Here is a 144179-nt window from a genome sequence, read left to right on the forward strand (position 1 = left end):
AACTGGTGTGTTATAGGGTAAATTAGATTCAGCACACAGAGGACAAAAGAGGTAATGAAAGAAGCAAGGTGGTACCAGAGTCAAACACACTATTTTAAATGTTTTTTTCTTCTAGGGTTTTAAAATATTTGGGAAACCATTATCCATAGCAAAAATATAGCATGAAGTTACGACAATTCTAGAAATTCAGTTCTAGATCAGTGTTTTGATTTTGCTGAACGGGCCTCGGCAGGAGGTATGTCTAATGCTGCAGCGAGTTAGTTCTCTCCCTTGGGCAAATTGCGTAATTAAACTTTGAGGACAATAAATGAGTGCCAACAGGCTTCTGCAAACAAGGGGAGAAGTACTGGTGTCACAGCCCTGGCTGTGTTTAGCACTGCTTGCTAGTGTCTCTTCATTAACTCTCTTAATTTAGACTCTCTATAAATCTGTCACTAAGTCATAAAGTAAGCTTAAAATACCACAGTTAAGCCAATGTGTTTTCCGTGGTTTTACTGAAACTGAAAAAACAGTTCTGTACCAAAATGTACACAGTTTAGTAATACAAAAAGTTAATTCTGCCAGACAGAATGTCAGTTAAATCCACCAAAATGAACACTGAATCACCATTTATTGCCAGACCAGTGTTAAATAAAATCATTGAATGAACATAGAAACAAAGTAATTCCAAATTTTCTTAAATAAAAATAGCAATTAGCAACAATACTGCAGGAAGATAAACATTCATGGTATTTGCTATTTACATGCCATCATAACATATCTAGCATGTAGTATGTCTTCATGCTTGCACATTACATTTATGAGCTCATTACAATGGATATTAATGCGTAAATGTACTACAAAGCAACCCACCATGATGTATATCAAATCTGCACATTAGAAGAGCACCTCTACCAGTCACCCCTTTAGGAATGATGCTGCAGGAAGCCCAGCCCAATCCACTGATTCCCCCCACAAAAAGTCAAACAAGAAAAGCCAATACCAACCAAACAAAAAAATAATCAAGCATATTAATAATTTTCCTCCTGTGATTAACTAGGCAGGGCTATGCATTTAGCAGTATTCCTGAAGGTGAATCAAACCAGAATAAACCTGGGTTTTCTTTATTACAGTAAGAACACCTGAGACTGCTTCACTGGTCCAAGTACAGTATTTTATTACAAAAACTGCTTCTTACATTAACATGTCATTTCAATGAATCCCCTTAATTAGTACTTTTCATTGACAAAAAAGCTAAAATTTATTCTTAAAATAAATATTCCCCACCTTAAAAAGAAAGTTCAAAAGGAAATTAAAAGAAAAAAATCCCCTCCTTTTTTTTTATAAGAACAGCGTGGTCTTCTGGCTTAGTTTTATTTCAGCTGAAATGGTGGATAAACACCTATTCTTGGAGAATAAGCGTTAAACACCTTATAAAAATCCCCAACATAAGGTACACAATGTGTATGTATGTTCCTAAAGAGAATTCTTGTTAAGTGTAAACATCTGTTCTTGACTCCTGTTTGAATGCACTCCTATCAAATAATGTTTCTCTGAGAAACTACATTTGCCTTAATATCTGACACATAACTGTTTTGAAATTGCCATTTCATTTTTTCTACAAAGTACCAAAACAGTTGTAGACACTGTTCTTCCCTACTTCAGTACAGATTATATTTAACAGTTCAAAATATAAAAGATCACAAGTTTTACATGAAGGAATAACCTAGATTGTGGACTTAAACACTGAACACTGCTTAGCTGAAGCAGCAGCAAATTAAGTACTATATATAGACAGAGATTTCTATTAAACTAATATAATTCAATTAAACCGTCTGGTAGCCTAAGACCTGTTTTACATGTGAACAAATTAAAACTGGGAGTTCATAGAAAGTGATTAGGCTTGCCATCACTTTAAAAAACATGCTTGCTTAACCAGAAAATAAAGATGGCAAGGACCAGTGCATTCAATCCAAGTTTACACCAACTTCTTTTGTTTTGTTACTTTAAATGTACAAAGTACATTACATAACTTTTCAGTTTAGTAGTTAGCAGGACCTTATTAGGCAAAATAATCTCAACCTGTGAAAACATTAGACTGACTCTTCAGAAAATGATGTGTAAGAGTAAGAGTTTGAAAGTATGAAAGAATTTTTGTAAGAGTAAGAATCTGAAAGAATTTGAAAGAATATTCAAGATATCTGACAGGACTTCTTTTCACAGTTTCTAACCACTGAAGAAGGTCAAGCATAGCTAGTCCCAAGTCTTGATCTCTTAGTTTCTCTTACACAGACATCATTGAGTTGAAGGCAATCTTTATTCTAAACTTCATAGATTTTGGTATTTTTCCTTGTGCACCTGGTCAGTTCCTAAAACAATTCTTCATTTCAAACCCATTTTAGTATTCAAGCTGCCTTTTTAGTGCAGGTTCCTTGAAGATCCTGTAGATTTATCTTTGACCTAATAAAACAAGCAAGATAAATACATTAAATAGTTAAAATGTTACACAGGTCCTGTGTGTTGCAATTAGTCACATAATCATTACTGACTCTCCTGTACTTGTAAGAGGATCAAAACAGCAGATAAATACACAGATTTTTCCATTTTTTACCTGTTGTGGATCATGTGGCTTTTGACTAGATGCCCTGCTGCAAGAGCAGCCATTAATGACAATTCCCCTGCCATCACTGTAGCACAAACAATTTTAGCAAGCTGACGGGCATTTTCACCAGGGTTATCTTGGCTTGCACCTTGAACCCCTAACATCTGGAAAAAAATACAAGGCAGTATTATGCTATGAAATTTAAGTCAATTTATTATATATTTGGTAGTATTTCTAAATTATACCCAATAAGTCTCTTTAATATTATTAAGACATTAGTAAATGTCTTAAGCTTTAGAAACTGAATATATGAAAACAGTTCATTAGACATTTCTAACATTTTCATATAAATACACCAAGTTTCAAGCAGCCCCATTCCTGCAATATTGCTTGCACACCACATGAAAGCAACCTTTGCTTTAAGAAGATAAGTTGCTTTCAACTTTGAGAACTATACCTGCAAACAGGCCTGCTGTGGGAGCAGGTTGGTGCCTCCACCAACAGTCCCTATTTCTATAGAAGGCATCGTGCAGCTGATGTACAGATCTTCATTGGTGGAACCAGTTCTCTCCATCAAAGTGATGCAGTTGGAGCTGCCCACATTCTGCGCAGCATCCTTCAGATCAAGGAGGAGAAACAACAATCAGACACTTAAACCAGTGTTTGATTAAGAATTACTGAACTAAAGAAAATGTGAACTGGTGTATAACAAACCTACCTGACCACAGGCAATGTAGATCGCTGTCACAATGTTTGCTGCATGTGCGTTGTAGCCACCTATGCTACCAGCCATCGCAGAACCCACCAAATTTTTGTTTATATTAACTTCAACTAGATCTTCCGTAGTTGTTTTCAACACCTGGACAAAGTGATAGATACACTTTTACTACCCTTTTCCTCAGGCAGGAGTAGAAATACTCTATTTATGGTTATTCATGGCCCTCACCCCTTGTTTGCCTCTGTATGGAATTTGAATCAATCATTGTCCTGGATACCTTTTATTTTTGTTCCAAAGAAGACTTTTAAATATAGGATGTCCAAGTAACAATGGAAAAGTCCAAACAAAGGATTTGGACTTTCACAGGCCTTTGAGAAAAGCTCACAGCTGGGTACTCCATTTCAAAGTCTCCCTTATATTCAGAATGGAACAAGTAAAATCATCTTGGCAGAAACATCCCATTAATTTACCTTTACATGACTCCAACATTCCTGTCAATTTGTTCCAGACACTAAAGTCTTCCCAAATTTGTTTTGCATACAAATATGGAGCCAAACAAAAGTTCCAACACAAACAACTATTCTACATAGGTAAATAAATACTATGAACAGTAATATAAAATTAAGTGACATATTTATTTTTAGTGACTGGATTTTGAAACTTTCAAGTAAGAGATTTATACTGAATGTAATACAAAAGTGATCAAAGATGGTCAAAAGAGATACTGTTGTTGAGCAAAATTTAAGATATTCCTGCACAGCAGGAACAGTATTTATCTGCACAAAGTCTGCAGCACTGACAAAAACATAACATTGAAGTATTACAAGTTCAGTATAAGTAAATGTGGTGACATACAGCGCTGGGGTTTGAGGAAAACCTTCCCAAATTTACCTAAAAATTATCAATGCTCATGAAAGGACTACCTCCCCTTTACTACCCTGGAATGAAATCTTGAGGTTACAATAGATATTGCCAGTCAACGATTTGAAAAACAGTAAACTACCCCAGAAGACATGAATTATGTCAATGTATAAATCCATTTTGCACACACTGTTAGAATCCTGTGTCAAATTCTGTACCCAGAATTTTAGACATGGTAGAACTGTAAAAGATACAGAGGTAAGCATGTTCAAAGACATACTGGAAGTCTGTTTACTCAGTGCTGATAGAGAAACTAGTACATTTTAGTCTGAAAATTAAAATAGCTGGGAAGGTGGACCAGCTGTGTCAGAGCTGTAACATCTTGAACAGTTGAGAGAAGATGAAAAGTCTTAAACATCTCTCCCAGTACAAAACTGGGGCATCATCAAATGGAATTAATACAAAAGTAGTTCTCACACAAGGTGAAGCTGGACTGTGGAATACTGCCCAGAATAGTAGTTCTAGAAGTTCATATAGTGTCCCAGAAGAGACTGGACAAATCACTAAGGGAAAAGCAAGCAAAAAAAAAAAAAAAACAAAAACCACCCTATCCAGTATGCAATCACCCACTTATAAGATCTTAAACAAGTGTTACAATGCATGAATTCTTCCTTGGATATTGTCTCCCATGGCCAGTGCTGACAACCAGGTAACAGGCAATGGATTTTATCTGACACAGAAGCCATCTTCTGAATTTGGGTGGAAGAGAATCTAAGACACTGTTGTAATGGAGGACAAGCCGGCCAGAGAATACAACTGGCATTGCTTATAAAGTAATACCCTTGGTCATGCGAGATGCCAAGACAGCTCTGGAGTAAGTAAACCACCTGATTATCCATTTCCACTGTAGTAGGAAGCATATAAATACTGAAGAGAAAGCCAGGTGCGTGTGACACAAAATATGAGTGAAAGGGTTAAAAGACTGGCTTTAATGACACACAAAACACCACATGTAAACATCTGTCAAAATGTGGCATAATTTTTAAGAGGTTAACCATGAAAATCCCAATGCCTTCAACTAAATATCAAACACATCACTACGCATCATTAAACACATACACACTATTTCACACTAGCCACAATGAAAAAGGAAGAATCTACTGACTCAGAGAAATGGCTTATCCTACAGAAGTAACTGAAAAGACATTTAAGAACCATCCTTACCTGTAAAACAACTTTCAGTTCATATGTACAATGTAAAATAAGCATCAGTTTTGCAAAACATATGTATTTTTATAAACAAGAGACCAGACACTTACTTCTCTAACAACCTTAGCTGGAATGACTGCTTCACAGACAACAGACTTTCCCCTTCCTTCTATCCAGTTTATAGCAGCAGGTTTTTTGTCTGTACAGTAGTTACCACTGATAGCTATAACTTGAAGGTCAGGAAACTCTTCATTCAGCCTCACCAGTGCTTTTTCAGTACCCTGTTAGAGAGAAACAGGTAATAGGCTAGGTTTATCTTTATGGGTGTAAAACAGGTAATAGGCTAGGTTTATCTTTATGGGTGTAAATTCAAGGACAGTGGAACAATATCCTAATCAGATAATCAGTTACAGTGGAAGAAAAGAAAAATACAAAAGTACAAAAAATATAATGAAGAAACAAGAAATAGAAGGGGAAAAACCACAAACAATTATGACTATCTTTTTTCTAATCACTCTGGGAATTACATTGGGGAATAACTGATTTTTCCCAGTACATACAGACTCCCTGGATCCATTCTAGGTACATAGCCATACGGGTACCATACTGAAGATACAACAGGAACTAAGTTAAACTATTACAGGCATAGATTGAAAAAAATCTGGATGTAGAGGAAAGAAACTTCTTTACACCAGGAAATCAAGACTAGAAAATCTGCTATATTAGGACTTGTCTATGATCAGATCCACTTTTATAATGGTTCTGACTGCCTATTCTAAAAGAAGTTTAAGTCTAACATTATTCATTTTGCAATCTAAGGATCTAGATAAGCAATCTAAGGATCTAGATATTCAACCTAGAGATGCAGTCTAAGGATCACATCTCAAATTCTTCCCAATGTTTGCATAAAAACAAGCAAAACTAGAGAACACCTCTCTGCTGCCACTCCTAATTCTTTATTAACTAGGAAATGATAAACACAGTAACAGAATAATTACTACTGGATAGAATCTTTAGCTTAAAGCAACAGTGCAACCATTTTAGCTTCCTATTACCAAAAATACTGTCTTTAAATAATTATAAAAATATAAAATAAAAAATTACTTCCTTCATAATTTTCTTTCTAGTTTTGTCTACACTTAACAAAACCAAAAATTTTTATTGTTTTATGCAAAGACCACTGTGTCTTGTCTTTGTCCTCCAGATGTCACAGGTTATTAGGCTATTTTCAAAAAGGAATACCCATTTTTTAAAAATATTTAAGGGGACTGATCCTTACTTTTGAAATCATATTCATTCCCATTGCATCCCCTGTTCCAGACTGAAACCGGATATAAAGGTTACGACCAGCCAAACTGATGAGAAGTTTTTGTAGGCGGGCAAACCTGCAAGAAAATGTAACTATTACTTACAATGCTCATGGGAATATTAGCTTTAAGTGGCAAAATGGCAGTAAATCTTTGCAAATTGCACTGCTAAATACAATATAATAAATTCCTTTACAAATAATTTGAAAAAGAGCTGTAAAACCAACAAGTCCAGTCTTTGATGATCATCCTTTCAACAGGACCACAGTACCAAGTGCTATGTCCAGTCATTTCTTGAACCCTTCCAGAGATGGTGCTTTCTTGAATAAGTACAACAAAAATATTCACTGTTAAAGTGTTCACTGCCTTTTTATGTTTTCTATCCCTGAACTTCAAGAAATAAAATATCCTCAACTGCTAACATAAATTTATTCACTTGTATTCCTTAAACATCTCACTACCAGATCTAAAGTAATAATCAGGCCTTTGGAAATTCTGATGTAAGTTTTACAGCAAGGCAAAAAGCATGCTATCTTCAACACTGCAAGCTGCACAAGTCACTCAAAAGGCAAAAAGTACTGCATTTAAAAAGCAGCATGAGCTGATTCTGGCCAAAATACAGATGTATCTTTGGCTGATGCTTGTTAAGAAACACAACAGGTAAGAAGATCTCTCTCTGAATCTTCCTAAAGCAAGAAGATCATCATAAGCCCTAGAGAAAACTTTAGGGCTTGAAATAGACTTATTCTTACCACTATTTTACATTTTTTTAGCATTTCAGTTCTAGCATTAGTTTACCTTGTATTTTTGCAGATTAATACTAATAATATCATCTGAAAGGCTTACGACCAAACTTTGAGGATTTTTTCTGCATAGTAATTACAGTTACAGTTACTCTGCCTAGTAAAAATCAAAATAAGACTATAGGATCTTTTAAAAAAGCTTAGACAAATTAATATTCTATTAATTATTATAGAATGTCTATCTATTTGTTGTTAACATACAGCAGTTTACCATTATCAGTAAAAAATGTTTATTGCTAGCCTTGGCACACAGCCAGACTGACGTCTGTCCTCTTAGATACTCACAGCATTGGGACAGCCAATTGCAGTACTCCATAAAAACCAACTGAGATCTTTCTACCATCCACAGAAGTCTTATGTCTGGAAATGAAGCTGGAACAGCCATCATACTAACCTACTTGTGCTGTCAAAAGCTTCCTTCATTATTTTAAAACCTTCGGGGCTTTCAAGCCAGACTTTCACCTCTGCAGCCTGGCAAGCAGTGGGCAACCTTACAACAGGTCCTCGAGTCATCCCATCTGCCAGAATGCGGCTACTTGCTCCTCCACCAAGCTAAAAACCAAAGCAGAAGGGGGATAAAGTAAGATTACTGAAACTTTAGTTTTCAAGAAATCAAAAATATGCATTATATAAACCTGAATATGTTTAGGTTTATATAATGCATATTTTTATGCATTATATTTATGTATTTTATAATACAGGAAGTTTTCTAAGCTTTTAAAGTCACACAGTACTTACACATATTGCTCTACATCCTCTGTTTGTGCTTGCTACAAGACACCCTTCTGTTGTTGCCATTGGCACCTGAAACTCTTTGTTATCCAAAACCAGTGGTCCTGCTACGCCTACAGGAATAGGCATATATCCAATCACGTTTTCACAGCAAGCTCCCATCACCTTACAGAAACCAAACAAAACAATCACTTAGGTTACATTCCAGTGGTACAGTACAGCATGCTACATACAATGCCTATGACTACACCAAGGCATCTTTGTAAAACACAAATTTACCCATAAAGCAACTCACTGCCACCTCAAAAAGTTAACAGCTATAACTATCAACAGCAAATGTTATTCAACACTAGGCAAGATATATTGAATCCTGTATAGTACTAAATGTTACTTAAATAACCCTGAAGTTTTAATTTAAAAAAATATTCAGTTTTAACTTGTGCTCAAGGTTATTTTATTATTATCATTCAGTTGAATTGTGGCTCAGTTTCAGTAGAACTCCACATTTCTCAGATAAGTCAGCTGCATACTTTGATAGGAAATATTTTTTGGATAACGTACAAAACTCATGCACCACCCTAGGTTTAAAAACATTAAGAGCAATTAACGTTGGTGCCTCATGTCTGCCTTTTATTTTTTTTCCTTCTACATCAGTTTTGACCATGCTTATTGTTAACTCACATGCATGACTATGGATTTATTTCATAGAACCATAGACTTGTTTGGGTTGGAAGGGACCATAAAGACCACCTAGTTTCAATGCCTCTGCCAAAAACAGGGACACCTTTCACTGAATCAGGTTGCTCAGAGCCCCATCCAACCTGGCCTTGAACATTGCCACGTTTGGACCATCCACACCTTCTCTGAGCAACCTGTTCAGTGTCTCACCACACTCACAGTGAAGAATTTCTTCCTAACATCTAAATCTGCCCTTCTGCAGCTTAAGATTGTTCTGCCTTGTCCTTTCATTACAGATTCTTGTGCAAATTCCCTCTTCCACTCTCTTGTAAGCCCCCTTCAGATACTGGAAAGTGCTTTAAGGTCTTCCCAAAGCTTCCACTTCCAGGATGAAAAATCCCAACTCTATTAGCCTGTCCTCACAGGTGAAATATTCCAACCCCCAATCAACTTAGTGGCCTCCTCCGGAATCGTTCCAACAGGCTCATGTTTTTCTTCTTCATGTGTTTGGAATATAGTTATACAGTGAGTTCTGCTTGTCTACTTCATACTTACCAAAGAATAATTATAATTCTTGTAAGGAAGATACTGCAAAGATGAAGGTTCAGGAAGTTTCTTAGATAACATCTGTCTGCGAATGGATACACCTCGCTCCTGGGTTTCCATCAGGGTTTCCAGTTTGTATGCAGGAATATGCTTAGCATTAACTAAGCTGATAACCTCAGCATCAGTAAGAAATTTTGCTCCTTCCTGGAAACAAAGGGTGGAGAGAGAAAACAGAGACTCTCCTCGTGAAAATCATTTTAAATGTTTCTAAAAGAAAAAGAATAACAACTTTACTTTGCTAAAGGGGTCAACTGCCAACATCAGGTTTTACAGCAGGCCAACATATGATCAAAAACTTTCATGATCAGACACACACTCGTACGTGTACATGATGAAGCTCCAAAGACTTGGAATGTTATCAATGATGAAGCTGATCCCTCCTCCTACCCTTCTCAACTGACTTGAGAAGTAACTCATTAAAGGGTTTTGTTTTAGCTGTGACCTCCACACTCCCCCATGTTATTAAAGCCATGTAATTTCCTGAAGAATGATATTACAGCCAGTGGGATCATCTAAAAGCTGGGAAAAGAACTCTAACAATTCTTAAATCAGATGCTGCAGTAGGGGTTACATAAAATAGTTATTTTTCCATACCTGTGCATTTCCAAGTATACGAACACATTCCTCAATAGAACGTGGCTCTTTAGGTAACTCAATCTCTTCCTCTTTTCCACTCAGATATGAAGTGGTTTCCACAGGGCTGGAATTGCCAACCACAAATGTAGCCTTGGTTGATGATTCTGCTAATACAGGTTTTATGACTTCAGCTGTACAAAGATAATAAAAATGAGCTCCAGTTAACAAAATACTGAAGTTTTGATACCAAATATAACATGCTACCAAAGACTGCACAATTTGTTCCAAATACTCATTAATGGGTCCAGACTTCAAAATTATAAAAATTACCTACCACTTTCATCTTTGGATATGAAAGCTTCTTCCCCTGTGTTAGATTTTTGATTGTTTTTCAGAACTCCAGTCTGCTTCCTGCAACAATTTTCAGGGACCTTTTTCTGTACCATCACAGGAGATGTTATAGGATTCTTCAGTGAGAGCGTAGATTCAGTCTCCGCTTGCTCAAAGAAAATATATTTGACAGCAAGGAGAAGGGCTAATCCAAGCGTGATTACTTGCTCAATATCCATACTGGCCATTCTAAAAATTATCAAAAAGTAAATACACAGTATATACAATTTGTTGCTTGTAACAGCATTCTGATATTTTTTTACTTCAGAAAAGGTAATAATTCCATCCTCACATAGTTACAGAAATTCCAGTCAGGAGATATTTTCTACCAGGATGTTGAAGTATTCTAGGCTAGGGTGGAAAAAAATTCTTCATACTACTATCAACATGAAAATATTCAAATGTCATTAAAGAGTTACATAAATCTGGCTAAAAAGCAGCCCCAGTAGAAAAAATGACTGTAAAAGATTCACTGATAGCTACATCAAACTGATTTGACACCTGTCCCCCAATGACAAGACAAAGTTTCATTTATCATTATCTACCAATTAGGACTACTATGATGCAAGATGAACTGCTACAAACCCAAGCCTATACCCGAAAGTTCTGACTTCTCAGAAATAACATTAAATGACAGGTGACACTAACTTGAATTGAGCTGAAGGAAAAGCCATAATATAAAATGAGTTCTGCACCTTTTGCACTTAGGTGTGAATGGTGAGAAACCATATGTAAGTAAATTACTCTGGTGCAGTTTTAAAACTATTTCCCGGTATGCTGTGAAAGATGCTAGTGGGAAAAGACAATGTTTTGATGCATACAGGAGAACTAGCTCTTGATCATGTTCTTGACTACTGCAAGAGTTTGGACAAATGGCATAATATTGACATTTCTTCTGAAATGTCACCTCTGGTTCCAAGACGTCCTACAGTGGTCAGACCTGAAAGTCTGCAAGTCTTGTGATCTAGGATAACAAGCTTCTAGCTTGGCAGCAGTAGAAATACAGCACAATCACACTTCTGTGAAGCCACCCACCGAGAAAGGTAGAACTGCCACAGTGAAACATTTGGTTCAATTCTCTTTGGTGCATTCTCATCCAATCCCACTGAATTTTCAACAGTACTGTTTTGAGCAGCTGGTTCCGCTATCCAACGACTGTGGGCGTGAACAAGAACCAAACCCAGTGACTGTATCAAAAACACAAAACAAGTATTAATTTTTCAAATGTAACTTGGTATCTAATCTAGTAAGAGTAAATATTGCCCTCTTTTTATTTGGGTTTTTTTGCTAGCTTTTTCCACCCATGTTTCCCACGCTTCTAAAATCCAAAAGCTGATTTTCTACACCTCTAATTAACACCCTTTTTGGCCTACTGTGGCACTGTTGTATATTAGCTTTGGATGTGTCCCACCCACACTTTTTCTCTCACTCAAGAAATAAGCAAAGGAAGCTGAGGGTACTGCAGGGGCAAGAGGGAGTACGCATGAAAGAGCCCTGAGTGCTTGGCACAGAAATGCCATAGGCAGGAAAATGACAGGTGTAGATATAGGGTAAGTTAATTAAAAACTATGACTAAGTTCAACTAATGGGCTTCAGAATACAAGTCTATAGGAAACAAAAGCTTAATTTTTGCACCAGGACACCTCACTGATTGCATAACCACAGATGAAAAAGAGCCACAAACCATAATCATTTTGACCCTCTGTGTCACAGGATTTGGTTTATTCTCTTCTTCTTCCAGAACACGAGCAAAATGACTAAGCTGCCATATAGGGCGCCCTTCACGACTCTCTCTTGAAAGCTGCAATAAAATAAAAACAAGTCATATATAGTACCTATTAGAAGAACCAACAAATAAGATCCCACATTACATTTTTATTTGATTATTGACAAATTACCAAGAGTCTATAGTTAGAGTTTCAATTGTGAAAAACCCTGGACAGACAATAAGTTACAGTATCATCTGTTTAGTTTGCTTTAGATCACAATTACTACTGAGTGTGACTCATTTACAGTGATATTTACACATTGCTGTCATGTCACCAGTTTACTTTGAAAGGAAGATGAACATGCTGGCATATAACTCCATGATGAAAAATACAGCTTACAGAAGCACAGGGCTGAATACTAAACTTGAGGTTGTCTTGAAGCTGGTCTTACCTCTAATACCAAGGACACACAAGCTGGAAAGAAGGTCATGAAGACAAAGTAGTTGGCAAGAACAGACATACAGCCAAAGCAGCACATAATTTCAAGCTGTCGTACACCTAAATAAAAAGACAGTTTTTACATTTGAATATGCAATTAGCTATAGCTGAATAAGTGCTGCTGGACTAAGAAAGAAATCATTAAACTGACATTGCTGATTACAGAAGGAACTATCGAGATTAATTAAAAACAAGCATCTTAAGGCCTACTCATTGTGCATTGGCTTATTCTAAGCACAATATGTATTTATATAGTGACAGAAAAGTATTTTAAGGTGTAATTCTAAATGAGTACAAATGAAGTTCACCAAGATTTTAAACTACATCATGAAACCTTGAAACTCCTTACTTATTTGAGCAAAAAAAAATTAGCCAACACTATATACTGAACTCCCTTTTCAAACATGGGATGTTCAGAGAAGAAGTAACAGTGTACACCCCACCTACTTCTTCAAAAGTATCCAGAAAAAGCCACGCTATGCATGGTGTACATGCAGTATGTAACTGCCTTAGTAAGGATCAAAGAGCTAACAGGATAAATTTGGTTTAAAAAACTATATACAGCACCAAAATAAGTTTTTGTCCCTGAGATATAAAGAAGGAAACAGCTTATTAATACACAATACCCTGAAAGGACTGAAATTATTTGAAGAGCAAGTGCTAGAAGATGCTGTTAAGGTATGCAGTGTAGTTGAAAAAAACCCAAACCAAATCTTATGAAAGCAGCTGCACAGATGTTCATTCCTACTTCACAATGCTCAAGGAAAGCCATTACTAGTATTTAAAACTTTGGTTCAGCATGTTTATATTATTCATATTTCCAGTACCCAGTAAAATAAGCTAATTAGGAGATAGATAAATAAATAGATTAAGTTGCTCCACTCTCATGGCTAACACCTATTATTTGAAACTCTCCATACTCTAATGTCTCTCAAAACGTCTTTTTTAACTGGAAATATTTAGACCCTTACACTGTATGGCTCACCTGACATGGTACCAACACCAATTACAAGACACTCCACAAGTGCATCCAGGGTAAACGTAGGGCCTAATATTGCCATCCCACGTGAAATATTTTCTCTTACTTCATCCTAGAAAGAAAGATTTCTGTCCATTAACATGAAGACAAAAACCAAACTAAGTTATACATAACATGACTAGTAAACAGAGTAGTATTATGGTGGTAAGGCCTTCTAAAACATTTATTGAAAATGAACTATTACGAGAAAGTGTACAGAGAATCTATTCTATTTCCTCTAAGTAATTATACTTTCACTATTGACACAAAATTATTTAATTTTGACTAATTTCTCTACCTTTGCCTCATCAGTATTCTAAGCTTCTACAACACCTATGGGCAGAGACATTAATTACAGCAAATTCAAAAGAACACCACTTCTAAATCTGAAGACATGATAGAAGGCATTTGTGTCATCGATTTCAACATTTCTTACAATCACACATAAGTACTTCAACTACTATTACTTTAGTATTTTATATTTAACTCTGTAGACTCAGCTGATAGAAAAGAGGTCACAAAAGGCACTAAAGCTTTCTGATGGGGAGAAAAGGATTTCCTCCAGAAAGCAGGCATGATAAATTCTAGAGAGCTTGCTACTGTCTTCCTGGTGATGGTATTTTTAGGGCAGCAGGGGGGAAAAAACTGTAGAAGAAACCTATTTGTAAAATATTCTCTTAAAATTAATAAAAAATTCTGTACCTGCAGTAATCATAAATAATACAGAACACATTATATTGCATATATAGAAACTGTACATTGTAATATACACCAAATTCAAATACAACACAATGTTTGCCACAATTAGTATGTGTAAATGCCATGTACAGTATTTTGTAAGCACAAAGTAATCCCAGTTAATATACTCTTAGTTCAGAATTTGGACTATTAGGAAACAAACATTACCAGGTACAACAAGCAAGATGTCCTGTCAATCTCTCCTAATGTGTTGCGTTAAATGTATTGGAGTACGGATGTTCTTGTCTGCTCATATGCTACATTCATTCTGCTAACATTTGGCCTAAAATTATGCTTCTTTTTGTAGTAACAGTGTAACATTGGATGTGTCTTTAGATACTGTTCCTGAGTCCTAGAAATTAACTATTTCACTATCAGTAACAATTTTAAGTAAGACTTTGTCTAGGAACTTTAGACTCCTTGGAAGAGCTGTAAGCATTGCTGGTTTAAAGTTCCAATTTAATGAAGTCATGCTCATACATACAATTAACAATGCCCATGGCTGTGCACACTAGTTTTACCATATTACTATTCACTTGAACACTGATCTGGCTTGAAGACAAGAAAACAGAGAATCTGGATAGAATTTGATCCTTTTGTTATTTATGTATCCCCAAGACATTATTTGCCTGTGTGTCTCTCCACTTGGATTACTCATACAATTATAAAATGACTTGACTTGAAAGGGGCCTTCAAGCTCACCTAGGTTCTAATCACCTGACATGGGACAATGCTCTACTCTGAACATTAAATTAAAAATCACCATTGCAAGACAAACAAACAAAAATCCCATAGCAAAGCACCAAACAACCAAAAAATCCTCAAAAATAACTCCCCTGCCTGACCTGTGAGTTGGAACTGAGCGCAAATTTGGCTAATGCACTTGCTCTTGACAAATCAATCAGAAGCAGGAAGAATGGTAAAGCTTCACTGAAAAAAACAGAGGCATATGTTAAAATTCAAGGTTTATGGTACAGGAAAAAAAATATAAGCATGAAATCCAGAATAACAATTCATTACTTACTTTAAACCTGTCAGTTCTTTATCCAAGAAGTGAATTACCACTGTACTAAAAACAAAACTTGAGAAGATTGTGAAGAGGCCAGCAATACCTTAAAAAAACAAGAGAATAGGAAATTTTTTGCCTATATATAGGAAGAGGAAAAGGAAAAAAAAAAAAACCACCAAAATTCTCCCACTTTTAGATGAATCATGACAATGAATGATAATTCCTGTCTTAGTGCACTAACAGCAGTTGAGACGCAAACTGAAGGAGAAGCTATTTTTATAGACATTAAAATCTAAAATTTGTAATGCATTCAAAGTAAGACTCAAAATAAAAGCCATAAATCTTAAGTAAAATCTTAAACAGCTCTACAATTGTAAGTATTTCACATAATAAACAGTTATTTCAAGAATTACATTTTCAGTGTTTATATAATCCTACACAACCTTCCCCCCCCCAAAAATAGTACTTTGATACGTGCAGAAGACTTTTTCTGCTATCTAGAAAGTAATTAAAATAATGCTGTTGTGAACATAAGGATTAAAAGGTTAGGATTTGTTACCAATTTAGGTAAACCACGTCCCCCACAATTAAAACACGTACAGCAAATACAAAAATCAGATAAAATACCTAAAATGTATTTTGATCCAAGCTGCCTTAGGTTCTGAAACTGGAAATATATATAAAGAATTGCTATGCAGCGTGTGATTGTCAGGATGATGATGTCACTGCTCAGAACATCCTGTATGAAATACAAAGCAATTTAGTTAGCTTTCACACTATGGGAAGTTCACTGTGAAATGTTAAGTTCATTGTAAAGCTGCATTAAAAGTTAAGTTCCAGAATAAAATAAATATCACTGTTAGTCTTGCCTTAAAAACTAAAAATACTAAAATGCTTGGTCATTGCATCACTGTTTGCATACAGTTTTGCTAATCAAAATAAGAAAAGAAGGCCATGAAGAAGCTTCTCCACAGCTACTTTACTCCTAATATATCACAGCTTGATCATATTCTATAGAAAACCCTGGATGGATCGATTAACACCAAAGAAAATTATTTTAAATCCTTACACCAAATAAATTATTTTAAACCCTTACTTCTTCAACTTTGGGGCACTCATAATTCCAGCCACAGATCTTATCATTCCCAGTGAACATCTTCATAGACATCATGCAGATAGTGAGAGTCACTGTTCCCACAATGACTTCCCATGGATGAGAGGCTACAAAAAGGCCATGCATTCGGAAGAGTCTGGACAGCATTTTCAAGGCTGTTTCTCTATACTTTGCAAACCTGCAGCAAAGGAATACTTCATATGAGTACAAGATTCAGTGAAAAAAGATACACCTCTACACTTTCCTGCAAGACATCCTTCAGGAAATAAAAGCAAAACCACTTAAGACAGAGAAATGTAAAGAAACTAATCTTTACCTTTCCTACAATCATTCATGTAAAACACATTTATTTCTAATATTCTAAAATATTGTGTGTGATCTGCTCCTGTCTTCTCAACCTTTTTTGTTGTACTACCCATCTTCCTAGTTTCTTCATGGCCTTTGCCACTGGGATGAGGTCATCCATTAGAGTAGGGTGCTAGTAAAGCCAAGGCTGAGGGTTCAATCTCAATAAAGGGCATTCATTCAACAGCTGAACTCAATGACTTTTGTGGGTCCCTCTAAATCAGAAGATTCTGTGATTGTAACAGTAAGGCCTCTCCACTCTCATGAGATCTCTCAAAATCTTCCTATCATACAATTTTGATACTGCTTTGACTCAAAATCCTTGTTTTTACCTTCTATGTAAGCACTCACTAAATTCTGTTGTTTCTCTGTACTCATTCTTCCTGTCAAAAATACTGATGAGCTAGAAAAATTATCAATTAACCATTACTGGTAATACTCAACAGCAGGAATTGCAATGCTATGCTTCTGACTGTGTCTTCTCTACTTTCCGTTCAATATTATTCTGTGATACAAATTAATTACAATTCAAAAATATTCCTTCTTCATCTAAAGCATGCAAATCCTCACATAACAGTATTGTGGCAGTTCTCTTCTACATTTACTATTCCCTGTTTAATGGTGCATTTCATCATCCCTCTGCTTCCAACAGATAACAAACGTTTACCAGAAATTTTCACAGCTGTCCTTCTCATAACTAACAATATGAATGTTCAACACATCCTTCAGACCAGATCCTGGTCTATCTGCTCTGCGTTGTTTCTTTATGCAAGTCTGCCAAAGATCTTTACTTATGTTTTATGCCATAGAAATAAATTGTCCTAACATTCTCACATACATTAGTAACTGGACCTTCCTTTCCTCGCTGCACAGAAACAACAGCTTACAAAACTGACTGTAAAGTTTAAAAATGCTTAATAGCCTGGCTAACAGAGACAGCCTGCAATGTACATGCACCAATCTAGTACTGCAAGATTTCCATGGAGGCCTGAGGGGTCTACATACCCCCACCTCAAAGATGATAAAAAAATCCATTTGTGCTGTCCTAAATGCAACAATCCATCCACAGGACTTTTGATATTACTTACTTGCTTGGACATCAAAAATAAAGCTGACATTCAATGGAGAAAATAACAGACAGGCAAATCTATCTGCCTAAGTGCTCCTGAAGATACCAGAATCATCTTGGTTTCCAACCAATACCAATCTGAATCACATGAGCACCAACAGCAATTATTTATTTTTCTTTATCCTTCCACAGTGAAGGTGTGACAGGATGTTTGTGGCTCGTAGAGCCAAACTTGGAAAATAATTGAGAAGACTGCCTTCCTTAAGAACAAATTATTTAATTTCCTAACTGAATGGCTTTCTTCAAATAAAATAAAAAACTAACCCCCTCCTTTTAAAGTTGACATTATTCCTTCTTTTTCTCTATATCGTATACACTTCATTCTGTTCTGTAAATTTACACAATTCTTGCAAAGCTGTTTCACACTGGTATTATAATTTCTCCTCAGCACAATGGAAGGTACATTTTAATTAGGAAAACTAAAATAAAACCCAGCCAGAAGAATACCTGTGCTGAAGATTTTGAAACAACACAAAAAATAGAAAAGGCATCACAACATCCTCTGAAAACACAAGTAATTTTGAATACCACTCTATTTCAAATCATAACTAGCAGTTACTACATGACTTTATAGAGTTCTAGCAGTCCTGAACCTAGTAATACTGGTAACACAACTTCACCTGTTTCATTTTGGAATGATTATCTGACAGTCAAAAAACAAAAGATTTCAGAATCTTTTATTGAGAAATTGTTTTTCCTATTTCTAAACAAAAATGGCAAAAGTAAAATGGCTTCATATAATTAACTGTGGGGGGGGGGGATGCATTAATTCATTCATTAAAATAATGATCCATAGTATCTTACTAGTATTATTAACTGCTGCTATCTTGAAATACAGGATGCCTCATCACTCATCTTGGGGTTAACTAAGTCCTAACGCAAAATGATTCTTTAAAGTTTTTGTGTTTATTTAACCTGCCCAAAGCACAGGATGCTTTCTACAATGCAGTTGACACTTCTAGAAAATATTGATGATTTCACCTAGTGATTCTGCACTACAGTGCTCTAAAAAAAATTCAATGCATAACATCAGCTGGTATTTCTGTTTAAAATATTTATGCACACACACTGACTTGCCGCTTGGAATTAGCAAGACATAACATTAAATATAAACCTAAATTTAACGTCTTTGTAATTCTATTGAGTTTCAAAATGGTGGTTCAAAAGGGATGCTTTATAAATCCTGTTTGCCTTTGTTTTCAATTAAAAATTTCTACGAGACTAGAAAATAAAGCAATCCATTTTGAGAGTAAAAACTCAATCCATTTTGAGAATGCAAAATACGGACAAACCCCAAACGTGACTCCCTCAAATATTAACCAGAGTATAAAAAGCAAACTAGACCGGTTGTATGTAAACGTTTAGAGCAATTACCACCCACGTAACAGAACGACTTACCTCTTAAATTCTTAAGGTTTGTTACACAGCTCTCACTAACCTCAGAGCAATCCTCTGCAACACCATCTATTCGATCAGCACTAATTTCCCATCTCCTGCTATCTGACTCAGCAGTGCCTACAGGAGCCAAGCGGCAACAGCAGCCCACAGAAAGCCTGTGCGGAGCTCACCCGGAACGCACACGGCAGCACAGAGCCCTGCCAGAGAGGCAGTTTTTGTCCAACAGGCGAAACGCGGGCAGCCCGACGGCGTCAGGAGGGTAACGGGACAGAGACACGGGCATCCCCCGCACGCCACCCAGGGCGGCGGTGAAGCGCAGCGGCCGCCACTCCCTACGTGCGGCGATAGCGACGCCGCCTTTCCGAACAGGCACTCGGGCCCGGAGCCCGCCCGCCGGGCGCGGCGGACGCGTGTTGCCAGCCCCCCTCCCCGCCCCACCCGCAGCCCCGCGGGTCCCCGCTCACCGCCGCGCTCCAGCCGCGCTCCCCGCTCCGTCCCGCCGCGCCCCGGACTGCGCCGCCGGCCCCGCTCCGTCCCGCCGGCCCCGCGCCGCGCCCCGCCCCGCCGCGCAAGGACACGCCGGCGCCGCCATCGCCCGATCGCGCGGCCAATGGCGAGCGCGCGGCACGCCCCGCCCGCGCGCGTCACCCGCCGAATCGCCGCGGCAACGGCCCGGCGAGCGCCGCGCGGCCCCACGCGCCATCAGGAGCGGCGAACACGCCATCGCGCCATCGGCCGCCCGCCAATGGGGCGCCGCGCTCCCCGCCCCGCGGCCTCTGATTGGGCGGCTTGGGGAGCGCTGCCACCACCTCCCGGGCCCGCCCCGGGCCGCGCTCAGGGCGCGCCCCGCCGCCGCGCTCAGGCCGGGGCCGAGTCTGGGTCTGGGGCCAGAGCCAGAGCGAACTCCCCCGCACGCCTCCGATACCGCCCGGTCATACCGCGCTTTGCTGAGGCATGGAAAGCGTGTACATTCCCAGCTCCTGTTTTTGGGAAGCAGCGGTGCTCCTGACTCCCTGGGGAAGTGGTGGGAGGAAGGCAAAGGCAAAGTAGTATATTTATATTTGTGGCTTTCGGCAAGAGGGGAAGTGCAGGTTTTGGTTCACGAATTATAGGAAGCTCTGAGAGACCCACCAGGAGGCGTTCGTGCGTAATCTGTGCTAGGTGGTCTTTAGATGGTCTCCCGAGGTCCCTTCCATCTCTAGCGATTGTGTGGTTCTCCTGGGCACCGAGTCACGGGGCTGTAAAACAGCACTGCAGAGTGGCAGGGGCCGTTCCGTGTTCCTGGGGCTGAGCATGTTCAACTGCAACACAAATACCTGCAGCGGTTTTGTGGTGCATGATCTGCGCCCCGGCTTTCCCCAGACTGTGTCTTACATGTGCCACCTCACTTGGAAATATTTCTAGTAGCTCCACATGGCACTGTGCCCTGAAACATTAATGTGAACCTCAAAAAAGGAAGTGCTGATGAAAAGGTTTCCGAAGAACTCCACCCAAAGTAGTTGTGAGTGATGAAATCGTGCCATCTCTTTTAACCTGTAAATACACTTTTCATTCTCGTCTTCGGTATGATGTTCCTAAATCTTAATAATTTACTGCTGCATATCCATCTCCCCTGATAGCTTCTTTAGTGTTTTTTTATAGTATCTCACCTTCATTAGCTGAAAAGTGTAAAGTATTAGCAATGAGATTTCTGGACTCTAATATGTGTTAATATGTGCACCAATTGCTGTAACTGCATATGCATATGACTAAGCCAGAGCAAAACAGCAATTCATACAGTTTCAACAATTATATGTAATTCACATATCATTTAAGATGTCCTTTTGTATTTCTACTCTGTTTCCCACTTTTTCCATACACGTGATTTGGCAAATAATAAAAATTCTAATTTACCAAGGTCACTGGGAGCAGGCATCACTATGGTGATTTGGGGTCTGTAGACTCTACGAGTACATGTTACCACCTGTGCTGACATTGAATTCTCACATCTGCAGCTCTGGCGGTGGCCTGCCTCCAGCCTGGCCGTGTGCTGGAGTGGCCTCGGGGACAGCACTGCCCCCCTGCCCAGGAGATGGCAGCCAAAGCTGAGCGAGAGCAGCTCTGCCTGAGGAAAACGTTGTTGTAATTGGCAGATGACCACTGAAGAGTGCTACTGCAAATGCTGAAAATATTGTCAACTAATAATTTGGTTATCTCAAACTTGTTCCCGCTCATGAGGACACAAACCATTCCTTGGTAATGAAGTAAGCAATGAAGTCAGCTACTTAACCATGGCAGAGAAGTGTTGCCAGTTTAGGGACTCTCTAAACACAGATGCAGAGCATAGTTTAGAAAGGAGACATTGCTTATTCTGTGCAGGGTGCATGGTGAAGTTTTCCACAGATAAAGCAATCCAATCCTTGAAAATTTGCAATATATATATATATGCAAAAATATAAATCACAGATAATTTGGTTACAAGTTACTTAGTTCTCTTTTTAATTAGTATTCTACCTTGAATAAATTGAATGATTCTCTTGTTTCTCATGCTAATGTTTCTGCATGCTCACTGTTTTCAAGTAGGTGGGTTTCTTGAGATGGTAGTTCATGAGTTACTGGTCAAAGTCTCTCACTGTGAGACTTAAGAGCCCGTGAATTGGCACTGATCCATCGCATACAAACCCCACCTGCAGCACCAGCCAGGTGACAAGAGGCACAGCAGTAGCCAACAACTCAACAGGAACTCTCAGGACCTGTAGTAACAGTACAAGGAGAAATGGGTACAAATTAATGGAAGGGGAATTTAGGTTAAATATTAGGAAGAAAGAGTTCCTGTGAGGGTGGTGAGACATTGGAACAGGTTGCCCGGGGAGGCTGTGGATGCTCCAATGCTGGCTGTGTTCAAAGCCAGGCTGGACAAGGCCCTGAGCAACCTGTTCCAGTGGGAGGTGCCCATGGCAGAGGGGATTGAGCCTAGATGAATTTTAAGGTCCCTTCCAACCCCTTAACATTCTCTAATTCTAAGACCCCAGACTATGCAGTCAAAGCCTAAGTTATCCTTCATTCAGAGTCCCCGCTTTGAGGCTGTCTGGCCTTTTTGACTGATAAGACACCGTTTCACAACCCCCTTTTCACTCTCTGTAACTCTCTAGGCAAGTGACAGTTTCTGACTCTTGAGATCCCAACGTCAGAAGCGCACACACTCGGAGAAGTGAGTCCCATCTGATCACACACAGCACGGCGTGTGCTGGGACTCTGCGGTTCTGGCGAGCCCGGTGCCACCCGAGGGGCAGCGAGGCCCGGCCACAAGATGGCGGCCGCCGCTGAGGCGGGAGGGCGGCTGCCCGAGGAGGCGCCGGCGGAGCGGAGCGGCCTCACCATGGAGCGCCGCGGGAGCGGCGGCGACAGCGACACGGACAGCGACGAGACTGTCGTGGAGGGCTCCGTGCCGGAGAGCGATGTAGAGGAAGAGGAGTTCCGTAGGAGGAGGTGGTAATGCGGTGTGGCTGGGAGCGGCACCTGCTCACCTACGTGTGTGAAGGCGGCGGCAGCTGAGGGGGCCGCTCCCGAGCTGAGACTCGACTTCTCTTCTCTTCTCTTCTCTTCTCTTCTCTTCTCTTCTCTTCTCTTCTCTTCTCTTCTCTTCTCTTCTCTTCTCTTCTCTTCTCTTCTCTTCTCTTCTCTTCTCTTCTCTTCTCTTCTCTTCTCTTCTCTTCTCTTCTCTTCTCTTCTCTTCTCTTCTCTTCTCTTCTCTTCTCTTCCCTCCTCCCCTCTCCCCTTCTTTTTTATTTGTTTTCTTTTGTTTTTTGTTTTCTCCCCTCTGTTCAGAGCCGTTTTATATGCTCCTGGACCCAGCATTTCGTAGCTCTGCAAATAGCTCCGTCTATTCTCACGCACCTGTTGTGCCTCAGGGCTTATGTCGCCGGACCCACCATTTTATTAACATTTTAGTCAGAAGAAGTGAAATGTCCCAGAAAACAACTCTGAGAAAATAAGCACTATTAAATACAGTTTGTGCTAATTCTATTTCCTTGCAACTTTGCCTTGATGTCATTTTCATGGCATTATCTCTTGTATCCTTTAAGAAGTGGCAAGGATTTGAAACCACACTCAGACCTTTATGATGGCTTTGTGACACGGTAGTTCTTGGAAATACTTAAAGCAGCGAGGTGCCTCCCTAGTTCTGGTTTTCTATGCAGAAAATCACATTACATGCCTTGAGTTTGGGGTTTTTTACTGTTTGTGTCAAGAGTTCTCCTAGGCGTGTCCCCACGGCAGAGGCTGGGACGGGTGCTCGGAGATGCTCTTTGAGTTTATGGGACTGTAATGCTTGAAGCTCCTTAACGACCTTTTGTTTTATTTGTTTTGCAAAGGTTGGCTTTTCTTAACAAGGATATTGCTTTAACAACTGAGATAAGTATCAATAAAGGTAGGACAGATTCTTTTTTCAGTCAGTGTTGTTTTTCTTCTTAAACTGTTGCTTTGGATTTTGCTTGAGTCCGTGTTTAAACTTGGGTGTGGCATGAAGTTCATATTTAGAACTGTGTGCTCTTTGATTATATTCTTAATTGTAGCTCATATTTTAAAAGATTCTTCAGCATATTTTTAATATTTGATCAGGTTTGCTCTTGAGTTCTCTCTGTTCTTCCTGTGCACTGTGACTGAGAATCCCTGGTTTGAGAAGTGTTGGAGCTATATATAGAGATATTGCTTTTATTTATATGAATGCATTTTTGTGTATGTGTTTGTGCAGAATAAAATAAATGGATTCTATATGCATAACAGTTGTATGTAGCTCTAGCTGCTTATGGCATTTTTAAAACTCCAGTAATATTGTTAGTATATCTGTTCTCTTTAACATAAAAACTGTGAGTTTCTTTTTAACGTAAAAAGTTTGAGTAGGGATATTTCAGTGCATTTTGTTTAGTGTATCATTAAATACTTTCAGCATGAATGAATGCACACTCATTTAAGATCTTAAAATATTCCATAATAACTCCTGTAGAGCAGGCTATATGAGCAAGCATGTTTTAGTGACATAATAGTTTAATATTACTTCCTTGACATTTTTATATGTTCCATTTGACTTGCATTCTATAGGTTTTATTTCAGTGATATTTCAGACTGGGAATACTTTAAGTGACACATGGTGTTCTTCTAGATTTGGTTGTGTTCCTCTTTTTGCCAGTTTGAAGATCTGAGTAAGCCGTAATTTTTTATCAACCTGCCCTGAGTTAATACAAATCTTACTTTCAGCCCATTAAAATCTGCCAAAACTCCAATGGCTGTGATTTCCTAATGCCAAACCTTTTATAGTCGCTTAATGATCTTCATTGAGGAGGGCAGAATCATCTCATTTTGAACTTCCCAGTGGTAGTCCACTGGAAATAAATCCTTGCAACGTTCAACATACATGGGGCATGTCTGTTTGACTGTGTTCAGTTTGTGCAGTGGGAACTTATCTGGCAGTTGAGTGGTGAGATATGTCTCTGCAACTGTAATAGATTGTGATATGTTTAGCATTCTGCCTGCATCTTATTATATTTAGGAAGTTTGAATTAGAATTTCATAATTCACAGTTTTGTGCATACTTGTATAGTAATAATTTGGTGATGAGATGCACAGTATAAATATTAATTTGATTAGTGTTTTATTAGTGTCAGTAGCAACATCTTAGTTTTCAAGCATAGGATCCAAATTTAAGGTTTCTCTCTTTTTAAACTTTTTTTGAGAGAAGGTCTTCATTTGTATGGTCATTAAAGAAATGATGCCATCTAGGAGTATATTTTAGTCATATGGATCAGGCAGGTTACCAAAATTGCAGTTATTAGTTTAAAAAATAATAGGAAAAATGTAATCTCCAATGAAAAATCAGGCATGGTTGTGGAACACTAAGTGATATAAATTTCCACTGCTGGCTTGTTTTATTAATTTCTATTTCATTCATGTAGATTCAAAATCTAGTGTGATAGACTACGTAGCCAGTCAAATCCATTACATATCAGAAGTTTTGATGCATGTAGCTCAGTTACTGAGTTATGTAAAAAGTTATGGAATGTTACACAGAAATTAAAACAATAAAAATTTTAATTACTAAGAATTTCTAAGGATTTTTTTTTCCCTAGGAACTTTTTCTCCAGAAATCTGTTTTATACAGAAATTTGGTGACCACACATATTATCATAAGGCAGAACAGACAAACCCAGTAAGTCCACCAATGGTAATGTCTTCTCTAAGCATATTTAATGATTAATTATTGATAAACCAGCTGGGGATCCCCTTGAGGAGATCTGGTGGTTTACAGCTGAACTGAACTTCATCTTGTCACCTACACAGCACAGAGTCTGCAGGAATGTATCAAAGTGTCTTCTCTGATATTTCATGAGATTATAACCCTTTAAATTTGGGGAACAAGCCTAGGACGAAGATGAAGAAGTTGTGGAGCACAGACTTTTTAATATGTCCCTTTCAGGAGCTGAAGGGTAATCATCTGGGTTGACTGTGCCAGAATACGCCCTGGGTTACTCAATATTAAATTAGCTGTGGTCCAATGATTGATCAATTGCTTCTTTCCAAAGGAAAGAGATAACAATCCAAAATGCAGAATAAATTGTCTGCTTGTATGATGACGGGGTAATTAATTTATTCTATGGATAATTCTGCATTCCCTAATCTGCTAATTAGCCTACCTTTTAATGTATTTACCATGGTTGGTAGCTTGCCCATAAACTTCCATTCAGTTGAGCAATTAGCTTTCCACCTACATATGGCAGGGTCATGAAACAATTAGAGACAAACAGGTTCTCTGCTTTTAACTGTGACTGTTACACTGTCTTTAGCTGGATTCACCAGTCCAAAGCCTACAGTCTGTGTATCCTTATTCTGGTAAAAGAGAGTTTTCTAAAAAGAGCTAGACTGCTTCCTAGATGACAAAAGGTACATTGAAAAAAGACATGCTTTTTGCTGAAGTGAATGTTTTACAGCGCATTCTAGAATTGAAAATAAATTTGTCTCAACTGACAGTGTGAGAAACAGTGAACAAAATCCAAAAGATGCTGTTATTTCCGAAATTTTTCTCCATAACTTTATTTTGCTCCTTGAGTGTCTGAGGGTTGTCTTGATTGAAGTTTATTGTGATTTTCTAAGGATGAAGGGAATGATAGTAGTGCACTTTTGCTCTTTCCCTTTCCCCTCTGGGAGATGATCTCATAAGCTGCTTCTTAACCCTGGCCTTTGGCTTCCTGGTTCTCACCAGATTAGCCATTCCCAAGTCCAAGGACAAATGCCTAGTCTACTAAAGAAAAAGTCAGGAAAGCAAAGAAACCTAGTATTTTTCACCAAATAGTGTGGGCAATTCTTAGTATGTTTTGTTTTGGTGAAACCCTTATAGCAAGACACCGGCAGCTTGGTCATGCACAGTTTGGAGATAGTTTAAAATTTCAAGTTTTTACCAAATACTGTAAGGAGTGGTCTTGGCCTGTGGTCTTTGATACCCACATTGTACATAGCACCAATGTGGCTCTTCAACCACTTCTAGAGCCAACATGGAACGTGCTATTATAGAAGCTTTCCTTCTGGTATGTCCTCAGAAATTATCATGTATGAATACAGCATATATGATCACAGCATGTGATTTGATATGAGGCTCAGGCAGAGTAAATGGCTGTGAATGTTTTTAGGAAAAGTATTGTCTGTTCCAGTTGTTCCAGAGAGTCTTAGCTTTCTTTGTACTTCAGATGGGTTGTTGGAGACTTATGGTATGCAGTCCTGTCTTTGATTCCATAAAGTAAAAATTTTACTTAAGAATTTTCATCTACCAGAGATGCAGTAGACATATATACAGATTTTGTAGGATCCGGATTCTTTTCAACAAATAATTTTCATTATCTGTTAACGTGGTATTCTACAGCTTGTTCAGACGGATGTAATAGTTTTAAGTTTGTGCTTTCCCCTTTTTTTATAATTTTTTTTTCTTAAACTGTTTGGTGAAGGACACCAGAAGTTGTTAGGTAACACCTAACAGCTTTTAAGCATTAGTCTTTTTTTGGAAAACATCCAGAGTCCCCTCATATATAAATAAGTGCTCAAGTGAGAAAAAATACTGAGATTTTGCAGGAATTTCTTCACTAAAAATGAGGGCAGGATGAAATACTGATCCCAGCATTCAGTCAGTGGCCAGAAATACAGTTTGTGTAATGTATATGGTTTGAGAAGATCTCTCAACCAGTGACCAATACACTGATTTCGCTTAGAACCTAACTTTTTAGCAGACAAAACAGCGTCTTTATCCGAGTTGTAGTGGTAGTTTGCTGATGTTTTAAAGCACCTCTCTGAGCAATGTTAGCCAGTTAGAGAGGTTTAGTAGCTGCTCTGGTGTTGTCCTGACCTTGTTTGATCTCTGGGTAATGTTCTGTATAAGTATTCAGGCTGACTCGCCTGAAGGGTCTGTGTAAGCAAATAAATAACTTTCTGCGAACTGTCTCATTGCCATGTTTTGCAATTACATCAGTCAATGATTGTTGTGCAAACTAAAGAATCTGTTCTGTTCCAGGGAGCCTTTTAGCAGTCCTGTGTCCTGCTCTTAAAGCAATTGTTAAGGTGTTTGTTTTTGCTGTGTGGCTAGTACCTAGTGTAAGCCAGAGAAATTGTCACATAGTGTCCTCTCCAAGGTGTTCTTAGAGTTGTCTAGTGCTGTTAATGTCCACTGTAAGTCAATGATTCATTTTAAAATTGCAGCCACTGTGTGCATAGTCCACTAGTAATACTCAGTCTTAGCTAAATGGTGTGAGAACCATTCTGCAGTTCACCTGACTATCTTAATCATTCCTAGTTTGCCTTAGACTTTCTATAAAGGCTTCTTTTTCCGTGCTGGGGGAGATCTCTGCATTATTGGCCAAGGTATGAAAAAGAGATCCGAGGTCTTTGTAATAAGGAGTTGGAATTTGGCTCCTACTGTGACATCAGTGCTCTCCTTACCCACCTGCTCTTTCCTGTGTTGGTTTGTGGCAGCCCTGCCACTCAGAATTGGCTGATATGCAAGTCTTGAAGTTCCCTAAATATGGAATTTATAGGGATATTGAGAGCAGTAAACTAAACATCACAGTCTTTGGAGCAGCACACTGTCTCATTTAATGAAAAAAAGTTATCAAAGAAAGATTGAAACTGTGAGTTGAAATTAAAACCTTGTGTTTTGGTCTTTTGGTGTATAAAACATCTTAAGTTTGGAGCAATTGTATCTTTGTTGCAACAATTTGTTTTCCTTGTGGGTGAATGTTTTATTCTATAGTCTTGATTTATTTTTCAACATTTTTGTCAAATAGTACAAGTAAAAAAAATGTTTAAGTGGAATGCTTTTGTTTCTTAGTAGCAATGTATGTAATAATTGGATCTAAGAATTCCATTTCCCAACTAAGTTACAGAAGGAAGAAGATAAGCATGCAATGAAACTGAGAAAATAAACAGTGAAGTACTTACTAACTAGTTATGTTTTTTCTTCTTTCAGGTACTTCAAGAGGCATACACATCTGAGCAGTCTCAATCCCTACTGAAGTGAGTATAGTACATCACATAGGAATTCCAGTCAGGCATACTGTAATTAAATAATCCTGTTATACTTGCATTTGTATGTTATTTTATTCCCAGTGTTCTATTGAGAAACAGTGGCAATACTGTTTGAAAACTGTTGAAAAACAGTTTTCTTATTTGCTTCGTGAAGGATCTGTATTTATGTTGCCAGTAGTTCAGTGTCCAGTGTGGACCAAATGGTACTTGGATTTATTTTTGTTGATGGTCCTACATTAAATGGTTTAAGAACATAACCAACAAGAGTAAAAGAACTTGGGGAAAACCATTAAATGAATAAAAACTTGTAATAAATAATATTAGGCTTTTTGTTCCTGGAAACTATGGAAAGTTTTCAGCAGCACGTAGATTTATAACAGAAATATAGAAGGAAGTAATAAAGAATAGAGAAGGCCAGTTTTTTCACTTAGAGAACAAATGTGCAAACATTGCTAGCTCCACATAGGAAATCCAGAAGTCTTATTTATTGCATGTCCTTGCAAAGAAAGGACCTCTAAAACAACTGCAGCTGTTTCCACAGATAGCAGACAATTCAAAGTACTGTAAAAATGTTCCTAAAATGAGCAGATTGCAATTCTTTAAGAATTTTTTATTGTATTATTTAATCCTAGGGATTGGATAAACCATTCACCACCTGTGCCTCATTTTTCATTAAATTCTGCAGCAGAGGAACAGCAAAATGATTCTGTAGGTATGTTGTATTTGTACAAAGCTAGGAGTTGCTCCAGCTGAGGCAAAATAATTTGAGAAAATAATTTTATAAGCTCAAGGTGAGTATCCTTTTAAGTTTATGCAGAATCTGACTATACTTGTTTTTTACAACAATTGTTCAGTTTTTATAGTCATGGACTGCAAGTTCTGTTTTTGTAAGTATTGTGTTAGGATTGTTGGAAGAAATAACTGTATTCTCAAGCCAGTAGTATGTATCAAATTTAAAGTTATTTCATTGCTGTGGAGTTTTCTGAGAAGGGTTACAGTCCACATGATGCTTAAATACCTTAAAGATGTGTAAGGTAAAAAGGTCATGGAGGGTTCCTGCTTGCTTCTTTCTAACATACTCAGGAATCAAAGGCATCTGTGAGAAAAGATAAACAAAAATGCTACTGTTCCTCTGGTCCATATGGCGTCTACTGCTACTTAAGTTGCCCTTCCATTCCTCAGTGTTTCCAAAAGTGCAGAACTAACCCATCTGTTTTGCTGTCTTCCACTTGAGTTTATTTTTGGTAATCCAACAGAAAAACATTCACTTTATTTCTGATTAGGAAATTGCCACGGAGTCACATGAATGTTGAAACAAGGTGATGAGATCAGGGGGTTTGGGATCATTGCTGTCCAGGGGCAGTAAGGTATTGGATTGTTTTAACAGTATTGTCTAACTGCACTGTGATTAGAGAGGACAGAGGCTAGGTCTTGTCATGTGAAATGGGCAACAGTTCCATCTGCTGATAGTCTGTGGAAACACAGGACTCTAAATTACAGTGAAGAAATGTGACAAAATAGCTCTGGCATATTATTTGGTGACTAACAGAGCCTAACCAAAGATTTTATTGTTAGTTCCCATTAGGGGAACATGACTATAGTAATTTTTAAGGTTTGAAACTTAAGCCTCAATTAGGAAATTATGCCATTTTTAAAAGAGATGATAAGAACTTTCAGAAGGGGAAAGTAAAACTGAAATATTTTTCTGTTCTCCTAAATTTAGATATCAAATTGAGTGGATTTCAAAAGGATTCAGAAGAAAAGGTAAGCAAGCATGTAGCTATTTACACTGACACTGAGCACATTGAAAACAACTTTAAAGCTAAGCTTTATTTTCTGTTTTTTTGGTAAGAGCTGTAGTTGCTGAGCTTGCAGTACATAAGGGTAGAAGCATGGCAGTGAAAGTGAGGTGGGAAGGACATCATCGTGAGACAGAGTCTATAAAGGCTGTTACTTAAGCTAAAGTAATAAAGGCACTTAGTAGCTTAAAATGTTCTCCACCAATGAAAGCTATGAGACAGACAGTGCATTTGGATGATCTCTGAGGATGAAGAGGTTATCTGTAGCAGTCTTTTTGTTTGGGAGAGTCTTACTTGTGGTCAGAAATAGGTAGTTAGCAGAGTTCCTGCTGTGAAAGACTCTGCTTAATGGAGATGTCCTATCGTTATGACTGTGTCATCTAGTCCCATTGATTTGTACCTACAAATAAAAAGTTAGGGTTCTATATTAATCAGTTTTACTTGGCATTTTTGAAGGGTCCTTTTTGATGTTTATGTCAGGGGAAAAGCAGTTCTTAGCAGAATTCACCAAAGGCAGATTTGAGACCGGTATTGATACAAAAATTGGCCAGATAGTAACTTTTTAACACAGTTGTGAGTATTTGAGAGCAGTCATTCTTTGCTGCAGCAGGATCCTTGGAGGATCCTTCACTCCATTGAGAGCCCTGAGCATCGGGTGGACAGGCATTGTCATACATACCAATCCCGCATTCATTAGTATCCCCCCTTACTTGATGTACATCTATTACTTCATCTACATAGTTGCACCCCTTATCAGAAGTCTTTGTGTGGTTCTTTGGCATCTTCTTTGGGTGTTTTCAATGTCCTTTTTAGGTGCCTGTTCCTTGACCCCTACTTTTGAGTAAGCACAGTATTATTGTTTTACTTAACTTCTGCTTCATCACACTTGCAGAGCTGAGCTAACATCCTGTTTGCGTTTTTTATGGCTTCTGTTTGCCTAAGTTACATCCTTAATCTAGTTCTCCAAGACTGTGCTGCTCTATTCTTCTGTCCTTATCAGAGTAAAGTGCTGTTCTTTTTTGCTGTCCCTATTGCTCATGTCTTCCAGCAAATATGAGTGATGACAGGGTGACATATTCCATCTCAGAACAAAGGGGGAAAAATGAAATCTCTAAGGGTATTCTTTTCTGGAAATATACAACTATTAATATAAAACTATAATTTTATTAAATGAAACATTCTTATTGTACAAGGTTAGTCCCATAGAACAAACTCTAAATGCCTTGAAACAGAGATTGCCTGTTATTAATAACCTCTGGAGAATAGGCAGATTGAATGCATTGGGAGTATCTCCAGAGAAGATATTTTAGGACCCTGGAGTAAGAAGACTGGAAATAATCACTACAGTGGATTTTACGTTTTGATATTGGCTGATGTTGGCCCTAAGCAAGGTCTGAGTCCTGCAGAAGGATCTTTAGTGAGATGAACCAATGACAATCACAGGCTTCCATGTATTGATTTGAAGCAAGGTTGGAACAGACCCCTTGACAACCAGCAATGAGTCACTGAATAGTTTGGTTTTTTGTGTCCCTGAAAATACAAAATCTGTAAATTACCATTTGTGCATAGAGTTCTGACACGTCACAATTAGTCTTGCTGAGTTTTCTTGGTTTTGATGATGTAGCAGCACTGATTTCTATTGTGATTGGTCTGTCTATAGTGGGGCCAATACTGCTCAGTGTCTTCATTAGTGGCCTGGAAAGTGGAACACACAGTATCCTCAGCAAGTTCAGAAATGGTGCTGGAAGAAATGACTGATAGAACAGACAGTTGTGTTGTCATTCATAGGGACCTGAAGAGATAGGAAAACTGGGAGGAGAGGAATCTCATAAATTTGTCAAGGGGAAATGCAAGAAGTTCTGCATCTGGGGAGAAATAACCTCAGGCACCAGTACAGTTGGGGACTAGCTGACAGGAAAATAGCTCTGTCAGAGAAAGACTGGAATCCTGGTGGACTCTCTACTCTGCTGTTGTGGGACCCCACCTGGACTTCTGTGTCTGGAGTTTTGTGAACATGTCACATTTAAGGGTTGAATTTCAGTTGATTTTGGGGGTTTTAGAATCTTGCAAAATTTCACCCACTCTTCGACAGATGCATTGAGCCTTTTTCTTGGGAAATTTGTAATACATGTACATGCTGCTTATACCATACTTCTTCAAGTAAAGGAAGTTATCACTAAAGTCTGGATGAATTAGAGAAGTGGTGTAAAAAATAAAATGTAATTCAATAAAGCAAAGTAAGAAGTAATCAGTACTTAGAAACAATTTGATGCACATGTAAAAGATAGGAAACAGCTGGCAGGGTAATAATTTTTCAAGAAAGAAACAAGGATTTATACTAGCTTGCGAACTGAACCTGGATGTATGCAGTCAGATTTCTGCCCTTACTGCTTTGTTATGTGTGAGCTTTATCTAAATCATGTCACCAGTGGTTAAAGGTTTCTTGCATTGCCTGGTATTGCCACTTGCTGGCAGCAAGACTCCAAAAATGCATTGAAAGAGATTTTCTTAGATCCAGTATTACTAAGTACAAACACTATTATATAGAAATGTTATATAGAAAAGATATGATTTAGGTCTCTGGAGGCATCATATATTTTTCTCTGCGGAGCATTTAGGACAAGGATGGGGAAAAATTAGAAAAGCAATTTCTTCGTGTAAGAATGGGTGCTTCTGTTGAATGTAGCTGAAAATGATTTAAAAAAGCCAGCAGTACAAATTTTCCAAGAACAGTTATGATTTTGTGCTCTGTACTCAGTGTGGAAACCACACCATACACACTTCTCAAAATCCTAAAGTTTTGAACTGAACTTTGTGAGACACAAATCCTCCATATCTGTATTGGATCCACATAAACATGTAATCACAAAGTTATTGTGAATATATGTTTGCTCTCATTATTTCTGTGTGACAGAAATTTTGGGTGACTTTCTTTTAAAGCCTTATAACACCTTCAGGTTGTTTGCTGTTGCCATTGGTAATGACATAATATCTTTGACTAAAACAGATATAGTCTCATCTGCCCTGGATTTTCACTGCTATAGAAGTCAAGTGCTGAAGCTGAAACTTCTTTTGAAACTGAGCTCTCAGTCTAACTCTTGTTAGTATATTATATGAAGGTAGGCTTTGAGTCTTCCAGGTTTTGCAAAAGTTCATAATAAAATATACACATGTATAAAGAAAGAGAGATGACTTGTAAAGTGAATTTTAGTTAAATGCTTTTTAGTAAGAGTTGCTCTATTCTTTTTTGTAAACTTTTAAATTTAATTTTTAGATATCACCAAAATTAAGTAATGAAGATTGCTGTCCAGAAATAAGCCTCTATCTTCATGCTCCTGTGGAAGACAGAATAACAGTTCAAGAGGAGCAGACACCAGAAGATACAATGCCACGTGTTTTAGATTATTGCCACAGCACCTGCATGACCATTATTGACACAGATAACACAGTAAAAGAGCATTCCCTTAATAATAATACAGATCTTTCACTGTCATCCCTAGGGAAGATTTTCATGGATGTATTCGCTGAACTGAATATAGAGACTAGTGAAGTTGACATCAGTGATTTGTTGAGGTACCCTAGTGATTCTGAGAGTCTTAAAGTTAAAAACCCATTGCCTGACAAGCTAGAGTGTCAGGGTCATGCCTGTTCCGTCGATCCATCAGCAGCTGAGAGCAATGATGTCCTGCCAGTAGAGCTTGTGGTGCCTCTGAATGCCTTGTCAGGATCAATGGTACAACCTGCCATTCCTCTGGTGCCAAATGAGAGACAGCTCAACACCAAGGAAGAGCAGCTAAATTCAGATACCAGTGTTTTGCAGGTAGATGATGACTGTACTCAAATAACAAATGTGATGGAGCCTCAACTTGCTGCAATTCAGGTGGAAGAAGTAAATGCCTTCACAGGATCTAATTTGCAGAGCACAGCAAATGAGCAAGTATAACCACAATTTAATTCATATTTGAAATTTTATGTTAATCATAAAATATTATATGAAGCAGCCAAATTAATTGAAAATGGGAATCTTAGTAAAGAATAAACTAGCATCAGTAATTTGCATGTTTAAGTAATTTCAGTTGTTTTTGTTTTAAAAGTCCGGTACTCTATTTCCTGTTTGGATGTATTCATGTTATGAAAATAGCTAAGCTTGCTGGGATGGGAAATCCTAGTGAAGTTAGTTTATTGATTGATGTGGAAACCTAGAATCAGCCTGGGTTTTTCAGAAACTCCTAGACCGCCTGTACATATTCTGTGTCTCATGTTCTCTCCAAAACACCATTCTGTTATGCATTGTAGCATACTAGTATATACCAGCCAATTCCATCTCCAGGTTCCTACTGCATCCTGTTCTGTTTATGATACAGGCAATAGTGTGCTGTTTTCTTTTGTCACAGTTCTCACTGCTGTAAATGCAAATGCTTTGCAAGTATTACAAAATAGATCACAGCTATGTCTTTCCTATAGACTAGAAAGATTATTCTGTGGGGATTTTTTACACATGTATTTCGAAATGGTTTTTTTGTATTTAGTTCTGCCTATGCAAGACATACTGAAAAAACTGAGGTATGTGTTTATGTTCCTGTCTTTCCCTGAACAAACCAGTATGTACAGATAGAGCTTATGATCCTTCCTGTTGATTCTTGTGCTGTAAAGGTGTTCTGTAACATGTCATTTCTGCTCAGTAACTCCAATGCAAAAATATGGAGAGGAGCATGAAAGGAAAGCCATAGTTTCTTCCTGTTTAGATTATTGTCAGGGAAAGAGAAGGACAGATAGGAGACATAGATTTACACTACAAACTATATTAAGCATCTCTTGTAAACCTGCAGCGTGATTCTATGCTCTGTATTGTATTCGAATTATCTGGAGCTGCTAATCAATGATCAGGCATGTAAAGCTGGCTATTTAAGGTAGCTATACAACCCACAATGGCATAAAGCATCCAAAAACTATGAGTTAATTCTGTCTTTTCCTAGTAGTATTAACAGAATATATCAGCAAGTAAATGTGGCACATTAAATGTGCCACAAAGATGGCTAATTTCAAGGTGCTGAAAGGTCTGTGGGTCAATTGTCTCAGAACCATAGCACTTTACAAAACTCTTTCAGTGATGTATTTATTTCTGAAATTTGCAGCACAGCTGTGTGAAGATTATTATATAGATTTACTCAAAATTGCAGTTAAAATTGAGAGGCAGAGTTTTGTGGAAATGGAGATCTCAACCCTCTTGTCAAACAGCAATCAGCCTTATCTTTTCTTTGTGCCTTTATCTGGTATTCTTAAAGGCAGAAGGTAAGGGGCAAATTACTAAGCAAAAAGAAACAGTTAATTTGTTAGTAACAGTTGAATTGTAACAGTATGCTGTTCACCATGGTTTTTTTCTCACCCTTCTTTCTTTGGAGTATTTTTGTGTTGAAACAAGTATCGAAAAGAGGAGAGTCTGTACTGACTTGTAGATGCAATCAGGATGCTGGACATGCCGGATATTTTAGTATATGGTCTCTTATAAAGCAAGTGTGCAGTTTTTTTTCCTTTGAAATATTTTCTTCTCCTTCTCTAACCCTGCTCCCAGTCGCAGATGTGGATCCATGGAAAGTACAACTATGATAGTTTTCTAAAATAATATATTTGACTTTTTGCAGCTGCCATACAACCGTTTATGATAGGAAAGACCTTTGGGATCATCAAGTCCAATTATCCAACCATGGATCACTGTGTTTACCAGTAAGCCATGTCCCCACATGCAACATCCACCTGTCTTTTGAACATTTCCAGGGATGGTGATTCCACCACTTCCCTAGTCAGCCTGTTCCAGTGCCTGGCCACACTTCCAGTGGAAAAAGTTTTCCTCATATTCAATCTAAGCCTTCTTTGGCACAAGTACAGGCCACTTCCCCTTGTCTTATTGCTTTTTACTGGGAAGAAGAGACCAGCCCTCACCTCACTACAAAGTCTTTTCAGGTAGTTGTAGGGAGCATTAAAGGTGCTGCTGAGAATCCTTTTCCTCAGGCTAAACGACCCCACATCCCATGTTAACATGCATTATCTCTTGACTCAGAGGGACCACTTCTGAGAGGACAGTTCCCCTGTTTAGTAATGTCTCTGCTAAATATGACAGTTAAAAAAATTAAATCAGTGCATTCTCCATTTGTGTTTGTATTGCAAAAAAGGACTAACCAGTTCTCCCACATCATTGTGAAAGAATTTCTGTGCGTGTGTGCTGAGGGTGTGTCCTGAAAGCTTTCAGCATTACTCAAGTATGTAATAAACTAATTAAACACAGGTTTCAGGAGCTTGAATGATGCATGACAGCATGTCCCACTCATATAGCTAAAACAGTGAATGAACTCAAGCAACTCCAATTAACTGCCATGCAGTGACCTGTCTCTAGGGTGGGATTGGAGTTAAGTCTCTGGTATATATGAATCATTTAGATTCTCCTTTGCACAACTTGGGATGAGGAAGAGCTATCATCTTGGAGTAGCTCTTCCTCTTTACAAGCGGTGGGGTAATGAGGATGCCTAGTGTCATCTACATGCCTGGCTTTTAGAAGGCTGAAGGTAAGTGAAGTGAATCTCAACTGTAGTGGCTGTAGCTCACTGGTATATCTTTAGAAATAGCTGCTCAGCTGGGAGTTACTGAACTTCAGGCAAAACAGGGATCTTACTTTGTGTAAGTTTTTTCGGCTTCTGCAGCAGTGAGACAGTATGGGCTATCTTAAGACATCTCAAACATCATCTTATTTTTTAGGATGGGAGCTCATGTCCATTGGACACTGAAATTAATCTGTTGTCATTTCAAATGTCCAGTCAAATAACTTTCAGATAGAACAATTTTTGTTTGCTGTCATCCAGCCCAGATTTATATTTGAAGTTGTGACTCTTGAGTACCCTAATTCTCTTGGTTAATTCTGCCAGGAACACATTGCATGGCGTACTACTTCAGGATTGCCTCTTCTGTGGCAGCCTCTGTCTTTCATACCTGTAGAATTCCAGTTATTCACTGAAGCAATCCCTCAGTTCTCTGTGGGCATACAATTTAAAAAAGAGTGTTCTTGGAGCTCTTTTATATATGGCCTTTGTTTTAACTTCATGTCTCCCAGTTGCTTCTAATATTTCTTTTTTTTTGTCACAGCCTGTGGATGGTCAGCAGAGAGAGAAAGAAGTAATGTCAGATTGCTTGGATGCCACCTTTAGTGAAAAACAAACTGGTGAGGGACATTCATATTCAGTGGAGCCTGCAGCATGTGTGGAAACAGCCCAAACAGCATCAAGGTAAGTGAGACCTCCTCAGGAAAGTACAGAGATTGTTTCCTCTCGTCACCAAATTCTGGAAGAAACAGCAAGAATGGTTCAGAGTGGCAATATAAAAAGAAACGAAGCTAAGCATTTTAGGTATGAGAAATTTATGCATAATCATTCTTATATTATTTTATATATATTAATGTAATAGATACAATGCATGTGGACTACTCATTTGTCAATTTAATGACTGCAAATGATCAAAGAGAAAGATTTTTACTCTTTATTTAAAGATCTGGGAGTTAGTTTCTCTCCTGATTTACTCCTTATTCAGTACTACCTAAGTTAGCCTGCTATTACAGAGTTCCTTTTGAAATCAAATGTATTCATATTCTTAGCTCTACTTTAGACATTGATTTATATAAAGAATATTTTTGTTGATACTAAGCAAATCTCTTGTCAGTAAAATTCAGAAATCTCCTTCTGAAGACAATCAGGATCTAGAAGCCATCATATGGCAAGAAATAATTCTGAACGAGTATGCAGAAGCTAATCAGAGGAGAAGGAGCAAGAGAATTGACAACAAACGGAGTAAGATACTCTATGTTTTTATAATACAGATTATTATTTAAGCAACTATATTGAATCAAATATAGTTAATAATTTTTCCAATATATTGTGGCATGGTTTTATTTAAAAAATATGGTGTAAACATTCATTTTAATAATTAAAGTTATTGATAATTTCCCTTATTCTGTAAACCCTTATATTAGCAACTTAGCAGATTAACTTGTTTGCATAAGAATCATGAGATGCTTTTCAGAATTCAATTTTTATTAGTGTTTTATTTGAAAAAAAATACAGTATGTACTGAAAAGAAGAGAATTGTATTTGTGCAGAGTGAAAATGTAGATCCTGAGCTCCATTTGTTTATCCTTCTGCCATGTAGTGTTGTGTGCAAAATCATAGTCAGAGCAGTGCCATCCCCAAGAATTTACCTATACAAAATGGTTTATTCTATTCTGAATGCCTGCGGTTGTTACCCTGTCTACAGGATTAGAGGGCCTTTACTACCACAGAGCACTCTCTTTTCTCTTTTGAAGTATTTTTATTTGGAATATTCTTTGTTAGAGAGACAGATTGCTGATTTTCATCCTTTGAAAGTACATGCGGAGAAGTTCTTGGCCTTGCAGAGGAATTTTATGGGAGCATAAAGAATTTCCTCACTCAAGTCTTCACTCCAGCACCTTTAAGATTAAGTCTTACCTGTTGGATTTTTTGCTTTTTTTTTGTTTTGTTTTAAGTCCACTCAAATTGGGTTTTCCCACTTACATACAATCATTTAAACACACAAAATTTGTAAGTATTTGAGTTGCAACAGCTATGTTATAGATCTTAAAAAACATGAAGAAGTCCACTTCCAGTTAACAGGATTTAATTCTCTGTTGCAGGATTTTAATTATTCACAGTGGAAGCACCATTTTGATGAGATTTAAAGTTGAATGACTAACTCATCTATTTCAAATTGACTTGCTATTTTCCACTCAATAAACAAGTTACTGATTCTTTAACATGGTTTCTACAGAAAGAATTGCACTGTCTATAGAGGTAGCTTCATGGTAAACCAATTCAGCAAGCTTACCTCCCTTTCACATCAGACTTTTTAAGAGCCCATGAGTCATCTTGGTTTGGTAATTCACTCTAAAAACTGCCCCACAATAAGTTTTGGTTTGGGTCTGCATGTGTCACTTGTTTTGCACAAGGTCAGGCGCATGGAAAGCTCTAGGGAAGGCAAGTGGATGTAGTGGGATATAGATCCCTTCAAGGAAGATTTTAATGAGGTAAAGTGTAACATAAAACTGCACATGATTCTGTTTATGTCTGCACAGTTTAATCCCTCCTGAGCAGCTTGGCTGGTTTAGACCAGCTTTGACTAGTGACTGCTTGTCTTAAACAATTGACGTCTTACAAGGCTGGACTGCAGAGAGGGACTGTGTTCTCAGCTGAGGGAAACCCCTATCTATTAAATTCTAAAAATCTACTCAGAGTCAAGAGTTTAAGAATGTTTTGAATCAGTCCAAGCTCACAGTGTATCACAGTGCACAAACATCAAGCTGTGTGAGCTACATCTCTAGAAGAACTATGGGTTTTAAGGTCTATTTCTGGTGAGATATATATATATATTGAATTTTGCCTTTTTTGCTTTTATGTATTCTCTATATTCTTTACACATATATATGTAGCATTGTTGCCCATTATTGTATTTGTAGTTAGTCTGTCCTACTATTTTTCCCTACCTTTTCCCTAGCATGATAGGCAGAAAGACAAAATACATTCCAAAGGTTCCAGGCTCGGGGTCTAAGGCCCCTGTCCTATCTTGGTTCTTCCTGGGAGCCAAGGTTGAAACCAGTTCTTTGAGACACATTTTCATAAACAAAATTTAGTTCCTGTCTAGGTGGGAGGATTCAGAAAAGAGTTGAACTGGGCAGGAATTACCTCACCACTTATGTCTCTAATTGAGGATTTTTGTCAGTTATGTTAATTTGCTAAACTTATAAAACTGTATTTACCCCATGTGGGGATGTGGATTTTTCATGTCTGCCTCTGGAGGCCTCCAATAAGGACCAGCCTTTATATTATCTCCTATACTAATATTGCCTTGAAAGTGTGGGTTTTTTTTCATTTCTAGGTTCTTTAAAGCATCACTGGCACCTGGGTGGAGTTTTAGGTCCTGTGAGGCACACCTGATACAGATTGTGGAGAGGAGCAATGTGTATAGTCCTAGGAGTTTTTATGAGTAGATGAATTAATGGCCTAGGCCTGCACTATGTTTGTTCTTCAAATGATTCTCCTGGTCTTTCTTCCTTTCTTTCTTCCCTCCTTGTTTTTCATCAGAGGCGGTAGCCAGGATACTCTTCCCTACATATTGGAATAGCAGTGCTGGTGAAGTACAGAGCAGCTGATCTGTGTATTGGAAATAATTTAAGCCAAGCTGAAAAGTGTGATGACTGCATAATGGGAGATAGTGTTTGTTTTGTTAAATACTAAACTAAACATTAAAAGCAGTCTCTTCTAAATTTTACTTTTTACGTTTAGACCTCATATTCACCTTTCATTCAATGCAGAAATGACTGAGCTGGTTGTGAAGTAATGAGAAAAGATAACCTGAGGGAGCTAATATCAATCCTAGTGTACATACTTTCTCATGAAGCAGAGACTTTAAAAGATAGAAGAGTAAAAAAGAATGGTGCATAAATTTTACTTTTAAGATAAGTTAAATTACTTAATAACTTACTAGTTATTGAAATGGTCACCTTATTACGATTTGAATGCAAAATAGTGATTTTATTATCCATTGGGAAGCAATGCACCTTGCAAAAATGTCATTAGAAACGAAAAAATCTGAAGTTAAAACATTTCTACATACTCTTATTTCTGTGTGTTTAATTTCAGTTGGAGTTTTGTTATGAAATTCACTATGACATCTTTTATTAAATGGCATTATTATTAAATTTGTGATTATTTTGAGATTTTCCTTTTTACTAGATTGATTGAACATTTGTTTCTTCAAGAAGCTTATTTACTAATTTTGATATAAAGTGAAGCCAAGATAAGAGAGAAAAGATAGTTCTCTGTGCAACAGATCTTTTACATTATTTTTCAGAACGAGAAGCCCTTGTTAGGAATTCCCTAAATACAGCTCGCCCCCTTTCACTTTCCACAATCCACAGGAAGAATGTGTATGGTGAGAACTTACTACATAGAGCTGTTACTCACCAAGACATAAACCTCGTACGTAGGATAATAAAAGCTGGTGGAAATGTAAATGCTCAGGATTATGCTGGTAAGTTGCAATTGTACTAAAATACTATTTTCAGTACAAATACCTGCCTATAACTAATAAAAGCATATATTATGAGTTTGTGTTGTGGAAAAGACTAAATTTGTAACTGGTTGACTGATTATTAAATTTTTATTGGTTTAACTTAGTACTTGTTCATGGGAAAAGATGTAGATCTAGTTATAAAAGTATACAAGAAAAAAAATTGTGAGGGAGAAGTTAAGCACTTGAAAAAGTTACAAAGTGATGCAATTAGGTTTACGTGCCTTAGTTCAATGATTCCATGCATACTTATCACAAAACAGTCATTAAATACAGTTCACTAAATAATCACTTTCATAGGTTTTAAAGTTGGGGGGCGTTTTTTGTCCATTTCAGGGGCCAACTTGAGATGTCAAGATATAATTTTTCCTGTTAAATTTTTCCAGGAACTTTTTGATTTCACCCTTTATATCTTGAGAGAAGTTGAGCACAGCTTTGAATTTTTAAAGTTGTGATTACTTGGTGTTTTCCATTTTTTCTTTGTTTTGGGCAGGGAAAAAATCTTGATGAAGAGCAACCAGCTGTTAATGTTTTTATTAAAGCAATTGGCCTTATCCAGTTTTGTGGGTGTTACTTTGTGTCAAAGACTTCACTATGCCTTAATTATTACTTGGTTGTTTCAAATATTAGACTCTTCTTAATCTGCATTTCCCTGTCTCATCCATTAGTCTCTGAAAAATTTCCATAACAAAAAAAATGTTTCAGACAGCTGGCTCTACTGCTAGAAAACTTCATTCTTACAGTCTTTCCATATTGTGCTAGAAGCTAGGATTTCACAACTGTCCTGTGGGAAAGAAAAAAACCGCATTCTGCAGTCATAGTATAATTGTATATTCTGCAGTCATTGTATAATGCAGGCATATAATGGACCAGAATTAAGGTTGAAATTCTCTGTCTTCTGGAATATATTGAGAGATAGATTGGGTCAGCAGCAAATCTCAGACTTCTACAGCAGAGACACTTGAGCTAACAGAGTGACTTGTAATATGTACTAATGTGTGCTGGAGGCAGAGGAGAAAATATTTTGTTGGTAGGGTTCAGACCCTGTGTTGACAGCTGAGAAGTGCTGATAGTGTGGGTTCAGCTGTGGCCACAGTAGGCAAGTGTACTAAAGTGCAATGGTTCTAGATTTTGGGGTCACAGCTGCTTGCTTTTTCTGCCTTTATGTATTTTGCTAGGCCACCATCTATTCATCCCCCAGATTCTGGCTGCTGGTTCTTGTGGTGCAAAAGGAGCAGAGCTGCACAAGATATCTTTTAGTTGTACTCCTTGAAGAGATAAGAGGTTGACCTGGCCCTGCTTCTTTTATTTTCGGTGAGGCAGGTGAAATCAGAAAGACTTAACAGACTTGTGTCATTTTGGCACGCACCTTCATCTTGGTTTCTTTGCGTCATTGTTCTGAATATTATATACTGCTTCTGTCTGTTCTTCTTAAAGCTTCCCCCCAATGATTATCCATATCTTAGCCTAGTATTCTTTCCTTATTCCTATGCTATGGTACTCTGCTTCAGTACCTTACTGAGTTTTTGGGATCTTCTGTTATTTGTTTTGTTTTGGGGGTTTTTTTCTCTTTTTTTTTTTCCCTGGACATCAGCATGTAGGATATGGCCAACATATTAAAGATACTGTCTTGTACTCTAAGTTTCAGTCTTGACTCACAGTGTCCTGAGGGATCTGAGAAGCAGTTACACTAAAACTTGTGTTTCTTCTTGATTTGGAGCATGCACAGTGTCCTTGCAGACTCACGTTGCTAACCTCTAGTGATTATTAATTGAATGTGTGGCAATTTCAGTTTTTCCAGGTCTTGTTACTGGATCAGGTAGAGTATACTTTTTATTGAAAGTGAAATTAGTGCATTCCCCTAAATGCAAATTTTTATTATCTCTTTAATAGATTACATAACAGACCTGGTTACTAGGAATATACAATATTCAGGGTTGGGTTGTGTGTGAAAGAGCCTCGAAAGTTTCCCTCTAGTGAAATTAAGATAATTTTCCTTAATGGGACTTAAACAATCTTACTAACCTTTATTAATACACATATTTAGTATGTGAATTAGGCCCTAACAAACTTCTAATAATGGAAAATTGTTGAAGATCAAGACTATCCATCAAAGCGATCTTCTGGAGGGCGTGTTACTTTCAGAGCTGGAAGTTAGCAAGTGGAAAATCCTCTGTGTGTTTCTCTTATGTCTCTCACCTGCATGTTTAGGGACCTGATGCATGGTTATGCAAAATCCAGTTCAAAGACTTGCATTCCATATTTTTCCTAAACTGCTCCTTCATAGAGTGGAATTCATGTGATATCTTGGGTTTTTTCCATATATCTGGGCATGAATATGCAATTTTACTAGGGATTTTTCATTTATTTGAACACTCGAACAATTCTTGGATGGCATTACAAACATTTTTGTTTGGTAGTAATGCTTAATGTCTTTATTTTGTCACTTGTTTCTTACTTACCCTTTTCAGCATAGCCATGTAAATAAAAGAGTGCAGTGAAAAATTGCCTTGTCCTTAAAATAGCATATATGTTTTATTCCAGGTGAAGTTACTAAAATATGGGATTAATAATTTCTATTCTCTCCTTTCATAACAGAACTATCAAATCTAAACCTACTGTTGTTACTGCAGCATCTACTTCCTCAGTAGGTACAAATTTTGGCGAAACCATGAGATCTCCCAATCCTTGTGACAGTCTAATAAACATTTCTTCACACATCTTACTGGAATGCATCAGTTTTTACCATTTCAGTATACTCTGTGAAGTCTTCATCAGAGAGAACCTAAAAGTGACATAAATTTCTAGAATTTTTTTCAATCGAATGTGATATACATTTTTTTTTTGTAGGCTTGACTGCGCTACATATAGCAAGTGTGGAAGGCTTTTATGAGATAGCAAATCTGCTTTTGAAAGCAGGAGCTGATGTTAATGCTATGCAAAAGGAACAAATAACACCCTTGGAAGATGCAGTTAAGGAAGGCCATTATGAGGTATATCTGAATTGAACACAAAGTGTGATTTAGGAAGAGAAGTTTCTGTTGTTGTGTCTGGAAGGTCACATGTTTTTGTACATGGCTGGTCTTTTTAGATTATAGGTAAATTCAGGAGCTTGCAAGTCCTCTCTGCCTGGTTTCTATTCAAACTGCTCTATGCTTAAGATTTGTCCAAAAGGAGAAATTTTTTCTAACTGTTTCATACAATGGTTATACTACTGATGAGGAGATTGCTACTGCTTAATACTACTTCATTCACTGATTTTGTAGTCACCCTGCAGAGTAACTTCTGATTTGAGCAGTCTTCTGGACTATTAATGACATTTTTTTAATGATTAAGAATAGGAGTCATGGATATATGGCAGGTCATCACAGCCATGCACACCCACGTGTTAACACAGAACATGGAGGATTATATTTTGTAGGGTCTTAAACCGAACACTAACTGAATAGTCAGTTTGATTTAATGGTAAAATTTCGTGCCAAATGCAATGTTTTCATAACCCTGTGTCTGAATTCCAGATACTCTTTCAGTCTGGTGGTGGTCACCTCCACCTGACTGTGCATGTTCCTAGGGTAGCCCAAATTTGTGTAGGAGTTCTGTGTGTCCCTTTTATCTGCTGGCAGTTTTTTTCTATAGACCTGCTTTATGCTGCCTAATTATTCCTCATTTCCAGATTTTAAAGGGTTTTTTGGGGAGTTTTGTTCCTGAACATTTGGTCTTTTTCACAACTGAGATGAGACTTACTTTGTTTCTCCTGGAAAAGTCTGTCTGGAGCAAAGGGGAAAGGTGGACTTCTGGTTAATATTTTTTTCTGAGACTTGAGAGCCCCAAGAATAAATTGCAGGTTGTGCATCACAGACTGTCCCAGGTTCATGAAATTTTTCTGAGTTTTGTGACTGTCACCTAAGATACCCGTGGCTGTGGAGAAAGGGCTCTGCATCTCTGCAGGTAGAGAGATGGGCCAGCAACTTGAATGATGCTGGAAGAACACTGATCTCAACTGCGTCACTTGAGGCACACCAAGATCATTCAGCCCAGAGCTGAGTTGAAGTTATGCAAGCTGTATATCCAGAAAGAATGGTACTACATGGTGGTGCTCTGTTTACTCAGTAGCAGTAAAATTGTCTTATTGTAGTGGTCTGTCACATTCTATTATGTTTTTTTTTTGACTAGCAGCAAAATAGTGATAGTGATTCAGTAATATGACTTACAGTAACATGATATTTGTAACTGTATTTTTCAAAGCTACCTTCTCTGTGTGAATTTATTATTGTAGATTGGAAACACAGCTTTTGACTATTTTATAATTTTCTGTACTGTACTGCAAAATCTATTTATTTCAGAAAAAATGGTAAGCATAGAAAAGATTTTCTTTTGTGGTCAAGTTAAAGGGGAGAGCACCCAAGTGGTGATGCTCTCAATGATCCTGTTATGGAAGAAGAGTTCTCAGTGCTACTGGTTGAAAAAATGTAAAGACTTGGGACAACTTGTGAAACCAAAAAGGGCTTTTGCTGCCAGCCGAACCCTTTTTATTTTCCTCTCTTGTTAGGAGAATGTATGAGTTAGGAAAACTTCTTCTAATTTTCTCATTAGCACTCTGGTTAGAAGTAATGAGGGACTTGAACACGGAGGTGAGGGATGTGAGTCAAATTCAATCTGAAATGATAACCGATGCTCAAGAAATAAATACAGAGGTACAAGTAAAATCACATTAATGCTGAAATAAGATTGCAGTTACCCATAGAAATGAAATAATCAGACTGTAAATTTCCCATGTCTTAAAAAAGTATTTTGCAAAGGTTGATGGAAGATTTTGCTAGTGGTAATTTCTTGAGTAACAATAGATTCAGGCTTTGTATTTGTACAAAAATCATAATGTTGTTAGCAAGACCATCTCAATATGTTTCGTTTGAGCAGATATTGCATGTCAGAAATAGCTGTCAAAACTTCCTTTGCAGTCACAGGAGTCACAATAGACACATCTACAGCACAGTTTACTTTCTCCTAAAGTAGATACCATTGCTGGATAAGCTGACTCAATCCCTAAAATCACCTGTTATTTTCTGCCAATTAAGAGCTATGGGAGGATGAATCCTTCCCTGTATTTTGAGAGACCTTGTTTTAATGGCATCAGGTACAATGGAACAATTGTAAAAATAACTGGAATAATTCATAAAAATAATAGAGCTATAGGATAATGATGCACCTAGGGGAATGCTTGGTGTGTATGAACTAAAAGAAAGAGAGATTTGATTTTAGTTGCTTGTGTTGTCAAGTATGAGAGAGAGAAGCCTGTATAAGGATTCTGAAAAATACTATCAGAAAAAAAATTATCTGAAAAACTTATTTTTCTAGGTGGCAAACTTATTACTTTGGTATGGAGCTGATCCCTTATTAAAGAATCAGATGGGAAAGTGTGCATTAGAGGAAGCTTCTGACCCATCTATGGTGAAACTTCTTGAAAGTTATGTGGCAAAATCCAGAAGATACTCAGTAGCAGGTAGGAAAGAATTACTCTGACATAGCATTACTGCTAAATGGAGAAATTTAGAACATCTGTTGGATTATATTTCCTTAATTTCTGCTAATACCTCAATGGCCTTCATTGTCTGATGTCTTGTGTTAACAGTGAGCACTCCTTACCCTCCACAGTTGCTGTACATTGACAAAGTGTAAGTGTCCAGCTCTTTCTTGGGCGGGAGTTACCTTTAAAGTTGAAATGAGGATGTGGAACACAATAGTTATCTATCTAAATTGAAGATGCAGCATTGCTTGACTTGCTGATGGATGAGATATGGTTTAGAGATAGAGATAAAATTAGGTTTTAAAATGGCACAAAGTCTGAATTTTGAAAGATCCATAAGAGAAAAAATGAGAAACTACTATTAGATCTAAAACATAGGGGTTGCCAAGCCTTAATTACTGATTGGGCTGGGCACAGGGAAATATTACTGTAGGTAACAGCTAGTGAAGTTGTAAGGAAAACATTGGATTAGAGCTAGTGATTGGCTAAGGAGGGAGTTGGGTCTTGTACATTCTTGGGAACTTGTGAAATTGTGAAGAAATTTTCGAGGAGACTGTTTGATCAGAAGCAGGTACAACATAAGCCTTGATGGACACCCATGGGACTGTGTGGGCTGTATTATGTGTAAGTCAAAAAGAGTCCCAATCCCTCAGCCTATTATCCATTACTGCTTTTCCACATGGATGGCTTTAACATGTAGTCCAGGATAATCAAGAGACTTCAGACAGGCAATTTTTTCCTCACTTTTTTCAGTTGTGAGCAGGGACATTGGAAGCAGACAAACCCCATCTGTTAATGCATGACTCTGTAGCTAATGTCACTGCCACAATTGTGGGTTTTTCAGTAACGGGACGGTCTGGATATCCCCAGGCCTTCTGGTGTCAGATGGCATTCACCTTTCACAGAGAAGGAAGAGGGTCTTTGCTCATAAGTTAGCAGGGCTCATTGATAGAGCTCAAAACTAGACTTGAAGAGAGACTGGGATGGTATCAGGCTTGCCCCTGAGAAGCTGTCAGGTGACATGAAGATTAGATAGGTGGGGTGCTAGTGAGGGCTCTCAGCCTTCTACTCTGAGATTCTTTGGGTCTCCTGAAGTGCACTTGAAGTCTTACAGAGAGGAGCCAGGGGTTATGCTAAGTTTCAAAAAGAATTGCTCAGGACACTAACCATCAAGAAAATTTGAAACATTTGAACAAGATGCTATTTGCAACAAAGATTAGACTCCAAAATTTGATAAATATTTTATATCTTGATATGTTTTAGATTCCAATAAAACCCGTATGGGCCTGATAATTTTTCTTGAAAGCTAAATATTGTAAATAATGTTACATGCAATGCTGTAGACATAAGACAGTGTATATGTAAAGTATAAAGTAAATTACGATCTCTTCAGTTTTGATTTCTTTCTGTCTTTCATTTTCATTTCAGGTGGAGATGATTCAAAGATGTTAAATGCTCAGTGTATAGAAGATACAAATCAGCACCAGGTATATCTTTACGAAGAAATCTGATTTGATTATAAATTGTTAGGAGTTTGCTGACAGTCTTCGGTAAACTAAAGCAGATGACTGTTTCTGAAGTATGTTTCAATTCCAGCACACAATGTACTAGATATGTCCAGCAGGGACTGAGAGTGACAGTCAATGTTAGGTTCATCCTTACTAGTACTTGGGGTAAGGTAGAGCCTCATGATGATACAAAACAGGCAGCATCTCATGGAAGGTGGTTCTTGCCGTTTTTTCAAGTGCTGCAGAGCTAATTACAGGAAGTGTGGTACATCAGTGCCTGTTCGTACTTGCAGAAACCTTACTGAAACTGCCATTTTTTTCCTGGCTTGTAGCAGTAGGATAATTATGTCCTGCCTTGGTGTAGAGTAAGTTGTCCTGGGTTTTGAGAGAAAAGGGTTGGGAATACACTGTCTTGCGTAGGGGTTGCACAATTATGCTGTGAGGTCTCAGCAGGATGAGGGAGCTGGTGCTTCATGTGAAGACAAGACTGTGATCAGTCACTTGGGTCGGTGTTCGCATATAGTGCAACAGCTTTTAGCATTAAGAGCTGCATTTTCTCTCTCTGTTTTCTTCCTTTCAACAATGATAACAGATAATATCTGAAATGTAGGATGTAGAGTGCATAGATACATCTTTCGGAGCTTTTGAAGTTTTATGTGGTGATGATAACTGTCCTTGTTACTCACAGTTGTACAGTCTACGCATCCTTTGAAATGTTCTGGTGGAGCAGCATCCATGGTGTATAGTCTTAGATTATGCATTAAAACATTAAATGATTGATAAAGATGGTGCTGTAGACATTTAATTATGTAAACCTGTTGCTATAGATTTGTAACTGATAATTTCAGTAGTTGTGTCAGATGTTGAAATGTATGTTCTGGTTCTCTCTCCATTATAAAGTAATCAGAAGGATAATGCTAGATAGTCACTGTCCTTTGGACCAGATGGGTTTTGAGCTTACCATGAGTTAATTCTGTGAGGTTTTGATGTTTTATTTACCCTTCTTTGTAATTTCCTGGAATAATTGCAGACAGCCTTGTCAGAAATATGAAACTAGAGCTCTGGTTTATGGCCACAAAAGCAAGGCAGTTTTAAAGGCATTAATTCAAATTCATTCAATTTTCAAAAATAAATACGAGTTTAAAGCACTTCAGTAATATTTATTGTTTTGTTTTGCCCATGAAGTTTTTCATTATTATACACGTTTCTTCGGTCCTCAAATTCTTGATACTTCAAAAAAGCAGCACAGAGGAAATCAGTTAATTTCATAGCAGCACAGTTTTCTTTTAGTATATAATAAAGGAATTTATCAGAAAATGAAGTTAATGATATCGCCTGGTTTGGAGATAGAATCAAATGCAAGTGTACCTCAACATGATAATACTGGAGCATCAAAGGAAATTTTGCTAAACATGAACAAAGCAGAAAAACAAGTCAGGTGGAAAACACAGCAATAAAGATCTTAGGAACTTTTCTCTGAAGGCAGAAAATTTAAAAAATTAAACAACAAGATCAAAAAAGGTTATTCTTATCACAGAGGCTACAACGAAGAGTAAAACTATTCAGAAATACTATCTCATGTCATATGGACCTCAAGTATAGTTCCCTGTACAATCCAAGGAGCTTTAAAGAAAGCATATTTTCCTCATGATGGACCTAAAGAAATGGGCCAGACTATTGCTGTATCTGTTCATAATTGTTGCCTCCCACTTAATGTTGTAGAGCAACTGAGCTGTCAGGTGGTATTGCGACAGGAATGTAATTCAGCAATGGTACAGTGAAAATTCATTTGCAGAGTAAAAGGGCAGCACTCAGCAATTTCTTTGTAAAAGGACGGAGATCACTGATTTGTGTTATCTCACATCCATGGTTTCTGGAGACAAAGTGTGTGCACAACATTCTCAGACTGTTTAGTGGAAAATCCTAGCTCTACAGAGACAGGGCAACTGAGAGAGGAGTTTTAAAAGATTTAATTCCATTATCAATCTCATAGAAGGGTGAGACAAGAGATGTAAGACTCTATGCCATTTTGTTAGAAACTAACCTGTTTCCTGATTACAGTACCTTATAAATGCTTTTCACCATATTGGCTTTTGCCGCACAGTGCTGCTAATACTTCTAACACAAATCACCTGTTATTTTACCCCATGTGTTCTTGCTACAATGCATCTTTCACAGTTCTGATTCTCCAAAATATCTGGTCTTTTTGCAAGGCCATCAATTGAAACTTGTTTCTAGTTCAATATCTCTCAACAATGTCATCTCTGTTCCATGGCCTTTCTAAGTCAGCACTCCTTATCTCAGAGTTTGCATACAGATGTACAAGACTGTGTGAGCTTTCAGTCAAGTTTTGAGAATCCTTTACAAATCCATTTCTCAAAACTGTAAGAGCACTTGATTCTCAGTCAATACTGATTTGCTTTGACTTCCTCTCACAATATATCTGTTTTAAAGTTACAACAGGATGTGGCAGGGATCAATACAGTCTCATGCAGAGTAACAGCAGTAATTTGAGTGACAGGAGTCTAAATACAGATATGAGAACACCTTCAGAATAAGTTTTTGCAAAACTTGACAAATCAAATATAATCTGATGTTAATGGAAATAAAACTAATGGATCAGCCCTGAGTTTAAAACTCTCTTTGCCTTTGTTTTGATAGATTTCCTTACAGACAAAGGAGTCAGAACCAGCATGTGCAAATCCTCAGGAGACAAGCCGAAAAGCAAAGGCTGCCTCATATTCCAGTAGCAGCAATAAGAAGCTTTCATCTAATCAATCACAATTGAGTCAAGCATCAAAACAAAAAACATCTAAGAAGTCAGGTGAAAAGTTAATACTTTATAAACCAGTGGAGTTTTTTTTCCAAATGTACACGAGGAAGGCTTTTTGAAATGTATGAGGGAAAGTTTGGCAAGAAATATATAGCAAGTTGAGCAAATACTCTAGTGAATAGCTAAGTTGTTCCAGAAATATCTGCGCTCCATTTTACAGAATGCACATTTTGTTTGTGTTACATTGATCAGTCTTTCAGCATTGTCGTTGACAGGATGCAAGATCATAAGTGAGAACTTTAGGCTTATCTTTACTTAAGTATGTTACATAAACAGCAGTTTAAAATAACATTTGACTGGTCTTTAGTTAACTGTTTTACATGTCACAGATGAAAGAACAGGCCTCTTCATATATTTGGCACACAAAGATCAACTTATATTTTGTAGAATATGGTAACATACAGAATGTAGCCTCATCAGGCACAAATCTGCATAGACTCTGATTGTACTGGTACCTTTGGGTTAGCTATAGTATAGATATAAACCTACTTCCATGAGAATAAGGATCTAACATCCTCTGGTAGTTCTATTTTCTTCTGCCTGCACATGCAGTTTTTTGTTTAGCATTTTCATCCCATGTCTAAGATTTGCATTTATCTTGTAGCCTTATGATCACAGTAGAGCCCTGCTCCAGCTCATCGTAACCTCAATATATTTTCACTTACAGATTTTTTGATAAAGCTGGCATGCATTGTGTACTTTGGTTCTTTCTAGAATGAGAGAACCATGGTACTATGGTACTCAAGACTTACTAAAACCAGAACCTGTAGTTCCAATAGGATCCCTTCACTCTTAAAACCTTTTTTGCCTTCTATTTGTGCCATTATGATTTTAAAAATATTTTTTTCAAACATATGTCTTATATTTTGGTCTTCTCTGGGGTAGCATGTCCCAGACTACTTTTTTCTTCATAAGAGATTCTTCAGGTGATATTTTATTTGATAAATCTAATTATTCCTTTCATACCAAGAGAGTGTTGCCATTTCAGAGGTGGTGCAAGAAAGTATAGCCCTTCATACAGTTGAAGGCCATAATAAATTTGGAGTCCAGGACAATGGCATTGAGATTGCTGTAGAAATAAAGTGAAAAATGGGATTATGTTTTCTTAGTTGTGGGGTTTTCAGATTTTTTGCTCTCTTACACTTTTTTGTCATGAACTGGCCTTTTTATCCCATCTGATTGCTTCTGTGTCCCCCTGGTCTTCCTTATATTATTCTATTATTGCATAAAAATATTTTCTTCACAATTGACACAGTGTCACTTACATCTACAGTCAGTCACGTACTAGGCTTCCAACATTTCCATTCTGCTTATACAGAAGGAAGGTACAAACAGCTTGCTTCTTTTCTTATAGTTCAAACTGTGGAAATAATTGCTCACAGACCCATGTGGAGGTATTGAAGGACAATGTCCTTGAAGTTGCTGAGGTATGTCAGCCTAATCCAACCTGATTGCTAGTTACCGTAATCTCTTCATTTTATCTTTGTACTGTGCTGACTGGACTTTGTATTTGCCAAGATCTGGATCTTTCCTTCTCGTGACCCACCTGGCAATGCATCCCACAGAGAACCAGCATTTTGCAATTCACAAACCAATGTCCCATCATGCTTTTGCAAATGTTTCCTAACAGCCATGAAGCAAACTGTTGTGCTTGACAATTTAACTGGAAAACTTTGCAATTATTTCTGTTCACTTGCAGCCAATATTGCTAAGGTTCATTAGCTTAATGGGCTGTTGTGTACCCTTTTTTTTCCTTCAATGTCTGTAAAAAATCCCTAGGACATTCTCCTATGAATCCAAAGGGAAGAAAAGGAAGAATCAGAAAGTGGATGATTGCTTTGGGAGTTCAGAAGCTTTTAGACAGAAGACATTATCTTATGGTGAAGTAGGTCTTAGATTGGATGAGTGTTTTAATACTGTGATGGGCTTTGTATGCTCTAGAATCTCAAGTTTTCACTTAAAAAAGGAGCTCTTGAGTTTTTCTTGTTGCCTATACAGTGTAGGCCAAGCAGTGTCAGTGCAAAAAGCGTTGCCTGAATGCTTTCTCACAGGTTTGAACAGCCTACAGTGAGCTGATTTAAAACCACGATGGGTATATCCTCACTGCATGTCTGTCTGTACTATCACTTCAGTCTGTCTTTCGTGTTCTTCCAAATAGTCTTGTATGACAAGCTCCGTAGTTTACTTTGAATGAAACATTGGAAAAGCCAGTTTTCTAGAAGGCAGGAGGTGCCTGAAGAAAGGCAGGTGACAAGTGCAGAAGATGTTTGATACTAATGCATAATGCTGACTGGAAATATTTTAGAAAAGAGCTTGTTTGATGAGATGAGGAAGATGCAGAAACTAATTGTTCATAGCTATAAAAGGAGAAAAAAAAACATGGATAAGAGTTGCAGAATGCTCACTGAAAACTTTAAACTTCTATGTTCTTTGAATAAATTACATATTTTCAAGAAATCATAAAAAGAATACAGTAAACTCTTAAAAATATCTGGGTAGTATGATAAAAGGAACAAGAGTTTGAAAAAATTTAGCATGGATGATAGAGCTTTGAAAGATTTATATGTCCTGTCTCTTTAGTACCAGTTTGAAGAGGGGGTTGTCCTTACTCAATATATATAATAAGTACTTTGTTAATCTCTTTTTTCTGTTGTATATCTTAGAATTTGGTAGATTGTTACCTGAAGCTTCAGAATTAGAACCTCTCTGATGACCACATGATATCATTAAAGTTAATGTTGTTTGCTTTGTGAACCAATAAGGCAATAAATCAAGTTTATTTGCACTTATGGGTCCAATTGTGCACAGGTTTAAATGATAGATTATCTATGCCACTAAACATTACTCAGAGACTTGTAATCTACTTCCTAAGAAGCAGCTTACATCTACTATTAAATCTAAGAAGTTTTTCACATCACAGCTGTAAAAAACACTTGTGTGTATATATATATATATATATATATATATATATATATATATATATATATATATATGTATAATGTATATATATAATTTGTGTGTGTATATATCTATATATCTATATATATATCTATATCTTTATATCTCACATATATATAAATCACACACCTATCTTTTCCCTGATACAGAATTAGCAACTGATAAGGAGTGGTGCAATATAAAGTCTCCACTTCTGTAGTTTTTTACATATCTTTACATGTGTTGTTTTTGTATTTAGCAGCCTGGTAACTTGAAAGCCATTCATGGAGAAACCTAACGCATTCTCTACCTCTGTACAATATAAAATTTCAACCTTCTTACCTTTGTTGTGTCTTCCTAATTTGTTGTACCCTTGTTGAATCATCTAGGCTTTAACTGGAAATTCTTAAGTGTAGGATCCGCTTATCATTTCACCTGTTGCACAGGACCTACCACAGTACCTTTTAACTTTTTGTTATAGTCACTTAATGTTATTGAATAATTAAAGCAAGAGTATTTACATTTACAGTAATTCAAATGAATTATGAAGTTTAATTTTCTGTTTATACTTAAGCATTCTTTGTGAAAAAAATTCTAATGAACACCCAATATCTGTTTAGAATCTACCAGGGAAGCAGCTGTAATTGTACCTGGTACCTGTAAGACAGGAGCTGTGAGAAAGATGAAAATTAGGAGAAATGGAAAAGGGGAAACTCAGCTGCATATTGCTGCTAAGAGAGGAGATGTGTCTTTGGTGAAGACTCTGATATCATCTGGAATTTCTGTCAATGAGCAGGACTATGCAGGTTTGAAAATTACTCCCTTATGAACTTGTTTTTTACTACAATTTTACATAATCTGTAGTATAGACATGTATATATCATTTGCATAATTTTAATAAAATTACAGATTCTTGGCTTAAAATTTTGAGGAGGAAAGGAAGCCATTAAACAAGTGCAGGCATACTGAATGAATACATAACTTTCATGTCAGTATGGAGGTAATGCCGACTTTCTCAGGAGGGTTTTTTTACTCTGCTGAAGAGCATGTTTTCAGAAATGCGTACAGAAATGAACTTTGAGTTTGGTGGATCTTATGTGCATCAGTATATGCATGTGTGAAGCACATTCAGACAGGTCTTATTTCTTTAAGAAATAAGGAAAAAAAACACATGACAAGATTATGTTTTGCTTTTTCCTACCTAAATATATAGCATTTTTCTGTTTTCATAGTCTCATAATGGATACTATTCTATACTATCAAGTCTGGCAGACTTAATATTATAAAATGCTACTGGTATTAGAAATCAGATTATTAATACTGTGCTCCTGAGTTTTTAGAGTTTTTCTCCTCCAATTTTGTTTCTTCTATCATTTTTCTACTGCAGTAGAAAAGAAAGCAATGTTTTTCTGCTTAATATTAGATGAGTTTTTCTTTGAAGCAAACTGAGTGCACACAAAATCATTTACCTTCCTGATGATTATTTGTGTAAGATTTATCTTAAATGAAGCAAAATGTTGAGTTACTAATTAGTGACCTTTGTGGATCTTTCCAGATCAGATGCATACTGTGTTATCTTGCTTTTATTAGGTTGGACAGCAATTCATGAAGCCTCTAATGGAGGATTTACTGATGTGATCTTAGAATTACTGAAAGCAGGTGCTGATGTTAACAGCAGAAGTCTCTGTGGTGTTTTACCAATACACGATGCTGTTTCAGGCAATTATTTGGAGGTATATTTTTCTTTTGCATAAAATTTCCTAACACAAATTTCCAGCAGAGGGTCCACGAAGCAAAATCCACATTTCATTGAAGTTAAAAACATAATTTTAGTGTAGGTTTGCATTTAGGAAATAAACCAGTATTCTTTAAAGTGATAAAAATCAGAGAAAAATATTCTTCAGTAGTGACAGTTGAAATTGTACGGTTAGTTGACTTGTTTAATGCAACAGACAAATCATAAAAATTCAGAAACTCCCTGTGGTTCTTTGTTAGGTTTGGGCTTCTTAAAAACAGTTTTAAAGTTGAACATTATCAATTTATTGATAGTTCAGTGCTGCCGCAGATGGGACTGATGCACTTCACACTTAAGAGAGAACAAATTATATGCTTTAGTGATACAAAACAGTGAGTTAACAAAGTTCACTGGTAAATGGGATGGTTTTTTTACCACAATTCTGTTGTTTACTGCATAGAAACAGGGTCCCAGCTGTAAGGAGGGAACCTCCTGTTGAGTCAGGATGTTCAGAAAGGACCCCCTTGCTTTCTAAACTCCTTCTCAGGCGGCTAGATTCAGACTCCATTCCAGACTCAATCAGCAATTTATGTCTAGAGGACTGTACGTTCACAATCAATCCTTTCTATCACTTAGCTAAGATTTCAAAGTTTAGCATCAATTATGGAGAATCTGTTGTGACAGGAATTTCTGTGCCTCAAGGAGTAATGCTGAGATGTGTCCCTACTCAAAGGGAGATCCTGGTGTGCAGCCCATTACTGTGTGAGAAAGCTCAAGGGGCCCTGGGCTGGGCACTATTTATGAAGTAAGGTGATTGACTCGCAGTCATATTTCCACACCAATAAGATGCCTGGGTCACTGTTGACAGTGCCCTTTTCCTCCCACCAAAGTGTGGAGTAGGCTGGATGCATGTATCACCACTGCCCCTGGTGGTTGTGGCTTAAGCAGGAGAGGGGAATAGCACTTAGCCGTAACGGCCTCTGTCATTGATGGGACATCTTTTCACTAGCTTAGGTTGCCCAAAGCCCTGTCCTACCAAACTTCAAACATTTCTTGAGATGGGGTAGCCACAACTTCTGTGGGCAATCTGTTTCAGTGTCTCACTACCTTAATTGTAAAAAAAAATATTTTTGTAAAGAAAAGATTCTGGTCTTGTTGTTTAAAAAGAAACTATTTTTTATTAACTGGTTCCTTCCAACCCAAACCATTCTGTGGTTCTGTAAAACAGACTGTTTTCATTAGAATGGACCTGCAATGATCCTCTAGTCCAGCTGCCTGATCCCTTGGAAGCCAACCAGAGGTTAAATCATATTAACATTGTCCAAATGTTCCTTAACCATTGACAGCCTTGGGGCATTGACCGCCTCTCAGGCAAACTCCTCTAGCACAGCTTAGACTCATTCCCACTCATCTGTTGCTGGACCCCAGGGGGAGAAGATGGGTATCTCCCTCCCCACTTCCATGCTCAGGAAGCTGCAGAGAGCAGTGAGGTCTCTGAGTCTCCTTTTGTCCAAACTAGACAAGCCCAAAGTCCTTAGTGGCTCACCACAGAGCACGTCTCTCGGCACTTTCACCAGCTTTGTTGCCCTCTGGACACTTTCAAGGACCTTCACATTCTTCTTGACTTGTGGTGCCCAGCACTGCACAGAAATAAAGAAAATGTTCTTTTGACAGAGTGAGTTCTGGGGAACTAAGTGTAAAGGTGATGCCAAATTGGCTCAAATATACTTCTTCTATTTCTGTCAGGACAATTCATGTTTCATCACATTTATCTTTTTCTGTGACCAAGGGTAAAACAAAGGGGATGATTTCACACAGGCTTGGAGCCAAACTATCAGTAGGATTCTTGCAAAGGTATAAGTGTATTATGCAGCATTTTGGGGGAAAACCAACAAGAGAACATCCTGAAGTTTGAGTCAGCATTCTTGTTCTGATGCGTTTTCCTACTTACCTGCACTCTGAGTGTAAGAAATAAGAAGAAATGCTAAAGCTGAAAAGTCATACATATGAAAATTCTTCTACCAAGGTCTGACCTCATCAGTACTTTCATATGATTTGAATTCAGGGAGTAGATGATTCCACTGATGCCACTAATCTGATTTCCACATTCTGTGATTAAGCAAACTTCAAGTTTTTTGGAATTAGGAAAAAAAATTACCAGTGCATGAAACCGAAACCAATTTTGAAGGAAGAAATGCACTTCTATTCTGCACTTTGGTCTTAATGCAATTGACCAGCTCCTCTTAATTTAGATACATGGTGTTTTGTAATTGTTCTGTATTACCATAAAGTCATAAAAATTAGTACTATAAAAATTACGTGTTTTGTGAAAATTTGTGAGTTATTTGTGTATTTTAATGGAAAAATGCAAGAAATGTAAGATAGAAATCTGTGTTGACAGTAGCCAATTGTTTGGGATTTTTTAATTTGTATTGCAGGTATAATGATTGTAGAGTATCTTATTTACTTATATACTCTCTAGAGTATCTAGAGAACCTGTATTATTTGTGATGTATGTTAGATATAACACATGTAGTTGTATAGTAAGTCCACAACAAGAATTACCACCATACAAATAACAAAAATACATAATAGGCAGCCAGGATTCTGCTGCAGCATGGAGCAAATCCCAATGAGAGGGATGGTTCAGGAGAAAGTGCTTTGAATCAAGCTTGTGATGAAGAAATGAAAGAACTGTTGAAGTCATATGGTGCTACAGACTCTGTACTTCCTTTTCAAACTGTTGAAGTTACTGGTATGTAATATAAATCATAGGATTACCCTGCAGTCTTAAGGAAAAATCATACATTCAAGTAGTTTGACACAGATATTTTTAATTCCATTAACTATTGAATGATATTTATTTATTTATTTATTTACAGAAAATAGCATGTGTAGGTGGGTTTTGTTTTTTTCTGAGAGAATGAGAAAAAAAACATATTTGGATACTCAGATTTATGTTATTGTCTGTATTTAAAAAGAAAAAGAAAGAAAAGAACATATTTAGAAGAAGAACATATTTGGATATTCCGATTTTTGTAAAAAGAACATATTTGGATACTCAGTTTTTTGTTATTATCTGTATTTCCCTTCACAGGAAGAGAAATGACTAGTTTTGAAAGTGGTGACTTTCATTTCTTTATGCTACCTAAATTTGATCTCTTTTGCGTATACAAGATACTTTTGATTAGTTGATCTGCCATTGCATCATTTTAACCTATATTATTATGGTGCTCCTGCAAATTAATTTTAAATTTTATTTATTTTTTCTTAATCGTGGAGAGGAAAAATCAAAACATCATTGTTATGACTGCTATAAAAATGATGATGCAGCTTTGGAGACACAACATGAGAAATACAGTGTGGTAAGTATAGATTACAGTTTTGTTAAACCGCTCTGTGGTGTACAACTGCATAGTGACATTTGATGACTGCAAAATATAATTTAAATAAATAATCTATTGAAATGTATGTAAAAACAGCATTATGCAGAGAGTTATAGAAGACAAGCTGTGATTTACAGAGATGAGTATGTTTATAATCACCTCTCTCTGTTCATAATTCCTGTGCATTTAAAATTATTGTGGAAGTAGTAGTCAATACTGACACAGATTTCTTATTGCTTATAAAAATAGGGAAAAAGGTTGTGAGATCTGAAGCTTTTAATCGTGTTTCCAGAATGGTTCTTTTTGAAACAGTAATAAATTACCATCATGATAATGAAGATACTTAGATATTGTTTATCTTACCACAAAACAACAAGGAAGATTTTTGCACAAATTGTTAGCTTTTCCTGGTGTCTGTAACCTATGCCTGCGTTGTCTAGATGATGCTGTCATGGTGAAATTCACTGTCGAATCTTTGCTGTGCACTCTGAGGTTTCTGGAGGACTCTGAGCATGGACTAGTTTGAATGCCACAGCAAACCCAGGCTGTGACAGCTCCTTGCAGAGCATGTTCTTGTCACTGTGTACCTCTGTCCTACCAGTGCCCCCCTGCCTTTACACAGTAATCCCCAACCTGGAATTACTTGAGTCTACAATACCTAAACTGCAGGCCAGGTGTCATGGCCTGTTTTGTATGGTGCACTTGGCTCTACTTCTTACGGTAATTTCTGTGTTTGTTAACAGGAGTCTGTTGCTGCCATACAGGATACAGAAAAGAAGCAGGAGGAACTGTTGCTGTTGGAGTTGAGAACTTCAAAAGATGCAGGTAGACATAAATTGAAGTGTTTCACCTGTTTTTAGTGGGTAAATATCTTTGGCAATATAACTGTTTTTAAAAGATTATTGCACATAATATATTTGAATCTCCTCTGGAAAGTACAGCTTCAGAGAATAAGATTTTAATAACACCTCTCAGGAGTGGGCACTTCCCAGAGTACTTTCTTGTACGTACGCAGGAATGAACAGAAACAGGAATTATGACAGAAAAGGAAGGCATGTCACTTGAAGGCATGTGTCTCAAGTAAACCTGTTTACATAAAAAGGGATCATTAGATAAGAATGCATACTTCTGGCAGCATTATTCAGTTATGAGCACATGAGCCCCTGCACGACCAAGAACAGCTATGTCTCTAGGTGAAGTAGCAGATGCAGCATTTTTATTCTGATGTGGCTAGACTTCCAGGAGCCTAAAGTAATTTATGAGAGGAAAAAAGAGAATTCTTTACAGCAGACAGTGTGAATGATGGGCACTTTAAGAGATGCTGATCCCCAGAGGTGTAATTTGTTTTAGGCTATCAAATCTCAGTTCAGATTAATCTCAAGAATTTACTAAGTGACAGTGACTTCTTAGGTGATCGTGATGCTGCTGCTGTGTATCTGTTGAAATCTGTTGTATCCATGCCTTGATGCTTCAAGAGGCATAGCTTCCTGGCAGAATGCCTTTGACCAAGGTCTCTCTCCCCAGCTGCCCTCACCCATCTAGGCAGGGCTGTGTAATTGGAGCATCTCATACTCATGAAACAGTTTTGCTTCCTGACAGAAAGAAAGGGTTTGTTTTTAAATTTATATTCCTAAATGCAGACTAAAGCTTTCTAATGGTATTTACAAGTAAATTTATCCCTTTAAAAATAAATGTGAAATATGGAATTATATAGATTGCTTCCAACTCAGATTTATGGGATATGGTTAATTGAAATAGGTGTTTTCTTGAAAAATGTTTGACAGATAGGTAGATGATACAACAGACAGACACCCGTGCACAGACATCAGTGCAATTTAATGAATGAGCAAAAAGAACTATCAGACTTCTCCTTTTCAGGGGTAATCAGACTTCTCTTGTTCAGGGGTATGAGAGAAATTAACATGGTGATCTGTTACCACTACTGACAAAAGCATTAGTAATGTAGCACCTCTTAAACTAAGTCATAGTCATTACTATTGATGAGGCACAAGATTGAACTAGGACAGTAGAAAGTAGACTAAAATCTCAAGGTATTTCCATGCAGTGAAATCTACTATAAATAGCAGATAAAAAATTTATATTAAACTGCCTTAATAAAAGCAATATTTACATATTACTAAGTAGGCAAATACTGGTAGGTACTGTGAAAAAATGTTTGGGGAAACATTTTTCAAATTCCAATTTAATATTGTAATTTCTCATTTTTTCCTGATTATGTAAAGCTTGTATGGATTTTTAGAGTTTCAGGAATTAGGTTACAATTTTAGCAAATTATCCCAGTGGTATCCACTGGTTGGGACTTCTAACCCTCATTTATATGTCTATGAGATAGGGTGTATAAAGAAGAATTTATAATTGCTCTTCTTTATAATTTAACTTTATAATATGAGTTAGAAACTATGTAAAACTGGGACAGATATGCTTTTAACATTGCATGCAACTTGAAACAGTCTAGGTTCATTAAGCTATTTCATAATACTTCAAATGAAAGGTTTAGGCAACTTGTTAAGATTGTGTAACTTCTGCAGGTAGCCTCAGTATAATTGCCATGTTATGTAGCTACTTGCAACACAAAGAGCTTGAAAATTTTCAGGGCTTATCATCCATAGGGCAGTTCTTTAATTAATTCCTTTTTCCTCTTAATAATTTCCTAAACAAGGTACTTGCACTTCATAATTTTCTAGTACTTTTGCTAATTTTTTAAAGTTAAACTTGTATTTAATTATTTCTATGAGAATTTCATTAAAAGTGCTCCAATTGTTAGGAGCTACCAGCATGCATTACAGTATAAGATACTGCTCTAGCAGTGTCTTTATACTTTGGCTGTGTACTTGCTACACTGAAAATGCTATTAATGAAATTATTTCCTACTTCTTATCACCATCATAATTTTGATTATTTCAAAATATTGAACAGATGTGTATATCCAAAGGCTATCTCAGATACAAGACACTTTGAATGAAATACTTGCAAACCAGAAAACAGAGAGGGATACCCTTGCTAAAAAATACAGGTAAGTAGAATACAAGGATTGTATTCATAGAAAGCTGTTCTTTGCAGTAGTAGTGATAGAAGTTTTTAGGAACACATAGTGGTGTAAAAGTACATCTATGTGGTTTTCATTCAGATTTTTTGGAAGTGTGATCAGTATTGGCTTCAGTTACCTCAGTTACATGAAAGAAGAACTTCAGGATTTAGCTAATGCATAATAATCAGCAAACAGTGAGGTTGCTGTACTCACAGTGAGCATTGAAATTAGGTAATGAATGATACAGAATGTGTGGAAAAACACAGAATCACAGAATATGCTGAGTTGGAAGTGACTTACAACGATCATCGAGTCTAGCTGCTAGCCTGCACAGCACTATCCCACCATGTACCTGAGAGCAATGTCCAGACACTTCTGTCAGGCTTGATGTTGTGACCACTGCCCTGGAGAGCCTGTTCCAGTGCCCAGCTACTCCCTGTGTGATGCACCTTTCCTCATGGCGCTCCTTTGGACATTCTCTAGCCTTGCATGAGGCTGTTGTGGCACCCAGAGCTGCCCCCAGCACTTGAGGTGAGGCTGTCCCAGCTCAGAGCAGAGCAGGACAATCCCCTCCCTTGCCTGGCTGGCCATGCTGTCCCTGATGTCCCCAGGACACGGGTGGCCCTCCTGGCTGCCAGGGCACTGCTGACCATGTTCAACTTGCCATCAGCAAGGACCCAGTGGTCCCTTTTCATGTTGCTGCGTCCCAGCATCTCATTTCCCATTCTGTCCGTACATCCAGGCTTGCCCCATCACAGGTGCAGAATTCATCACTTTCCTTATTGAACTTCACATGGTTGGTGATTGCCTCATCCTCTGATTTGTTGAGGTCCCTCTGCAGGGCCTCCGTGCTCTCAAGGGAGTCAACAGCTCCACCCAATATTGTATTGTTAGCGTACTTGCCTAGTATCCCTTCCAGTTCTGCATCCAACTTATTAGTGAAGATGAAGATGTGAAGATGTTTAAGAGCACAGAACCCTGTGACAGGACACCAGCCTGATGTCATCCCATTCCCTAGAAGCCTCTGAGCCTGACCTGTGAGTCAGTTGCTCACCCATTGTGTGATGTGTTTATCTGGACATTTTGTCGAGAAGGATCCTGTGAGAGATGGTACCAAAAGTTTTACTGAAGTCCAAGATCACATCACTTGGCTTCCCTTGATCAGCTAGGTAGTTACCTTGTTTTAAAAGGAAACCAGGTTTCATAAGCAGGACTTTTCTCCTCATGGAACCATGATACCTAAGCAGAAATTAGGAAATGAGGGTATTGAGCAATTACATTTATTTTGCAGTGTCATGGAGGAAAGTAATAGCAGCTCAAGACACTACTTGGAGTGTCCATGACTCTGATTTGTTTCTTCAGGACTCCTAGATTAGGAGTGTTCAGCCAATGGCCAACAAGAGCCATTTAAAGAAACGCCTTGAAGCATGCTTTGCAGGCATTCAGATTTTGTGAGAACATTTAAAATGTCAACAGGGACTGTGTGAATTAGGAGCTTCATGATGCTAGCTCTCACAAGACTCCTTTTTACTTCCTTCTGAGAAGTACTCAAGGTTGGTCATATGGTGAATGCTCACCTAACAATGTAGCATCCTATTTAACAGATGCTTCTAGGCCAGGTGATGAGGATGTTTCCATTTTTTGCTTTTGTGGGCAGGATTTGGTTGGTCATGTAAAAGCAGCAGCATAAAACTTTCAGGTAGTCCCATGGCAAAATATAAAGGCTGGTTGGGTTGAGAAAAAAGACTGAAATATTTCTGTCACAAGCCATTTTGCCAGCTATAAAATGTAAGATACACATATTACACAGATAATTAAAAAAAAATGATTTTATGAGGAGTTGGAGTTCCAAATCATCCTTGTGGGCAAAATAGTGACTGAGTTAAGAAACAAGGACAGTAAAATTAATAGCTACATAAACTTATCTGTTTTCTAGTATTGAGATTGATCTGTGTTCCAGAGTGAAGTGGTTAATGTTTCTGGATACTGCAGATATCCTGCAGCTAATATAACAGCCATCCATCAATAGTAATAAGCTGTATTCCAAATCACATTATATTTGCTTTTTATTATTTTTATAGTCAACATCTTATTTTTAATTAATTGGCTTATAACTTTTGTCACACAAGCCATAGAAGATCAGAGGCATCATCACATTTTCTATCTTCCAGTTGTTCAGTTAGTTGGCCCAGAGAGAGATACTACTTATATTGTTCCTTTTCTGTACTTAGATATAGGTGCTAGCATCTTCTGTACTAAGGTACTAAGACATATCTTTTACTTGAGAAAAATTAACAAAAAAGAAGTATTATAAGTTAATTTGTCATTTTAGTCACACTCTCTTTGCCTCTTCAATTGCATCTTCTTCTGTACTTGTATAGCAACAAAGGAATAAAACTTCCCAGAACAAAAACTGCTAGAGAAGTGTGTGGAAGCCTCACTGGCCTGTGTAAAAGCCCACAGTTGTCATAGATTACTCAGTGACTAATATGCTAATATTATGCTAATATGTTGATGGTACGTGTATTCCAAGCACATGAGATACCAAGCAGTATCACAGTACAGGCAACAATACTGTCAAGCTGTTTTTTTTGTGTCCTTGTTCTGAGACATCTAGTCTTAGTGTACCTTTGTTCTGTTTGTCTCTTTTGAGACTGGTATGGTGTTACCTGCCATGGCATCTCTGCAGTGGGTGGCCTTAAAAGCAAGCCATACTGTAGTTCCATTTCCCACAACTTGGGTTACTCCTCTATCTTCCCAAAATGGTGCTAGAGTCATAGTGATGCCACTTGTCTCATGAAGGAGAATTAGGAGAAAATAGTGTTATGCTGAGTTGATGGCTCTTGTACCAAAGAAAGTAAATGAAGGGGTAAATAAAGAATTCTCTTCCAGCAGAGGGCAGGTAAAGTCCCCCAGGGAAGGGGTCTCATAGGAAGGAGGCTCAGTCTGGTAGCAGGGTCTGATGAAGGTACAGCATTCCCAGATTACACAGGCAACATCCTAAACTGTTCTGTCCTCTTCACTTAAAGGTCATGCAGCATTATTACATTGGTAGCTTTATTAAATCTTTTGTTGTGTACACCATAAAAAAATCCTTATAGTATCGTCCTTCAGGAGCTCATCCTGAACTCGTTTTAAAAGGCTCTAAAGTGGACTTTTGAGACATGGGATTCAATGTGCTACTATGATTTGTGGTAAGAACAGAGTAGTTGGTGATATACTACAGGCATAGTTTTGATTCTTTGAATTAAAGGTAGTATAGAAGTATGAATTCTGTGAATTAAGGAGTGGTATAGGTAAGACTATTTCCAAAGTTTTAATGATTAACATTCTTATGCTATGGAATTCCCACCTGCATCTTAATTCTGTATCCTACTTTGGGATTCTGCACTTCATTGTTCATAGACCTGGGATTTGAACATTAAACTTCATACATGATAAAAATATTGTTCAAATTTTAAATGTTGGCAGATTTTAAATGTTGAAATGTATTTTTGTTCTTTGTTATGTCTATTAACTGTTTTAATTTTGTATCTACAGTAACTACAATGTCTTTATTTTTTATTTTTTATAGGGCTTCAGTGGAATCATTTAAAAAAGGTGCACTAAGGAAGCAATTAGTTAACCTTGCTTCTAGTCAAAAGAGCCTGTTGACTGTTGTCCAAAACCAGGAAAAATTAGTGCAGAAATTAAAAAATTACAGGAAAACAAAGAAAATATTCAATTCATCATCAGAGAAGCAAATCTCAAACTTAGTTACTTTTCATGGAAGTGATACAAGACAAAGTTTAACTGCTAATGAAATAATGTGTCCTAATACAGTGACATTTAGTATGGGGCTTGGTGCCGGCAGGCCTAATGGAAACAGAGTAGAAGCACATGTCTCTTCAGAAAATAAACTTTCAGCTCAGGAATGCATCTGCTTGGATGAAACAGGAGCAAATAAAGAACCAATTACAAGCAAGGAGGCTTCTGATCATGCTTTGGCATCTGGAAACAGAGTAAGAGAATATGCCTTTGACAACAGGTCAAAGCTGACAAATGCTGCAGAAGTGACGACATTGCCTTCAGAACCTACTGTTTCCACTGCTAAAACAAAGTGCTCACAGCCAAAAGACATTGATTGTGTAGCAATTGTAGAACAAAGAAACCGGTCTTTAAATCGCACTTCAATGACCAACACATTAAATATTGTAGAATCCCAAAGGACTGTTGTGGGTAAGAATGTCTATCAGACAACCAGTCACTGCAAGCAGGTTCTTTCACATGAGGATCTGCACAGATATGTGAATAAGAAAGAAGCTTTCCAGCAGCAACAGCAGCCACAGCAAGAAACTTTATTAGCATCTACAAAGAACTTCTCTAATACTTTGCAACAAATGGTCTTTCAGAATAGTGAGAATTCATTTAATGCCAACCTGATGCTTACTAATATTTCCTCAAATACAGACTCTCCAACAAATATCAGTGAGAAATCTTCACAGAGTTATGGTAGTCAGGAATGGGAACAAAACCAAGTGAGATATGGATGGAAGAGTAAGAAAAAGAATCAGTGGATAGATCTGCTTGAATTGGGAAGAATAAAGCCCGGAGAAAATGTTTTAGAATTCAAACTGCAGGTAATTGTTGAGAAATTATAATAGTAATAATATTAATACTAGCGGGTAATAAAAATGCCCCCCACACTAAAACAGGAAAAAGCAGTTCTCATGGTTTTGTCTGCTTCTTCAGCACTTACTAGTGAGTATTTTTATTCATTGGTTATAGATAACTGTTCATGAGTTTAAAAGGAAAATTCTATGGATGAAATCTTCTGTCAGCCCATAATTTTAAGATCCAGAATATTGCATAAGTAAAATTTGTGTTTAACTTTGCGTTACCAGTTTGCTAATATTTCTTATGGCTAGAACCAGAGTGGAATCTTTGGCTGATCTACATTGATTTTCATGAAAATCTACATGATTTTCATACTGGAAGAAGCAGGAATGTGATTTTTGTTATGACTTAATGTCTTAGAAACAACTGTCAAGTCCCTCAAGTAAAAAATGTGACATTTGGATTTTGTAGTGCTGTGATTGGCATGAATGCATGCAAAATTTCTTGCTTACATGCTTGCTGATTCTGTAAGCATACAGTATGGTATGAACCATATTAAAAAAAAAAAAAGAAACCCCTCTCTTTTAATACAAAAGCATTTCCTGTCCCTCCCAATAAAGAGCTGATTTTCACAACAGCTGCTAGGGACCTGGCTTAGTATTGAGCATATGAGGGAATTGTTGAGTGAATTCTGAGATGTGAGCTAGTGTCATCATTTGACACTGGCCAAATGCCAGACATACAGAAAAGTCACTCGCTTGCCCTCTCCTGCCACAGCTGGGCAAAGGAGAGAGAAAAATTTAATGAAGGCTTCATGAGTTGAAATAAGGACCAGGAGAAAACACTGCAAGGGCAAAACAGGGTCAGCTTAGATGTACAAAGAGAATTTATTGCTAACAAAATCAGAGGAGGATGATGAGAAGTAAAAATAAGCCCTTAAAAAACACCTTTTTCCCCCAGCCCCTCCTTCCTTTCCACTGACAGTACAGGGAGACTGGATTTTGGTGGGAATTTTGGTCAGTTCATCATTCAAGGTTTTCTTCCGTTGCTCGGGGAGAGGAATCCTTTTCCTACTAGTCATGTGGTCCTTCCCACAGGACACAGTTCTCAGTGAACTTCTCCATTCCAGTGTGATGAGCAGCAGTCCTCCCAGACTGCTGCAACCTGAGTCGTCGTACGGGCAGACAGTCCTCCCCAAACTGCTGCAGTGTGGTCACTCTTCCGTGGGGTGCAGTCCTCCAAGGACAGGCTGCTCCAGCCTGGAAGCAGGGCCCCCTCTCTCCACAGAGTCTCCCCCTGGACCACAGCCTCCTCCAGGCATCCACCTGCTCCAGCACGGGCAGCTGGTGAATCTCTGCATCCCCCATGGATCCCCATGGGCTGCAGGGGCACAGCTGCTTCACCATGGTCTGCACCATGGCCTGCAGAGGAATCTCAGCTCCAGTGCCTGGAGCACCTCCTGCCCTCCTTCTGCACTGACCTTGGAGTCTCCATGTTGTTTCCCTCACATGTTCTCATCTCCTCCTCTTCTCTGGCAAGGAAAAACTGTGCTCACTTTGTTTTGTTTTTCTTCTTAAATATGTTACCACAGAGACATTACCAACAGGTCCAGGCTTGGCCAGCAGCATGTCCATCCTCAGAGCCACGAGGGATTGGTTCTGCCAGACATGGAGGAAGCTTGTGGCATCTTCTCACAGAAGCTGCCTCTGTGGCCCCTCTCTGCTACAATAAACCAGGCTGTGCAAAACAAACACAGCTAGTTAATTTCCAGGGCAGCATATTGATAAAATATGTAAAGTTCTTTTCAGCCAACTCACCAATTTAGTTAATGTAGAAAGAACTCCTTTTCCTACACCTATAATCTCAGGAATGGTTTTCTGCTGAGAGCTGCCATTTTGTGTGGTCTTGTATTCTTGAACATAGGGTAGTGCAAGTCACAAGGCTGTATATCAGGCCATATCATAGGTGTGGAGACATGCTTCTTTTTTTTCAAGAACAAACATGTAATATTTGTTTGAACTGCAAGATGACTGAGTGGAAGGATGAAAAATTCATTATTTCTACTGTAATTTTTCAAGACAGTTGTCTGTATTAGCAGCTTGGTGCACATAGATCCTAAGGAATTATAACCCAGTGCCGCAAGTACTAGTGTTTGGCATGTAAAGAAGTCAGTGATCTTTACTAGGATGAAAGTGACACTCATTTATGTCTTGGAAGATGGTGCTACAGAATTCGAAATTTAGAATCCAGTGTGTGTTGCATTGCAAAGATATGATCAGTAAATTTCCCTTCTTTATCATTATAGAGATGTATTTGATAAAAACATACAGCTGGTACATAGTTCTTACTTAAGCTTAGCTTTGGGCAGGGAGAATGCAGTTGTTGAATACTCTAGACCTAGGTTGTGAAACTCTGAACTTAGGAACTTGGTTGAGTGCTCATTGAAATATTTGGGTTAATTGTCTTAGTTTAATTCTTAAAGCAACCCCAAGCCAGTGGATATGGTAGGAGATGGTTCAGTATTTTCTGGTGCATCATTCTCTTACTTGGATTGTTTAAGCTTATGAATGATAAGTGACCTTACTAGGTTCTAACAGAGTTCATCAAGAGTTAATTGTTGCATTATTTAGCTGCGTTAGTCAAAGGAGGCCAATATGACAAAACCATTACTTTCTCACCTATAAACAGCTATAACTTGTGCTTCTGGAGAGGTGTAAATGTTTGCAGAACTGGGCTGCATTAACATTATGAAAGAGGCATTAACAGTAAGTTTGTTCATCCTTAATTTTGCATAAGGTAAGGCTGTTAGGTTCCTCCTAAAACATGTAAGTCATATCCCTTGATATAAGTGAAATTTTTGTGCAAATATGTTTTATGTTTGACTGGTTGCTGAAACTTCACTCTGACATATATACGTACCTCGTATAGCAGTTTCTTGTTGCACAGATTTGCCTTGTGTAACTGCCTGAGTTCACTGTTGCACATTAATTTATTCAAAGCCTTGTTATATGTAAGAGGAACTAAAATACAAATACAGTTCTGACAAACACACATAGGGAGATATGTCTTCTACTAGGCTAAAGCTTCCTATTCTGGTGGAATAAATAATCTTTATTTTGTACAGTTTTTGATAGACGCGTTAGATTACTTAACTTTTTTCCAGAGAAAAACAAAATTAGCTGCAACTTTTCAGCTATGTTGTTCTTTGGCATTTTTCATATTTCAAAGATCTTATATGTGTTAATTTATGAATTGAAATTATTTCTTTTTTTTTTTTTAGGAATTTAGTCATAAAGCTACACTCTTGAAGAATGGCAAGATCAGAACCAGTAAAGGACAAATACTACAGAATCCAGTTCAGTGGGTTAAAGATCTATTAGGAAGTGATATTTCTGTGACATGGAAGTATGTGTGGAATAAGGTAGGCCTGATTTGAGTCCCACAGTTAGCAATAATGAATGACTGTAACAGGTTTCACTAATCTAATCTAATCTAATCTCTTTACTGTTATTAAAGCAAAAGAGGGTACAAGCCTGAACTTTAAATATCATCTCACTTTTAATGAATGAGCAGCAAAGAAAGTGCTGTGGTTACGTAGTTGTATAGTGAAGTCATCATGAATGTTGAAAGAACATGGAATGCTCACACTGTAAGTTAAAAGGAATTTGAAGGAGTTGCTTTAAAGATGATTAAGACTGATAGAAAAAACTAAAAGGTAGTTTGAACAAAAAGGAACAAACTTACTGAAGTATCAGGGTGTCATGCATGATTGTTGCAAAAATACTGGCAGAGTTTAAAGGGCATTACAGATGGGCTGTATTATACTTGGGGATTTTTTTAATTAGAATTCAAATTAGCATAATTTCTTCTTGATCTTGACAGATGCAGATTAGGTTTACAAATGCATAAACTCACTTTTAAAAGGAAAGTGAGGTTTCTACACCTATCAGAAAAAACCCCTAAAAAATACTAATTAAAGCAATCAGTTATCCATCTAGATTTCTTTTTACAGGTTACATATCTTGGGACAGAATTGTCAAAATTTAGTGTTGGTGAAACGTCAGTTTCCAGCGACTTGGAGTTACCAGCACAGAAAGGAAATCCTTTGGGTACGTACCACTTAAAATCCAATATTCTTCATAACTGAAAGCAGAAGAAAATGATTTCTAAAGGACTTAAAGACCAGAACCTCTATTGATTTCTAGTTTTTTTTCTTGGGTATATGGTTACCACTAATCTTAATCTTGAAATGTAAGTAGTGCCAAAATTTGTACACGAAGTCTAAAAAACTACATTTCCATAAATTTGTTGTGTGAAGGGAATAGTTACTAATTATTTGGTTGTTATGTAAAAAAAATAGTAGCATTTTATAATAGAATATTTCCTATAAAGTGAAGTTTTGAGTAAGCCATTTTAATATTTTTTTATTCTATTGCCCAAGCAACACTAATAATTAGGAGGATACTTAATTCTCTAGAAATAAATAGTCAAAAGAAACAAAGTGTATCGATATGACAAGATGACACCGAACAATTTTTTCAGAACTGCTTAGCAAACTTAAGAACTTCAGTCTAATTTTGATAAGGAATGCATTCTCAGGGAAACACAAGTCCCTTTGACAGCCAGTTGTACTTGGAGTCCATAAAGCTTTTAGGCCTTTGGGATTGCTTCTGTTAATTTGATAAGACACTCCATTTCATGTAATCTGGATACCAGGGTTGGTCTGTTTTTAACATACTGAAAGTAAATTTAAAGATAATAGTTCAAAAGAGCTAACTTGGTATTCAAATTACTGTGTTCTACTGGTTATGCTTCAGGCTAAGAGCTTCCAGAGGGTGAGTTTATTTTTCCTTGCTTCATTAACTTCAAGTTATACCAGGTGTAACTGACTTAGATCTATATTTGGTTTCCAAACTTTTTGATAGGCCTTTGAAAATTTCACTAGTTCTTCTGAATTATTTGTATTGTGAAAAATTTATTATAAAGATTGTAACTTCTAGAACAGAGAAATCTGTTTATTGAAAAACTATTCTTGACCAAAAAAAAGTTGGTCTGAAGATCAGCAAGTGTTTTTCCCAGGTAGTCCAGGGTCATCTGGAAAAGAGTATTTGAGGAAGTTTTTTGTGATATGTGATTTAAGATGACAGTAGCCACTGCCTAACTGTTAGTCTTACATGGGAAGTTGAGAGGGCAAGTCAAAGTGTTCACAGTTTCAGTTCCATTTCAGATACTACATGGCCAGATATCTAGGACATTAAACAGTGCCTTAAATTGTTTCAGAAGAGGATTAATCTGCAGGGTTGTTTTTTGAGTACAGTTCTGCTCATTGGACAACCCTCAAATGGTTTCCGAGCTCAGTTCATGAGTTAGCTTGTTCCAAGTGCTTTTTCCAGCAGGCACTTTGCCTGCAGCCAGCCTGCTCAAAAGCAGAGGAAAGTTTGCTAGTGTGGATGTGAACTATTCTGTACTGCTTGCCTGGAGACATAGAGTGCCCAGGCACTCTTCTATCTTTCTAATATGCTTAGGGCCTGTGTGTATTGTATAGTAGAAATTTTTTCTGCTTTTCAAAGAACCAAACTTCTTTTTTTGCTTTTTGTATTAATGATTTTTTTTTCTGTGTGTCCCAGAGCATTGTTAAAAAAGAAGATTGGGGCCTGGGAATTTGAGCAATTTTGGAGGAGAATGCTATTATTTTTAATACTCCTCCCTCACTCTCCTTGTAACTTCCCATACCTTGGCCCAGTGTTCATTGAGTTACTGTATGAAGAGCATGGAGAAGTGGGAAGAAAATGATATATGATAGTGGCTACACCTAGCCATCTTGGTGTAGAATAGAAAGAAGCGGCTACCAATGAAATTTTTGTACAGCCCAGTTTAGGAAGAGTGTCTTAGGAACCTCTACCAAATCAAGGCCCTTTGGCGAGAAGAGAGTTGCTGTTCTATAGTGGCAAGCACAATAAATGTTCCAGTTTTTCAGCTTGGTTGAGACTTAGAAGTTGCTTCAACGTTTATATAGCATCAGACTTCTAGGTACCTTAGGGGTGTTAGTTCAAAAACCTTGAAGAGCCCATGAAGTAAAGCAGTCCCAGACCAATGCAAGTATTTAGTAGAAGCACTAGAGATTGCAATTTTGGAATTGGTCATCTAAATCCTAAATTTTATGTACCTTCTTTGAGTCTGAGTCTTCAGTCTCTCCTAGGATCATGCCAGCAGAAAGCAAGAATTACTGTATTCAAGCCTGAGTGAGAAGTAAACATTAAGCAAATGAGCAGTACTCTTGGACTATCTGTATGCAGGAAAACAGAATAAACAGTTATTTTATAGATTAGAATTCCTCCATGCTTTCCGATACTTGTCATAATGTTTGTTAAAAATTACCAAGAATAACAAGGATTCAGAAGCAGATGTCAGCTGAAGAACAGATTTAAGTTGTCAAGCAAATGTTGGTGTTAGGTATTTCACATTGAAATTCCAGCAAAGTGGCTTAAAATAAAAGCTTATTCAGTTGTTACAGTAAGTGTGATGTGCACATTCATTTTGCAGATTGCTATTTCAGGAAGACAGTCTTTGGAAAACAGCATGACTAGTCCAATTGTTGTGCACAGGCAATCCCTTACTGCCTTTAACAACCATTAGCCACCTGTAAAGATTAAAATAGCACTTGTTCACATGTAGTTCATGAAAGGTCCCAAAGCTGTATGGAAGAAGAGTGTTTTCAAGGGAATCCAAATGATTTCTTAATGGCTGAACCATAAGCTGTTTTGAAAGGTTTATGCTAGTGTTATTTGAGGTATGGAGTATTAAATTTTAAACTAAACTCAGGAGGAATGCTGAAAGCAAGCGGGAAAGTTGTTCTATGATTGTATGTGATATGGTGTGTTTCTGTTTTCCTTGAGGCAAGCAATGAAACACATACATTTAGTAGACTACTTTTCAAGATAGAGTTTTAGGGTGTCTGTTGCAATTTTGCCAAGGAAGATATAGATGTAAAAACCCTCAAAAAACAAGCCCCAGTCATCTTAAAGCAGCAACTGCTGGGTTGGTAAAGGAGCAAAGGAAAGTTTGCCCTTACATGTGTTAGGTGATATAAGGCTAAGTGAAAATACAAAGAAACAAATTAAGAAAAATAAAAATCATAACTTCTCTGTGCATTAAACCATCAGTGTTAAGAGACACTTCTTGTTCCTTGAACAGAAGTATCTTTTCATGCTCCTAGGAAAGAATTTTATCACAAGGAGCCACCAGCACTATCAGAATCCTGGTAGTGGCTGCATTGCTCAGCCTCTTGGAAGCTTTGACCTGAGTAATATGCAGCCAAACACCACATCCCTGCCACAAACATAAGTTGTGAGAGCTGTGTGCTGAAGGAGAAGCAGCTGTTGCCAGGGAATTTATGAGTGAGTGTTTTTTTAGCAGTCTAGAAAACTTAATGGTGGATGCAAGGGCTATGCAAGAGATATGAGAGGAAAAAAAAAAGTAGGTGGCATGGAATTGATTTGTGTGTGGGAGGGAAAGAGTGCTGGGGAAAAATGGTTACACTTCTGAGGGTTTAGGTTAGATCTAAATGACCCAATTGCAGCATTTTTCATAGCTCAATATGGTCAACTCTTAGAATTGAACAATTAGAAATATTTTGCTATTTTGGTGTAGTTAACAAAATAACTTTGTGTCATTTTGAGTACTCAGTTAAATGTCTCAAAAAAAAAATAGCATGGAGAAATGTCTTCTGGATTTAGGTGGAGAAATATGATACATAAACATTGCTAAATGATCTTGTATAATCTAATTTAGAGGGTGGTGTGGAAATGCTTCTGAAGATGCTTTGACCAAGCATCTTGGTCAAATGATGTAGTTGACCAAGCTTGTAACTTTGTGTTTTCAGTATTGCATTTTACATTGATTGCACTTCAAACCCCGTCTGTAATACTTGCATGATTTGAACAGTGCCTATTGCACTTCATTTGGTATTTTTGCCTCTACTGCCTGTGATTACACTGTGGAGGGATGACCCTGACTCACCACAGTGCAAAGTTGGAGTGATCAGCTCAAACCCCAGTGCCAGATAATACTGCACTGGCGAGGGTAACAGTGCCAAGTCAGGTCTGCCGTGGGAGGCAGTAAGACAGAAAACAGAAGTGAATCTAGTCTTTGTCAGTTTTTGGAAACTAAAAGTACATCCATATTTTAAAGCAATTCTTAATGCTTCTGTACATAGGCCCTACAGCGACCTTGCAAGGATTAAGCTGAGAAACCTCTGGAGAAAATGCTTTGTTATCTTTTTTTTTTTTTTTTTTAAATAGAAGCAAACTGGCTTCGTATCTTAAATGACAGATCAGAATATTTGGAGGAAGGTGGTCTGTAAAGTTACAAAAAATAAATTCTGTAGTAGATTGCTACATTTATTTATATCAAAAAACCCAGATTTAACTGCTCTTTGATATTAATTGAAAAGTAACAAAGACTATGGTTTGTAGAAGTTATGTATCTCTGCTGAACAAATGAACAGCCAGATTGACATTTTCTCAAATATGCCTACTATTTGTGTTCTGCTTGGCAAAATAATGGTCTTGCAGCATATAAAGTCACTGTCACCCAACCATCTAGGTGCTCAGTCCTGAATGGAAACAGTTACAGCAAGAGTGTAGAGTTATAGTGTAGCAAAAGTAACCATTAACAGACAGTGGAGATAATACAAAATTAAAGATACGTGTTACAAAAAAAATTAACAAACTGTACATTTACAGTTGTTCCATATATAAATTTTTTGTTCATACCTACTTTAATTATTTTGTCAATTGAAGAAAAAAGGCTGCTGAACATGCAGTGTAATACGTAAAAATTTATCTACCATGTCAGTTTTGACATCTCTGCCTTGTGAATCTCAAATCTTTTCTGTGGAGGTCTAAATATAAGCTTCTCAAGTTTCACAGTTTGACCTTTTTTTAAAATGAACTGTAAAAAGAAAACTCCTATTTCAGAAGGAAATTCCTTTGCAAGCATATCAGGATGAGTGCTTCAATCAGTCTCTTAAATGAAATTTTGTAAGTGCTATGAGAAGGCTCATAACCCATAGATGGTTTTACTGTATTGGTTTGTCCTCTAGTTCTGTTTCCAAAGAACTAGGCACATACACAATGACACCGCTGTTTTACTTTGTGCTAAATCAAATCTGAAGGTAAAGCTCAGCTGTATAAGTTGTCTTTAAACTAGTTTACTTTGTGGGCTTTACTAGTCCTGGAAAATGATAGAAGGGTAATCAATTTCAGTTTTCTTGATAGTCAGTTGTCCTCTCTTGTACACCAGTATAAAGTTGTGATGCTGAAATGGCTGACTTAACAGGAGAGCATTTAAATCCTCATAAATCATTCCAGATAAATGAAACTTAGCTATTATATGTGTCAGCTCCTAAACAAGTGTAAAATCAAGCTACTAGAGAACACTGCATGTGCATATTTGCAACAGTCTTCCGTTATATTTTAAATTATAAACTTTTCAGGACAGGTATCTCATATGCATATTTGAACAGTTGAAGATACTTTGTGGCATAATCCAAACAACAAATCTAGCCCATTGTAAAATTAAATATTTTGTGCTGTAGTGTACTCCACATCAGAACCCTAGGTTCTGGTTAGGCTTAGACAGTTAGATCAGAAAGTACTTTCACTAGAAAACTTTATTATTATCTTCTTCGTGTTTTTGAAGGAAAACAGGAAAAGATGACGAATAACATTAATGTTTGAAAAGTCAAGATGTAATAAACCCGAGTTTATTATTTCTGACAAAAATAGCATGGCTTAAGGAACTTGATTCTGTATATCTGAATTTTTTGGACTGGGTATTATTGAAGTAGTAGCTTATCATACTATTAATAATGGCAACAGTGATGTGAAAGAGAAGTACTTGAAATATTTAAAAACCCCCAGTGAACAAACCATATACAAACAAAAAACAAAACCCTGACATCTCATATGTGTTTTTTCTTCCTTACCTATAGTAGAATATTCATCAACTACACTATGTCACCATTTATGTGACTCTAAAAGACAGGGAGATTAACTATATATTCTTTGTATTTTGTACTTGGGAAGAAAAGTGAGATTGTAGACAAAAATGTCTGTCCATAGTATTTTTCAGTCTTGGGGGGATTTCAACGTGCAACTATTATACTGTTCTCTCTTCTTTATGGCTTACGGACAAAATACTTGTAAGTACTTTTCAGAACTGTAAAGTTCCAGGCATTTGCTTTATGTGCTTATATGCTTTACAAAGAAGTGCACAGTTCTGTCTGCAGAATTTACAAAGCAGTATTTTCTAGTAACTGCATACCTTGGCTGAGGTATAGGCTTCCTTCATCTTGCTTTCCAAAATCCTCTACCTGCTGTTATTTGACTGTCAGCAGGGTAGGAGGTAAAATGTCACATGATTGATTCAGACTTGAGCTATGTAGCTAGCAAGAGCCAAAACTAAATCACTTTTCAGAGGGACAGAAATTGTGGGTGGGCAGAGGAGGATAGGGGAAGAAACAACTATCAGGGACTGCATGCCATGGAAACCAATTCTAAGTATCTGATGTCTGCATTTCTTACCTGTAAGCCAGATTTTTCTGACATTGGAAAATTACTTCAGAAGAAACCAGATGATACTGTGATTGCACAGAATCGTAGGCTAACATAGGTTCAGTAGGACCTTTGGAGGTCTTCAGTTCAACTTTCTGTTCAAAGTAGGACCAGTTTCCAAATTAGATAAATTTGCCTTGTCCAGTCACATTCTGCATATTTTCAGGGACGGGTATTCCTATGCTTAACCATGCTCAGGATGATTTTTTTCCCCAGTATCTAGTGGGAAACTTGCTTTTCAAAACTTTTGCCCCTTTTTTTGATACAGAAACTATGTTCTCCTGAGAAGTCCAGCCAGAGTACTTAAAACCAACTCCTAGCTGAGCGCTTTGAACATTGGCTTTCTGGCCTTTTTACTTTGTGAAACAAGTGGTAAAAGAATCCTTTGATAACAGACCCATCTTCTTACTTAATCAGGTGCACTATAGCATTTTCATCTGCTTTGGTGGTCCTGTGGAGACTGAGAGAAGACTGAGACAAACAGAACTGTTGTAGATTATCTTCCTGGAGCACGTCTTTTCTTGTCTTAGTTATGAAAGCAATAAATGTAAGGCAGTGTGAGCCACATCAGCCTTCAAGAGGCACTGGCTTCTGCCTGCTGCTTTGCTTTAAACAAACAAGACAGACTGTTTTGACATCACATTGGTAATATGAGGTGAAAATATTTAGGAGATTATCTGATGATATTATCTTCGGAAGTGTTTGATTTTTATCACTTTTTTATCTGTTTGATGTTTTTTTCAGGAATACACTTTTAACAAAGTTATGACAAAGCTTTTAAACCAAACAATTCAGTCTTTCAATCACCATGTGATAATAGTGTAGGAGAAGGCTCTAGAAGTTGTTCTGAGGTTGTACATAAAACTCAAAAAATAGCTGCTTTGGATTTTACCAGTGCATGAAAAATAGGAGCTGTTGGTTTTTCAAAGCACTTTTCTGACCTGAACTGAAACTTGACTTATAACTTGTATTATGTTTTTTCCAACCTGCATTTCAGTCTGCTATAAACTGCAAGAATTTTAAAGTGTTCTGGTTTTAATTACCCAAGTTTGGAGCTGGAACTTTTTATGCACTATCTTGGCACATTAAGTTCAGGTTTTCTAAAATGGTTAGAAATAATTTTAGAGAACCATTTTACTTTCGAATGAGTATACAAGTGAATCATTATATAATCGAGTCTACAGCAATAACATAATAGGTTAAAAAGAAAGAATCATATGTTGGAAACCTACATCCTCCTAGTCATACCAAGAAATAGTCTCCTCCAATTATTTTTAAAGCAATCTTTGGGTCTTTTAAGAATGGATACTAGTATATGATTTTGTTGATGTTGAGTTAAAAATCATTAATATTGATATTTAAATATGGTAATGGACTTGATTGAGAAACTGAAAGGTAATCTGGACAGCTGTGTAAAAATATTTTCAATAGAAAATATTTTTTTAATAAGAGAAATGGAACCAGCCATTCTGTTTTATTTTAGAAGTACTTATTTTACTTATTTATAAATTCAGTCTTCAAGATAGATTCTTTTATGGGAGGATGTGCATAGTTCTCAGTTAGTATTGGCATGTATGTCAGTTATACTTCTCTCACCTTTAGGGATAAAATCATTTTACATCTATAGCAAAAAAGAGCTACTAAGATGTAAATTGTCATTTTGTGTCCCTGAGAGACTATTGAAACATTGCTGGATTTCTAAAATACATTGGTGGACTTGACTTTGACGTATTATTAAATGAATAATGTAACAATATCTTGATGCACCAATCCAAGGTACCTGAAAAATAATAATTCAGTATATGTCACATAATAAGCATTTGTTACTGTGTAACAGCCATATACCCCAGAATATGTAGGGAAAAAAACAGTTACTATATCAGAACATGATGTATGCATAAGGTTAATGGAAAATAATATATTTGTATCACTTATCTGGGTAATGCTCTAAAGAAGCCTATAAAGCAGTATTTCTGTTGTACATTTTTCAGACATTTAGAAACAGATGAACTATTAACTGTGTGTCTTGAAAAAGCATAACATCTTTAGGTTCATTTGTGGGAATAATACTTTCTACCATATGAAACATAATTTAAGAATTCAGCATAAACATTGAAACTGATGCTTTAGAATAAAAGGCATGAATACTTGGTCTCTAATCATACCTGCAAGTCCTTTTACTATGCAGACACAGTACAACAAGAAAGGCCACTGTTATGGAGCAGTTAGAAAAAAGAATCATTCTAAACACCTAATATTTTTTCTGCTTTATGACATTGCTTTTGCCAATATCGTTGGATACATAAACAGACCTTGAACTTCTGAGGAATACTGTCCTTTATTGAGTGGAGAAAGTAATGTTTCTTTCTCAAATACACAATTTTATCTAGAAGGAATGGAATAAAATAATGAATTGTGAAAATATGAATTAAATTCCACATTACTGCTATACAGATTTCAGTTACAGGCAGATGGTGAACTGAACCTATAGATCATCCATGATGAGTCATGGATGATGTGTGAAGAAAGAAACCATAAGCTAAGGTACTATCAGGAGGTGCTCTATGTCCTTCTGACACTGTTATAGACCTGGTCATTTTAGTCCATTAAGGAGCTTCCAAACTGAAATTATTTATTTATTACTATGAGGCTATAAATAACCTTTGATTTTTTTCTGTAATTATCAATGCAAAAAATGCAGTGTGCATGATTTAGGTCACTTGATAGATTAATTCTTGGGGAAAAGATGCTTTCAGCATTGGGATGGAGATGAACACAAAGGATCAAAATGCAGGTAGTCATAATTCCTGCTAGCCTGTATCTTGTAGTGGATGGACACCACTTTAACTTTAGGTGTCTGACTGATATGATTGATCTGTTCATTAGAAGAAGATGTCTCCTTACTGATTGGTTTGTCAGGACAAATGTGGACTCCAGCATTTACAAGAGAAAAAAAGAATTGACATCTATATCATGTGAAGTGAATCAAGAACTCTGGGGAGACCTGAAAAAAGTGAATGCATTTAGAGGAAAAAAAATATTACATTATTGGGAAAATATGGTGTTTTGTAAGATAAAGTTCTGGTGTAAGAATGGCAATCTGTCCACACACATCTGTTTTTCCAAAATACCAGGTCTCGACCAGCTTTTCTTTCCATTTGATAGATCATGAATACCAATTTTTAAAAACCTTAAGAACACAAAAGGCAGTTACTTGCTTTCAGTCAAGTCTCAGGAGAATATTAAGTGAAATAAGTTCTTGATGTGTCTGTAACCAAAACCACTGATATATTTCAATCTTTGGAGAAAAAACAGCTATATGTACCAGGCCATGTGTCTGGGTTAAAGGGAAAAAATGCATAGGAAAGCTTTAGTTTTGGTCTAAACTAGACAAAAACTCATAATCCTGTAACTGAGATTTCTTCTTCTTCCTGAATAATTGTAGAATATAGTGAACCAGTACCATGTTGAACTGCCCTGGTGAACTTTTCAACTTAGTTATTAAATTTCAGGTGTTAATCCAGGTTTTAGTGTCCAGGTTCAGTGTAATAGGTAATGGGAACACTTAATCCAAAAGAAAAGTTATTTTCAAAATTATCACTAGCATGGGCAGAACTATTGTGCCTCAGTCCAGTAGCAACCTTTATTTAAAGATTCAGAAGGCCCAAAAATGTTGTTTATAGGAACTGCTGGCTGTCATTTCTGAGGCCTTACTTGGTCTGAATAGACAGTGCATGTTGGAACTCTTGGGTTGTGACTGATCTTTTCTAAGTTCTTGAGAGGAGTGTGGATAAGGCCTAAGAAACTTGAAAGCACTTAAGACAGATTTTTCTTCTATTAATATTCCGCTGTGGCAGTTTAGATCAAATGCTGTCACCTTTAAGTGTGTTGTTCTTAGATCTTCTCTTTGTTTATGCATTTGTAGCCTGTGTCTAGACTAGTTGTTCTGAACCAGATCCTTTTGAGTCTCAAAAGAATAAAGTCTCCTGTGGCTTTGCCAGATACTGCAAATCAGTTCATCTTTCCCTCAGATCTGGTAATCATCATTAGGTGTTTTATAGAAGCATTTAAACTTGATTTACTGATGCTTGTAAATTTACTCAAATATGTTGACTAAACTGCAAGAGCATTTAAATTATTTTACAGATAATTTACACCAGTAAGATAATTGTAAAATACATAACCCATTTTTTTGGATACTTTCTGTACTTTCTTGCTTGGGAAAAATAAGGTAGATATTAGTGGGATTTTTAAGGCCTGATCTTTCAGGAGCTATTTGAATGATCAGAAAATGGTGACTTTGCACGGAAGTGACAATTTTCTCTTCACTGACTAATGCTTATACAACTGGAGATTATAGTCTGACATTTGTGTAGTTGCCATTAATGGAAATTCTCCTTAAGTACAATTTTCAGATTCATAACAGCCACAGCAGACAAGGACTGCTAGAGATGCAACAAAATGGAAACACAAGTTGAAAATATTTAGAGTGGTTTCAAAACTCTAAGACTAAAATGGATGCTTTCAAAGACAGAAGGGATATTGATAAGCAGGATGGAAAAGCTGTCAAGATGGAAAAGCTGTCAAGAGATAACGTGTTTTCCCCATATTTATGGAAGAAAACCTCTCATTCTGATATTGATACTTTATCTTGCTGTTCCTGAAGATGATAGAAGACTGACAGAATAGGACAGCAAGGGTGGAAAAGCAGAGAAGGGCCCTGCTTGTGTGTCTAAATGTACTAAGTCTGCTTCTGTACCTGAGGCACTGAGTTTTGGGTAACAGTATAGGAACCTTTCTTGGCTGCTTACAGCCTCTAAAGTGCCAGTCTTTTTTAAGGGGATTAGAGTTAAAGTCAGCAAAGTGCAGGAAGAAAACATCAAAGTGGGTATCAGAAGATTAAATATAGTAGCAAAGGGAGAGAGAAAGGGGAGAAAGACTTGAGAAAGAAAAATGCAAAGGAAAAGAACTCATTGGTGTCAGAGGAAGAAACACAGGAACCAAAATACTGATTCATACCTACATGGGAAAATTACTATCTGTGGATATAGAAACTTTTTAATCCAACACTGGTGTCAGAACTGAGAAAGGCAGCTTTAGGATGTATAAATTACTGTGGTTTTGCTAGATGCTGACTGTTATCTAAAATTACTGAGAAGTGGAGAATACAGAGATTAGATATGTTAATTGTTCACTTAGGTAAAGTACTTATGGTGGAATAGTGATGTTCAATTGCAAAATGTTAATCCAGTAGGCAAAACATAAATTTGACACAAAGGAATCAACAAAGAAAGCTGTTATCTGCTGCTCAAAAAGGTGACTTCAATATATGTATTTGGTCTTATCTCTCTTACAATTCACATTTGAGTTGAGAATTTTTAGTCAGTAAGTTAAATCATTGCTGAGAAGAGCCTTTCCAAAGTAAGAAAATAGCATCTTTTCTCTAATTATGATCTATCAGTACAGGATGTTAAATTAGTTACAGGCTTTGCTAAGAATTTTATTCTACTTACATACAAAATGTGGACATTTCAGAACAAAAAAAGAGCATTTTTTCAACTAGAGCAGAAATCATGCCTATCATGCCATTGTATACTCAGTATTAATGAAAATGTTTCATCTCAGTTTCTGCCAGTTTATTTTCTTTTTAAAAAATTCCCGGCATACTTTAAGATCATTTTTACCTGAAGTTGTCTTTCAAACTATTTAGTGATTTTTTTTATCCAAGCATTCCTTGTACCTTTACAACCTCACTTCTAAAGGAGTGTGTAAGTTGGCTTCTTCTGGTGTGACTGACTGCTGCTTCATAAGCGTGAGGAGTGTTGTGATGTAACTTTCCACATAGGTCTGGTGTGCAGCCTGCCCATCTTTGTTGCAGTCAGTGATACTTAAATATATTCCAGATATCAGATCGTACATTTTATTCCATTATGTACTGTGTTACGTGTACTGAACATGCACTGAGCTTGTAAGACACACAAGACTCTATTTGCACCTCTGAACACCAGCCTCTCTCTTCTAGTAGCAATTTGCTACTTGGCTGGCTTTGGGTGGTGTGCTCCTGGAACTCAGGAAATGGCAGGGAAATCGTCACCAAGACATGGAATTAAAAGGTGTAGCACCTGCACTGTTTGTTTTAGCACTGGCACCACTGATGTTGTCCATTCAGTGAGTTTATTTTGCTTCTTTGAATTGGTGTAGATGACAGAAATGAAAAGTGGTAGTAACAAAGAAAGATAGCCCAGTAATAAGCACAAGTTAACTGGCCAACTGGTGTAGCTCCAAACATGTTTTCTGTGCCTCTTGACAAGGATTTATCTTGACTGATCTAATAATCCTGAAATAAGTATCCTGATTTGCTTCTTGAGGACACTTGAATGTTGTTTGGACACAATATTTTGTTGCCGTTTGTCGTTTTGGTTTTGTTGTCGGTTTTTGTTGGGTTTTTTAAACAAAAACCATCTCCACTTTCATGAGAGTTCTCTCTCTTGACACCATCTGCTATGTGTAATGGTTGTGCCCTCACTGGCAGTTTTCTGTATTGGACTGATTGTGGCAGCTCAGAAGCTGTGTTACTTTGTGCAAGGATGCTGAAGGGAAAAAGTGGAGATGAAAAAGTATGAAAGCAAGTAACTCTGAAATCTGAAGCTCTGAGTGCATTTTGGAATCTGTAGTGTTATGGATCAATGTCTTTTAATATTTCTCACTGGTGGATCTTTACAATGTTACTTTGTTAGTGTTTTTTAACAGTGAGAAAAGTTCACCTTCTCCTGTACTGACAAAAGTGCTTTAAATTTATGCATTGTAATAGTTAATTCAGTCCAGCAGATACTCAAATATTGAAAATACTTATGTTCAGTCCTGCAGTTTCTTCTGTACATGTCTGCACTTTATATCTTTTCATAAAGTTGTTTCAGGACAGGCATTTTCTGTGAGAGATTCCTTATTTTGGGAAAGTGCAATGAACATGCCTCTGTAGATATACTACATGAAATTCAAGCAGTACTGAAGAGCAACTGCATTTTCCTATTATATAACTGGAGATGTCTGAGATGGCTAGCTTCCTAGGCTGGGCACCAGGAGATGTAGTGTGGCCCTTGTCTCATTGAGGACTGGGTTTGAGTGAGACATACTGGTAAGACGTCCTAAGTCTTACCCCACAAGATTCCTGGGGCACATTACAGATTCTTAGGGATCACTAAGACTTGCAAGGTTCTGACAAACTACAAATACCTTTTTAGGTAATAGTGCCAGTGACTGCTTTCCATTAATCATTTGCATCCATTTTTAACAGGGTCATCTGTCCAGTTCAACTCAGTGGAAAGCCTGACACATTTTCTTCAATTCCACGAGATAGTAATGGCACGTGAAGAGGAGTTTCTACCATGCTCTGCAATGGAAAAGCACTGGAATTTCTACAAGGAATGCAAAGATTTTGGATTCTAAAGACTTCTTGCGTGTTAATGAATTTTTCTTTGCCATCACTTAAAAGTAAACATTTGAGCTTTTAGAACTAAGTACTTTGCTGCTGTCATTTTGATAAATCATTTCTCCAGCACTTGGGATGATGGAAAATTTGTTTGGGTAAGTGAGGAACAGGGAAGTACTAAGTAGCAGGCAAAGATAACTGTATAGAACTGAGTAATATTTACTCTTGCACTGCAAGATTAAGAAATGGGGAAATAGATAGGATTTACACACTGATGCTCATTGTGAATTATATTCCAGGCTGATTACTTTTACGTGGAACTTTTTAAGTTGAACTTTTTAAAGTTAAGTTTTAATTTCAGATTAAAGTAACTGCCTGTGCTTGATGGGGCAGGACAGAAGCAGACAGGCATCAGCACTCACAGTCACTTCTTACACCTAAACCTGGAACTGCTGTAGCTGAGCATGTGCTGTCAGAAATGGCAGTGCATGTTTGTGTAGTAACATAAATTGTTAGGTTAGGCAAAAAATCAAGATGAGCAGCCTTGGAAATCATCATCAGCTTTGCTTTATGTGGTGTATGTATATATATATATATACATACACACACATATATATATATATTATATATATATAAATTTGAGAAGGGGAAAAAGTGCTCAGAGAGGTTTAAAGAGGAATCTTAGCCGTTTTAAGTGCTCAGGAAAATTCCATTCATGTTCCAGCCAAATCTCTCTGATAGGCAGAAAATGTGCTGGCATATGACAGGAAATGCAATTAGCCTGTTTGTGGAACACTAATTTTTCCAGGTAACAGCATCTCAGATATTCATCCCAATCTCTGAGGGATTTCTTTTGTTTTAATTTTACAATGTTTGAATCTGCTTTAGCAGCATATTTGTAACAGTTTTGACTGTTAAGAGAGTTATCTGCATTCAAGTGATATTCTTGCTCTTTTGTTCTTTGGATTATAAGAAGAGATGGAATAATAGTACTTGCTACTTCTAACTCCAGTGAATAGGATGGGAAGTATCTCCTGTTAATACATACTGTCAGCAAGCTATTTTGGAGTGCGAAGAGCTCTTCTGCAAAGATCTGATTACTGTCTTAAACAGAAGTTGGTTTAGAGAAGTGAGAGGGGTCTGATGTGCAGAGAGCTAGTACTATGCCCTAGGATGCATGAGCAGTCGTAGCCTAATGGGCCGTAAAGAATAAAGAAATGCCAGTGGCCTGGAAGTCAGAAAAGGTAAAAGCTGCTGAGTGACAGGTATTTTGTAAAGTCAGTTTCACAAAGAAAGAAAATGGAGTGTTCTCACAACTGCAGCAGCAAAACAAACCTGAAGGCATATTGTTTCAAAGGAAGTGCTTATTCAAATACTGTGTTTTCACCAAAAAGTAAAAGGTATTTGACTATTAAAATTACCTCTGAATTACATGTTTGTTTGACATTTTTTCTTTGTTGCAAGATGTCTAATAAAATTAATGTACAAAACCCAGGAGAATTTGACAGCACTATTTTGGTCTATTATATTAATATGATTACATGACCTAAGGCAATCCTAAGATACAGTGACAGAAAATTAAATGAGCAAGCTGAGCAAAGAGGTAGAAATGCAAAGTGATACATAAAAACCACTCTCTTACAGATGCTGTATGTAAAACTAATCTACCACTGAGGCTTTTTTCAGTTCTTAGTTGTATATAAGCGTCTTGAGAAAGGCATTAGCTTGACAACATATGGCTTAATATGACTAACAAATGTAGGATTCTGCTCCCCAAATCTTAAAACTGTGAATATTCTCTAATTTCCCGGCTGGAGTCCTTTGATTTTAATATAAAGATCCATGAAGAGAGAAAAAACTTAAACCATCATGTTTTCTCAGGTTAAATTTATGCTTTTTAAGTGTACCTTTGCATAAAAATATCAGTGGTTGTCACTGGTCAAAGATGGGCAGCTATTAGTGATGCTAACTGCAGCAGTTACAAAGCTTCTACTCACAAGTGGCAGGTCCCCTTCCCAGCCCCTTCTGCTGCTTTCACAATTCAGTTCTTTTATTTAGTAGACCTCTTCTCCACTCCTAGGCTGTGAATTAGCACAGAAGGTGCAAGCTAAAGTAAAAAAGAATATAAAATGCAAATAGTAAGACAAAACTCCTGGCATTCTCACTGCTGTTAATATTCACACAGGGAATAAAAGGATAAAAAGGTGATGCAAAAAGCCAAAAAATCAGATTCATATTTCCACATAATTATTTATTTAGTTATTGCTGACATGGAAGTAAAAAAAAATCAGTGGAGAGATTAATACCAGTAAGGAAGAATGCAAGATTCAAAACAAAAGAATGAGTTAAGAGGAAGAGAAGCAGCTGGGAGGCAGAGAATATAACACAGGATCCATCGATTTTAAGGCCAGCAGGAACCAGTGTGACCCTCTGAGTAACAGGTCAGAGGTCATGAAACTCTGTAAGCAAGGGAAACACATGGAGAAGAGGAAAAAAGTAAAGGCAGGTGCAGGGAGAGCTAAAGTCATTCTAAGCAGAGGATCAACACAAAACATTGCACCTTCTTGCCAAGCAAAGCAGAGCAGGTCAGGGAAGAGAATAATGGGAATGAAAGCCAGCTTGAGAAAGGTATTTACAGTACTCTAAGGCAATACTGCTTGGGTTTTTGATGGTGGAAATACAGCTAAGGGGGAGGGAGAGATGAATAATGTTGCCATAGGAGTTTGGATAAATTCTTGAAGCAGTTGTAGTTGGCAAGTGTTTTGTCATGATGACATAAAGATTTTTTTCTGGTATTCAAACCTTAATACAAAACTGGAGGAAAATACTCTGTTCAAATCAATAGATTGAGCAACTGCCTACATGAGACTTGGGCCCTTTATTCTTATCACCAGTTATTAGTTAGCTAGTTGGGTAGGAAATGATGTGGGTGATCTGACATTTGAAGTGCTAAGTTATGGCCATATCAAGAGAAACATGACACAGGAAGGGATTAAAACATTTCTAGGGAATGAGACTTTGGAACAGGATTCAAATAACTTTTAATGTGACTTTTGTATCTCTATGTTTTTTATGGGGTGTTTGTTTGTTTTCATTAAAACAAAGCTTTGGCTTTGTCTGTAGCAGGAGGTTTTACCACTTACACCAATACTGGTGTTGCGGAGTAATCCACAGGTGAGTTTTCCAGCATCTGTGGCCTTCCGATTTCACTTACGCATTTCTGCGGAGAGAGCGCCAACACCCAGTTACATATAACTTGGTCACAGTGGCTTATGCAATTACCAGCCGTAAGCTGAGCTGTCACAGCGGTGCCCAGCTGCAGGGTCAGCGCTACAGCAGCAGACAGATGCTCTCCGGTGCTGTGGCGTCTTCCACATTTCTCACCGAGCCGGTGCACCAAGGGCCCGAGGCTCTCTGCGAGCAAAGCCAACAGCGCGGCCTGACCTTAAAACACCGGCCTTATCCTGGATGTGGTTGGGGATCTGCAGTATTCCAGGGCAGCGGCAGGTTATTTTACTACTAAATAAAAACAATAAAACGTCCCCAACCAACCTGCTATAAAACAGAGGCTTAATGCCAGGGTGCAGCTTATTAGCTCAGAGCTGCGGCTATTGCCGCGCCTGGTGCCCACCCGGGACCGCAGCAGCCCCTCCCTCTCCACAGCTGTGCGCTCCCGGGGCAGCCGAGACGAGGACAAGGAGCCTGGGCCGGGGCTCAGACCCAACCCTGTCTTGCCGCCCGGTCGAGCCGGCTGTAGGGTTTGGGAAGCTCCTCGGCCGCTCCGCCCCCGATGAGGAGTCGTGGGGAAGTCGGTGCCGCGTTTGCCGGAGGGGCGGCGTGCAGGCGGCGGGTTCCTCCCGCTCCCAGGTGCTGGCGGGGACCTCACCGTCACCTCCCACTCGTCCTCCTCCTGCTGCCTTGCCAGCTTTCGGGGCGGGCGGCTGCCCTTCTTTTTTCCTTCACGTCATGGAGGAAAATGCTGTGCCGCACACCCATCACACGCCCCGCGCACACAAGAGCGCCCCTTCGAGCCGAGCAGGGCGCCGGCCCGGGACGGCCGCGATCCGCTCGGGTGAGTGCGCGACCGGCGGGCAAGTCCCGGGACGGCGGCAACGAGACGTCCCGGCCCGCCGAGCTGAGCCCTAACTTGGCGGAGCGGCGCTGGGGCGGCAGCAGCTCCCGCCCTGCTCCCGGCGGCTTCGCTGTAGGCGCAAATTTGGATGTTCGGCCGTGGCGGCGGAGTTTGGGAGGAGAAGGAGGAAAGGGCGGCAGTGTGCGGCTCCGCGGGGGCGCAGCGGGCGGCGCTGAGCGGGGCAGAGAGCGCCGGGCCGGGCGCGGCGCTGGAGGCGGACCGAGCCGCAGGAGGAGGGTCGTGCCGGTGCTGCGGGGGAGCTCCGGTAAGAAGGTGCTGTTTGTCTTAAAGTTAGTTACGGGGGGATTTTGCGTCTCAGTAAGAGGGTGCGGGGGTCCGGAACCGGGGCACCCACCTGCCCGCAGCCCGGCTGGTAAGCGGTGTACTCAGATGTCGTAGCCTCGTAACCTTCTCTCCAGAATCAACAGTTACACCAACTTAAAATAAGATTTGGTAAGGGGAATCGGGGTTGATGTGATGTTGGCATTTTTTCGTTTCCCAGTAAATCGTTCAGAATGTTCATGTAGCTGTGTTCGAATTTGCCAAGTGCACTTTGTTTTTTCTTTAATATGGAAAGAGGTTCTTTTTCCTTGTGAAGAAACAGAAAGTAACAATAGGAAGAACTTGGCAGAACTTCTTTTTTTTTCCTCGAAGAGAGACAGTAGCAGCTTGTCCCTTATTATTGGGTGCACAGATTTACTAATGCTTGAATAAGGCTTAGAAATAGAAGACCTCATGGGGGACTTGCACTGTGTCCCATCTAAGGATCTGCTCCACTGAGCATCCTCTGACTCATTCCAAATGTCTAATCCGTAAACCAACCTGTTTCATTTTGAGATAGGCATGTTTCCTTAATAGTAGCCTTTTTGCATAAATCAATTTCCTTAGTAGTAATCCTTTTGCATTTGCTTATTTGTGAGAGAAACAGCTGAGGGGTAGAGATGGTAGATAAACTTGCTACTGATGTGGAGGTGATTAACAGGAAAGAGCTGCTTGCTTCTTTCAGCCAGAGAATTACAAGAGTCAAGTGACACTGGGAGGCAGAAGATGGAAAACAAGTACAAGACAGTGGGTTTTTACACTACGCTCAAGTGAGCTGTAGTGTGTTACCCCCCCACCCACACACTCCCTAGTGTCTGCGAGTCAGAAAGCTCATGTAGGTCCAAAAATGACTGGGTGAAAGAATTCAAAATTTCACAAGAAACAGACATTTGTAACCTGTCTTTGAAAACTTCTAAGCTGTAAGGAAATGGATCTGGAAAGGACATATGGAGAAGATGTTAAAGAGTATTCATTCTTTCTCCTGTTTCCAAGCATCAGCTCTTGACTACTATGAGACAACATCTTGGGCTGGATGGGCTCCATGGATATGATGTAGTTGTTCTTTCATGCACATAGCTTTTCTGAGATGATAATAGAAAGGGAAGTGAAATGCTACAACATTTGTACGACTGTGGTTTCTGGTTTTGTACATCTGATAGTGTTGGGTTTTGGCCCTGTTCCCACGTATTTTTCTGTATGCTGCCCAGCTGTAAAGGCATTGAAAGATTACCAACAAACCTGGCTAATGCATTTGACATCTGTGTAGTATAAATTAGTAATTCCTAGGGATTATAACTTTCTGAAAAGCAGTAATGGCGATAAGGAGTACATTCAAGTTTCAGTTGCTTGGGTTGGCACCTCTGTGTGTTATTACACTGGGTATTCAGACCCCCAAGAAAGGGATCCACACACTGAAAACTGCATGTGTACCAGGTTCCGTAAGTTTTGTGGTTCTTAACCTATACTATGCATGCTATTTTATGGTCTAATATGTGCAAATTATTCTAGTCAGTCAACAGGCTGGCTGTGACCATCCTATAAATGCCTTGCTGAGGGGCAGGAGACTGTATCTGAAATGAGTAGTCCAGGTAAGTTCAGAGGAATTAAGCTTAAAGCATTTACGTGGGTGGCAGTTACAGCTACAGAGTCATTAGGAATCATATGGTGACTCCAGCTTTTGAGGTCTTCCAAGAAATATTGATAAAGGAACTAAGAAATGTACCAGATGAGTCATAAAAAGCTCATTTCTGCAACATAAACAGCGGGGTGCTGAATCCAGCAAGGGAGTACATTTTGCGTAATTGTCAACAAGTCAAGCCTCATCAGGCTCTCCCTGAAACACTCGAGGAAGGCTTCTCCAGGGTCTGCAGTGTGATCAGGCACGAGGCAGAGATTGCTCTGCTTTTAGTACAAAGACAACTGTGAAGAAAGAGGAGGTATTTAATTGCCCCAACCCAGATAAAGGCAGGTGGTGGGGTAGATACCAGCCTGTCAGAGATCCACCCATCCTCCTGCAACAGGCTCTGTTGTATTATCCAACTGCTGCATGGCTTGTCTGGCGGGTCAGGTAGCTAGCCCATGGCCTGTGCAGGATTCCCTGGTGCCAATCAAGGACCTTTTCCTTTTGAATTGACTGTGCAGTGCCACTGGCCTGTGTGTGTTTTTGTCGTGCGTTGTTTGCTGGGGGAGGTCTTTCTTCATGCTTGATTTCCAGGCAGGGACAAATCAGCATCCTAAATCTTACTCAAAAGATGCATAGCTGTCTGCTGACCTCTTTCAGTTTTGCGTGTGCTGGGAGCTTTTTTCTCATAAGAAAATGTCCCATTTTCTTAATTTTTTTAAAATCAATTTATAACACATTATATAATTGACCATGGTAACCCTCCCATCATACAGAAAAGAGGTAAAGTTGACCCAGCTGCTGTCTTGCCACATTGCATCTTATACGGACAGAGAGTGCCAATATTAAGTATACTCCTTCCATATTAAGGAATCTGGATACCATTATTTCTGTATAATTTTGCAATGCTGAGGACAATGAGCTAAGGCAGGACTGGAGGGGCCCTTGAATCTGTGACACCCAGAGCCCTGTTGGGGCTTATGACACTCAGGCTTGTGACACTTCAGTGACAAAAGTGCAGTTTATAATTCTGTATCATCTGGCAGACTGGTGATGAAGAGGAGGCTGGTGTTTGTATTTTGGTCAAAATGTGGATGGAGAGGAGGACAATGCTACGTATGCCTTACGAATACTGCTGCAGTGCTTTCCTCGAGGGAAAATACCATGATAGTTATTTGTGGTATACACAAATAGTACAGTGTTTAGTTCCTCAAATTTCTTTGTAAGCATCACACAGAGAAAAGTTAGGTATAATAGCCCAGAAATTTATTTCTTGCCAGGGAGACTTTGTATACCATACAAAGTACTTATGTATAGGTGAACTTGCAATGCAAGCCATCCATATCTAAGGAGAATTTCAGGAAGTATCATGAGGACTGTGAATCTCATAACAGTAGCCCAAACTTCTGGCCTTAGCTTAGTGTCAGAGCTATTTTATTTGTGGAGGGAGCAAGGCCTCTGACACCTGGAGTCTTGGTACCTGAAGTATTATGTGCATCTCAGACTTGCTGAGGCTTTTGACAGACTCCTCATGTCCCAGTGCTTTTCTGCCTCTCCCCAAGTCCTCTTTACTCTGCTGGAGAAGGAAATTAGGTTGCTTTGATGTGATCTGTTCTTTTTATGGTGTTCCTTTCTCCCTGCCTTCTTGGTGCTTAGAAATGCTATGTGAGTAAACAAGAATAAATGCTTATACAGATAATGCCTTCCACAGCTTAATAACAATAAAACCTTCCCAACTAACCAGCTAAAAAGCAGAGGCTTATTAGTTCAGACCTGCAGCCATAGCCACCCCTGGGACTTAACATACCAAGCCTCCATGTTCACTATTTTTCAGCTAACATTTTACATTTTCTTTTTTAATTTGTGCAAGAAATAATGCCTTCCCTACTACTTCTGTATGTCCGAGTTCATACGCATGTGAAGCACTGATACTGGTGGAGGCTGCGGGCAGTGGCAGGATGGAGCAGGCACTAGGACTTGGTTTGCCCACTGAGCTGGCAGTACCCATATTGATCTCCTGGGACAGAGCATCCTAAAGAGGGGAAGAGGCCGCAGCAAAGTCCAGGAGGTAGGTCTGCAGCTTTCTCTGATGAGATCTTACTGACGTGACAAGCTGTGACTTTGCGGGGTGAAATGACTTAAGGAGGGTGGTTTACAGTGGGGCTTGGCAGAGAAGAGTCTGCAGGCAGCTTGGTGGTGTGGTGAAGGAAATGGAGAAATATTTTGAGCTGTTAATGGGAGCTTTTCTGCGGTGTCATGCAGTTTCTCCTGTTTCCCTGTCTAACAGGAAATTTCCACCCTCTTTTATAGTGCTTCTCCTTGCCAATGAACACAAATACTGTCCCTTTGGGTTTAATTTTTATGTTATTCTATAGTTTAAAGGTTAACCCTCTCTCCACTGTAGTCCTATTGCTTTAAACTCCCATATGAGGTGGAAAAAAGCTGTTAAACTCTAGATTGCCACAAATTAGAAGGGACTAAACTCTATTTGTTGGAGTATGTATTTGTTAGTGGGATTTTGTTTATTTGTTTTCTTGACTCCTGCCTTTATAGTACATGATGTGCTTGGCAAGCATGGATACCCCCATGTCACAAAGTCAGAGAATTGAAATTCTCAATGTATAAGCATCAGACTTGGGAATTTTGATGACTGACATCTCTGTGCCTTCTGAACACTTTCTTGCTTTAAGAGGGCTGCAAATCCTCTGCCTGCCATCACACAGTAGTACGAGATGCTGAGGGATTTGCTGAGAGACTTTTCAGGCCTCCAGTAAAAGAGCTTTTGTGAAAAGTTTCTGTAAAGCAGTTCAGATTAGTTGGGGTTGCAGAGGGATTATATTCTCTCTTGTGCTGCTTGCATGAATCTGCAGAAGTTGCTTACCTCTTTTCCTGGCCAAAGAGCTGAGACATTGACTTTCCTTACCCTGACATATCTCTGGGACACGAACATGCTGAAATTGATGCAAGATATTTTACTGAAACTGTGAGGATTGCCACTGGAGGCAGCCAGAAAGGAGAATCCAGCCTTTTCTAAAGAGCATACAGAGAGCTGGAGCTGAGTGGCAAACAGACAAGCAAAGCAACTTACTGTCTGCACAGGAAGTTCTGCTGGGAAATGCAGATCCTGTGCAAGAGACAATGCTCTGGGACAAGGTTGTGTGATATCCATAACTGCCAGATCTTTGCTGTGTTTCCCAGATATGTGGCAAGAACATGTCTTTCTGCTTCCAGAAGCAAAAACCACACTGTGCTAAACTGTAGTAATTTCTTACTGTTTTTCATGGGGATACTCTGCTGTTTTAAGTCTTCACGGTCTTAAAATTGGAAGGTTTATAATCTAATTACTTCTAAAAGTAATGACATATTTTTTCACATCTTGCAATTAAGTGTTTAAGTAATTGAAGTTACTTAGCTCTTTAGTTGTCCGTCATTCAGAGAAAATGTAAGTGAAAAGTAAGTAATCTAACTTACTCAAGCAGGCAAGCCAAAACAAGGGGGGGAGATGTGCAGAATAAGGCTGGTGCTAAGTGTAACTGTGTTGGAGGGGCACAGGCAGAGGCTCCAGTGCAGAGCAAGTGGGTGGAAACTCAGACAAACTTGATAGAATCAACTGATTGAGATTTAATGACAATAAAATGCACTCCCACAGAAATCCCATGGTCTCTATCAATAGATAATTTTGCAATGAAAAAAATAGCCCATAGTAAATTAACTTTTCCAGTTTGCAGCATTGAATAGTTAAGAAGTGATAAAATTTCAATTCAGACAGATAGTTTACAAAAAAATAAAATAAACAGCTTAGGAAAGCACACGATTACTTTTCTGGAACATCCTTCCCTCTGTCTTTCCCACAGACCTATCAAGGCCCAGACTTGATTTGTACAGAACACAGGGAAAACCAGGAGCAGCTAACTAAATTTTTGCACAGGGTTGGTCATGCAAACCACCGAGTTTGCATTGCTGTGTGAGCCAGGTGTGTTTTAAACAAACAGAGATATTTTATCAGGGGGAACTTTCCTGAAGTGTTTTTACTTTGAGGAGAGGGAATTGTTCCCTCTTTAAGTTCCTGCTATATGTAGTAATGGTGTTGGCTGCTGAAGTACACTGCAACCTGGTTTCCAAGGAAGGGTGTACACACTGGTTTTGTTTCAGATGTATTTGAGTAATGGGGGTGTAACAGGTTAAGGAAATCTCTTGTTCTGCTATTCTGTTTTTTGTTGTTGTTGTTAATGCTACCTACATGAAAGTACTTACCCTTTTCAATCCCTCTCTCCATTCTTCTTTTTTGTAATTTTCCGACCTCTATTCTGCTGCTCCTGCTCTTCTCAGTACACATTCCTTTTTTTTTTAATCTAGGTGACAGCAAGGACTTTGATTCATATGCAGAGGGGTTTCTTCACGCAAGAAACAATCACTTGTTGGGGTGAAAGCACTTGTATTCCCCTAAACTCTTCCCCCTCTTTTGTCTCCTTCCACAGACTTGCACTCAAACTTGACCTTTTCACTTCACTCTTGCTCTGTGGCAAGCACAGAAGCAGGTGCCTCACAATGCTTTCACAGTGGGCACCATGTATTTCAGATCCACTGAGGAGAGAGCACTGCCTGCTTGCAGGCTGAGGTTTCCAAGAATCCCTGTTCTAGTAACAGTCAACATGTCTTGTCAGTCTTATGCTCTGGGTAAACCAGTCCCAGGCAGATGTGACAAAGGACAAGAGGTGGTTCCCACCAGCTGGCTGTCTTGCCTGGCACCAAAAGTAATTTGTGGCATCTGTAGAAGGTCAGAGACCTCTTTGATCAGTATTGCTTAAGTAGAACAGAAGTATTATAAATGTGGTAATGCTGTGCATTAGTAGAGATCCTGGCTTTTGTTTTCTGTAACTCAGTGTAGCTGAGTAGTTGAGACTGGATTTTTGCTTGCCTACTGAGCAGGTCCTTCAGGAAGGACTGGCAAGGACAGAGCAGGGAGAGAGGCAGTGGATGTTAATATATACCTTGTTTTCCTCAGGAAAGTTGTGATGCATTGGTTATTGCAGGCAGACAGGTTACAGACCTCCTCAGGTAGTCCTGCCTGCATGCCTGCTGCTAAGCCAGTTGCTTCCAACACCAAAGGAATGCCTTTCCCTCTACATGGTGTCAGCTCTCTTTGAGCAGAGATCCCTTCTTTTTTCCTGAAAAAAAACCCAACCTTCAAAGCAGGAGTTTTATCCTTCTACCTGGAGGTACATCTGATATCTTAGCTTCCTGTGATGGACCTGGATGATTCATAATGGCTCCAACCTGCACGCGACGTCCAGGGAGCCTGTGGGCATCGTAGATTCACCTGGAAGCTTCTGCTTTTAATCACTGAAGCACTTGAGTTTAATGCAGCACAGTCTGTATTGGAAAAGACAATGAGGAAAGGAAATGAAATGCTGGGGAGTTGAAAAATTCTGTATTTTCTCAAACAAGGTAGTTCAGATGTGCTAGTTCAATGTGCTCTGAATATAAACTGGACAAACTGGGAACACCTCTGCTCTGTGTGGACAGCAGGTGAGACTTGCCATGCTGAGCAAGAGGAATAGGAGAGTTGGTAATTTGTTCCTGCTATGGGTGAAGGGAGGTGTAGACTTCTCTGCAAGAATGACGTTGGCATCACAAAGTTGCACAGACTGTGAGTCTGGGTGCATTGAGGTTGTGGAAAAAGCAAAAATAATAGTGTGAGGAACTGCAGTAATGCCCTGGTCTCTCACAGGAACCAGGTCTCCATAATATTATTAAAGTCTTTCTAAAGTAAAAACTCATCTTCAGAGACACAGTGTGAGCCCAAAGCCTGCCAGTTTCTTTGTGCTGATGAAGGTAACCTGTCCATTCCTCCGAGCTCTCAAATACCTCTTTAAACATTTACAGAGGGATGTACTCAAAGAAGTACTGCTGTGACGCTGGTGTATATGAACCATTGGAGGGCAGCCAGAGCGGGATCTTGGTTCCCTGAGCTAACTCAGACTTGTGCTGGCCAGAGCAGCTTCCTGGCTTTTCTTTGTTGCATCTGAGTACCACTCTGGGATGGAGGAGCTGCTGGGGTGTTCCTGGCAGAGGATCAGGGTTATGTGTGATACTGCTACCCCTGGAATTCCTCGCATTAGGGGTGCAACAAGGCTATGCCATTGCAAGCAGGGTTGGCAGAGCTGGCACTTATGGTGCAAAAGCTGGGCTTTTTCCTTGCTTCTCTTTGCTGTTCCAGGGATGCTTTGTGCAGCCCATCTCACAGTTCCTGTTTTGGGATGAATTGTTGATCCTTTGCAGTTCCTGGTATCTTGCCACTGGCTGCAGATTGCATCAGATGCTTAGTCTGGGCAGGGTACATAGTAGAGCAATGCTCTGCTATGCTCACATGCATAGTAGAGCAACTACGTTGCAGAACAGGTTGTCTGCTGGTTTTTTTTTTTCAAGGCCAAATCTAGAAGTAGTCTGGGTAGATTCACCACATTAAGTTCTGCTTCCTAACATTAAGTATGACTAGATGTTATGTGACAACCTCAAGCAGTCTAGTGGAAATGTTCCTACCCGTGGTGGGGGATTTGGACTAGATGACATTTAAAAGTCCCCTTGCAAGCCATGTATTTCCATGTTTCTATAATTCTATGAAACAACATATGATGGTGTACAGTTTCTCAGTAGGAGTGATAGTTTAAACATGATTTTACCCTGAAGGAATGGAGGTATATTTTGTAAAAAATGTTAGTCCCAATGAATTAATATATGTGCTCCCACATGGTTCTTCAATTTTGACAACCACGTCTCATAATGTAGAGTTTTACCTGACTTGCTCTATTCTTCTTCCAATTAAAAACAACAGCAGTTCCTATTTTTTTTTCCTGTGTGTTTATGGGGAGGTTGATAAGGCTTCTCTCCCCTTTCTGTATCTGTGGTCTGCTTCCCTCCATGGAAAAGTTGCTGCGCTGGTATGAGGTGTCCAACGCTACCTTGATATGCAGTTCCCCAGTGGGCCCACAAGAATTTCTTTGCATAGCAATGAGGTGATGCACAGTTAATAAGGCTCACTTTTCACTAATTTGGTAAATACAGGGAAAATTCTGTTGGGCACACTCAAAACCAACTTAAACCTTGCCTACACTGGTTGGTATTGTTTCCATAGCATCTTAGATATTCAATGTTATGGAACTATTAATAATAAAAACTAAATAATAGAGGAATCAGAAGCTTCAATTTTGCAATTACCTTGATACCTGATATGTGATAGTGCACAGTGGCCTTAGCCAGAGTATTTAGATCAGAATGCAGAAAAGGTTACAGAGCACTCAGGTGAAATAGCAGAATATTTTTTCAGGCAGGCAGATCATCATTCCCTCTTAGGGTCTGCCTTGGAGAAGTCCCACTGATGCTTTTACAAATTTTTAGAGAAAAGAACATTTTTTTTTAGTTATTAAAAGATACAAATGAAGAAACAAACTTTGTTCTAATTTATCCTAATTTTGATGAAAATACCCTAATCTGTAAAACAACCCAGAAGGTGGATTGTTGCCCTCTGTAATACTTCATTCTCATTCAAAATGGACTTTCTTTTAGAACTCAGTTCAGTTCAAACAGAAAACACTGAAACAGAAAGTATTTCTATTGAGTTTGTGAGACATACATTGACTTGAGGCAATGTGCATGTGTTTTGGGGGTGCCAATCAAATGCAAAATCATTCAGTTATTCACATGGTTCAGAGAGCAGCATGTTCAGGGTTTTCCAGCCTGGTTGCATCTGATGTTAGCAGCACACCTTACCCTTGCCTAATATTTTTAAACTTCATTATCACAGAAGACCCACTTAGAGCCTTGCTGTCAATCAGAAGAGTTGCAATTAATGCCTGAGGTTCATGACTGAAAGCTTTTAGCTGGGTCACTTCCCAGCTACCACATTCCTGAAGTCAGAGTCCTCCCACATGAAGCCTGAGGACCTGGGGACAGGATTTCCTCCCTTTCCTGACAACTTCACCCATTTTCATTTTGGGGTTGAATCTTGAGCAGTGGGCATGGCTTTATGAATTCAGAAACATTTAACACAGTAGCCCTTGCAGGTGAGGTTATGATCTTCGTGAGGCTGAGCTGTTGTTGGTCTCGAGGGATGGATCCTTTACCTTCTTCCATTTTCTCTGAGTGTGAGCAACAGTTGTGAAGGGAGAGACAATTCCTCTACTTTAGTTTTTTTTTTTTTTTTTCATTACTAGTGCTAGTGATAAGGGAAATGCAGATTTTTTTGACATAATAAACTGATAACGGATCTGTTAATCAGATATGAGCGCATGTGTTTGTTTTTGGCCAACATGGAGAGGGTAAAATCTGTGAGGTTTATTAACAGGATGGTGCAGAGGCAGGAGAAGAGGATTTCCCTGGGAGCCCACGTTCGTGAAGGGGCTAGTGGAAGCCCTTGGAAGCTCCCTGGAACCCAGGGGAATCTGGATAGAAGTCTTACACTGTGTGAAGACTTGGGGCTCCTGCTCTCCTCAAGTCCTGGAACAAGCAAATGTACCTCAGGAGTCTTCTCACATGTAGAAAAGATAAGTAACACATTTTACAGAACAAAGCCAGATGTCAATGCCAAGCTCATAGTATAAGATCATATTATAAAATCTTGATACAAAAGATGGAACCTTGCATGTGTATTCTATGGCATCACCTAAGGAAAAAGTTTTTGTGGACAAGATAAGCAGAGTTAGCATCTGGTCAGTGCTACCCAATGTAGGTGCTTTGGACAGCAGTAGGTTGCTGTTCTCATCTGCCTTGTTAATTCATTCTGTGCTCCTCTGGAGAGCATGGTGTGTATGGCACAGTACAGCTCCATGTCTGAGTAGGGCTTTGAGTCTGCATATGGTAAAAAATAAAGTTTTTCAGATGAGTCAAAACCTGATGAGGTGTGTGATGATCCCAAGAGATTTAATCCCTCAGTTTCCCACTGTTCATCAAGAAATCGCAGGTTTTGCTGAAATTACCTTTATACTGATAAATGATTTAGAAGGGAAACAAAGGTGATGGAGGGTTCAGAAAGTAAGGCATATGAGGAGTGACTGAGGAGCTGGAGTTTTTAGCCTGGAGAAGAGGAGCCTCAGGGGAGACCTTACTGCTGTCTACAACAACCTGAAAGAAGGTTGTGGCAAGATGGGGGTCAGCCTCTTCTCCCAGACAACGAGCACCAGGATGAGAAATGGCCTTAGGCTGTACCAGGAAAGGTTCATGTTGGATATGAGGAAGAATTCCTTCATGGCAAGAGGGATGACCCTGATAACTGCAGTGCCTGGTTAAATTGTGGAGAAGATTATTCTGGGAGTTATTGAAAAACCCCTGAAAGAAAATGCAGTCATTGGTCATAGCCAGCATGGCTTCATGAGGGGAGGGTCCTGCTTGACAAACTAATTCCCTTTTATGACAAGGCAGCTCACCTTGTTGATGATGTGATCTTTTTTGATTTCAGTAAAGCTTCTAATGCTGTCTCTCACAGGATCCTTCTGGATATTTCATGTGGTGGGTGAACAGCTGGCTGATGGGTCAGACACAAAGGGTTAAGCGCATGGGGTGACATCAGGCTGGTGACATGTCACCTGTGGGGTTCCACAGTGCTCCATCTTAGGGCCAGCGCTCCTCATCATCTTCACTAATGACTTGGATACGGAACCCAAGACAGACTCAAAGATGTAAAGTGGGACACTAAACTGGGAGGAGCTGTTGAAGGCAGAGAGGCCCTGCAGAGACATCTCAACTAATTAGAGGGCTAGGCAATCACCAATCATATGAAGTTTAGCAAAAGCAGGTGCTGGATTCTGCAGCTGTGGATGGGGCAACCTTGGATGTGCAGGCAGACTGGGGAATGAGATTCTGGAAAGCAGTGCCACAGAGAGGGACCACTGGGTCCTGGTTGATGGCAAGTTGAACATGGTCAGCAGTGCCCTGGCAGCCAGGAGGGCCACCCGTGTCCTTGGGGCATCAGGGACAGCATGGCCAGCCGGGCAAGGGAGGGGATTGTCCTGCTCTGCTCTGAGCTGGGACAGCCTCACCTCGAGTGCTGGGGGCAGCTCTGGGTGCCACAGTGTAAAAGAGATACAAAACTGTTGGGGAGGAGGAGGGGTCACAAGGATGGTGAAGGATCTGGACAGGAAGCCATGTGAGCAGCAGCTGAGGTCCCCATGTCTATTAAGCCCAAAGGGGACTGAGGGGAGCTCTCACAGTGACCTACAGCTTCCTTGGGAAGGAAAGCAGATGGACAGGCACTGATTTCTTCTCAGTGGCAAGACCCGAGGGAGCAGTCTGAAGTTTTGTTGGGGGAAGTTTAAGTTAAGTATAAGGAGAAGGGTCTTCACCCAGAGGGTGTCTGGGCTCTGGAAGAAGCCCCCCAGGGAAAGGTCACAGAGCACCATCCTGGCACAGTTCAGTACTCCCATGGTCCAGAGGTGGAGAATGCTCTCAGGCCCATGACGTGACTCTTGGGGTATCCTGTGCGGGGACAGGAGTTGTAGTTCACTGATTCTTGTGGGCCCATTCCAACTCAGGACATTCTAAGATTCTATGTCTTTGTTTGGTTTCATAGCAACAGAATGTTTGGCTCTGGGCAGAAGCTGGCCAGGGCTGACACAGATAGAGAGGTTAGGGAGAAGTTTGGAATGTGTTGGATTTTTTCCCTCCTTTTTCTTTGTCCAGACTTGCCTTTTTGAAGGAGAGAATAAGAGAAGATTCACTCCTTGATTTAGGCAATCCCTGTTCAGGCAGGGGTGATAGGTGTTGTCCTTGCTAGCCAGGGGGACGCTGGGCAGAGGCATGCGGTGGGCTTCACAGAAAGGCCACCCACATAGGTCTTCTCCCTCCAAAGAAAAAAGCCAGGACATGTTACCTGTTTCCCCCTCTACAGAGCTTTTTTTTTTTTTTTTTTTTTTCATATGACTGAAAACCTCCCTTTGGTTAGGAGCAGTTTTGAAAAGTGATTTTTTTCCAGGATCACAGATACATAAAGAAGGTAGGTAAAGGGGAAACCCAGATTAGACATTGGACTGGGATTAATTTGAAGAAGAGCTGAACTAAAGCACCTGCTTGCTGTGGGGGAATGTGGGATTTTTGCCTTCATAGGGATATGAATGTCTCACTTCATTTTGAGGATGATGAGGCGCTGCAACAGGTTGCCCAGAGAAGCTGTGGATTCCCTATCCCTGGAATTATTCAAGCCTAGGAGAAGGTCCCCTGCTCATGGCAGGGATTTTGGAATGAGATTATCTTTAATCGCTTCCAACTCAAACTATTCAATGATTCTGAGATCTGTTTTTTTCTCTTTCTTTGTTAGCATACCTGGAGGCTGTTTCTAAAACCTGCAGAGAGTTGCTGAGCTTTGGTTTCTAGGAAATAGGTATGTGTTGGCTGACCCTGGTCTGTACATGGCAACCCCCAGGAGATAACATTTCCTTCTTTCTGTTGCCCTCAAATAGAAATATTAAGGACAAAGATGCATAGGTAAAGGCAAAGTCAAGGGAGAAGAGACAAATGAAAAAGCCCTTGATAAGCTGCAATTTGAATGTAGCTACAGCTTGCAAGACCTGACATCAAAGGGAATGTTAAAGATGCCCAAGTTAGTCTTGCAATATATTTGAATGCACATCTCAGTATTTCATTTTACATACACGTGTGAGATGTTCAGGCATCCAAGCCACATCTGCTGCCCCCATCATTTTATTGGTTCTGGAAGCACTCTGAAAAGTTTCTATTCAAAAGAAACAGTGGGAGCTGTTCAATTTAAAAACAAAGTGGAGTTTCGTTTAAGCTAAGTAGAACTAAGTTTACTGCTGCACTTGTTATGTGGTTCTGGTCTAATTTCGATTTGGGGAACAGTGCTGATTACGCTCAGCCAGTAAAGCAAAGATATGTGGAAGAGGATCTCTGTGTTCAGCTTTTATTGTGGTAGTGACTCAGTTGTTAATGGGCTACACAGGAATTTTTTTAAAATAACATGCTGTATAAAAAGGCGCCACATGTGTTTTTGTGGTCACATCCAAGGTTGTGTCACACAGCAGAGAGCAGAACAGATGCACTATTCCTTACTACTGCACCCCTTTTGCCTTCAGAAGGGAACTTCCTTTATATGTTCATACCAGTGGATGAAAGTGCTATGTATTTATCCACCTCTGTCTTCATGGCAAGTTAGAAGTATTTTCCAGAAGGAATCTGAAGAGAGAAAGGAGACTTTGGGCTCGTCAGATCTTGTTGGCACAGGATAGGAAGAAAATTAATTTCCTCTTGAACATCTTTGTGAGCCAGCTCCAGTGTTTGTGATAATAAGAATGCAGTGTTTGAATACTAAAACTTTCAGTTTCATGCTTTTTAAAAAAAACAATACTAATATCTACCATTAGGCACACATTCTTTGCAGACTTACTAGACATCCCTTTGCTGCTCCCGTTAAATGCCTTGATGTTACTCAGGAAAATAAATAATCTTTCCTACTCACATGGATGACAGTAATGTTTTTGCCAATCCAGGGTGTGCTGTACTTCAGTTTGTAGCCCATTAGAAATTTTAAAAAGATTTGGAAAAAGACCAGTGGGAATCTTGTTCTGATACTCTTATTTGACTGGAAATCGTCTGGTTTATTGCCTTCGCTTAGCTAATTCAGGGGAATGAAATTTTAAAATTATGATTAGGAAAAAACTAGAGATTACCAGTGGCCTTCCTAATAAGGTGGTGTTTATGCTGTAGACAGACTGGTGTGCACATATCTTTCTTTGGGGTTGGAATGGCCTCTGATGACTTCAGAGATGATTTCTGTTTGAAAGTAACACTATGTATTTTTTTCTTGCAGAATGAAGAGACACAAGTGGTCCTACAAATGTCCCTCACGAAGGAAGATCTTGATTCTGTGTGTTACTGGGTGGCTGATTGCACTGCTGAAGCTCCTCCATGTCGAAAGACACTTTTTTCCCTCTAGAGGCATTTACTTAGTTGAGCACTTTTTGAGCACTTCTTCTTATGTTAGAAACAGATATTCATACCCTAGAAATGAGTTCCAGTATGATATTAATTGTTCATCTATATATGAACAAGATCCTCATGAAATTGGCAAGAGTTTAGAGATAAGAAGAAAAGAAATAGTTGATTTAGCTGATGAAGATGTTGTAGCAATGACAAGTGACTGTCATGTGTATCGTTCACTTAGGAAATACCAGCTAAAACCTGTTTCTCCAGAGGAGGAGAGTTTTCCGATTGCCTATTCTTTGGTTGTTCACAAAGATGCAGCAATGGTAGAAAGGCTCATACATTCATTGTACAGTCATCAAAATATTTACTGTATCCATTATGATCAAAAAGCAGCAAAAAGCTTCAAATCTGCTTTGAACAATCTAGCTAAATGTTTCCCAAATATTTTCATTGCATCAAAATTGGAGACCGTGGACTACGCACATATTTCACGTCTGCAAGCAGATTTCAATTGTTTGTCTGATTTGATGGACTCTGCAGTTCCTTGGAAGTATGTTATCAATTTGTGTGGCCAAGATTTCCCTTTGAGATCAAATTTTGAACTGGTCGCTGAACTGAAGAAACTCAGTGGAGGAAACATGCTGGAAACTTCAAAGCCAAGCAGTAGCAAAAGAGAACGATTTACTTATCATTATGAACTTATGAAAGTGCCTTATGAGTACATGCAGATGCCTGTAAAAACCAACATTTCCAAGAATCCGCCACCTCATGATATTGAGATATTTGTAGGCAGTGCCTATTTTGTTTTAAGCCGAGAATTTATTCAGTATACCCTTGAAAGCTCACTTGCAAAAGATTTTTTTGAGTGGTCGAGGGACACATACTCTCCAGATGAACATTTCTGGGCCACTCTTGTACGTGTCCCTGGGGTCCCTGGGGAAGTTCCAAGGTCATCCCAGGATGTAACAGACTTACAAAGCAAAACTCGTCTGGTGAAATGGAATTATCTTGAAGACTATTTGTATCCTCCATGCACTGGTACCCACCTTCGCAGTGTCTGCATCTATGGGGCCGGAGAATTAAGGTGGCTTCTGAATTACGGACACTGGTTTGCCAACAAGATTGACTCCAAAGTAGATCCTGTCCTGGTAAAGTGCTTGGCAGAAAAGGTGGCAGAACAACAGAAGGAGTGGGTACATTTGTCCTCTGATGAGCACTTTCTGCACTTAAGTTCTACGAATGCCTTGACATAGCAGTGCTGTGTTCTCTGCTGTCCCTGCTGTGTGCACAGCACCTGCAGTCCTGCTGCCTTGACCTGCTGCACGATGGCAGTGAGGGAAAAGTCCATTCTGGATAATGCCCGGGGCCCTGCAGAGCCAGGTGCCTGGCTAGTTATTTATGTAAAGGAATTTCTCGCTGATTAACTTTTTTGTCACATTAAACCTGTAATTATACTTCAGGGTGATCTTGAGATGGTGAAGTTTGCTTTTGGAGGCTCTTGTGCTCTCTATCCCAATGGAGTATTTCAGAAATGTATTTTACTTCAAGTGTGTTTGTATCTTTTATGAGAAACTCCGGCACTTCTGTCTGCCTCTCCTCCTTTCCTTTACTTTTGCTTTTATTAAAGGAATAAAGGGAAGACCTCTGTATCTGCTACCTCAGGAAAACTGCAAGTGCCCATCTCACAGAAAAAACCAAGAGATCAGCAGGAGCACCAAATGAGCCATGTGACCCCACCTGAAGTTCCACACTTCTCGTCTGTGGGAGCTGCATAGATCTTTGCAATGTGAATATGACTGGATGATATAAGGGAAAGAAGATCCCTGTATACTGCATTGTGTGTACCATTGTTCTCTTCTCCCAGCTAACCTGGGTTGTTGCTGTTCCTTCTACAAAGTGTGTGATCAGGTGCTGTGCCAGCACTGTTGGTTTCACAAGCAGTGAAAGTTGGTTGAAATAGTTGTGCCCTGTTGAGTGCACACAGTTGTGTGTTCTCCAGAGGCAGGATACATGCCTGCCCTAAGGGCAGTCTCTGCAGCCATGTGGGGGAGGTATTTGTGCCAAAAGAGGTCAATCTTCATTTTTATCTGCCTCTAGGAATACCTTTATGTGAAATCCCAGTCCTCTTGAGGCAGTATCCCTACACACAGAGCTGTTTCCAGTAGGTGTTCAGCAGTGTGGTGCTTTGTTGAAGGTTGAACACACAAAGTTGAGCAGTAATCATAAGAACAGCCATATTACAGAAAGGAAGACCCTGCATTAAGTGGTTTCTGTGCAAGTGTCGTGGCTGTGCACTCCCATGATCCCAGGCTGACAGGTGCCTGAATTGGCCCTGGTTCAGCTGTGGAGCAAGAGTTCTCCTACAGCCCCTGCTTGCCATGGCCCTGCCAGGCCTCCCAGCTGTGGAGTGGCTCAGGAGCCTCCTCACAGCTGGGCTTCACACACTCCAGCATGAGGGAAGTGTTTGCAAGTGCAGTGGTCTCTGCAGAAACTTGCGCAACTCGGAAATGCCACTGGCATTTTGGGGGTTTCCCTGGAGTGCTGCTCTGCCACAAGTTCAGTTTTGGTGGTTCCAGTGGATCTCGGAGTTTAGCTTTCTCCGTGCCACTGTCTTCTTTCTAGCCATCTGTCTTTTATTAAGGGACCTTTCCCCATGAATGACTTTGGGATATGTGTATCTGGTCTTACTGATCTACAGATTGCTGTAGTAATGACCATATCTCATATCAATGAGAAATCTTTGTTCCTTATTTGTGCTGAAAGAACCAAGCTGCTTTTTAGACTCAGATTTTGTTTATAGATTTAGTCACAGTGAAGTAATTCATGGCTCAGGACTGGTTTGAGAGTCAGGATTCTCAGGCATTTTTCCACATTTGTGACAATGATTTTCAGTAAGTTCTCAGACAAGCCACCTGAGTTTTCTGTTTCAGCTGTTCCCATTGTGAAATGGGAGCCATAATCTTCTATTGTCTTGCTAAGCACTTTGAAACCTGTGGGTGTTGTGGGTTTGGTTGCACAATACTAGTTATTTAATATTAACTTATTTTGTGGATAATTTATTATCCACAAAACTGTTTATGGAGTCTGTGGCTGCACAGGTCAAGTATTTCTTAAATGTACTGTTTCTGAAATAAATGGGGATTATTTTTCAAGTCTGAGTTGCATACTTCAGTGACATGCCCTGTCTACCCACGGCTGTCCTGACTTGATGTAATTTATAAATACTTTGTAGAAAATTAAATATTGGTGGTATTTACGGATTCATGTATTAGTGCTTGCATATAAAATAGAGTCCTCAGTGGTAAAAAAGTTAGTGAAAGAGAATGTTAGGATCCCAAAGGGCAAAGCTACAGCCTTCTGTACATATAAATTGATGATATATTTGAAATTTTGTATTTATTTAAACTGGCTTTATGTATGTATGTACACATATACCCATTTTGGGTTTAATTGTAATTGTTTGATCTGCCATAGATTTATAAAAATAATCCACCAGCCCATTAAACTTCATTGAAGTGTGTGATTTTAATCAACATGCAACTTTGTGCTGTTTTAACTTAATTGGCTGGAATGATGCCTGTCATTTAACGAGTTTGGAAGAAGGCACCTCGTTCTTCCAAGGTGGTGGAGAAGTGGGGGCGGATGTGGCACGGTGTGAGGCAGCATCAGCCACTGGTTTGCTACATGAGGAAGTGGGCAGTGTACTGATATAGCTGCAACTTTATGAACTGCTGGTTTTCCAATGAATTCTAGATGTTTCTGCTGTTCTGAAAGCAGCTTTAAAGGCTATTCAAGGTTGTAGAAAGGCAGTTCACAAAAATCAGTCATTGGATTGGTGAGGCTGCAAGATCCTCTAGTCCAGGCTCTTGCTTGCAACAGGATCAACACTGAATTTGGGCTGGTTTTCTTGGGTTTTCCTGGGACTTTTGCGGATCTCTAAGGAAGGAGGAATATTTTCCATTGTTTCCAAAGAAAAGAACAGTCAAAATACAAGTGTCTTAACTTTTGAATAGTGTTCTCTCTGGTTTTTGGCTTTGCATTCAGCAGTGTTGCCACACTGATGCCTGGATCACAGTTAAGTAATTAGACTACAGGGGTGGGTAACATCCTCATCATCACTGCTCTTTACATGGGTATGTCTGCCATTGCTGGACCCAAGGCATGATACACAACCTTTCTGTGAGGAAAATGGCTGAACCTAGTTTATGGCAAAACAAAAAGTTTTATTTCGGCTGAAACTTAGATTATAGGTACTTACTCTCACACGGTTTGTTGCGGGTCTCTTTGTGGTTTTCTTTGTATGTTTGTTGGTTTGGTTTTATTTTCCTTAGTAAAACTTAGATTTCCTTTTTCTTTTTTCCTCTTCATTCTTCTCCTCACTTCTGAGAAATTCCCCTTGTAATTCATTTCACAATTTTGAAGTATGCATACATTTGCACATATTGGTTTCTTCTTTATTTGTTCTGCTGAAGAAGCACTATGCTGGCTGTCTTCCACCCATCCTGCCCTCTGCTTGTCACGTGGAGAATCTGGACTATCAGGTGACCCAGTTTTCCCATTCAGGAAGGATGCATAAGCAGAGCAATAGTGCTGCTCCCAGCTGTCAGCACTGGTGTACGTGTCCAGCCCACCATTTTATTGGTGTCTGAAAATGCAAAAATGCTGAATGCATTCCAACACAGACAAATTAAGTAAGGAAGAAAAGGAAATAATGAGCTTTAGTGAAAGAGATGCAGAGCCAACATTTGTACTACTTGTCTTGTTAATGAATTTATAAGGCTAGACATGTAATCCGGAGGATAATACATACCAACATAAATGCCTCACTACGTATTTTCTTTGGCATGGGAATAAAAGAATGTGATAGGAAAGACTAGGAATTAGACTCTAATCTGTAATTGTAATTAAAACGGACTTGGCCTGTTGACTATTTCTATGACTACAGTGTCATTACTGTGGCATTTAAATCAGAATGTATAAACATAAGAAAATCAGTATTTGGGCAGCAAATGTGGAGTATATGTGGTGCACTAATGTGTGTTTACAGTGTGACCTTGAGTTTTATTTCAGGTATAATATCTGTTTTAACTCGATGTTTTTGCAGAACCTGGGTTGTTCTTGGTGATGATAATTTCCAGTCACGGAAGTGATTCTGCAGAACAATGTGATCTGTTACTGACATGCAGTGAATCTGTACTGGAAATACCCCAGTGCTGTTTAGTATTTCAAGCCGACAGTTACACACTCTATCCTGCTCCTGTTTCTTCAGAGCTACATAACTCTTTCATTTTCTATGGCTAAGGGATACTCATCTTTATAATACCAGTCTGTTTTGGAAAACAGAGAAAGCAAAAACCACAAACCTTTGTATGAGGCATTTTTGCAATTAGGAAAGCCTATGGCAAGTTTTTGATAGCAGGAGGAGGGTGGGGGTGGATTCTGTGAGAAAATGCCGGGAACTTCCCAACAGATCTGACAGAGCCTGTGCCAGCCAGCTCCAAGATGGACTTCCTGCTGGACAAGGCTGATGATGACAGCACCTCTGGGATAACGTATTTAATAAAGGGAAAAAGCCATACCAAGCAACAGCAGCTGCAGCTAGAGAAGAGAGGATTGAGGCAGTGCAGAAGGAGGGCAGGAGGTGCTGCACATGCTGGAGCTGAGATCCCCCTGCAGCCTGTGGTGCAGACCATGGTGAAGCAGCTGTGCCCCTGCAGCCCAAGGAGATCCAAGGTAGAGCAGAGCTCCACCTGCAGCCCCTTGAGGAGCCCACACTGGAACAAATGGATGCCCAAAGGTGGCTGCAAGCCCATGGGAATTCCACACTGGAGCTGGGTCCTGGCAGGACCTGTGGCCCCATGTAGGGAGGAGCTCCCACTGGAGCAGGTTTCCTGGCAGGATTTGTGATCCCATGAGGGTACCAGGCTAGAGCAGGCTGTGCCTGAAGAAGGTAGCACCATGAGGAAGGGCTGAGAGAAGGTGGGGTTTTTAAAGTTTTTTTTTTTAATTTATCATTTCCCTAATCCTGATTGGTAAGAAATTTATTTTCCCCAAGCTGAGTCTGCTTTGTCCATGACAGTAATTAATAGGTGAACAATCTCTCCTTGTCCTTATCTCAACCCAGAAGCCTTTCATTATGTTTTTTCTCCCCAGGCCATGAGAGGAGGGGAGTGACAGAATGGCTTTGGTGAGCAGCTGACATCCAGCCTGGGTCAACCCAACCTAGATGGGAAGGAGTTAGATGGTATTTTTTAAGGGGGGCAAGGACAGTAAGTTTTATTGCTGCTGAGCCTCCATTAATATGTCTTAGCAGAGATTTAAGTGGAAATGCTTACATATAGCATGGTTGCTGCTGCCATCTCTGATTGAGGTAAGCAAAACTTGAGTTAGTACATTTTAAAACAGAGATGATTTAGCAAAGAAATGGAACCTGTATCAGTTTCTTGTCTTGTAAAAACATAGGTACTTAAAAATTTACTGGAATTTAACTAGGGGATTACAGAAAAACTCAGGAGAGGAGACTGTGCTGGTTGCATCAGAGAGGGCAGAAAAAGGAGCATCTGATTTTTCTGTTCATGGCAGGTGAATGGTTTTTAATGACTCTGTCTGTGTTATATGTAGTAAAAAATTTTAATATGAGCTATTTTGAAAAACTATTGACTGATGTCCCATTTGCATCTTAGGCATTTGCTTCTAATACATGTGGGCTTCTTAAAAGACTCTTCCCTGGGCTACAATTAGAGACTTCATTGTGATTTAGATTAAACAACAACAGCTTTTTTATTGCTGAGCCTCTTTTCTCTGCCTGAATTTGTGCTTTGAGATGGAAAGGATGGCAAGTCTGAGCTCTGCCTGGGGCAATGAAAAGATGAGAGAGTATACAGAGATGCTGCAGGTGGCATTATTACCACCATACCAGCTGTTATGCTACTATATTTATAGCCATTATGCTATTAGTATTGTTGTGGCATAACAGCTGGAAAATAAGAATAACTGCAACTTATACTGTAGAGGTTCAAATCACTATTTATTAATAACTGTGACAGGAATTGGAAATCACACTTGGAAATAACTACACACAAATATTTCAGCACTTAATTGCTAGGGACCATAGGAAGTAGGATGAAAATACAGGTGGTACATGCATTTTTATCTGATGCATGGAATAATTGGCTGTAGATCCATTTCAAGACCACCAAATATCTGAAAACAGAAGTACTCTTGCTACAGAGGTTTGATACAGCAGAATTGAATGTCCCAATTTACTTGCTTCCCCCCTGCCACTGTTATTTCTTACCTTTTAATGCAGCAGTCCCAGCTGTTTTTATGGTAATAAGACACCCATGTCAATTAAATTTTATTACTTAGTCCTCATTTACTCTAAGCTGCTTTGGAGTCCAAAACTTCCTTTCTGCTCCTGAAGCAGTTCTAAGGATTCTTGGTGCAATCAGCTTGTACCATGGGTGGATTTCTATTTAATTGACATTAGTGGGACATGTGCGTATGCTCAGCTATCCTGGGCCTGAACTGGTACATTTATGTGATCGATTAATTGGGAAATTAATTGTATTTTACTCCACTTGTATTTGAAGGGAAAATTATCAAAAATATCCTTTGTTCCTATGCCAAACCTAGCTTCTTCCTCTTGTGTAGAATTCTGTGTGGTAGAGGAGAGTTATAGATTTAGATGCAGATATAGATAGTTGTAGATTATATAGATATAGAGATATATAAGGCTGTATCAGGAAGATATATCCAAGGGACTAAAGTCATGTACATCACCAAAAAAAATGCCCAAAAAATACCCACTTAAAAAAAACCCCAAAAACCCCCCAGATGATGCTGTGACTTGAATAGAGATATCATAGAGCTGTTACTGTAAGAAGTTGGAGTTACTTTTCTGACTTTTATATTGCTAACAATATTCTTTAAAATGCTCTCTTGGTTCCAAGCTGATGCTTAGCTGGGGTGTGGATGCATCCCTCTCTGCAGAACAAAATTGTATTTCTGTGAAACCATCAGTAGGCTTTGGTGGTTTATTTCTTTTCTAGGTCTCAGATTCCAGAGTTGGGTATGGTAGAGCAGAACCAGAAAAGCATGTGTCTGTTGGCATGCAAGTGACTGGACAAGTCAGCCCCTTGAAGATGGAGCTGCCTCCCTGAACCAAGCTGGAGCAGGAATCAGGCCACTCAGCCAGCAGAGCAAGCACTGTCTCTGTTTCTTTTCATTAGAGCACATCAGCATTATAATTTTCCAGACCAGCAAGCTAATTGTATTATCTGTGTTGTTTTTATTGGCTGAAGAATCATGACATTCTCTCTTACGGCTTTCTTAAATTAGGATTTATTTAAAGTCTCTGTACATAGATCTTTGGAGCAGACACAGTATGTCTTCAATTACTGTATGTCTTGTCCTCATTTGAAACAGAGGCAGCCAAATCAGGTTCTGCAGTAATAAAACCATAGAGCTGAAGACATGAAAAACTGAATCATCCTTTTGCATTCAGTTTCAGAAATCTGAGACATTTAATAAAGCAGAATACCAAGAAGAATAGACATTAATGAAAGATTTACCTGGAGCACTTATGGGAAAAGTTTTTTTCAGTCTGTATGAGGTGGTATGCTTCCATTTCAGTTGTTGGACAGATGTGCACGCCGCAGAGCTGCTGCTGGCACTGTGGCACCATCACCAGTTTCCCCAGTGCCTCAGAGGCTGCGCTGTCCCCTGCTGAGACGCTTGCTCACTGCAGTCAGGGGCAGAAGAGGTGCCCTCTGTCCCACCATTCTAGAAATAACCCTTGGGCAGTGATCCTATCTGGCAGTGTTTCAAGGCCATTGGAGTGGACAAACATGACAGAAAATCTTCAGTGTTACAGCCTGGGGAAAGAGAGGAGACAAGGTCTGGGCCACATGGCTCCCAACGAGAAAAAATACTCAAGCGTGCAGACATGTTCCCTTCAGATGACCAGATATAGGAAGTGGAGGTTTGGGTTGTGATAAAGTGGTAAGTGCACTTTGAAAGCCAGTTTTACCTTCAGCAATAACTCATTTGCTTAGCCCAAGAGTGTTTGGCCACCACTTCAATAAAGGAGTTTTTTCTGCAGTCATATTTCTACTATTTGTATTTGCTTGTGGTTTTTGACAGATTTATTTTTCAAATCTGTTTCAAATTTTTTACCAACTAAACTCTTGAGTTCTGCATGTTATTCAAGTCCAGCTGAGGGGTAGAGTGACAACATCTTGAGCTGCCTTTCAACAGACTTTCCATATTTTCCAGGTTAGCTGATGGTAGCATGAAGTTTGGGTATTGTGCACAGAAAGTTTAAAATTAAATTGAAATTGTTTTCTGTTAAACAAGTGGGAATTTGCATAGTGTCTGAAAAAGATGGCTCTGAATATCCACTCTCCTGGTGCCTTCTCCTCCAGCAGGGACGTGATGAATTTGTGCTCCAGTAAACCACAGTGACTGCTGGGCTGTAAAGAGAAAGGACCTGCATTCTCTTTTGGGTGCTGTTGACTGAACTCGGTGTCCAAGGCTTGGCCAGCTGGCAACACTGGTGATACGATCATGTTTGTCCACACAGCCAAGTCATAGAGATGTGAGAGGACCCTGCTCAGACAGTTCAGTTGGTATTTGGGTGTTTCTGGATGGAGTTAAATAGTGGTGGCATCCTGCAGTGGTGTCAAGACACTCAGTCAAAGGATAGGGCACCCAGGAGCTTCTGTTGTCTCCAAGGTTGGGATGGGGGTATGTTTGAGGACTGGGATGCCAAACCAGGGTGAGTTGCATAGCTGCTGGGTCTTCCCCTGCTAGGTTACTTTGCTTCACAGCAAACTGGTCCAGCAGTCTCTCTAACAGTGGATTAATTCTCCTTTCCTTTGGCTGCTGGGTAAATGCTGCTACCGTATCCTTTTATTTCTGTTTTCTTTTGAGTCTATTGTTGTGATCAAGCATTTGTCCTTTTGTGTGATGTTTACAAAAAAGCAATTTCTTGGGCATTTCCTTGCTGAGAAGTCCTGGAAGGCTCACTAGGGCCATTGTTCAGCGCTGCAGTTGACCCCGCTGGCCCGAACGAACCGTGCGCTGAATGTTTAATGGAAACTGAGTTATGGATGGGTGACTTGACCAGAAAAAAGTAAAATAATGCACAGAGGGAAGGGAAAGCAGCCAAAAAGAAATTATGTCAGTGCTTCTGATAAATGGAAATGCCTGCCTTTTTAACTCCAAGGGACTTGATCTTGGACCATAAATGAAGAAAATGAATACATCAGGTACTACATATTGCTTAATCTAGCAGGCAGGAGTATAATGGAGGTCTAGTGGTTGGAACATGGTGCCAGATATCCAAAATAAAATTAAAATTACACCTCTTTTTCATCAAAGGAATTTGCCTTTAGAACAAATTGTCGAGGATTGTCATGAGATTCTTTGTCATATTAGTAGTTTAGCAGTAATTGCAAGTCTTGAAATGGGAATGACTGATTTTTCACGATCTGTGCTATGCAAAAGGCAGGCTACATTTGCCCAAGGCTGCAGATACAATCATAGAACCAGCTTAGGAAAAAATATAAAGCCAAACTCAAGTGGGAGTAGGAGATGCTCATATTGAGCATTATGAACGTAAAGGGCCCGTGTGTTAATCAGCTCCAGTGATGGTGATCTACGCTTAAACATAGTTAGCTTTATTGTTTCTGCTCTTGTTCAATCAGCTGAAAGCATACTAGTAGGAAAAGTTACACCTATTTAGCAGTGCAGTTTATCCTTATGTAGGTTAATCTTGTTAGGACAGAGAATAAACAGTAAAAAGGATGATCATCTGTACAGCACATACAAAAGCAGCTACATCAATAACAAGTCATAAACCTATTCAAAGATGTTAAACCAATACAGACACTTCAATGAAAAGGTCAGAAGATCTGAGATCCAGTAATCCAGCTGGTAGCTGTGGCCCTGGGAGTTTTAAGGGCTGTCAGTCACAGCTAATGGTGTTTCTGGGTTGGGGATTGGGGAAAGTCTGCAGCTGGCACTTGTGATTGCTGCTCCTGCAGCAGTAGAATGCTGCTTGTGAGATTTTATACTACAGCCTTCCATACCAATACATGTACTCAGAGTGCCAGCTTACACGCTAAAGGAAAGTCACCAGCTAGTGATGCAAACTCAGTCTAAAAGCCAAGCTGAAGTTTTTGAGGTCGTATGCTACTGGAAAGCTCTAACTGAAGTTAATGGAGAGGTACTGTTGCTGCACGCTCACACCTTGATTCCTCCTTGGTGTAAGGTAATCCCTGTCTCTCCCAGCACAATCCCATTTCAGACTTCAAAGTGTTGCTCTTGGCTGTTTGTTGTCTCCACAGGGATCCCCTTCCTGCCACCAGATTGCCTTAAAATTATAAATGAGGCTTACTCAAAGGCTTCTCAGAAAGCCTTGAGTCACCCAGCGATTTTTCCGGTTCTAGAAAACTTTCTTCCCTTTCCTGAAGCAGAGTTTTAGACTTCAGTTTTCCAGACTCAGTGCAGACCCCCTCAGAGAAAGATTAGTTTAACTAAATATTAAGAAGAAAGAGAAATGGTGTAAATGAGTCACAGAAGTAAAATGTAATTTCTGCCTGTAATTCAGGCTGTTGTTTCAGGACCATGCTCCAAGGGACTGATCCCTTCCGCCTGTGGCAGCAACTCACCCTGTGTTTTTACTTGTTTTCCAGTGTCAGAAACGGCTTCCATAGCAAATCAGTTTTACACTTCTGTGGAAAAATATCCTAAATTTAATAACTCTGAAATGAATATTGATGTGTAAGGGCAATTGGAGTGTTCCTAAGTGGACAGTGGTCCTGCAGCTGCATTGAACCAATCAACTGGCTTTTCCCTATGGGTAATCTGTATTACCCTTCATTTATAAAATGTTTATTTCACAGTCAAATTTGTTAAAAGAAGATTCTGTTTGTAGATATAACTCAGAGAGCAGGACTTTTTAATGAAGCCATCAGTTTCTCCTGGGGCTGGTGGTGCAGCTGAAGGACTTGCTGCTGGCAGGAGGCAGGCAGGGAGGGGGATCCTGGACTCTGCCGTGCCCAGGGAGAGAGAGCTCTGCAACTCTCCCTCCGTTCTGGGAGAGGAGGGAGCTCTGTGCAGCCAGGCAAGGGGCCTGGGGTCTGCGAGGGATGCTGTGCGAGAGAGATGAAAGCTGGGCAGAGGATAGAAGGGTGTATCTGTGTAACTGCAGTATGTTTACATTCCTCATGTAGTGTAAGATGCAGATGGTATGAAGGCTCCTATTCCCTGGCCCCAATATACATTTTGTTGTTTTAGCTTTCGTTAGAATTTTTCCATTACTTTTATTGCTTTGAAAAATGCAGATTATCTTAGATGACCTCCAGTTTAAGTTGGTGGCCAGTATCTTAATCACATACCTGGGATCATCTTCTTCCTGTATCTATTGTAAAGAAATAGCAATTTTTTACTTCTGAATATGCCCAAAATAGTGCTAATGTCTATATGCTGATTTTAATGTTCTCAAGTGAGCCACCATTTAAGTTTGATTTTTCTATGTCCCCTCCCATGTCTATACACAGGTATAAATACAGGCAGTCCCTGAATTTAATTGTTTTGATATTACTAGTAACCAGATATGACAGCAAAACATCACAAAGAGTCAAAACATCACAGGTGCAGAATATCTTTGGAAAGAAAACGTTTAAAAGTAAAAGCAGTTAATTTGCTTGGCCTCTGCTATGACAAAGCCATTTAAAGAACATCAGTTGGATGATAGTTACAGTTAGATTTGAAGCAAAACTCTGAGCTTGATATTAAATGAGATGAGGTTTCAAGGAGGTTACCAGTCAACATGTCAGAAAATATCTGCTGAAACTGTTCTACAGAATTCTGGACTTTTGACAAAAATATTTCCTCTGCAATTTTGACTTCCTTTTGAAAAAAAAAAAAAAAAAAAAGTTACATTTTAAAGTTTATCCTGGGCTTTATTGTTCCTTGAATGTGAAAAACTCAGGTTTACAGGTGAAACATTTTCCATTTCTCAGTGAAAATATTACTAGATGCTGTGGCATTGTAATAGGAATTGTGCTATTGGAAGTGAATTGACTGCAAAATGTGTTGAGGAACAGAAGTGCTAATGAAAGGTATGCAAACAAATCTCAAAAAACATTTGACCAAATATTAATGACTTGATGGCACATATATACTCTGAAAATCCTCTCCAAAATATATTTATTCTTCTGCTAGCCCCTTTCCACATCCTTCCCTCGTTATTTGTCCTTTTGGCACTTCTTTCTGCATTTGTGGCTGAGTAAATTCTGCTCTGCAGCCTGTCTGTGATACCATTTGTCCAGATAATCTCAAGAAGGATGAATTATGAAGGTGTATATTGCCTTTGGCCAGGGCAGAGGAAAACTTATTTTTCAGATTTTTCACGTGTGGCCTAAAATAGCAAGCAATCATTATGAACATTATGAAACAAGACACATTAGGAGCCAAGACACTGGACTTGGCCCCCAGAGAGCATTCACAGAACAGGAGTGTTTAGAGCACACACTGAATGGGGATGTCACCATTTAAAGTGCAAATGAATCTTGCAAACCAAGCCAGCAGTAAATATAATAAACATGTCATACCTCTATTAGGATATGAACAGAAAATCCTGCAAAAATCCTGTGGTTCTGTGTATAGGTGTGCATGTCCTTACTGCCATGAGTAAACATTTGACTCACTACTTGGCAAATAGGTTTACAATCAGGCTGTGTATGGTGAATAATGCAACAGTTATCAGCGTGATCTGTATTTCTAGATGCTGAAAGTTGGTTTTGGTTCAATAATTTATGAAAATTAATCATGCTGTCTCCATCAGCTTTGGGAAATGTCTGCAGCATACAACAGCCCAGAAGGTCACTCTGAGGATTATTTATTTCTTGCTTCATATTGGCTTCCTCCCACAGTACTAAAGAAAAATCGTTTCTGCTCAGTATATTCTGCCAGTTAATATAGATGGGTATAAATAGATGTACATGTATGTGCTTTCACTGTGATCTCATAGACACCGATTAGGGGCTTAATGTCCTTATTTGACCTGTTTCAATTGTTTAATTTGGGTTTCTTTCCTTTCTAACCTACATAATTGTCTTGCTGTCACCTGGAAACCCACAGAGTAGTTCTTGTGCTGCTTGTGGGGACAGACCTGCTGAGCAGCAAGCTGCAATAAGGCTGAGCTTGTCTAAAATACGTAAGATTTTAGGCTTCAGAATCTAGGGCCAGCAGAAATCAGGAAATGCGTGTAAGAAGAAAATGCAATAAATCCTGCTGCAACTGCACTGCCCAGGCAGACCCTAGAGGCTGTCTTTGGAGAACTAACAAAATTATGGCCAAAGCAGTCTCCTAATAGCAATTTGTTTATTATCTGTCCATATTAGCTTACATTCACCTTGCTCATGTGCCTTTCTTAAAGTTGTCCAAGGTTTTATAGGTTGGAAAGCACCACTGCTTCTCCTGTCCCAGAGGATATGGCTATTGTTTGAGGAGCCCATTCAGTTCTCCTGCAGACATGTGCTGTAATGAGAAGGGACAGTCACCCTTCTGCCTATAAGCCAGGTGTGCCATGTGTGCCCTTAAACTGCCTTGTAGTTCAAGTGGTGACAGTGGTTGCTGGGCCAGGCAGCAATGTAACTGAGCTGAAAAGAAATCTTGGAAAATTACTGCATCAAATGCAGGCAAAATGATAAACAGTAAGGAGAAGTGAAAAATACCAGAAAGGTTTAATTCCTGAAAATACTGCTCTGGGTTTTGTGTATGATGCTCCTGTGAATTTCACAAGAGGGGCCAGCTGTGGCACACAGCATTGGAAGCAGTTTGCATAGTCACAGGCTGCAAACAGTAGAGTTTGCAGGAAGGGGGAGAAAAAACCCAATTCACTTAGTTTGCTACCTTATCTAAGACAAATGTGTTATGTAGCAGGTTACTGACTTACCAGGCCTAATGCTTCACTTTGCTTTTCATCTTAGACAGCCCTGATAGGAAAAGCTATTAGGAAAACTCACTGGAAAACAATGTGTCACATTTTGTACTGAACCACTTTATGAAAAGGTACTTACTGTACCTTCCTGAAGCACATGGTAATGACCTGAAAGAGTTGCTGAAAGATTGGTTTAGGCTTGGCCTTATCTCAAAGAAGACAAATAAGGAAGGTCATTTATGCACTCTGTGTCACAGGGATGATTTTACTTTTTGATAGTTCATGAGAGCCCTCATGAGCCATCTGGAAGGAGCTTTGATGCATAAATCTCATGTAGTCACCTCTTGAGAAGAGTGACCTTCAAAACAGTGAGTCAGCCAGTGACGGAAGCAATGCAGAAACACATTTAACAAAACAGCTGTCTTTGCTTTTGTGAGCGTCAGTGCTTCAAGAGGATGAAAAGCAATGGTGGTCACCCAAGACACCACTTCCAAGTAGCAAATGTGATTTGCAAAATACATCCATGTGGTTTTCAAGTGCAAAGCTTGGGACAGCTTCCCCACAAAATGGGGAGATGTATGTCTGTGTCTGTGCATGTTTAAAGGCGCCATGTGCATGCCAGTCACCTTGGTGCTTTGTTTTGGGTTGTCCTTTGGTGTTTTTTTAACAAAATCAGCATTCTGCCACGTGGGCTGTGGTTTTCTTGTGCTGTATGTGACTCAGGTTGGTCATCAGGGCTACCTTAAGGAAAATTTTATGGCTCACCTGAGATATTTGTGTATGTATTAATATATAATAATGTAATCCACTACTATTCCAGCTACTCGGACCTGCACTTAAAGGATGTTGACAAATGGAGGAAAGTGGTGTCTCTGTTTGGCCGGACTTCTCAGATTTGGAGGGATCATTGTGCCGGGCTCTGTGCCATACTGCCATGAGTCTGACTCACTGTAGGTCTGTGCTGGCTGGGCCAGTCCCTCAGGGAGCTCAGCCTGATGCCATGCTGGTCTCCTTCTCCTCTCTCCAGGTGGAAAGTCTCTTCTGTGCTCTGTCTCCATGGTCTTGGGCCTTTGCACTTTCACTTCCTACAGAAGCTCAGAGCAACCCACTCAGCCCGCAGCAGACTTCCTCAGCCACAAGAAAAATGTGCCATCCTCTAAGCAAAGCATAAAAATTACCACAGGGACAGGAGTATAATTCATGTGAAGTTAGTCTTCTCCTTCTCTGCCACAGTTAAAGCATTTATCTCAACTTTCCTTAATTTTCTGTTCTCTGGAGCTTACCTTAGGGCTTACTATGCACTCCCACATGGAAAAGAAATGGGATCCTCTGATTTTCTCACCTGAACAGCTTTGATGCATTTTCTTTGATGCATTGTCTCATGGAAAAGAGGTGTGACCTACTGAGGTTCCAGGCATGAGTGTGGTATTTGGTTATTCCTAGGAGGAAATTGGATCAAATAGTGATACAGTATAAGACTTACTCTCCAGGGTGCAATGGTTCAGGAAGGATTTGTGCAGTCTGCCTTAGTCAGTGGGAGAAATCACTGATAGCAGATGTTTTGTGTAGGCAAGCACAAGCTGGAAGCAAGATATTATACCATTTGTACTAGCCATTGCACAAACATTAATCTCCAGGTTTTAATACCAATTTATTTTATGCAAAAGCTGTTAAGATATTTTGTAGTGTTTTCAGGGCACTTATTTGCAGAGATTACTACTGACCTAGGAAAATGTTCCCATTTTGTGCACTATAACCCCTGGTGATTAGGACTTTAAAAAAATGAACAAGAAATTTTGATTAATAGAATGAGAAATTACATTAAAATTAGACCAGGTTGCCGTAAAATGGGTCAGCTAGTCATACACATTTATAATCACTAAGAGGATTTGTGTTAAACGACATGAGGATTTAATTCTGTACATTTGCAACATTTCCCTTCCTCTTTCCCAAACCAGAAACCTGTTCTCTAGTTAAGGATGAATGATGCTACATTTTTTTTACAGAGATTGCTCTTAAAAGCAATCTGAGGTCCTGCTTCCAGTGATTGTGTGGTAGTGACATTGAGTGACATGATGTGTGACCCACTAAATGGAAAGTGTGATGAGTAGTGACAGACAAAAGGCCAGAAAAATTCTCCCTGGATAAGCTAACCATAACACATTAACACTGGCTGATTAAAAGCAGTCCAAATGATGGGAAATAAGGTTGAGTTTAACAAGTAACCTGAGACATATGAAGAAGAATTTGTAGGTGGGAGACAGGATTGAGATTCAAACAAGTGACTATCTCCAAAAAAATGAATGGAAGTTCAGAACATAGAAGACTTGCGCTGGAGGGACAGTCAAAAGTAGCAAAAGATAGGGAAACTGGCAAAAAGAATGGGTAGAAGTATGATGAAGCTGAAAAAAAAGGCAGTGCTGCTCTGGGTTGCATGCACATGAGGAACATGTCAGGGAATGATTGATGACTGTGTAGAAATTGAGGAGGTCCAATTTTCCACTGTACAGTTGAGTTAATTTGGATTTTTCAAAATGAATTGGCATCCAGCAGCCTGTGGTTTTGTGTCTTGCAAGCCTGAGCAATTAGTCATGTTTGCTGCTACCCAGAAACCTGAGGGTTTTGCTGGTAAGGGTTTCCTCCTTTGTACTGAAGACCATTGTGTTTGCCTCTGAAAAGTGGAAGAGAAGATCATGTTTTAGTGGGCATTCATTCATGGTTCCCTGGTGAAAGGCTCTCAGTCCCTGCAAGGTGACTGAAAACATCATGAGACCAGAACTTCCTCAGGCAAATCCTTGAGGGTTTGGCAGAAAGCCATCTTTCTCATGGGTGGCTGAAAAAATCCTATATGTCATGTGACAGACTGTCCAAACTTACAGGCAGGTTTTCTCTACTATTCACAGAAAGGTACCATTGTCTGGACCAGGAGATTGACTCTGGAAAAAAAATGGAGCTCAGTGCGTTTTCCTCAATTATTAAATTTTTTTTTTTTTTTTGATGTGTTTTATACCGCCTTCATCTGACAAATTTGGCTCTAAATAGAGATAATGATCTGTAGGAACCACAGCATGGAAGATAGGCAGGTTGATGTTGACAGTAAGGATGCTGTCCTCTGAAAGGCTCTGTCTGCTTCTCACCACAGCTCCTGGGGCGAGTGCCGCTGTGGTGCTGCTCCTCTGGGGACAGTGGGAAGTGGCTGAGACACTTCAAGCCTGCAGAGTGACAGGGCTGCTTCTGCACACCCTCCTAGGAGACTTCAGGTTGTTAAACTCTTCATGGTGCTGCTGATTTCTCAGTTTTAAATACTGCACCCTCAATTTTCTACATAGGTGAAGGGGCCCAGAAGCTCAGCAGAAGCAGCTGCAGCATTGCAGGACGTGGCTGCCCGTGCTTGGCTGTTGTGTGTCCTGGTAGATGGGTGTGGGCTTTGCTTGAAGCTCACGGTTGAACTGTGTGTTACAGTGTGAAGAGTGCTTTTTAGACAGTAAAAAAAAAGAGAAAAATGAGAAGATTAGTTTTGATTTGAATTTAGTGTGTTAATTTTACTGCAGACATTTAAGTGTTTCATACATGGGAAGGTAATAAATAAAACTTAGAGCCTGGGCAGTGAAATCAGCAAAGATTCTGAGCCTGTGTTGCTAGGAGTGCCCACTCTTCTCAGCTGTGCACAGCACCACAGAGACTTAAGGATGGTGAAGAGATGCTGTGTTTGTTTTGGAACCATGTTCAGGTTGGTGCACATGACTGAAAACTGTATCCTTTGGGATGTGAAGTCAAGTGGTTGCTCCTGATCTGTGAGTGACAGGGTTGTACACTGCGTACTGAGAAGTGAAAGGCTGCTTTTGTCTCTGGAGAAACCCCAGGGATGCTGCAAGTTTAACAGCTAAAATCTAAAGAGAGAGATGAGGACAGGGCTTTGTGATGCAGTCTGAGGAGGAATAATTAATATAAAAGCAAGGTATTTTTCCAAAGAAATTCCCGAATGGAAAAGTCCTTTGCCTTTTGAGAATTAATGTCCTCCAGGAAAAAAATAAAGTTTGAAAAAGATAGCTTTTCATAGTGTTCATTAAATGGAGAGCCATCTGATAAGCTCTGTGTGGAGAATAGGAGGGAGGCTGCAGGAATTGTGACAAGCTGCCTCTCCTATTTCCTTCTAGTGATGATTTAAAACAGTGCTGCTTCTGTACTACTGAGAAAGCTCTGTGAGGAAGCCTACTAGGAAGGCAGCCCTAAGAGTTTGGGGAAAACAAGAGACCCTCTCTTAGTGAGCAAGCTCTTTCACACGGCAGAAAGCTCTGCTGCTTCCCGTGGCTTGGCGGGGTTTGTCACTTGGCAAGCTGTCACCAGCGTGCGGTGAGAGGGCAGCAGAGGCTCCTCTACTGTAAGGAGATACTCCTTCGGTGGCTTCTCACCAGCTGACTCAGGGCTCAAAGCAAGTTATTTTTCTGAAGCAAGACTTTTTGCACCCGTTCACTCACTGGAGGCAGAATTTAGTAGGACTGTCTCTGTTTACTCACAGTGCCAGAGACAGCAGATACAGCCTCCATGTGCAAGCTCGTGTATATGCATAATATATATATATATATATTTCTGTGTCTATTCATGAGGATGTATAAATACACACTTTCATGAAAATAGAAACATGAAATACGTATTCTAAAATAAAGGCTTTGTCTTTGCTTTCCTGAATCACAGATAATTATGTTGTTGCAACTCTCCAAATGAAAACATGTAAAGTTCATGTCTTTCTCTTTGACCGCTGCTTAAGGACTTTCCTGCTGCTCTCTGCACTTAGGTAGGTGCTTTCATGAGTACAAAATGCATATAAATGACTTCTGGTCAATTTCTTCCGACTTTATTGGCATGGTTTTTAGAGCATTTTATGCTATTTTACTCAGATAAGAATGAACTCAACTTTTCAAACTTTTCCTTACATTGTGACATTGCTTTGATTTAATTTTTGGGATCTCTCTTTCACACTTCCCATGGCCCTTCCTGGGAATTTTTGAAAGCATATGTTAAAAAGAGAAGTCAGGGCTGTTGACTCAGTCACATTACCCTGACTGTGACAGCCCTGACTGTCACAGCAGCATTTAGCCCAGTCACTACGCAGAGCATGCAATTCCATGTCCCTCTGAGTTGTCACAGTCCAGCGCAGCTTGGTCCAGCAGGGAGAGCACAGGACTTTTGCTGCTCTCCCACTGTCCTGGGTTGACTATATGATGTTTTTATCTCCAGTCGTCTCATTCTGATTATGTTGAATAATAAGTTTTGTACCTTTAAGAGTGTTCCAGAGAGTGAAGCGGGGAGAGAAGAAGCGCGCAGTTTGTTTTCAGACACTGCACTCACTCCTCCACATTCCTGCTCCTGGACTGTGTTGTCTGCGGACGGACAGACAGCAGGACAGAGCTCTCCTTTGCTTTTTAGTTAGTTCTAGCTAGCTGAGGCAGAGAAGTTCCCTAGACTGTTTTTTTCCCTTTTTCTTTGGACCTCTTGAACCTGCTCTGGACTGAACACCCAGGAGAGCACCGGCAGCTGCAGCTGAGGCCCACCGGGCCGGGCCTGGCCTGCAACAATTCCGGGACTGATCAGAGACTGAGTGAGCTGAACTTCAGCCCGGGGTTTTCTCAGTTTGTCATCTCTTTTAGAGTGGCAAGGGGTCTCATTGTTTGATATTGTGTTGGTTTTATTGTTTAATAAACAGTTTTTTTCCACCTTTCTCCAAGGAGGTATTTTTTCCTCCCGGACCAGTTGGGGGGAGGGGCCGATTGGATCTGCTTTTCCCACCGAAGCTCCTTCGGGGGATTCTATTCCCAAAATTTGCTCTAAACCTGGACACCCACCCATTCTTTCAGGATTCAAAAATGTCTCCATGAAGGTCTAGCACATGGACATAACATAGGCTGGATAAGGTGTGGGAAGGTTTTCTGGCACCTGGGAGATCAGCATTTGGGATCTGCTCCTTTGTGCTTTTTGATAGCCCTGCATTATCTGTATCCCGAGTAGTTTGCTCCTGTTTGGTTTTGCTTTGCATTGCTCTAGGGTGTCAGAACATTAAATTATTTCTTCCCCTTCTTTTTTTACACCAGCTTTCACTGTGTCCCATATAACAGAGACCTCCTTCCTCGTGTCTTGAAAATAAAATATTCTTTTATGAAGTCCTGATCTTCTCTTCTGTTGATAAAAGGAAATCTCCCACTGCCTTCAAAAGGTTGTCATTACCTGGCACCATATCTGTAAGCTGTTGTTGCTGACTATATCCTCTATTTCTAGCAAGTGCTTTCCTGACACAATGCTTGTTCCTGCCACTCACTCAATGATAGTTTAATTCAGAGTCTTGTGGGTTTTGCAGATGTGAGCAGGCCTTATATGTGAATTAGCTGGACAAAAATTCATTCTTTAGAATGTAAATTACAGCAAAAAATCTACAATGGCTTTTTCCACACTGTTGAATCTGCTGGTTTCACAGCACTAGAGATAAGAACCAAAGGAGTCAATTCTTCTGAAAATGTCCCGAGAAGCATGAAATGTGACCATTGGATTTTAAATCCATTGGTGCTAAATATCTACAAAATACCTTGGAAAATTCCAACACCTCTTTATGAGTACTAGTAGGTGAAAAATCACAAAGCATCCTTTTCGGTGCCTTGAACAGATTTGTTGAGTGTGTGCATAAGTGTAGCTAATACTACTAGCAACTAAGCAGAATCAAGAAGAACTATCTAGTCATAATAATACTATATATGAGAAAATGTAAAAGGGTAAAATCGATATATTAGATTATCACTGAGGCACTCGTATATCATGTCCTGTTCAAAGCCCAGGCTATTTGACAGAACATGAAACTTAAGCCTCAGTATGAATGTGAACAGTTCTGCCTGTGGAGATCTAACTACAGGTTGCAATTGACCTGCTGTGAGTAGAGAAGATAAATGATTTTTCCAGGCAAAAGTTTCACAGACCTATGTGTGAATGCTACATGGAAAAAATTTCCCATAGTTGTCTTTGTTTTTCTACAGAATAGCTATCAGTAATATCAAAGGTTTGGAGCCCTAATTTTGAAGCAGTCTTTGCTGTTAGAATTTATGCCAGCTGTTTTCAAGGCCCAAGAAAAAACTGGAACAGAGAATGGAAGTAAAAAATTAGGACATATGAATTTTCAGCCTCCAGAACTTGCATATCTGTCTGATTGCAGACTAAAATGTATTTTGACTCTTTACAGGAAAAAAGTTCACTATCATCTCATTCTCAGACAACTTCCAATGGGGAAAATATTAATTACTTGCAATACTTGAATATACTGAGTTTTATTAAGGGCTGCAGTTGCAGCAACCTCCATGCTCAAATGAGTTCTGCATTTAGCAGCCTCCCTGGGGTGCTGTCTGACCTCTCCTGAAAGCTGTCATACTGACATTAATTAGTGAAAGAACAAGTACAACAAAATCTTCCTCGTTCTATGGCCATTCAGTGAGAGGCCATTAAAGTGAGCTGCATGTGCCCCTTTGCTGGCTGACCTCTCCAGTTTGTATCACCTTGACTCATATTTATTGTGGTTTTGCAGCGAGCACACGGGAGGTGGAAATCAGATGGAGAGAGGAGAAGGGATTTACCACACCTCAGCTTGAGGCTCAGGGCACACACAGGGACAGAAGCAGCTCTGGAACATGACATGGTATGGCAGCACCTGCATTGCCAGGCCAGGCCGAGGAGAAAGCACAGCAAGCTGTGGCCAAGTCAGAGAATGAAAGGGATCAGGCCAGAAAAATGGCATGGCCTCCTTTTTTAGTCTGTTCCAGATAATTGGGAAGCTGGGCTAGGGGGTGGAATTATACCCAGAAAAGGTCTGTGCAGAGCTTGTGCTGTGCAAGTGGCAGCACATCTCTTCCCAAAATCTCTAACAGCTGGTGGTAAAGGAAAATAAAGACTAACTCTCCACAATTCCCTCTTATTACTTCTTCCTTTCCAGGGTTCTCAACAACATGACCTTGGTCCAGCCCCAGCCTTTGTTTCAGAATGTTGCCAGAGAAGCCTCAAGGCAGCTCTGCAGCAAAAATGCAGAGCTGAACCTGCAGCACGGGTTCTCCCAGGCGTGGGGTGGGGAACATTTGTGCTCTCTGAAAGGAAAAAAAAAAGTGAAATATGTCTCTTGTGTTCAGGCATAAGAGGGAGTAATTTTGAGACTCTCTTCTCTATTCACACAACTGGTCAGAGGAGCTGGAGGTATCTTCACAGTTCCTAGGCCATTTAGTTAAAGAGAAAGCTTAAATCTGCCAATTGAGTATTTTGTTTTGCTGGAGTTTTTATTTTTTCCCTATCTTCTGCAATTCAGGCCCACTGGCATTAGGACAGCAGGCTCAGTTAAAGTCTGTAGCTGAAGAGATGGCTGCATCCAGGAGAGCTGACCTCTATTTGCCTTCAAACTTGTTGGAGGTACCCTGTATTGCAGTGTGGTGTGAAACAGGGCAGTGAGCTCTGCCTCTGCCAACAAATACAACCCACTCACTAAATCAGGATAAAAATAAACCAAATCAAAACACCACTGAATAAGACAAATCAGATCACTTGGGGTTACTGGATCCTATTTAGGCAGCTAGTCTCAGGCCAGCAGGTTTGTCCCTGTTCTCTCTCTTGGAAACATAGGCAGTTTTAGGAATTTTAGGAAGCTGGCTTTCCATCTTACCTAGACTTCAGGTGTGTCTTCCTTGTTTCTGTCAAACAGAGTAAAGCCTTCCCTGGAATCCAACAAAAAGTTGGTTTCTTCTGGTCAATTAGCCAGATTAAAGCGTATTTGATGGAGCTTCTGTACTGACTTGTGGATAAGACAATGCTCACTAATAGCCAAGAAGAAAAGGAAATGAGAAAGAGACTGCAGTCTGGGGTGTTTGCTTCTTTTGACAGAAGATTAAGTTCCTACTTAAATCATTTAGGTTCCTGCTTAAATCATTTACAAGTAACTTTCTTTTACATGCCCTTGGGTGAGAATTGCATGCTCTGTGACACACTGTGAACTGGTATCATCACAACTTACTTTGTCACCTACGAATATATGTGGTCCCTTTCCATCAGATTATGTCCAAGCCTAATGCTCAGTAAGTCTCAGGAGGGTTTCTCTACTTCTGATGCTTTACCAGCCTCTTTCTTTTCTACAATTTTTAGAGTCCAGGATACAGAAATATCTGTTTTGGTCTGATTCTCAGTAGTTTCTGCACTGATACCAGTGAAACAGTATCATTATATCACATATATATATTAAAATATATATTACGTATATGATATATGTTATATGTGTATATGATATATGTTATATGTATATATGATATAATTATATTTACGTTCTATATAGATATATAGAAATTATAGAGATACAGATATATGGATATGTGATGGTCTCCAGTGAAGAGGGCAGCATCTCCTATTGTGAGAATTATGTTATGGTGATACTTCATTGCTTTTTGGTTATTTTTAATTTCCTGCTCACTGTTGAGCAGGGTATGGTAACGTGTAACTGTGGTGTGGGCAAAGTGGTTCAGAAGAGCTGGGAAAAGAAAGCAGATAGAACATGTGCAGAGCAGAAATTGCTGTTGTACATTTTTTTTGGTAATTAGGGCATTACATTTATTTCACTCTTGCTACAAAAGCCACGAAGTTAGATTATATTAAAAGGTTTCACACCATGTGAGAAAATGAAACTCAGAATTTTTCTGGGCGTCAGGTCAACCATATGGCCACATGGTGGGGGAGAACAAAATGCTCTACAGCTTCCCTACTTTACTTCTGAGTCTATGGGCAAACATTAGATAACATGTAACTTGATTAAGGAAACAAGCTTCATGTTTCTGCAGCGCACAGACAAAACCATACCAAATCAAACCAGTACCCATTTTCACACCCAGTTTTTGTCTCCTGAAGAAAGCCAGCTGTGTATCCCTGAGGGCAGCAATGTTAAAAGGAAGGAATTTTCATAATTCATCAGGTTTCTTCTCTTCAGAAACTGGTTGGTCAGGTCTCTTTTTCCCCCAGGTCTTTCCCAGCCCTGGAGGAGAGGCTGCCCTATGAATGTGTGGTGTTTATGTGCTATGCTTGGCATTGACAAACAAAGCTCATTAACCCTGTCATAATCTATAAATGCTCAGCAGAAAAGAACAAAGCTGGTGACTCTCCTGGATTGATGTATTTGGCAGACAGGCAGGGCAGTCAACACCAAGCCTGTTTGGGGATTTTGTCTCTTACTGTTGTATTCTGTTGACTCTAACAATCTGATCAGACAAACATTCTCATTAACTACTGCTAAAAGAAAAAACAGGAGTCCAGCCTGATATGGTGAGCAGTAAATGTAGTTTGTAAAAAAGCAGCTCATCTGGAAGATGAAAACTTTTCCAGCAGTATTTTTTTTCTAAGGGGGGAATACTTGAAGACATTAATACTTAATTGATGTTCACTTTTCCTGAAAAAAAACAGCAGGACAAGATAAAACCATGTTTTATTAGTTCTTTTCTTTTTCTCTCTGATGTCTGTGTCCCTCATCATCAGGAGACTGGTGCAGAGTTTTCCACGGCTGTGTATCTGTCTAAATCTTCCTTTTAGTTCCTCCTCTCTCTGGATAGTGATCTGGGAAACAGATCTTGAACTTATATTACTGTTATTTTATATATGTTACTTTATCTCTGTGTGCATCTAGTCTAACTACCTCTATGACTAAGTTAAATGAAAAATAATTTTTCTCATACAATACAACTCCTCACCTGCTTTTCTAACCAAATCCTTGCCTGCAGTAAAGTGCAGCATCTGGGAAATAATCAGCTTCAAAAGGCATACATCTATCACTTGCACTAAAAAGGGGAGCCATTAGCTGTGAGCAGCAGGGTGCTGTAGCTCTTGAGATCAGGCAAGAAAGAGACACAAGATCAAACGCAAAGCTGGAATACAGCGCTCTGCAATCAGAACTGTTGTTGAGGTTGTGAGAGCTGTGAAGCAGACCTGTTGAGTTCAGTGAAGAGACCTTCACTGAACTTGACAGAAACAAGAGCTAGAAACATGAGCAAGAAGCAAGCACGAGTACTACAGTGGTTAAAATCAGCTTTAAAAGGTGTGTGAAACTGATTAAAGCAAATTTTCCTCTGAAATATTTGCTCCTTGATGACAGGTCTGTGAGGTTTGGTGGCCCCACCATGGCAGAGAGGAGCAGATGTGTGCTCTGCAGCAGCACCACCACCCTGCTCCTGCACAGGCAGTGCCCTTGGGTGCCTTGCCCTGGAGCATGGGCAGCACGGGCACGGAGCTGGCACTGCACGGCTGGCTGCACCACAGCCCCAGCTGGACAGGCACACCAGGCTGCACAGCTCCTCTAGCCCTACCTCATTTCAAGTACCAACATTTAAGAAGAGAAGATGGAGACAGAACTGCATCCACGGAGAAATTGCCTCTGAGCGTGGATACAGACTCGTCCCTCAGCTCATCACTGCAGGAGCTTGGGATGGTGATGATGCCAGGCAAGCCAGGGCTTGAGGCACAATGATGGGCTAAGCCTGTGCTTCTCATAGGGTGCAGTGCACAGTACAGGTGCACAAAGCCAAAGTTCTTTATTGCTTGTGTATAAGGACTTGTTGGAGTTGATCATCAAATGATCCTCTGATCTCGATAGGATATTGTCAATGTTGCCCTTCCAAGGAATGTTTATGTTCCACTGGGACTTTGCCAAGGCATGCTTTAAGCTCCATTCCAGACTTCTGCCTTGTTAAGCTGGTGTCTATATGCACAAGTTAGTTTAGTATTAGAACTTAAATGTACTTCTCTTTGAAAGGAATATATGTACTGAGGTACATAAAAGCAGCTCATCACTGTTGGTTGGAAAATGATCTCTAGCCTAGATGAAACAGCTTTCTACTTTTTTCCATTCATTTGGTATTCACTTGGCATTTCTCAGCTCCAGGCTGGGAAATTTTTTGTTTTAAATTCTAAATATGAAACCTCAAATTCGCAGGTCAGAATAACCTCCAATTAGAAAGTCAGAGTCAACTGGCTGGATAATTTAACATTTAGTTTTGTTAGTGAAAGAGTGGATGCTGGAGAGTCCTCTGGGATGGATTGGGTGAAACCAGTATCTGGAAGATAGTATTAGTGATAGGAGGTGGCTAGGAAAGGAAACTGGAGAAGGATTGGTACTAAGTCATAACAGGAGATATGGACAAAACTTTGTGGTCTACATAAAATACCTTGGATGGGAAATGTCATAATGCCTGACTTGGAATGAAAATGGAAGTAGACAAAGACAGTGCTTATGAATCTGTAATTGCCTTACCTTATGTGTGTTAGGTTTTAATAAAACTCTAATCTTACAGTGTTGTTGTGGTTTAACCCCAGCCAAAATTCTTTTACTGTGAAAGACATTAACCCTACTCCAGCCAAAACCACTACTAGTGTACTTTGCTTCATATTACAAGACCTTATTTTTGTTACTCCAACTATGATCCTTCCAGTCTGGGACCCACTATTTTTCCATTTACTGCAATGCCATTTTTCTTATTCACAAAATACGTGAATATTTTCTATGCTTTCTATGTTTTCTTTGCTCACCTATTCTGGGTTCCTCTGAAATGAAGAAAACTTGACATGCTTGAAAACTGCTCCTGCTCCACACGGCCGTACAGACTAAGCATGCAGGAGTGGCACTTTCTGATCTATGTCTCCTGTATCCCACAGGTCTCCTCTGTCCCAAAGCACACATGTGGCGTTTGTCAGTGCTATTGGAACCTGCTGTGGTCTACCCCAGAGCTGACTGCTTGTGACTGCCATTTTTCCTATAGGGGCAAAATTATGTGAGTTCTTTGACTGCATATTTTTTCCCACATTAATTTCTATCTCCTGTGCCATGTGCCTGATGTGACTAGAAGTAGATGAGAGGAATTACTTTACAATTATACAGCATGTTGTGAAAGAAATGCATATAGTCCTTTTGAGGGGCTTGCTCTCTTATGTAACACTGTGCTATATATTGTAAATACATAACTTGGTTTTGACCTTATTAGTAGCTTAGTTTTGTGTTCAGTCAAATCAAATCCTTCTTAAGTATCTGAAAAAGAAATGCATAAATTGTTAAATATTTGGGTTTCCAACTGTCTTTCTAAATGTACTGAATATTTCAACTGTCTTGTCACATTATTGCAATTGCCTTTCATTGGACTTGGCAGAATGTATCTGGGCCAAACTTACAGCAGCTTAATATTAAAACATCTTTGTGCCAACACTGTGATTTGCTGACTTTATGAATTATTAAGGCATCTGGGTGCAGGAATATATTTCAGAGAAAGCTTTGCAAGCCTTTGCCATTAGCAATATTATGACAAAATAATCCGGGAGTTTTGGTACCTTGAGGAACACAGGCTGCTTGGAGAACCCAAATGTGTCCATTAGCTGAGCTGCAGTCAAGCCCTGAAAGACATATAGGAATGGGGTATGGAAATGACGTGAGGTTTCCAGATTTGTGCACCAACACTTGCAGTGTGCTGATGGAGGGCAGTTCATGATACCTTTAGGAGAGACTTGCTTCCAGCCCCTCGGCCCCTGGAGGTGACAGGTTCATCCAAACATTCTGCTCTGCCCAGCTGCTCCAAGGGGAGCTGAGAGCCTCCAGATCCCAACAAGATCAAAAGGTGTTCCCAAAGTGTGGAGCTGTGCAGGATAAGGAAGGAGACAAGCAACACCCAGGGAAAGGGACACGAAGGCAGCTCCCCAGCTGGGGGTAACAGGGCTTCCAGCAATTCTGAGGTGGTACAAGGCCTTCTGATATTTAAGCTGTGGTTTGCAGCAGGATGTGTGTGCAAGAACACGTCATTGGCAGCACCCAAGCAGGAGATGATTAAGATTTCTCAACAGAGCACAGCTGTTCCGAGATTTGGATTTAAATCAGCCCAGAGCAGCTCATGCCAGGCAGCAACCTGCTGCTGGCTTGGCAGCAGCTTTGCTTTGCAGTGTCTCCCAAGCCAATTTTCAGCCACTGGGGGCCTGTGCCAGGTGTTGTAAATACCAAAAGAGACCCAGCAGCACATCTTCATCTGGGCTGTGGCCAAACCTTCCTGTAGATTAAAACCATTTTGTCTGTTAAGATGTATGAAGGGAATTACTAACACCTAAGCAAAAACTGATACAGATCTTAAAAGAAAGACTCTGAGGTGGAAAATATTAAATGCTCTATTTTCTGTTTCATATTTTGAAACATGATTCCATTAGTATACTGATTAAATGGCACATTAGATATTCTACTCCAATATTAAAATTTTAATTTTATCTAGATTAGGTATGGAAGCTATATAATTTCTATATTTAGTATCTCTTCCCTGTCACACAACCCAGACGGGATTGTAGATGTGATGTGCAAGTTGAATTCCTTCTTGCTCTCTTACAATTGGACTTTGTTTTGGAATGGTGCATGTAGTCAAGCAATAAATCAGTGCAATGCAAAGGAAATAGATTTTTCCCATTTGTATTTAAAAAATAATGAAGTTAGATGGGATTTGAATAAAAGAGGCTGAATACCAGGAGGCTTGGAAAAGGATATGACAGTGAGACTGTCTGTTCGCTGCAGGGCTAGGAAAATGGAGGAGGGAAGGCAAGTGAGAGATGATATGCAATCAGACAAAAAAAAACCCCAGAAAACAGAAAGCCAGTCAGATTCAGAGAGCATATTTTGTACTTTGGAGAGAAACATCTCAATTTAAGTACTAGCCAGAGAGTTATGAAAATCCCTCTGAATATGTAGTGTAGCAAGTTTGCTCTTTGTACTAAGAGATACTTGTGCCTTTTTGTAATCAGACGATTTAGTATGTTCCTATTGTTTCTGTTTTCCTCAGAGGTGATGCTGGAAGATGCTTCACTACGCAGCTGTCCAAACAAATGCTCTACCTGTCCTGCCTCCAGAAGGCAACTACTAGCTCAGTGTAGATCATCACTAATGTTAAGAGGCATATTTGGTGACCCACAGTAAAAGGTAATGTTCCTGGGTCTATTATCATTTTCTTTATGACTTGAACTAAAACCTGTTGAAGTTACAGAGGTCCTATGATATCAGCAGAAATAAAAACCACAAGTTGGTTAACCTCCCCTTGATTCCTGGGACCGTGATAGAACGAATAGTTCTGGAAACCATTTTCAAGCACATGAAGAACAAGAAAATCATCGGGAGTGCTCAGAATGGATTCACCAAGGGAGTATTTACAAATTGAAACACAGGATTCACTATTCCTTCTGAATGTACCTGAATAGAAAACACATTTTTCTTGTGAAAGTGCCAGAACACTACCAGAGGTTGCTCAGAAAGGCTGTGCAGTTCCTATTCCTGAGCTCCTCGCTATAGGTGGCCCTGTTTGAGCAGAGCACATCTTGCCTGTGGGCAAGATGACCTCAAAAGGCCCTCCTATTGAGTTTGGGGGGTCCCCAGAAAGAAGTGAGAGATGAGAATCTGACTCCATGTTCTCAGAAGGCTGATTTATTATTTTATGATATTTATGTTGTATTAAGAAATACTATACTAAAGAAAGAGAAAGGATATGACAGAATGTTTAAGAAGAATGATAATGAATACTAGTGACTGACTTCTCAGAGTCGACACAGCTGATGGTGATTGGTCATTAAGTAAAAACAATTCCCATGTTTGGATAAACAATCTCCAGACCACATTCCAGAGCAGCAAACACAGGAGAAGTTGAAGCTTCTCATCTTCCCAGAAGAAGAAATCCTGGCAAAGGGATTTTTCAGAAAATATGACAGTGACACCCTCCCAGTCCCAGCCATGCTGTCATTCTGTAAACCATGGAGCAATCCATCATAGGCAAAAACCAGCATGTCAGCATCTCAATGTGTTTGCTTTTAAAATAAACACGTTACACACTTTTGTCGCAGACATTTTTTCACAGAAATCCTTTCTTTCAGATTTCTATGTCTTCTGGAAGGCAGAGGCCTCAGAAGAGAAGGTAAACAATTATTATCAGCTGCTGTGGAATGCAACAGGGGCATCTTGATTGGCTCATGTTCCTAAGTTTATAATTTAGGGCCAATCACAAAGTGCAAGCTAGGGACAGAGTCCTTGGACACAACTTTGTTATAGATTGTTTCTTTCTATTTCTGGCCTAGCAGCAGCTCTGCAAATTTCTCTCTCTTTATTTTATTTAGTATAGTTATAATGTATTATATATCATATATCAATAAATCCAGCCTTCTGATGAAGAAACAAGATTCTCGTCTCTCTCTCACCAGCAGCGACCCACTCAGGGCGCTGTAATACACTTTGAGAATTGTTGTGAGATTAGGAGTACCAAGATGCTGATAACCTATTCTGTGAGCTAGTAATATTAAACCAAGCGTGAGATTAAGCCCTGTTGACTTTCACATGTATGATTCTGTTCCTTTCGGGTCATCTTTGACAAGCGTTAGGCAGTGTCTAGAACTTTCTGGGAATGGACAGAGTGGACGTCTGATAGGTGTAGTTCTTCTGAGTGAATTGCCTCATGAGTGTGCTCGTGTGTGGCTGGCTCTGACAATGTCCTCTGATCTTACACTCTTCTGTGATCTCCCTGGAGAGGGGGCAGGACCCTTGTGCCCTTCTCTCCCCATACATTCATATATCAGCTCAATGTCCTCCACTGCAAAAGGTGACATGCCCCGTCCACTAAACACATCCATGGATGTGATGGCCAGGCAGAATGACCAGACTGACCTAGGGACAGATATGTTTAAGAAGCCAGTATTTTGGCATTATTCCATAAGTGGTAGGTGTCAGCCTGCAAAAATCAGTCAGAGACAAGGAGCTGGCTGCCAGGAGCTGGACACTACATACAAACTACACTACACACTACACTACACTACACTACTATACACTACACTACGTACTACAATGTGTCTGGGGACTCACTGCTGTCCTGCCATTTGCTGATGCTCTGATTTACTGGCCCATTTTTTCAGATATAGAGAAACTGCATACATGGAGACATCAGAAGCATTTGGGAGACTTATGGCCATAACATAAGGTTTTCTCTATGTCAGTAGGGTTTCTGTATCTAGATCTTTCATCTGGCTTTAAAATTCAATCCTGAAAGATGTAAATGACCAGGGTAGAAGGAATTACGTTCTTGGCAATTGTATTAGAAGCCCTGCAATTGTACCACTAAGAGGGAAAAAACTACATAGATTGTCTGGATGTTTCTCCTCTGCTTGTTTTTTAGATTATTTTCATTAATTCAATTTCTCTTTATCAAAAGTATGTGCAGAAGTGGTTCTTGAGCACAGACAACACAGCTGTGCTTGCTGAGCATGGATACATCCAATGTGATCTCAATGACCTTTTAATCACAATTTAACTGAATAAGCTTCATAAAGAGGTAAGTAATAATAAAACTTTTAAGTCCATTTGAAATAGAGATAATACTCAATTATTAAAAAATGTTTAACAGAAGCCTTCCTTTTGTAGTCCTTGGAAATGAACAATTTTCACTATCTCACAAGAACTATTATTTAGACACTGGGACAGGCTGATCTCTATTGAATAATTACTCAAATCTTGAGTACAATAAAAAAATTAATTTTGAAACTGCAGAGAGGCAGAAAATGAGTCACATGCCTTTAAAGAGTCTATGTCAGGTTTCTAGGGAAATGAACTCTCTTCATAAGGAGGTTTCATATGTTGTTTAATAAAAAAATGCAATAAAGACATGCAATGCAAGTCATGTGATAGAAAATAGATTAGCACTATCAAACTTGTCTAACAATTGGAGCAGGGTAAGGGTTTAACAGCCAGCTTGTAACAAGGGCTGAAATAACAAGGGCTGAAAGTGAACATCAAAGAGCTAGGAAGGAGGGGAGGAAAGAGGAGGGAGGACTGATGGCTCACAGTTTAGTAAAATTAACTGTTAAATGAACCTAATGTAATCCTTTCTCTCCCCATGGAATTTTTTATGCCCATCTGTGAGCTTCAAACTGAGATGGGATATGCTTAGAAAAATATGCAATGATTTAGTGAGGAATGTTTGTGTTGTCAGCAATTTGTGGAACCCTGGATTGTAGAAGAGATCATATAATAATTTTTGAACCTGTGCTTTTGATTGAAGTTTAGGATAAGAGTTTTAAAAATATAAAAAGTTTCCTTTTTCTTGGGTCCTGCCTAAAAATTTCACTGGTATGGTCACCTGACATAAGTTTTGCCATGAAGGTAAAAGACAAAGAAGAATTTTTTAAAAGAACTTTTCTGTTGAGAATTGAATGGCTTTCAGACATTAGATGAGAAGATAGGAAATTTCAAGTAAAATTTTGGAAGCTGATGCAGAGGAAAACACAGAAAAAGGAGTGCATGAACCATTATGATATGCCTGACTGTATCTCATATATTAATGGGAGAGATTTTCTGTCAATTTTCTTCTGTGTAAGAAAATCAAAGCCTAAAGGAAAGCATATCTGGGCTTCACACACTCTATATAGGCTAAAAATATCTTGAGATATTCCACTTAAAAATTTAAACACTTTTCTGACACTTCAAGACTTTTCTAGTATCATTCATACTATATTTATTATAAAGAAATAGTTGATAAATGAAATAGGTAACCCCAAAATAAACTTGAAAGAAAGCTGAGTTAGGATGAATGTTTCTTGTAGAATCATTATATTTAGGATTGAGTCTTTTACCACAATGATGGTCATTCTCTTCATTGATTTTTTAAGAGCAAGGCTTAGTGGTTGACTCACATGTACAGTAAAATCTTCAGCACCGTAACGAAGGAATGATGCTTCATTTATCAAATGAGACTGGTTGCTAGGAACTTCTTAGAGCATCTTAACTGTAGATCATGATGTGAAGTAAATTAATCCTGAACAGTTCAAAATTCAGTTGTGTTCACACATGGAAAATGATTCAAGCATTAGAGGTTTACTCTAGAGTCTGTCTTTCAGGAATGTACTTGTCTGAAGAGGAAAAGCTCTCAGCATAAATATCTTGAAAAACCAGGAAGAATGCTGCCAATGTCCCAACATGTTCATCATTGCAGAAGAGCTTGAGGTCTTGTGTTCAGCAGGAGGAACATAGCCAGAGTTTTTGAATGCCCTTGGTTTCATTTTCTTACCACAGCCTCTATCCCACATAAATACTCCTTGCCTCCCAATACCTCAGTGCATTAGAAGCCACTCTCTCCCTTTAGATGTTTCTCATACCCTTCCTATATCCTTCTCCCATGGTTATGGTGTATCCAGTTGCTGTTTGTGTCTGTAGGGTTAGATTTTGTAGATCAAGAAGCTCTTGGTGTTCATGTTGCAGCCTTCACATCTGAATTCCCTTCGCCTCTTCCAAATACAGTGAATTAGAGCTGCCTAATATCCTTGGAGCTAGGAAATCCTCCTGTGCCTATTTTCTGGACGATGTAGATGTTTTCAAAAGCACAAGGGAATTTAGGAATGTTGTCTCTCTCTGGGAAACTATTCACAAAAAGTACAAGCTTTTATGAGATGGAGATATTGGTTAGGAGAATTATTTACTTCATATATATTACTTCAGCTTTATGTATGTTTATTCCAGTGAAAGCAAGTTGTATGGAGGCTCTTAGAACAGTAAAAAATATTGCTCATACAATTTATTTGAATAAGAAACAGTACTGACCCAAGGAATTTTTTTGGCAATATTTTGCCATGTACTTTTTATTCAGTTGGAGAACCTACCTATGTCTAAATTAGCAATAATTACTTGCTTTCAGTATTTCTAGATAAATCTTTGTCCCTGTTTTCGGTGTCACTTTGTGCCTCCGTGAAAACATCAAAGATCAGTTGCTGTGGCATCTAAGGTTCATTTTCAAGATCAGGCATTTCACTGAGGTAAGCCTTATATTATAAGAAACGATAAGTTTGCAGCAGCCGCCCCACAGGTGTGGGGGTTTCGTAAATAACAAATTACTTGGGAGCTGCTGGGGCAGGAGCAAGGGAGACGGCCACGAAAATCACAGTCATGGAATGGTTTGGATTGGAAGATGCCTTAAAGCTTATCTAATTCCAACCCCCCTGCCATGGGCAGGGACACCTTCCACTTGACTGGTTTGCTCAGAGCTCCATCCAACCAAAACACTGTCAGGGATTGGGCCATCCACAACTTCTCTGGGTAACCTGCGCCAGGGCCTCATCACCCTCAGAGTAAAGAATTTCTTTCCTAATATCTAATCTAAACCTTCTTCTCTTCAGTTTGAAGCCATTTTCCCTGGTCCTGAGCACTGGTTTCAGCTGGCTGGGGTTAAACCACACCACGCTGTCACTGCATGCTCTTGTAAAAAGTTCTGCTCCATCTTGCTTGTAGGTCACCCCTTCAGGTACTGAGGGCAGAAAGTAAATCCCTCCAAACCCTTCTCTTCTCCAGGCTGAATAATCCCAATTCCTTTAGCCTTTCCTCATAAGAGAGATGGTCCATCACTCTAATCAGCTTGGTGGCCTCCTCTGGACTCACTCCAACAGTCTGATGTCAAAATAGTCGAGCTGTAGTTCTTGCACCTGTCAATTCCTTGCCTTCAAAAATGTCTTTAATGTCAGCATCATATCAGGATTTTGTCAGAGATTCTCTACTCATTACCGTCTGTCTGGTAAGGTTAAGTTCATACTGTGATACCGTATACTGTGATAAGGTTAAATTCATACAACTATGATTATAAGAAAAAGTGATATTTTTAACATATTCCATGAAAATCTTAAGATTTAATTTAGATTACATATAAGTATGCACTCTATAAAAATTTTGAAAGAATTTTTGAAGTGTCATTAATTTAAACTGATAGCAACAGCGGTCATTCTCTGCTGTCCTGATTAAAGCCCCAAAGGTATTGAACCTCCTCACTTTTGTGGGAGGACTTGAAACACCAAAGGTTGAGGGCCCCCAAATCAGAAATATTCCTTTTCTTGTTGTTTTCTATTGCAATTTATTTAAGCCATTCTTCCTGTGACTAGGAGGAACCAGGCATGCTTTTAGTCTTGAACCTGGTGGTGGGCAAAAAAGCCTTGTGTTTATTCACTGCCTTTGCTGACATGTTTGAACAATGCCTGGTGAGTGTCCTCCACTGTGCTGCTCATCAAGAGCTGCCTGCTCAGACTGGGCAGCTAAATTTCCTTGATAAAAGAGAAACTGTCCAGACCAGACCATCCCTCTTCCTCCATTTTGCATAGTACCTCTTCACGGGGACTAAATGAATGGCCAGGAAGTCTAATGGAAAACTGTAAAAGCTATTAGATTGCAAGCCAATATCTGATAACAAGAGCAGCAATAGATTATTTATTGTCTGTTGGTTTCAGACTATGTTTGTGGTATTGTCTTGGCACTGATCTTAGTATGCAGTTGCAAAATGCATTAGCAAAGCCCCCACTGTTTAAACATTCATTACGGGGAAACGAATCATTTCATCAATTAATGTGAACCTTGGCCAGTGCATATCTTTGGAAAGAGCCTTGAACAGCCCCAGACCAGCTTCTTTCTGGAGGAAGGGACCTGGACAGTAGCAGGCAAACAGATTTGCATTAGATGGAGAGAGTTCAGAGTATAACATCATCCTCTGACTGCACTTGTGCCATGTCTCTGGGCCTGTGTCCTTTTCATGTTTTCTGTTCTGATGGATAAAAAAACATCTCAATTCTGAACGTAGAATCAGGTAATCTGCTGAAAATTTTTTTCAGGAGATTATGGCCTCTTGTGTATTCCTATAAAAACAGCATGAGACAACTGAATAGTTTAAAAGAATGACTCTTCAGTCCGCAAACATCTTCAGGATATTCTGTTTAAAGCCACTAAAAATTCTCACTCTTTCTGGATAATGTTGATTTATTTTCAGCAATCCAACTCTAGCTCCCATGTCTGAGAATTTATGCACTAATTTAATTTATACTTATTAGTTTACAGTAATTTTTCTCTTTCTCTAGAGGTGGTTAGTGAGAAAGAATTTTGTCTCTGATTAAGTTAAGCACAGTTAGTTTTTCAAGTTATTTTTGTAAAGGTTTGTAGCATGCATTATTGCATATTTTTCCAGTATCTTAAATAATTTTTAGTTATACCACAAAAATAACTAAATTTGATGGGCAGTTCCCTGACAAAATGAAATATATCATAGTCCAAAGAGATACAACAATGTATTTGAGTTTAATGTCTCTTCGCTCTGTTGCACTAAATATTATTTATTGTAGGCCATAATGGTAGGATTTCTCCTGTCCCCTAGTGGCTATTTCATTTTCTGAGTTCAGTACACACATTACCATTTCTGCCATCCTATCAGAAATTATGACCCGCCTTGTGGTTTGATTTTCATCATAGAAAGCACACAAAAACAAACTCACTTAAAAATATTTTCTGCTATAAAACATGACCTCTAATAAGAGTCCTATGAAATTAAGAGAAATTGTAGCTGTTTCACTCTAACTTTCCAGGAAAGTGCCAGAGACTGTGTGGTGTCCTTTCACTCAAGCTGGCAGTGAAAGATGAAAGCAATGAAACATGGAAACAGCTAAAAACAGCTTCTGTTTTTATTGAAGTAAATAGTTGATATTTTGACCTAGTGCTGAATTTGTTTAACTTGTGAAAACAATGTTCTGAGAGGGCAGGAGTGGCACGGAGACTGCCTCTCCCCTGCATCCTGATGTCAGGCTGAGCTTGTGCACTCAGACCCCATCACCTGCTGGCTTAGAACCACTTCTGCAGCAGCAAAGCTGAACAGATGGCAGCCTTGCCTGACCTGCAGCCTGAGCACGGCCATAACTTCATAAGGTGAGATTAAAAGGAGCTTTATGAGTGAGTCTTGTATGATATTCCTGCTCCTAAAGAGAGGAAAGGTCTGCCCAGCTTCAGTAGGCTAGAGATGGGAAAAATTACGTTTGTAAAGTACCTGAAGAACAGAGGTTGTTGTTGAAATGTAGTTCATACATTAAAACTCAGTTCAAACTGCTTGTGTAGAATGATCAAATCTTTCCATAGAACTCTATAGACTGAACAAATCCAAGAAGAGAATTGTGTGATCCTTATATCTCAGAGTGTTTTATCTCCATCATATTCCATTGCTTAAAGACTATTTTTGATACTTCTACCCTATAAAAGCATGGTTTGAGCATCCTCAAACATGTATCAGGGATTCTGGGCCCCAGAGAACATCCATAATGTTCTGCTACACTTTCTCCAGTCATTTAATAGTTTGCATGACTTGATATAAAGCTGTATTGGAGCTTCAGTTGATGTGAGGGATAGTCTTACAGCAACTTTTTGTGTTGAGCTTGGAGCCAGCAGTGCAGGTGTCTTGGGAGCTCTGCTCTGGGAAGCTTCAAGTGCAGTCAGGGCTGCCAAACCTCAGCATTCCACTGCAAACTGACAACATCTATTGCTTTTCATGAAGCCTTTGTCTCCTTGCGTAACATTACATTCAAATGCTGACCATCACGGGAGAGTGCTGGCGCCCATGCCTGTGGAGCAAAGGGGTCAGGGGCAGGGGTGGCTCCACCTTGACAAGCACTGACAAGGCAGACTGACAGGACTTTGAGTGCCTTGGGAGAACACTTCCTTCAAGGCCATGAAAAGACTGTTAGCTCAGATGCAGCACTGGTCAGAATGTCTGCGTTCAGTTTTGAGCCTCTATGTGCAAACCTGATTTAAGGAGCTAATAAACAGCATCCTGTCAGGACTCAATAAAGATTAATAATTAAAAATACAGACTTTTTTTTTATTTAACAGCTTGGTTAGGTGCACAAGTATTCAGCTTACCCTTGGGTTAGAGGAGTAGTGGGTTTTGTGAATGGAGCTTTTTTGGTACCTATTTTCTTGTATGCAAATCTGCAGTTTGGAAAACGATTTCCACTATCAGCAGAAAATGGATGATGAGCCTGAATCTCTATGAATCTTCAGTGAAAACAGGGCCAGTTTTGCAAAGATATTCTAGCCTAAAGGATAGTACCTGGCATAAAGGTGAGATGTCTTGGTATTTACCACATCAATGGATGCCCTTATTTTAATAAAAGTCCTATTTAGTTATTAAACCAATATATAAATTGGCATAAACTGGAAAAAAATTCCCAGTCAGAAGGGAAGAATTAGGGACCATAACCTGGGCAGGCAGTGTGCCTTTCCCGTGCCTACACACTCTCCAGGTGCAGAGTGACCTGAGAAGTTTGTGCAGGTGCAGCTGTTCCCTTTAGTCTTGTGCTTTACAGCACTGGAGCTGCAGTGCTTGCATGAGAATGTTATATATAAGATTTAACAGATGCCTGCTGCAAACCTTATTTTTTTATACAATTCTCATTTTTGTAGAGATTCTTTGACAGAGACATTAATTAATTGTTTTTTACAACTTTTTAGTACCATAAATGGACTTCATGCGGAATGGTTATAATGTTTTCCATCTGCTAACTACATCAATAATAAACAACTCACTCACTACAAACATGGAAAAAAAACCCACAAAACTCTGCTCATTTACCCACTTCTCTGTTGTTGATACACAGCCAAATGCAGTCCTTATTTTTAAGTCAATGGAGCAACTATGTGGATAAATTTATGCATGTTGAACAAATTACACAAAACAATCTTATAGTTTGTTTGCACATGCACAAATGGTGTAAGGAGTCATGGAGCAACATAACATATGCTTCTGTATCTTTTTTTTTCAGTAAGAACTTCAGCTGAGCAGGGAAACTATTCTTTTACAAGACTAAAATGTAATGTAGCTAATATATTCAAAATGGATTCTTA

General features: G+C 39.1%; 3 protein-coding genes across 10 annotated transcripts; 2 read left to right on the plus strand and 1 right to left on the minus strand.

The window, feature by feature from the left end:
• Positions 1-477: 477 nt before the first annotated feature.
• HMGCR (3-hydroxy-3-methylglutaryl-CoA reductase) lies at positions 478-19959 on the minus strand. 2 transcript variants are annotated; one of them, XM_063179632.1, is made up of 20 exons: positions 19884-19959; positions 16530-16725; positions 16061-16172; positions 15449-15536; positions 15270-15354; positions 13654-13759; positions 12622-12728; positions 12146-12262; positions 11497-11648; positions 10406-10650; positions 10090-10262; positions 9445-9639; positions 8218-8376; positions 7874-8031; positions 6649-6754; positions 5480-5650; positions 3300-3440; positions 3039-3197; positions 2591-2745; positions 478-2439 (listed from the first exon to the last, which is right to left on the minus strand). In XM_063179632.1, the coding sequence occupies exons 2-20, from the start codon at positions 16692-16694 to the stop codon at positions 2385-2387; spliced, it is 2649 nt and encodes an 882-aa protein (XP_063035702.1). In that variant the 5' UTR covers positions 16695-16725; positions 19884-19959; the 3' UTR covers positions 478-2384. The 2 variants fall into 2 exon arrangements, with proteins under 2 accessions (XP_063035702.1, XP_063035703.1); XM_063179633.1 differs by lacking the exon at positions 19884-19959 and adding an exon at positions 19420-19437.
• A 2812-nt stretch (positions 19960-22771) lies between these two features.
• Positions 22772-86985, plus strand: ANKRD31 (ankyrin repeat domain 31). Of its 2 annotated transcripts, XM_063180114.1 has the most exons (24): positions 22772-22890; positions 23772-23827; positions 25524-25603; positions 28901-28947; positions 29592-29671; positions 30683-30723; positions 34033-34695; positions 37893-38032; positions 38463-38590; positions 41664-41843; positions 44733-44875; positions 47238-47382; positions 48835-48893; positions 51576-51738; positions 55305-55490; positions 56275-56417; positions 59015-59174; positions 59702-59784; positions 60549-60630; positions 62743-62839; positions 66429-67473; positions 70731-70871; positions 71463-71559; positions 85361-86985. In XM_063180114.1, the coding sequence occupies exons 1-24, from the start codon at positions 22778-22780 to the stop codon at positions 85510-85512; spliced, it is 4224 nt and encodes a 1407-aa protein (XP_063036184.1). In that variant the 5' UTR covers positions 22772-22777; the 3' UTR covers positions 85513-86985. The 2 variants fall into 2 exon arrangements, with proteins under 2 accessions (XP_063036184.1, XP_063036185.1); XM_063180115.1 differs by lacking the exon at positions 41664-41843.
• Positions 86986-89826: 2841 nt separating this feature from the next.
• GCNT4 (glucosaminyl (N-acetyl) transferase 4) lies at positions 89827-105956 on the plus strand. Of its 6 annotated transcripts, none has more exons than XM_063180503.1 (4): positions 89835-89892; positions 93440-93637; positions 102878-102940; positions 104387-105956. In XM_063180503.1, the coding sequence occupies exon 4, from the start codon at positions 104388-104390 to the stop codon at positions 105753-105755; it is 1368 nt and encodes a 455-aa protein (XP_063036573.1). In that variant the 5' UTR covers positions 89835-89892; positions 93440-93637; positions 102878-102940; position 104387; the 3' UTR covers positions 105756-105956. The 6 variants fall into 6 exon arrangements, with proteins under 6 accessions (XP_063036574.1, XP_063036578.1, XP_063036573.1 ...); XM_063180502.1 differs by lacking the exon at positions 89835-89892 and adding an exon at positions 89912-90080; XM_063180504.1 differs by lacking the exon at positions 93440-93637 and having other exon boundaries at positions 89827-89900.
• Positions 105957-144179: the final 38223 nt, after the last annotated feature.

This window comes from Melospiza melodia, chromosome Z (assembly GCF_035770615.1).
Source record: "Melospiza melodia melodia isolate bMelMel2 chromosome Z, bMelMel2.pri, whole genome shotgun sequence".
In the NCBI taxonomy this organism is placed as follows: Eukaryota; Metazoa; Chordata; class Aves; order Passeriformes; family Passerellidae; genus Melospiza; species Melospiza melodia.

Excerpts from the sequence above, each read along its gene's own strand:
- ANKRD31 (XM_063180114.1), top strand. The coding sequence starts at position 22,778 with ATGGAGCGCCGCGGGAGCGGCGGCGACAGCGACACGGACAGCGACGAG. Across the intron at positions 28,948-29,591 it reads CAGTCTCAATCCCTACTGAA|GGATTGGATAAACCATTCAC; the intron begins GTGAGTATAGTA and ends ATTTAATCCTAG. Across the intron at positions 55,491-56,274 it reads CAATGAGCAGGACTATGCAG|GTTGGACAGCAATTCATGAA; the intron begins GTTTGAAAATTA and ends TGCTTTTATTAG.
- GCNT4 (XM_063180504.1), top strand. The coding sequence starts at position 104,388 with ATGAAGAGACACAAGTGGTCCTACAAATGTCCCTCACGAAGGAAGATC.
- HMGCR (XM_063179632.1), bottom strand. The coding sequence starts at position 16,694 with ATGCTGTCCAGACTCTTCCGAATGCATGGCCTTTTTGTAGCCTCTCAT. Across the intron at positions 10,651-11,496 it reads TGGCAGTTCTACCTTTCTCG|AATGGCCAGTATGGATATTG; the intron begins GTGGGTGGCTTC and ends GATAATTTTTAG. Across the intron at positions 8,377-9,444 it reads AGAATTATAATTATTCTTTG|GTGATGGGAGCTTGCTGTGA; the intron begins GTAAGTATGAAG and ends GGTTTCTGTAAG.